The 144,179-nt window shown below is 38.7% G+C and overlaps 1 protein-coding gene across 2 annotated transcripts; it reads right to left on the reverse strand.

The window, feature by feature from the left end:
- Positions 1-15,831: 15,831 nt before the first annotated feature.
- Positions 15,832-114,537, reverse strand: FLRT2 (fibronectin leucine rich transmembrane protein 2). 2 transcript variants are annotated; one of them, XM_037832138.1, is made up of 2 exons: positions 114,183-114,537; positions 15,832-27,359 (listed from the first exon to the last, which is right to left on the reverse strand). In XM_037832138.1, the coding sequence occupies exon 2, from the start codon at positions 27,031-27,033 to the stop codon at positions 25,051-25,053; it is 1,983 nt and encodes a 660-aa protein (XP_037688066.1). In that variant the 5' UTR covers positions 27,034-27,359; positions 114,183-114,537; the 3' UTR covers positions 15,832-25,050. The 2 variants fall into 2 exon arrangements, with proteins under 2 accessions (XP_037688066.1, XP_037688065.1); XM_037832137.1 differs by lacking the exon at positions 114,183-114,537 and adding an exon at positions 110,634-110,765.
- Positions 114,538-144,179: the final 29,642 nt, after the last annotated feature.

The following is a 144,179-nucleotide window of genomic DNA, read 5'->3' on the forward strand; positions in this document are numbered from 1 at the left end:
GAAAGATTATTTTTCATACTCTCTCAGAAGACATAATTAGAGGTTATGGTGAATCACATGATAAATCACTCCAAAGTTTCGATCCTGCTACTCCTTCTCCTACAATATACCAGGGAATTCCTCGCAGCTCAATTTCAATTGGCATAGTTCACCATTGAGTCCAGGTTTCATTTAACCAATCCAGCAAGCTAAACACTTATAATCACTCTGAGCTGCTTGGGCAAGCACATTGAATGCAGACTCTGTACCTGTACCCATATTGGTTAATTTTGCTCAATTTGTTTATGATATTTCCCACCTGGGACACCTCTTGGAATCTATTGCCACATGCATTCCCAAGGTTTTTTCTGATAAGAAAATAGCAAAATCTTGCCCTTCTTTTGATGTTTAGCCCTTCCTTCTTGATTCACACTTTACACTTGACCCCTACTGACATCCTGGGAGCTGATTCTAACTCTAGGTCAGGATAGTCTGTGAAGGCAAATGGCATGACTTGTGAGTTAGCCACCTCAAGAGGGAGTGTTTTTCAAGAAAGAGATAACCAACTTTATCCAAAAGGAAGGAGGTTCTTTTACTGGCAAGGGAAATCTAAGTGAATTGGGGGTCAGAATACTCAGATTCATCTAAATCCACTCTATATTCCAATCTTTCTCAATCAATACATTAGCTTTCATAAGGGATATCTAGTGAGTCTGTGATTCAACTCTCATTACAGTTCATTCACAAATAAGATCGAATGCTGTGTATCCTTTTTTTTTTTTTTTTTTTTTTTTTTTTTTTGCCAAAAGTGCTCTGTAGTTAAAATATATAAAAGATAGTGGAGAGTAGTCATGGATATTCTCTGAGCCTGTGACTTACCTTGAGCCAAGTATTTAAAGCTCTGATCTTATTTTTTCTTTAAACTCTTCAGTCTAGTCAGAAATGGCCAAACTATCCTACAAATATTGCATTTATTATTCCTATTATAAGAGTCTATTGGATATTGTTGGAGGAGGCAGGGCAAGATGGCAGATTGCTGAGCTGTATGTTTTAGTTACTGCTCCAGGAAAGTAGGTAGAAAGCCAGGAACTGTGTGGACTGGACACCACAGAGCAATTTGACTTTGGCGTACTTCATACAACACTCATGAACACGTCAAACTGCTGAGATCAGCAAAATCTGTAAGTTTTTGTGGCCAGGGGACCCGTGCCCCTCCCTGCCAGGTTCAGACCCATGGGAGGAGGGGCCATCAGCGCTGGGAAGGAGAAGGGAGAACTGCAGTGGGAGCTCTTATCAGAAACTCATTCTACTGATCCAGACTCCAACCATAGATAGACTGAGACCAGACACCAGAGAATCTGAGAGCAGCCAGCCCAGCAGAGAGGAGATAGGCATAGCAAAAAACAGCAAGAAAAACTCCAAAATAAAAGTAGAGGCTTTTTGGAGTTCTGGTGAACATAGAAAGGGGAAGGGCAGAGCTCAAGCCCTGAGGCTCATATGCAAATTCTGAAGAAAATCTGATCTCTCTGCCCCCTGGATCTTTCCTTAATGGCCCTAATTGCTTTGTCTCTTACCATTTCAATAACCCATTAGATCTGCAAGGAGGGCTTTTTTTTTTTTATCATTTTTTTTTTCTGTTTCTAAAACAATTACTCTAAGAAGCCCAATACAGAAAGCCTCAAAGACTTGCAATTTGGGCAGGTCAAGACAAGAGCAGAACTAAGAGAGCTCTGAGACAAAAGGCAATAATCCAGTGGCTGAGAAAATTCACTAAACACCACAACTTCCCAAGAAAAGGGGGGTGTCCACCCACAGCCATCATCCTGGTGGACAGGAAACACTCCTGTCCATCACCAGCTCCGTAGCCCAGAGCTGCCCCAGACAACCAAGTGTGACGGAAGTGCTTCAAATAACACGCACACACCACAAAAATGGGCATGGACATTAGCCTTCCCTGCACCCTCAGCTGGTTGTCCCAGAGTTGGGAAGGTGGAGCAGTGTGAACTAACAAAGCCCCACTCAGCCATCATTTCAGCAGACTGGGAGCCTCCCTACACAGCCCAGCAGCCCAGAACTGCCCTGGGGGGATGGCACTCACCTGTGACATAGCACAGTCATCCCTCAACAGAGGACCAGGGGGTGCACGGCCTGGAAGAGGGGCCCACTTGCAAGTCTCAGGAGCCATATGCCAATACCAAGGACTTGTGGGTCAGTGGCAGAGACAAACTGTGGCAGGACTGAACTGAAGGATTAGACTATTGCAGCAGCTTTAAAACTCCAGGATCACCAGGGAGATTTGATTGTTAGGGCCACCCCCTCTCCCTGACAGCCCAGACACATGCCCCATATACAGGGCGGGCAACACCAACTACACACGCAAGCTTGGTACACCAATTGGACCCCACAAGACTCACTTCCCCACTCACCACAAAGGCAAAGCAGGGGAGGACTGACTTGTGGAGAACAGGTGGCTCGTGGACACCACCTGCTGGTTAGTTAGAGAAAGTGTACTCTATGAACCTGTAGATCTGATAAATTAGAGTTAAGGACTTCAATTGGTCTACAAACCCTAAAAGAACCCTATCAAGTTCAGCAAATGCCAAGAGGCCAAAAACAACAGAAAATTATAAAGCATATGAAAAAAACAGACAATATGGATAACCCAAGCCCAAGCACCCAAATCAAAAGCTCAGAAGAGACACAGTACTTAGAGCAACTAATCAAAGAACTAAAGTTGAACAATGAGACCATAGTATGGGATACAAAGGATATCAAGAAGACCCTAGAAGAGCATAAAGAAGACATTGCAAGACTAAATAAAAAAATAGATGATCTTATGGAAATTAAAGAAACTGTTGACCAAATTAAAAACATTCTGAATACTCATAGTACAAGACAAGAAGAAGTTGAACAATGAATCAGTGACCTGGAAGATGACAGAATGGAAAATGAAAGCACAAAAGAAAGAATGGGGAAAAAAATCGAAAAAATCAAAATGGACCTCAGGGATATGATAGACAATATAAAATGACCCAATATAAGACTCATTGGTGTTCCAGAAGGGGAAGAAAAGGGTAAAGGTCTAGGAAGAGTATTTAAAGAAATTGTTGGGGAAAACTTCCCAAATCTTCTAAACAACATAAATACACAAATCATAAATGCTCAGTAAACTCCAGATAGAATAAATCCAAATAAATCCACTCCAAGACATATTCTGATCACACTGTCAAACATGGAAGAGAAGGAGCAAGTTCTGAAAGCAACAAGAGAAAAACAATTCACCACATACAAAGGAAACAGCATAAGACTAAGTAGTGACTACTCAGCAGCCATGATGGAGGCGAGAAGGCAGTGGCATGATATATTTAAAATTCTGAGAGAGAAAAATTTCCAACCAAGAATACTTTATCCAGCAAAGCTCTTCTCCAAATTTGAGGGAGAGCTTAAATTTTTCACAGACATAGAAATCCTGAGAGAATTTGCTAACAAGAGACCTGCCCTACTGGGGATACTAAAGAGAGCCCTACAGACAGAGAAACAAAGAAAGGAGAGAGAGACTTGGAGAAAGGTTCAGTACTAAAGAGATTTGGTAAGGGTACATTAAAGGATATTAATAGAGAGAAGGGAAAAATATATATGACAAACATAAACCAAAGGAAAAGATGCCTGATTCAAGAAATGCCTTCATGGTTATAACATTGAATGTAAATGGATTAAACTCCCCAATTAAAACATATAGATTCACAGAATGGATTAAAAAAAAAATGACCCATCAATATGTTGCATACAAGAGACTTATCTTAGACACAGGGACACAAAGGAATTGAAAGTGAAAGGATGGAAAAAAAATATTTCATGCAAGCTACAGCCAAAAGAAAGCAGGTGTAGCAATATTAATCTCAGATAAAATAGACTTCAAATGCAGGGATGTTTTGAGAGACAAAGAATGCCACTACATACTAATAAAAGGGGCAATTCAACAAGAAGAAATAACAATCATAAATGTTTATGCACCCAATCAAGGTGCCACAAAATACATGAGAGAAACACTGGCAAAACTAAAGGAAGCAATTGATGTTTCCACAATAATTGTGGGAGACTTGAACACATCACTCTCTCCTATAAATAGATCAACCAGACAGAAGACCAATAAGGAAATTGAAAACCTAAACAATCTGATAAATGAATTAGATTTAACAGACATATATAGAACATTACATCCCAAATCACCAGGCTACACATACTTCTCTAGTGCTCATGGAACTTTCTCCAGAATAGATCATATGCTGGGACATAAAACAAGGCTCAATAAATTTAAAAAGATTGAAATTATTCAAAGCACATTCTCTGACCACAATGGAATACAATTAGATGTCAATAACCATCAGAGACTTCGAAAATTCACAAATACCTGGAGGTTAAACAACACACTCCTAAACAATCAGTGGGTTAAAGAAGAAATAGCAAGAGAAATTGCTAAATATATAGAGACGAATGAAAATGACAACACAACATACCAAAACCTATGGGATGCAGCAAAAGCAGTGCTAAGGGGGAAATTTATAGCACTAAACACATATATTAAAAAGGAAGAAAGAGCCAAAATCAAAGAACTAATGGATCAACTGAAGAAGCTAGAAAATGAACAGCAAACCAATCCTAAACCAAATAGAAGAAAAGAAATAACAAGGATTAAAGCAGAAATAAATGACATAGAGAACAAAAACAATAGAGAGGATAAATATCACCAAAAGTTGGTTCTTTGAGAAGATCAAAAGATTGACAAGCCCCTAGCTAGACTGACAAAATCAAAAAGAGAGAAGACCCATATAAACAAAATAATGAATGAAAAAGGTGACATAACTGCAGATCCTGAAGAAATTAAGAAAATTATAAGAGGATACTATGAACAACTGTATGGCAACAAACTGGATAATGTAGAGGAAATGGACAATTGCCTGGAAACATATGAACAACCTAGACTGACCAGAGAAGAAATAGAAGACCTCAACCAACCCATCACAAGCAAAGAGATCCAATCAGTCATCAAAAATCTTCCCACAAATAAATGCCCAGGGCCAGATGGCTTCACAGGGGAATTCTACCGAACTTTCCAGAAAGAACTGACACCAATCTTACTCAAACTCTTTCAAAACATTGAAGAAAATGGAACACTACCTAACTCATTTTATGAAGCTAACATCAATCTAATACCAAAACCAGGCAAAGATGCTACAAAAAAGGAAAACTACCGGCCAATCTCCCTAATGAATATAGACGAAAAATCCTCCACAAAATACTTGCAAATTGAATCCAAAGACACATTAAAAAAATCATACACCATGACCAAGTGGAGTTCATTCCAGGCATGCAAAGATGATTCAACATAAGAAAATCAATCAATGTATTACAACACATTAACAATTCAAAAGGGAAAAATCAAATGATCATCTCAGTAGATTCTAAAAAAGCATTTGACAAAATCCAACATCCATTTTTGATAAAAGCACTTCAAAAGGTAGGAATTGAAGGAAACTCCCTCAATATGATAAAGAGCATATATGAAAAACCCACAGCCAGCATAGTACTCAATGGTGAGAGACTGAAAGCCTTCCCTCTAAGATCAGGAACAAGACAAGGATGCCCGCTATCACCACTGTTATTCAACATTGTGCTGGAAGTGCTAGCCAGGGCAATCCAGCAAGACAAAGAAATAAAAGGCATCCAAATTGGAAAAGAAGAAGTAAAACTGTCATTGTGTGCAGATGATATGATCTTATATCTGGAAAACCCTGAGAAATCGACAATACAGCTAGTAGAGCTAATAAACAAATTTAGCAAAGTAGCGGGATACAGGATTAATGCACATAAGTCAGTAATGTTTCTATATGCTAGAAATGAACAAACTGAAGAGATACTCAAGGAAAAGATACCATTTTCAATAGCAACTAAAAAAATCAAGTACCTAGGAATAAACTTAACCAAAGATGTAAAAGACCTATACAAAGAAAACTATATAACTCTACTAAAAGAAATAGAAGGGGACCTTAAAAGATGGAAAAATATTCCATGTTCATGGATAGGAAGGCTAAATGTCATTAAGATGTCAATTCCACCCAAACTCATCTACAGATTCAATGCAATCCCAATCAAAATTCCAACAACCTACTTTGCAGACTTGGAAGAGCTAGTTATCAAATTTATTTGGAAAGGGAAGATGCCTCAAATTGCTAAAAACACTCTAAAAAGGAAAAACCAAGTGGGAGGACTTACACTCCCTGACTTTGAAGCTTATTATAAAGCCACAGTTGCCAAAACAGCATGGTACTGGCACAAAGATAGACATATAGATCAATGGAATCGAATTGAGAATTCGGAGATAGACCCCCAGATCTATGGCCGACTGATCTTTGATAAGGCCCCCAAAGTCACTGAACTGGGTCATAATGGTCTTTTCAACAAATGGGGCTGGGAGAGTTGGATATTCATATTCAAAAGAATGAAAGAGGACCCCTACCTCACCCCCTACACAAAAATTAACTCAAAATGGACCAAAGATCTCAATGTAAAAGAAAGTACCATAAAACTCCTAGAAGATAATGTAGGAAAACATATTCAAGACCTTATATTAGGTGGCCACTTCCTAGACTTTACACCCAAAGCACAAGCAACAAAAGAAAAAAATAGATAAATGGGAACTCCTCAAGCTTAGAAGTTTCTGCACCTCAAAGGAATTTCTCAAAAAGGTAAAGAGGCAGCAACTCAATGGGAAAAAAATTTTTGGAAACCATGTATCTGACAAAAGACTGATATCTTGCATATATAAAAAAATCCTACAACTCAATGACAATAGTACAGACAGCCCAATTTTAAAATGGGCAAAAGATATGAAAAGACAGTTCTCTGAAGAGGAAATACAAATGGCCAAGAAACACATGAAAAAATGTTCCACTTCACTAGCTATTAGAGAGATGCAAATTAAGACCACAATGAGATACCATCTCACACCGATTAGAATGGCTGCCATTAAACCAACAGGAAACAACAAATACTGGAGGGGATGTGGAGAAATTGGAACTCTTATTCATTGTTGGTGGGACTGTATAATGGTTCAGCCACTCTGGAAGTCAGTCTGGCAGTTCCTTAGAAAACTAGATATAGAGTTACCATTCGATCCAGCGATTGCACTTCTCGGTATATACCCGGAAGATCGGAAAGCAGTGACACGAACAGATATCTGCACGCCAATGTTCATAGCAGCATTATTCACAATTGCCAAGAGATGGAAACAATCCAAATGTCCTTCAACAGATGAGTGGATAAATAAAATGTGGTATATACACACGATGGAATACTGCACGGCAGTAAGAAGGAACGATCTCGTGAAACATATGACAACATGGATGAACCTTGAAGACATAATGCTGAGCGAAATAAGTTAGGCACAAAAAGAGAAATATTATATGGTACCACTAATGTGAACTTTGAAAAATGTAAAACAAATGGTTTATAATGTAGAATGTAGGGGAACTAGCAATAGAGAGCAATTAAGAAAGGGGGAACAATAATCCAAGAAGAGCAGATAAGCTATCATGGGTAAATTTAATGTTCCGGGAATGCGCAGGAATGACTATGGTCTGTTAATTTCTGATGGGTATAGTAGGAACAAGTTCACAGAAATGTTGCTATATTAGGTAACTTTCTTGGGGTAGAGTAGGAACATGTTGGAAGTAAAGTAGTTATCTTAGGTTAGTTGTCTTTTTCTTACTCCCTTGTTATTGTCTCTTTGAAATGTTCTTTTATTGTATTTTTTTAATTATTTTTTTTTATTTTTTTATTTTTCATACAGTTGATTTAAAAAAAAAAAAGTTAGGAAAAAAAACAAGGAAAAAAATATGTAGAGCCCCCTTGAGGAGCCTGTGGAGAATGCAGGGGTATTGGCCTACCCCACCTCGATGGTTGCTAACATGACCACAGACATAGGGGACTGGTGGTTTGATGGGTTGAGCCCTCTACCACAGGATTTACCCTTGGGAAGACTGTTGCTGCAAAGGAGAGGCTAGGCCTCCCTATAATTGTGCCTAAGAGCCTCCTCCCGAATGCCTCTTTGTTGCTCAGATGTGGCCCTCTCTCTCTACCTAAGCCAACTTGAAAGGTGAAATCACTGCTCTCCGCCCTACGTGGGATCAGACACCCAAGGGAGTGAATCTCCCTGGCAACGTGGAATATGAGTCCCGGGGAGGAATATAGACCTGGCATTGTGGGATGGAGAACATCTTCTTGACCAAAAAGGGGGATGTGAAAGGAAATGAAATAAGCTTCAGTGGCAGAGAGATTCCAAAAGGAGCCGAGAGGTCACTCTGGTGGGCACTCTTATGCACAATATAGACAACCCTTTTTAGGTTCTAAAGAATTGGGGTAGCTGGTGGTAGATACCTGAAACTATCAAACTACAACCCAGAACCCATGAATCTCGAAGACAATTGTATAAAAATGTAGCTTATGAGGGGTGACAATGGGATTGGGAAAGCCATAAGGACCACAGTCCCGTTTGTCTAGTTAATGGATGGATGAGTAGAAAAATAGGGGAAACAAACAAACAAACAGACAAAGGTACCCAGTGTTGTTTTTTACTTTAATTGCTGTTTTTCACTTTAATTATTATTCTTGTTATTTTTCTGTGTGTGCTAATGAAGGTGTCAGGGATTGATTTAGGTGATGAATGTACAACTATGTAATGGTACTGTAAACAATCGAATGTACGATTTGTTTTGTATGACTACGTGGTATGTGAATATATCTCAATAAAATGAAGATTTAAAAAAAAAAAAAAAGAGTCTATGAAGCAATCACTGTCCAGCAAGCCCTTGCTTTTAATAGGCAATTCATTCCAGGTGACTTCAGGTAATTTCAGTAACTGTTTTTTTCCATTGCCATGAATTACCAATATTCAAATATGCACTAATAAGATTGTCACCTCTTTCAAATTCAGCCAGGTTGGGTAACCAATTTCAGATTCACATCTTTGAGTAACAGGCCTGAAACCAGTTTTGGTACAAAATATTTTATCTGCCAGGATAAAATGTAGGGAATGGATTCCAATTATTTTAAGCAGAAGGGGATTTAATACAGATATTAGCTGTGCACAAAATCAATGAAAGGAACGGAGGAGGAGAACTATAACTTTTGAGTCCAAGGATATACTGCTGTAACCTTAATCCAGAGATTGGGTCTTTTCTGCAACCATATTTTGTCACTATCGAAGCTAGTGGCTAGACACTGGGACATTGATGATGGCTACCAAAACTTACTGCCTCTTGTGCCCAAACTCAAACATTAATAGGAATGTAGCCTCCACCTGACTTCTTCCTTGAAAATTTTGCACATGCACATATGATTGGCAATGCCTAATTCATATATAGAGCCCCATATGCAAAAGAGTCTGAAAAATGTGGTTGCTTCATTTCCAGCTTTCTGCCAAAAAAGAAAGAGTTTGGAGAGAATATTGAATACCAATCAGCCATATCCAGGGCTTTGCCTAAAGGTGAATGCTCAGAGCTTGCCACCTCAGCATTAAACACTGTGTTCCCTTCATTAAACCCTTGGAGGCTGTTATGTTTTTAAAAGCCCTCTCTATTGTTAGTCCTCACTTTAGTGGGTTTTAGCAGAAATAAGTCATGGACTGACGATATTGTGGGAGGGACTAGAATAATCACTGTTCACATTATGGAAAACTGCACTGGATGTGGTACATGCTTTATATGCATTTAAACTTACTGAAAGCATATACCAAATTGAGGAAGAAACTATGGCTACAGTTTAAACAATTTGCCCAAGGTCACATGACTAGTAGAAAGCCAGGTCAGGATTTTCACACAGCTGTGCTGCAGAAAAGCCTAAGGCAGGCTATGCACTTCAGAAATGTTTGCTTACAACAGTTCTCTCAAGCCATCTGTGAGAGTGAATAGGAGGTGGCTTCTAATGATGTGTTTGCCAGGCTGTTGAGCAGTTTGCAGTGCTCCAGTCAAGGGGCTTAAACCTTTTTGCAGAGTTGCTAGATTCTATCAGAAAATATTGAACCAGAACATAGAGAATCCAGCAAATGTATGTAGACACAGTCATATTCACAAGGCATATTTATTAAAAAGTATGAAATTTATGAGGCAAATTGTTCCATAATGGTAAGGACCTCGTTGAGAGAATTTCATTATTATTATTATTATTTGCTTCAGAAGAAAAATGATTCTAAAGGTAGTCAGCAGGTTGGTTCGGTCATTGCTCCACTGAGTGCCTTGCTAGCCTTATAAAATATACAGTTTAGTGAATAAAATTTCCATATTGGTCATTTCCAGATTTCTTTGCTTTTATCTGCAGAATGGCTCACCCAAGCTCACGGCAGGGTTAATATTTGTTGTTAGTTAGTAACAATAAATATAAGAAAAACTACTAGCAAAGGAGGACGGTACAGTGAGGGAGAGCTGCTGATTTGGAATCCAAAGCCCTGTGTTTCAAAACATAACTCCCTCACTTATTGTCCCATCTTTGCCAGTCCTTTCTGGGGGCTTCAGTTTTCCCATTTGTAAAATGGGCGTGCACTTGATGATAACAAAAGAGTGTATAAAGACAAATTTCTATTAACACACATTCTAATCCTAGCCAAAATCACAGGAGAAAATTCAGCAGTTCTGCAACAGAGCTTACAACAAAATTTTCATTGCTACCATCATTTGTACTCCTCAAAAGGTAAGCAGCAGAAAACAGAAGCAGAAGTCTCAGAATTACTCCCAGGGCCTCTTACTTTTTGCAGTATAGAAAATGAATATGGCACCTTTAAGGGCTGATCCTTTTTTTGCCCATGTGGATGGTCTTTAATGCTTATCCTTCTTAGCCCATGTAGGTAAAGCATTCAAGAGAAGCTCCTTAGTATAAAGCCATACACCGCTTCTGAAAAATAATCCAATTCTCTTTATACCTGATTAGCAAGAAAGCATGCTTATAATGAATTTGCCATCTGGTTAACTGAATTTATCAAGGATTATTATGACTGGAAGAAGGGAGCAGAGCAACAGAGAATGAGAGTCATCCATTTTCCCAGCTTCCAGCCAATGATTGAGAAAAATCTGTGGGATCCTACAAGTATAGTTAAAATAATTGGGTCATGAAAGAAAACCGTTACAGAATAGATACTGCCTACTCTGGAAGTTAGTTTGGTTTTATTTAGTTTTAATGTATCCACAGGACGCATTTGTCCCAACATACCAATCAGTTTGTTTGCCATTTTTTCACATATTTTTATTTTCATGTAGAATTGGTAAACTTGGTTTCAATTGGTTTCATTTGAAGAATTGAATGTTAGCTAAGTTTTGTTTGATTTTTTGCATTTTGTGTTTTTTCATTTTTATTTTTAGGGTAGATTAAAAAATAAGCTTCACAGTCATCAGAGAAGTGGAAAGATGAAATATTGATAAAACAAAAGAGATTTGCCACTAACATGCAGCAAAGTATGCCATGTATGTTCATGTGCACCATTCAAATTCTGAGAATTAATGGTCAGAGGTTATAGTGTGATGTTAAGTTTTGCTTCATTTTGTTAAATAAGTGGGGAACCCTTTGGATTCAGTATTATACCTACCTGTAGGTATCGTCATATATCCGGAACATTTAAGACAGCCTTGAGCAAAATTGTGAAATAGGCTTGGTAGGTCAGGTTCCCAGGGAAGCAGTCTCAGACAGATACTAGCATGAAAGAGGTTTATTAGGCAGACCTCTTGCCATCCATACTCGTGAAAAGGAAGCAGAACGTGGCAAATGGAGAAGCGAAGCCACGATAAAATAATGCAGGAAGTCTAAACTGACCAACTGGCACATTCTGAAGATGGCATGACCCTTCAGAGCTGTTCCAAGTTGGGGTGAGAGATCCAGATCTTCACACATCCGTGTCCATCAGTATCAGGGTGAGCCCGGCCTGGGGAAGAGGAAAGAATCTTGGCAAAATGCTCTCTGTTTTGCTCTACAACATTCAAATTGGCTGGGAGCAGATAGCTTTCTGCCAACAGAACTTCCAGGTGTGTGCATAATGCAGGAACTGTCCCCAGATTTGTGGTCCTACCTAGTGTTTACCTATCCTAGTGGCCCATGCTTTAAACTCTGCCTTTTCTCCTTCTCTATCCAACTTTCAATGTCCTTTCTCCCATCCTCTATGGGGAATCATTCTCTTTGGGTAAATATTATTCTCCATCATAATTAGTAAACATGTCACTTGTTAAAAATCTTAGCAACATGTATACATTTTTTTAAAGATCTGTGAGATCAAGGGGATAAGGACAATGGTGGTAATCTCAAACACTGTGGAAGATGATAGAGTGAAAAGTAAGGACAATGGAGAATTTAAACTCCTTGTAAATGATGCCTTTAAACAGGTATATACCCCTGACACTACTGTTGGGAGATTGCATCATCAAAAAATTGCCCCACTATCAGTTCAAGAGACATCCACAGAAGCTCAAAAGGAAACTAATATGTTTTACATCCTACTTTAAGTGAGTCAATAGAGGAGCATACCCACAATATGTCTGGAATGGTGGTCCCACACTCAAAGCTATGTCATTCCTGGTCAGAAGAGATGGCATCGTCTAAGGATCTCACGGAAGAGAACACTGTGAGAGGTTTGCTCTCATTGAAGGAGCACTGGGAAGCATTTAGTTCTATCAGGAGTGATGGAAAAGGAAAGGAAACAGGCATGAAATGACAGGGAGAAGTGAGATAGAGTTAACATAACTGTCTGCTATGTACTAGGCCCTGTGCTAGTAACTTTAAATGAAGTCTCACACCAACACTATGATAGGTGTTTTTATTATACCATTTTAAAAATATTTAAACCAAAGATTAAAGGGGTGAAGTTATTTGGCCAGGGAACACAGTGGGTTGATGCTTAGAACTACAAAGCCAATGCTGTGTCCACTATGGCATAGGCTGTGGAGATTCTTGATAACTTAATAATGCCAGATGAATTTTCTAATACTTGAAAAGTTATTATTTACAACTACTTGTTAATTCTTTTAATAACTTCCTTGTCTGGGTATGATTTTTTTTCTTATTTCCTAAAGTGACCTGAGTATTTTAACGTGTATCCATGTCATAAATGATGTGTGTATTCACATGTCTACAAAACATGTTTCCTATTTAAAATGTGTTTATTCACATGTCTACAAAACATGTTTCCTATTTAAAATATGTTTATTCACATGTCTACAAAACATGTTTCCTATTTTTCCCTAAAAATGTATGGCACTAGGTCACACCACAGTTTACTTATCCACACTTTGATCACTGTTCTGTAAAACATAAGCTTTTTTCTGTTCTTTTCTTTTTTTTTTTTATTTCATTTGGTTTTGTCTGTTAAAACATTGGTAATTTTGGATAAATGCATTCTTCACTTCTTTCTCTCTTCTTGCTTTTTTTTGTTTTGTTTTGTTTTGTTTTTGCTGTTTACTTCTCAGATTGCATTGGCTTTTAAAAACAGACTTGCTTGATAGTAATTATTTCATTAGTGAAAGCTACCTTTATTAAAATAAACTATTTCAAAATGTTTTCTTGAAATTTTGTCTTCCTCTTTATGAAAAATTTGTTGAGATAAATAAAAATGTGTTATTTTTTCCCAAAGATTTCATCTTTGATTAATCTGCAAATAGTATTTGTGATATTCAAGAATGGCCAGGTAGAATTTTAACGTTGCAATGAAAATACTGTTAAATAATTTCATAATATTTACTTTGATCAATTCCTTTTAAAATGTTATTTTGATCCTTTCTAGAGATAACATAGTATATAAGCATCTAACTTTAAAAAATAATTATTTTACTAGTTTGGCTATATTTTATTAAATTCCCTTTACAGAACTGATGAACTTTTAAAAATTTCGTAACAAAATTAACAAATGAGAAACAGAAATAACACCTTATAAAAGAGGTGAACAAATGATACTTCAACTTGTGTTCCAAAGATAAATTTTCAACTACACAATTAAAAGCCACTCATTTAAAATATCAATCATTAGACTATTATAAATTATTGGAAAGTCTGGTTATGTAAACATCTTTAATAAAACGACATTTCATTATTATATTCATGTATATGAAGTAAGTAAATAAAGCTAGTGTTTATTGGCTGGGTTTCTTAGGCAAATGCCTTAAGGACTAAACATTTTGAAATTAACAACACATTTTTATATGTTAAGCAGGGATTCAATAAATGTATTGAAGTTTCTAGAAAGAAGTATTCTCTAATTATTTAAAAAACTCATCCTCAAATTTTGTAGACCATAATTATGCACTTTTTCTAGGTTCAGAGATAAGAAGTGGCAGAGTCTACATTAAAATCTGTTCCATTCCCTTCAAAATAAACCACATTTATCATCTAGAATTTTGCTGGGTATTCTTCTTACATTTCCTTTTCTGCTGAGGATTTAAATAGCTATTACATAAAAGACTTGCAAAGATAGAAGATGCACTCAATATTTTAAGAAACAATCTTGCTGTATAAAACTTTTATTGTCAGGAAATCTAGCTTTGATAATTTTTATTGAAATAAAATGTTTTATAAATGTGTCTATAGTAATATAGCTTGAATTTCCCTGTTTTGAAGAAAAGATAATTGAATTAAGTATCAGTTTTATTTCTACTTGTTGTCTTTCTATCCATTTTTCATTTTTCAACCATAATGGGTTTAACTAATATCAGTCACTGCACTGAATTTAATACTATCAACGAGGAAACTCCTATGGTCTCTATTTAGAAAAGCAACCCAGGGAGATGTTGAATGGTCTTACCCAAGATCCATCGGAGACTGAGCTATGTAGTCCAGGTATTGGGACATGACCTCCATATATTTTTCAGAAAGGAGCTGAGTTTATTGAGCACTTGGTATGTGTCAGGCACTGTGCTAGCAACATGACATGAAACATTTCATTTAATCCTCATAAATCACCCCATGGGGTGAGTAATGGTATTACCTTGTGTACATAAAGGGAAACCAAATCTTAAACATGTCCAAGACCCAAGGCTAGTGAGGGTTGAAACAGGCATATGGGTCCAACTTGACATTGCTTTGAGCTCAAAATTAAAGGGAATGATCATGTTTGAATAATGTAGCTGCCTATCTAGTAGGCTGTAGCCCCCAAAGACACTGCTGCTCTCTAAATCACATGTGACTGCTCTCCATTACAAGGCAACTCACTTCCTAGTTTCTCCATACTTCAGATGCAGCAGTGGAGCATAGTGTATTTCAACTAATGAGGGAAGATAGGGAAAATATTTAACAATAAAATCAGCAGGGGGTCAACCTATCAAAACAGACACTGGCCAAAACAGAAGTTGGCTGTAGACCACAGGAATGGCAGCATCGATTTATAACCACTGAATAACTGCCCTAAAATTGATTAAACTATGCAGTCAAGGACCAGAGGAGAAGGTCTTTTTTCCAGCATCCAAATATCTGATCCATTACCTTTGTTGAGCCAAGAAAGAAGGAAAATAATGGTAATATAGACCCCAGTGAGTGAGGTGCTGTGAGATTATTTTAACAAATATAAACAGAAAGTGTACAGAAATAAAAAAACAACATGACTCAGCTGAAGAGGATACATGCCTCTTAATTACAACCAGAGTACAAAGTTAAAAATGGTATCGATTGCAAAGTAGCTGTGTAACAGCTGGCAGACTATCACATCTGCAATGCAGAGCCACTAAAACAGCCTCCCATTTGGTTGCTACAGACCGCACAATCTGTCAACCAAGAGTAAATGTAGATGCCATGTTGGTGATGCACTAGAATGAAATAAAACTGTCAATTAAATTTTTTGAAATAGAAATTTATTATCTTGATTCTTAAAATGTTTTCACTTCTCAATGTCTTCTGAACACTCATTCTCGGGACACATTTAAAACTACTTCCTGAATTAATTTTCAGCAATAACCACACCTATATGTACTCTAGAGCATTACAAAGAAGTCTATTCGCTTTCCATTCAACACGTTCCTCAATGATCTCACTCACCATGAGACAGAGGACCTGGTATTTTTCTGAGTTACCCTATAGCACCTCACTTTCCCCAACTTATCCAGAAAAAGGTAAGAATGAAAACTCCTTCAGACCTGTATTGATAATTGTTATAAACAGTTACACATAATTTTGGATGCTAATTATCTTTAAATAAATGATCCCTACAAATTCTCAGGATATATGTCACCCTGTGCTTATGAATTGGGTTTACATTAAAAAAAAAAATGCATTGTGCTCAATGTCATTCATTCAGTGCTTTCTCTGCACGACACTGTGTTAACTGCTCTACATACATTCAGTTCTAACAATAGTCATATGTGTTAGACGTCATTGCCCCCATTTAAGAAAAAAGAAACTGATGGCCATAAAGTTTAAGTTATTGCCAGGCCAATTGGCAGGACAGTGGCACAGGCAAGTTTTTAAACAAGTCAGCCTGACTTCAAGTCTGACTTCTTAATAACCACCCCTCCCTACTGACTCCTAATTTAACAGCATGTCATTTTAGGCTCGATGATGTATTCTTATGGCAATAATCAAGAAAACACAATTTGAGTCTTTAAGTGACACATGCCATATTTCGTCTATTTTTGATATAGGATATGACATAGTGAATAATTCCTGTTCCTTTTCAGATTGCTGATGATGGAACAAAATAATAATAATAATAATAATCCACCTCTCCCTTATACTTGTGAAGAATTCATTTTGACTAGTAAGGAGTCAAAATGTTTGACTTTGTGTCTACCAGTGCTTTGTGGATGTTTCATGATGGTGACATTTTGTTGCAAGGCAATTTCTTGAAGATATTTCTTGGTATGCTTTACTGCAAGCCGCCTCACAGTTTTGAGGTTGTCTGTAAAATGTAAAAGATGTTCTTCCTGTAAAATGCGTATTGTGGCTTATGAGTCAGGTTTCTTTCTCAAAATTCAGAATTCTACAGCTCTCACTGAGCCTTTTTGAAGGCATTGACCTAACAGAACTGATGGGGTGTTTGTTACCCATGCTGCCGGGTGCGAGGAACTTGTTCCCATGGGGAGCCTGATATAACTGCAAAGCCTTGTGAAGTCAATTCACTTTCTCCAAAAAATCATCTGCTGGGGAACATCTGCCAGGGGCTGAACACCATACTCAGCAAGGGAAGAAATACAATTAACAAAATATGTTCTCTGTCTTCAGGGGACCCAGGATACAGCATGAAACAGATCCATGAAAAATTAAAGTATATAGGTGCTACCAATAAAAGTATTTTCAAGTTATATTAACTGTACAGCAGTGGGGCAGATAATTGGCAATTGGAATTCAAGAAGCTTTATGAGGGGGGCATTTGAGTTGTATCTTGAACGATGATGAATACAACACCAGGCAAAGTGAAAGGGAACTTTCCTACAATGAAATACTGGAACGAGAGTGCAGCAGTTTGAAGGAGCTTGGCATCTCTGGGACACCGAATAAGCTTTTTTTTAAACAAAACAAAACAAAACAAAACATCAAATCAGCAGATGATGAATGAGGAGGCTGTACCGGTAAGGAATGACAGCAAAATTTGGTTCAATATCTGCATTACACCAGGAGTTTGAATTCTATCTTGTAGGTAATGGTAACGGAGTTTTTTGAAAGCAAGTAAATGTCATAATCAGAAATTCTTTATAGATTATCCTTTGTCTTATGGTGTGTAGGAGAGGCTGAAATAGGAAAAGATCAGAGGAAATTCTGAACTAAATCAGAGTCAGGGCAGTAAGATGAATAAACAGATTTAAGGAAGCACATAAGTGCTGGAACTAGCAAGATTGGCTTATTATTTAAATGTAGGGGGTGGGGGGTGAACCCACAAAGAAGGGGGCAAAGAGGCAGGAAGAGTCTATGCCATGTGTTGGATACCAGTAGCTCCCAGGAAAGACTTTTGTTGATGCAAAGTTTAACTTTCCTGGAAAAGTCTTATTCAGCACCAAAATCTACCAGGCCTCAGTAAATATTTGCTGAATGAAAACAAAACAAAAACCAACAAAAGCCCTACTACTCCATCTAGGGAGCTTAGCAGACTCTGAGCCACAGGTTTAAAATTGATTAGAAAGAGATTGACCCAATATTAAAGTTTATTATGTCATTGAAATGATAAGTATCCCTCCAAGGATATACAGAAATTTTCATCTAATTTACACTTCACAGCAAGAAAACTGACAATCAGGATCATCAGTTGGTGTGTGTGCTAAAATAACATCTGGCTTGAAGTATACCAATAAAAATTCTTTATCCTTAAGTACATTTCATGAAAATATTTTATAAGATATGTATAATACACCCTAAAGGCACACATTCTCTACTTATGCCAAAAGGGGGAAGGGGGTATAAATCCCAAAGACAGTTTGCTAATGCCCTGATAGATTCTGAAATATGTGCATCTTCAGTGAGATCTATAAAATACTTAGAGCAACCTCTCAACTATGAAACAAATTCATTACTAAAAAGAACTTGAATCAGGTCCTTTTAATAGTTATCTCAACTCACCCTGTGGGTATAAACACATCCTGATCCCATCTAAAGCCTTCAAATCAGCTTAATGTGCAGCCATCAGATAATCACAAAAACAGAATTTCTATAGAAAATAGGAATGGATGACCAAGAGATTTTGAAATATATATATATATTTGAGGTGTTTAAAATGTTCCTTTGATTTATAATGAAGAAAAATTAAAATATGCATCCAGTGAAAGAGATCATAGGAACTTCATCATCAAAAGTCATTAAATATAGATGAAGAATTTGTCCTGAAGACTAGTCAGGCTTAAGGCTAGTCGATTTATTAGGAGACTGGAAGTAGTTAAGAGCCCATGGAGTCATGCTTGGGTTAAATATTGACGCTGCCATGTTCAAGCACTGTGACTGTGGACTAATCACTTAACCTCTCTTGAGGCTGTTTTAAAATTTGACAGAAAAACAAAAGATAATATAACTTATAGGATTATTTTAAAGACAAAATGACATCATGTGTGTCAAAGCATTTTGAATAGGGCATTACAAATAGGTAAGTGCTCAATAAATGTTAGGTGCTATTATTAATATTTTAGATTAATTTCCATTTGGGTGCTCAATGGAAATTTAAGAGGTCATATGTGTAATTACCAAGTACAATTCCTAAATTTTCAATTACTTTGTATACATTTGAGAATTTAACTCAAATTGAGTACTGATTTTATCAATGCACCAACACTGACTTTAATCTGTTTAAAAACCAAGATGATCCAATATATAAGGCAGGTGCATCAACCTTACCAACAGGTAAGTACATCTCTTGTGTCACCTTAGATACCCTGCTTAGTTTAACTAAACTATATAATGTTATTACACGGTTTCTGGGACAATGGTATATGTTAGCAAAAGAGTTTGTTATACAATTTGTGAGCTCCTTAATAGCAGTCTTATTTTTCCTTGAATCCTTAACAGAACCTAACATAATACTCTGAAGAAAGTAGATGAGGAGTAAATACACTGAAAGGTCAAACATTTCTTGAGGGACATAGTGGGGTAGAAGATATTCTTGAATTGACGAAGACTCCATTTTAGTCTTCTGTGAGGCCTCTGAATTTAGCCCAATGCTTGAAACAGAGTAGGTGCTTAATAAATTATTTTGAATGAATATATCCCTTGATTAAGGGTCTGATCTCCAAAGAGCAAGGTCTGCAACTCTTGGCAAAAGGAACCAAGAATAACACAGACATTTTATATAAAATGCCTAAATGTAGTATGAATCACCTGTTACCACTACCTTTCACATTTTATGTAAAGTCCCAAATGTAATATGAATCACCTGTTACCACTACCTTTCATAGTTAACTTTCCAACAGAGATTCTAAAAATAATACTATTTAATTGAAATATCATAATTTTATTTCTTGAATTAATCTCTGTTAAATACATTATTATTAGTGAAGTGGCCAAGAAGGGTTCAAGAAGGGGGTTCTGGAAAATCTTATATGTGACTAATCCAGAGTCAAACTTAGGCATACGAATAGAAACATTTTCATGAGTAGATTTTATCGCCCATTGAAAGTATGAATGGATTAGCTATAAACAATTCTGAAGTAGAAAAGTACCATGAGAATTCTTAAGGAGATTTGATATTTAAAACCAAAAGTGTATATTATGAAATGGGGAAAAGACTATTCAGATTGGATAACTATATTGGTATTTGTCTGTTATCCTAAACAACATAGATTTCATAAATACAAAGTTTTCTCTGTGTATATGCACATATTTAAAAGATATTCATAGGAACACACAATTTGGTCAGGAAATGGCAAAGAAAATGATGACTGCACATAAACCCTACACACTAAAAGGGTCAAATGGCCTTCAATTAGACATTGCCTTCGTGGTAGAAGAAAATGAAAATCTTACTATCTCCTTCACTTCTGCCATCCTCCTGCCTTATAGAGAAGCATCCTTCATTTGCGTTTTGCATTAAGATCACAAGTTTTGGCTATATCCCAATAAGTTACTCACATAAACACAATGTGGTTTTCTTTTAAAATAAGCCTTTACTGAATATATCAACAAGATACTGTATAGTGTAAAGTGATGTTTGTAGTTAACAAATTGTGTGACATGGTAGCTCTCAGAGGATGTAGGATGCACAATCCTCCAGTCCGTTGCAGTTTCTTTTCAGAGGAAATACACTGGCTACAAGCCAGAGGCAAATCAACATATGGTTCAAACAATGACAAGTCTTTAGGATTAACTTTCACTGAATATACACTGGTCCTATGAGGGACACACAGTGAGAGTAGTGATGACTTCACCTTGCCTCAAAACAGTTATACATCTTACATCCATGGACACCTTTACAAATGCCCCTCGTGTGGGGTGTGTGTGTGTGTGTGTGTGAGTGAGTGAGAGAGAGAGAGAGAGAGAGAGAATGAAACAGAGATAGTTTTAAAAAGGCCTGTTGCAATTGTCTCTTTGTGCTCTTCTTGTGGATCACTGTTACAAAAAGAAAACTATAGCAAAACAGCCTGATTTAATAGCAACTATCAAATGTGTAGCCCCAAATCACTGACAAGCATTCCCTGTAGTCACCAATGATCTTTTGACCCTGCTAAAGAAATCAGGGAGGGATGCAAAGCTACAGGTTCCTCATATTAGTGTTTTGACTTCAAAAAAAACAAGTGCATCAGGCAAGGCTTGACAAGACTTAGAACAGTAGTCTTTGTTTTGTGTATGTCTCATTTTTCTCTCATTTCTGCTATGCTTTCCCATGCAGCTGTAAAGGTAAATTATGACTAAAACTGTTACTCTCATGTTCTAAAGTAAAACTTTAATGCCTCCTCACAATATGTTAGAGAAAAACAATGTTATAAACAAAGAAGTCCATGAAAATTAACCACTTCACTGCCAAAGGCTAAAATGGACACTGCTCCAGAGGTTTTCTGCTTAAGCGCATTGTGTTCCCTGTGTGTTGCAACAACATTGCCTTGTGTTTTGATGGAGGCTTTGTTCACAACATGAAAACAGTGTCCTCCACAGTGGGGAAGTTCTGACTCTTGTAAAACAACTAAGATCATTCTGACCTTCACTAGTAGGAACTAGAGCTGTAATATTAGCTTCTTCATTAATAGCTTTTACTAGACTTGTCAGCTTTTACACTTTTTTTTTGACGACAGGGAAAATTTCTAACACATTTTCAGCAAACACCCAAGTAATTAGAAATTATATTATTTCTCGCAGGGGAGACTGTTTTCCACTGGTGGCACCATCATTAGAAATGCCAGGAAAATAGCAGGGGAGTACACCCCTTGGCTCTGCCTGTGAGTGTCCTGTGTGATGAGCTGCTAACACATTTGACAGTGTTTGAAGGGAGTCCATGGTCTCTCCATGATCAAATCCATCTCCCCACCCACGCAAGTGTGATCAATAACCCTGAGTATGAATAACAACTCATGAATATCTTTCTGGTCATGGCTATATCTTTTCCTTTTGTAATTTCCTCTGTGCAGCGACAGTTGTCTAGCTCTGAAGGTGGAGGAATACTGTCTAAAACCACCACATTTGGTCAGAGAGCTTCAATCTCTTTATAATCCACTGACTATGGGCTTTGCTCCATGGTTTCAGTTGTACCTTCAACCTTGACTCAACTGATCACCTCAGGCTGCCTGTTTACGATAAGCAAGAGAGAGCCACATGTAGTATAACCATGTCCACAACTGAAAATGCCAATCGAAGGATAATTTACCTCTGATGGTCAGATAGCACCTGTCATGAGTCATGCATAAGACATTACAAATTCCATTATGTGCTTTCTATCCCAGTGTAGGCAAGAGTCCAAATATGTTATTATAAGGGGGAGACTAAAGTTAATTTTAGCAGCGTCTTGGTCATGCTGTGCACAAGATCCAAATAAAGCCAGGAACTGGAGTGGACCTCTTGGGGAACACTTTCTAGCAGAGGAACCCTTGCGACCATTTTAACCATTACACTTGACTAGGTCTCCGTTGCATCACTTAAGCTCCAAATATTTCTATGAACGTTGCAAAACAGGAAACTCTCCGCACTTGGTCTTCTTGGTCCAAAGCAAATTTTTAGCAGCCAAAATTCCCACTGGGGTTAAACACACAAAATGAATAAATGAGAATGATTATTTTGTGGGTAATGGGGAAAAAAAACTCCTCAAAAGTCAAAGTACTTTCCTTTGAACACACGGTTTTATCTCTGCAGCTAACGGGAAGAATTATCCAGCTAAATACACAAAACCCCATGTCATAGCCCTGGATTTTAGATCACTTTACTGCTACACTGATCATCTTCACAGATTGTCTCATTCCTTCATGAGGACTTCACTTTAAAAAAGCAACAGCCGAAACCCCCTATCTAATAGACTAAAATGGAAACCAGTTACTTTAGAATTAATTCAAATTAAGTCATAGCTAATGTCAGCTTGACTGACTGCACAGTTTCAATTCTTGTGTCCACAACATTATAGTCAGTTGTATTTTCTGCTGATTCTGAGGGACAAGGACAATAAAACATATAAGTTGGAGGGGTATATTGTTAAGGAAAATAAAGCTCTTACTATAAAGAAAAGCTTGCATAGCACTTTATACCTATATTCTTACAAAAAAGACAGATCACAGTTTTATTTTGTTTTAAAATAAAAGGATAGAGAGAAAGCAAGAAGATTGTGACATTTAGTTCACAGGTACCAAAAGTAACGGCCAGAAGAAAAGAAAATAGGCAGCACAGAATAAAATGCCTTAATTTGATTTAAAAAAAGAATTTTCCAAGGATGCATCTTTATATAATGTATGTGACCTATAGCCCTTCTACACCTAAGGGATGAAAAGGAGTAAATTATACACATTTTCCTAAGATGGACATTGCTTCGGAAATATGTAGTATTAAGCGTGGATAGTCCTCTCTTCTCTATACCCTCTGTTCCTATGCCCTGCTCTGCCCTGCCAAGACTGGGGGAACAAGTCTTCGCTCTGCTCTCTAGCTTGTTTATTTTTCATCTGTTGTCCTGTTATTATGAGATTGATTATCCCTCCACAGTTCCCAAATATGAGGAACATCCAAGATTGAAAAAGAAGAAATGAAATTTCAAAAGAGGAACTGTATCAACATCAGTCCAAGGTGGAAACTCGGTATTGCTTTAAAAAAATACATTATCTCAGCCAGCTTTGATGTGACTTTACAGAATTATTAGCAGTGAAAATTAGTGTGGAATTCAAAATGGGTAAAAAACACATATGGATATTCAGTGCAACTGAGACTGGCACCCATAATTTTCTTTGATACTGAACAGGGGAGCAAAAAACAAATATAACATAAACAACTAATGATGAAAAAAAATGCTGTAAGATTGGAAGACAAGAATTTGAAAGGGATATAAAGGTATTAATTCAAGCTATTTCAACATGATACTAACAAAACAGTTGATATCGTATAACAGAACCACTGCTGAGCTGGCCTGCTCTAAATGATATCAGTAAGTTTTAAATAGCAAGTTGTTGAAGAAAATTCCAAATATTGATTGCTTGTTGGTCTAAATATCATATTGACATAGCCTCAAAGTGAATCTACCCAAATAATTCTCATTATCAAAAATAATTCCATTCAATATAATCTTCCCATTATTTTATTAGCCTCTTCTAAAAAAGTATTCTAGAATATATCTCTGTTGAATTAGATTCAACCTGACATACGATTTGAATAGTAACACTTTTAAAGGGAGTTTTCCTACTAGAACATCATATCTGTCCCTGCGTATGACCGAAATCAGACACAAGTTTCTAATTCTGTTACCACATAGGGCCAAGAAAGCATGAGGAGTGATTTTTAAGTTCCCAATCAGAAAGTCAACCTCCAGGTTCAAAGGTCTTTCAGAATCTCATCTCGTTTCCTCGATTCTTCCAGGTTGGGTTAACTTATCTCATAGGAACTAGCTTCCTTATGATGCTTTCTGTATTTCCTGCACTGAGTTCAAATCAGGGTAATACCACCTTTCTTCTATTTGGGAGTGTTTTACTTTCCCCCCTGAGCAGGTGTAGAGATAGCATGAAGATATCTGGACCATTCCCTATTTTACTCATCTTATTTCTCCTACCCCGATCAGTCCATTTTAATCTGCCCTTTCATCTGATCACCGGCTTTAGGAAAGGAATTTAATCTGGCAGCTTCGACAACAAAATGGTTAATGTGCATCGTAAGGAAGAATCACTCGTTCTTTTACCTTAGTGTTGGGTTCTCCTTGTACAACCCTGTACAGTACTTCAACAACTACTTTTTTTTTAAGATTTAAAAAGCAAAGAGTTACAAAACTGTAATTAACTTGAAATAGAAAAGATAGCACTTTTTTTTAAATCCCATTATATAGTACACCGTATAAATTACAGAGTATTCAAATGCACAACTGCATCTGCGTAACATTTATCAAATGTAATTTGCGTCTCTTTATGTGCACACACATGTGTGTTCTCAAGAGTTTCACTGTCCGCCTTTCCAATGCCGAGCCTCTGGCTGTCACGTTGGGCAGTGCTCCAGGTCTGACACACTGCTGTTGCAGTATCGCATGTTGTTGGGGATATGGCAGTCTGTGTAATTAATGCCCCCATTTGGGGTGTAAATGGGCTGCAGTCTGAAATCTCCTTTAAGGAGCTGATCGTTATTTAAGGAGACGATCTGAAAACTGGTTTCTGTCATCTCCAAGATGGAGTTGTCCTTCTTGGTGCCTGCCTCACAATAATCATCTTTCCGCCGGCCCCGGTTGTATTTCCACTTCTGGGAGGTGTAGCGCCCCTTTTTGTGCATGTGCCAGCAAAAGATGCTGAGCAAGACCACGAGCACAAATATCACTGCGCCCCCAATCAAGCCAGCCAGAAGAAAAGGGGAGCCCATGCTGTGGGAGGTTGTCTGCTCGTGGCTGGAAGCAGTGTTGCTGCCATTGTTCAAATAGGAGGCCAGGGTGGTGGCCTCAGAACAAACAGTATCTTCTACAGCTCGGTAATTAAAAGCATCCAGAGGCACTAAACAAATCCGATAGGTGGATTTCGGCTCTAAATTCACCAGGCTCAGTTGTTGCTTCTCACCACTGACTATGCGTTCCTGAACAATGCCACCCACTAAACTGTGGCCCATTTTCACCCAAGTGAGTTTGTACGCCATCACCGTAAAGAGGGAGAGCCAGCTGACCTGAATGCAAGTGTCATTCACAAAATGGATAGAGAGCTGGATCCGTTCAGAAATAGGCGGGGTCACCCTTTCTCTGCCATCCCAGTCAGGTATGGTGGGAAGTTTCAACGTGGTAGGAGTTAGAGGAGTATAGCTTCTGCTAGGGGTTGGAACAGAAAGAGTGGGAGGTTGAGTTGTTGGAGAAGGTGGACTTGGAGCTGGGGTGAAGAGAGGAAGGTCAGGCATCATGGTGGGACATGACAAAAGATTCATATTCAACTCTCTGACAGCCATGCCCCGGACTTGTTCAGGACCTTGGCACATGAAACCCCTCACATTGACAGATGAAGGGATATACTTGAGCCATTCCGTGACCCATTTAATACTGCAGTCGCAAAACCAAGGGTTATTCCGAGCAGTGAGCTGCTTCAGGTTGGAGAGATTATCAAAGACCCCTTTAGTCAACATCCGCAGTTGGTTGTTGGATATATCCAGCCTTTCCAGCTTACGGAGATTTGAGAAGGCTGTCAAGGGGATGTGGTTTATCTGGTTGTCCTGCAAATAGAGCCTGATCAGATGCGTACCTGGGAGGTCAGGAGGGGGACGGGAGAGTGAATTCCGTACGATGGAAAATTCCTTGAGCTTGGTGAGATGGCTGAAGGTGCCCTCAGCAATGCCCCTGTTGGTCAGAAGATTCCCATCCACAATCAGACGCTCCAGGCTGGTGAGGTTCTGAAAGGCCATGTCTGATATGACAGCGATGCGATTCTCATCCACTCTCAGCTCTTGCAAGTCCACAGGAAGGCCAACAGGCACGCTGCTGAGGTGATTCTTGGACAAAAACAACAATTTGAGGCTAACTGCCTCCCGGAAGGCCCCATCTTCCACCCCTACCGTGGATATTGAGTTGTCATCCAGGTGTAGCTCTTCTAGCTTCAAGAGCTGGGCAAGGGCAGCCCGTGAAATGGTCTGAATGTTGTTTTCCTGCAGATGGAGAACTCTGACATTCTTGGGAAGGTTCATGGGAAATTCGTCCAGTTGGTTGCCATACAGGTAGACGGTGTGCACCGACTGTACGTTGTGCAGTTCTGCAGGAAACCCAGCATTATTAATTTGGTTGTTGTGGAGGTAGAGGACGGTTACACCCTCCGGGATCCCAAGAGGCACTGAGGTCAAGCTTCGCTCGTTACAGTAGACAAAGTTCCTGTCACAGCGGCACACGCTAGGGCATGCCAGGAGCTTCGACACCTGTGAGTAGAGCCCCAGGGAAATGATAAGCCAAGATTTCAGGAAAAAAGCCCCATGGCCGGGACACTTGGTGGTCTGTAGGCCCATTTCTGAAGTAAAGAAATAAAATACAATGCGATGAGGGGAAAAAAGGCAAAATGATGGGACCAGGCTCTGTTTAAGTCCAGAGCTCCAGCTAGAAGAAAGGTCCTGAAAGCACACAGTAAAATAATCTTCCTGATGTCTCTGGCCTTATCAGCCTGTGCTGCCCTCTTTGCTGTTGTCCTCCATGTGCAAAAAATTTCAATAAAGAGAATTTTCCACACAGACAGTGATCGGTAGGTGCCCAACTGGGCAGGCAGAGCTCCCTTCTCTTGTAGAGCAGATCAGCTTTGATCAGCCCGTGAACTTCTTGGTTAAGCTCAATCCACAATCTGTTGTAAGAAAGAAAAAGAAGAGTCAGTTGTGGACAGTAATGGAAGATGTGGTGATCTATCATCTTTTTAAAAACAATGTGATTAGGACTAAATGGCTACTGTCAGGAGTTGGCATTAAGTGGTATTTTAAATAAGAATAATTTGCTTGAAAAGATACTCAAGAAATGACAGACTGAGGACTTTTCAAAAGAAAAACATATTGTGACCTCTGGGCAATCAATAATCATATGGTGAATTTTACATCCCAATCAGCACCTTTTCTTAAACATTAATTTTCATATCCAGAGGCCACTGTATTAGAAAACACTGATCACCTCCAAATCCTATTGGTCACCATCTGTTTTCAAGATGGCGATGGTGACTGGACAACTAATAAGATTTAAAGGAATAATGTGAAACTCTTTGTAGTTATAAATAAACATTTATATGCAAAATGTTAAAACATTAAATGCAAAATGAATCTGACAGAGCCATGTAGAAAGGTGCATCCTTTTGATCTGGCACTATGGTGAGGGACATAATGCCCAGAAGCCTTGTGCAGGTAGAGGAAAGAGTTCTCTTTTCATCTTCCCCACCTCTTGCCTCCCATCCTCCTGTCTACCCCCGAAACAACTTACACCAGAGTTATCAAGTAGAACGACAAAACTCCAGCCCATGACACATTTCTATTTATCCCCTCTTTGGGGACTTACAGGTCAGATGAAATACACTATTGTGATCCCTTTAAGAGTTGCCAAGCTTTCGACTAGGAATGAATTATTTTTCAACAACTCTCCCTTCCTCCTATCTATGAGTATTTTCCTGCTTTTACACAACTTCTAGTAAATTATGAAATGACAGAAGACATGGCTGGAGTAGTACAGGCAATCCACAGATAGCAATCGTGCCTTCTTGCTCCAGAACGTGTTGCATCTTTTTTCAGATTGGAGAGAGGTAAAGAAGTTAATTTAAAGGTGCCAGATTTGATTTCCCAACAAAACAAGCTAACATGATAGGACATGGCAAGCTGTGAGTCTCTTAATTCTCACCGATATACAGAAATTGAAATAACTTATATCTAAAGGCAAAGAGTTTCAAAATATTTGAAACTGTTCCCTTAGCTATCTTTAGAAACATAATTAAAAATACACTGTAAATGTTATTTAAGTGTCAAGGTCATTGTGAATTTATTCTACAATTTAAAAGATTGTAAGCTATCTAAAAAATGCCTTTGAGTCTCAGAAATGGCAAAATTTGTTTTTTATTGTTTAAAAACCTTAGGAAACAAATCTTCTTCCAACCAAAAACAGATGGCTGTGGGGATGCTTTAATAAAGAGCAAGCACTGCTTAATTAAAAAAAAAAAAAAACTTATAAATATGTGTTTTGCCACTGAATAAGACCTATCCCCTACAGAAGCAATATCCCTATCTGCTTAGAGAATAGTTTGTAGTGTTAACTATGGCTAGTACAGAAAAAATATGAATCTAATGCCTTCTTTAGGTCAGATTTCAAACCATCCCAATATTTCCTAATATCGTGTAGCTCAAGTGTGCTCCTTGGTCCCGAGGCATCAGCCTGACCTGGGAACTTCTTAGAAATACAGAATCTCAGGGCACATTAAAGTTTGAGAAGAACTGCCCTAAACAAAGTGACATTTTATTTAATTGCTCACATGTTTTTAATGTATTAAGTGTAAAACGGATGCAAGAATAAGTCAAGTGACCCTCTGAGAAGAGTAAAGACACAGGGCACACTAACCTCTTTTGTCCCTGGGAGAGAATTTCAAATGACATCTTACGTGTAAATGACATCTTAATAGGTGGAGTAGTACAATGACCAAAGAAGTCACTTGGCCTCAATGGATCTTTGAAAATTTTTCAATGATAACCACTCACATCTAGCAGGAGCTTAAAGGGTTATTTGCAATCAGATGAGCCTACTTATATAAAGCATTACTTATTTAGGAGCATAATATTGTTTGGTGCCATTAGCATTTACTTTTTAGAAGGGTTAAGGAAGGTATAGAGACTAAAAGAATATAATTTAATATGCTTTTGAATATTCCACAGGAATCTTGAAAATGTGATAGTAGCATAACACAGTGAGCAAAATATGCTAACTGGAGAAACAGCTGGCCCAGTTTCTCTCAATTTCCTGTGTTCAAAAGAATAGATTCTTCATAACTGCATACAGGACAAGTTTTGAGGGGCAAAGAAACCACAAACCAATATTTGAAGATGACTGAATTTACTTAGAACATTCATCAGGTAACAGCCTCAAAGCAATAACAGTTGGGAGTCACAAAGTACTGAGGAATGAACTTGGAGACTATTATTATTCATCCAAATTATAAATTTTCCATTTGCCTGAACTGTGTCGTCTGCAAACAGGGAAAAAGCCCCATCAGCCAACCCTTGGCCCCAGAACCCACCAGTGGTTCTTTTGTAATTACGTAGGATGATGTGGTCCTGAAGAAAGCACCTAATAGGATTACATGGGGAAAACTGTCACTGTGTATCCCCCTTAATAGGGGAAAAGTCCCATCTAGATCACCATGTGTTGATCAGCTATGACAAGTTCAATTATGAACGAAAACAAGCTCTCCAAGCTTTCTTTGAGATTCTTGAGAATCCTACAAAATAACAGTGCGTAGCAGATTTGTTCTAATCTTTGGAACAACAGCAGCCTACATGTCAGCCAATATATGGTATCTTTGTTCAAATTAGTGCAAGTCTAAAATTATAAACACCTAGGCCACAATGATTTCGTTTTAAAAAAATTTAAGTGGGCCAAACACTTTTCCCCTCTATTTGCAGTAGTGGTTCACTGAATACTGAGGGCAGAAGGGCAGAAATTCTCCTTTTAGATGTTAAGCTGAAGACTATATTTATAGAGAAAGGCAGTGCGGTCTAATGTTAAAATTCTAGGCCCTGAGTTCTCATCTCACTTCTGACACCTTGTAGCTATGGGATCTTGGGTAAATTATGTAACCTTTCTAAGACTTGGTCTCCTCACTTGAGAAATCATCTTAATAATAGTTTCTAACTCACAACACTGTTGAGAGGTTTAAATAAGATAATGCATGTAAAACTTAATACGGTGCCTGACACATGGCAAGAATGTAAGATATATAAACTATTTTTTCTGTGTATTATTAATGATATCCAAAGAGGTGAGCTCCAACATGTAGGAAAACATAAAATTACCTTCAACCTGTCAAGTACTATGCCTTTTCATCTACAACAAGGTTTCTCAACCTTGAAACTTGATATTTTAGGCTGCATAATTCTTTGTTGTGGGGGCTGACACAGGCATCCAAAAATGTCTCCTGGCATTGCCAAGTATCTCCTGGGGGCAAAATCACCTCCATTTGAGAGTTACTGACCCACACTATCTTGCAAGTACCTGAGAAGGTTGGCATTACTCTTCCAGTTTTCTAAAGTTAACTGAAGATACATTTCTAATAAAGCTCACTTAAAAATGCTTCCTCTCTTAGACACTAAGTGTGAAAAGCAACTGCTTTTTTTTTTCATTCATTTATTCAACAAGTATTTACTGGGCACTAGAATATGGACACAGCCCCTACACCAAGCTGATGTGGTTTTGGCCTCATGAAGCTTAGAGTTTAGTGAAGGGAGAGAAATGAGTAAGAAGGGAATTACGGCACTGTGTCATGAGCTATACCTAACTTTGGGGTCTATAAAGCTTATTGTGGGGAATTAACTCAGTCCCTGAGTATCAGGAAAGACACTGTAGGGGAAGTGATGTCTATTCAAATATCTGAAGGATATGAAGGCTCCAGCCAGGGAAGACACTGGAGAAGTTCTTGCTGACCACTGGATGGATCCAGAAGAAAAGAATCGGAGTTGCTTATAATTTCGATCAAGGGGCAAGACCCAGTCCAGCCGAGAGAACGAAGAAAAACTTTACACAGCCCTTTCCCCTCACTGCCTCTCACTGAGGGTAGTTATTTTTCCAGAAGACAATAAACAAACCGTGTTTCAAAATATTAGCCATTTTCATTTACAATTTCCTAAATGCTGGGGATAAAAAGATTTTCCCTTACAGGATGAATTTCAAATGTTGAGAGCAAAAGCTTTTTTTTTTTCCTATTTGTTAGAATCCTGCTTGAGTATGTTTTCCCTCCAGGAAACTAGAGATTATGAAGAATGGCTGAATGGAAGGTGTTAAGTTAAAACAGAAATTTTCATTTAAGGTAGAAAACACAATTTCAAAAGCCTAAGTGTAAATCAACATGCAACAAATGCTCTTTGGAGACAGCAAGAACTCGGCCTTGCCAGTCTCTTAAAGATTACAGTAACAGCAGCAGTTATTCCAGGCTGCTTCACTTTAATTTAACTCTTTTCATAGGAACTGAGACTTAAAAGTACATAAATCATGTAAAAGCTTTCCACAAAGTGTTTCTCTCCTAGCGCTGTGTAAGAAGTTCCTTTTTTTTCCTAATTAATTCCAGGAGCCTGTATTCCAAGAGCGCTTAATAAATTATGACTATAAAAATCACAGTACAGAAAATAAGCATTGTCAATAAGCACTGATGATTGCATAGTATAACAACACTGGGACAAACCTAATAAAAGCTTAACGACTTCAGCATTGGCTGGATTGTGACAAGACATCACAGTGCACGAAGTGATACAAATGAGAAGGCCAAACTGGAAAGGGATTGTGTTAGAAAAGATTCCCAGGATCACGCCAGACTTTGGGCTTCTGGAATTTGGTAATTTCTATTTAAAATCAGACATATGCAGGTGCAGAATCCACAGACCTAACCATTACAGACTTCTTTGTTACAATCTGGAAACACTAAAGCAATTTATAGATCTTGTACACATTTCCACATTCCTGAAGATAGGCTATAAATACTGTTCCTACAACAATAGAGAGAGTTCTATAGTTAGCTGGCCAAGATGTGGGGATTAGCAAAGGAATCTGGGGGAAAATATATTAATAGTCACCCCTAACTTGAAACCATTTTTCCATCTCATTCACTGAATTTCTACCAAACCCCTTTAAGTCCCTTGTTAGAAGATTTCTCTTTGTTAAGACAAAGAAAAAAAGAAGAGGGAGAGAAGGAGTAAAAGATGGAAGGAGGGAAGGAAAGAAAGCAAACACTTTATTTAAGCAGTTGACAATTTCCTGGCTCCAGTCAGTCTAGAATTGAAAATATTAAAATCAGACCAAAAAAAAAAAAAGCTATTCCACTGGCAAGCACATTTCAAGAGTTGTTCTCACAGGGTTTCATATGCAGTTGGTTCAAATAATAAGTTTAGAAAAAGCAACCAATGTTACAAAGTCGAATGTGTAAACTTTGAGAACACGTTCCTTAACTACCACACACCACTTTAAATCAACTACAGAGCTCCCAAGGAACATCCTTTGATTCCCTTAAAGTCTGTATATGCTCTGAGAATACAAGGCTAGGCCTTAAGGTTGTGTAATTCCAATGGTGACTAGAAACTATTAGAGTAGTATTTTAGGGAAAAAAAATGAACTGAGAGAGTACCAAAAGAATTAGGGGAAAAGTGTATGGTCCATATATGATGGATCCCCAGCAGGGCAAATCTATATATTTCTCAATTCAATTCAAAGGGATGTAGTTCATTCATGCATTTGCTCAAACATATACTGAGCACCCCATGTTTCAGGAATAGAAAATAACTAATTTCTTAGACTCTTGCATTTGGGAGGATTTCTCCTACCATTTGGTCAAGTGGTTCTCAAACCCTGAAGGTCACTAGAAAACACTAGGGTAAGCTTATGAAAAATGAAGATTTCAACCCTGGGGACTCTGGTTGAATAGGTCTGTGAAGGAGGCTGGAAATGTGCAATATGTCTCTGTGGGTTTGATGATCAGCCACTTTAGAAAACAATTCCAACTACCCAGCCAATCACTAACAAGAATTGAGGCAAAGTGGATCATGCAAACATGAGCATGGTGGTTTGGTATAGCAGAAAAGGAGTCAGAATTTGGTTTTGACCTTAGTTCAGCCACCCATTAAGAGCATAACGATGGACACCATGTTTAACCTCTGTGAGCCTCACTTTCTTCATCTGAAAGTCGGGATAACTATGGAATTGTTGGGAAGATCAGATACGATGCATGTAAAGTTACTGTGAATACCAAGCAGACTCTCAATAAACAGTGGTTTAAGAGAGGTAGAGAAGGCACAATGAGCAAGAGTTGGGCTCTGCAGCTGACATCCTGAACAGTTTTTTCACTTACCAGTTGTGTTACATTGGGCAAATTGTTTCATCTTATTGTGCTCCGCTTAACTCATATGTAAAATGGAGGAAAAAATAGTACGTATCTCTCATGGTGGGTGTAGATTAGAATATTATCTAAAATATGTAAAACTCAGTATGTGTAAGCCATTCCTATTATTAAAATTAAAAAACAAAAAACAAAAAACAAAACCTGCATACCAGGGAGACTTTTGCCTGATTTAGTAGTGTTGGTTCTGTAAAATCACTTTTTTTTTACTTTCCCTTATGTTAGATACATCTTCTCCTCTGTTAACCGGCAAATGTGTAGAGATCTTTACTGTGTCTCTGATATCTTCTCTGTTCCTGCATAAATACCCCATTCCTTTCACTTGCTCAAGAATCTTAACAGCGCTGTGTGCCCTGCATTTGGAATGCCTCTCGATATGTACGTGCTGTCCAGAAAGGAAAGCAAGACTCACAGTGTGCTGACTAGCAGCACGTACAACCCAACAAACACCTGGGGAGTGCCCACTAGATGACAAACGCAGAGTTGGTTACTATAAAGATAAGTATGACACAGCCTTTGTGTTTGACTAGAGGTTCAAGTCCAATCAAGTAAGTCTTTGCATAAGGCTGTTTACAATTCCAAAAGCATTTAATAGGTTTCCTTTCATTTAATCCCAGAATAACCTACAGGAGATACATGTATCAACCTCAAATGGGGAATAAGTAATTTTCCTTAAGCCATATAGCTGGGAGTGGGTAAAGAGAGGTTGTATTTGAACACAAATTTCCCAACTATAAATTTTCCATAAGAGAATATTAGCCTCTGATATCATTTTAATGGTATTAATAACCCTGCCTGACATCCTTTTCTCTGCAAAAAATAAAGCCTCTCCCCACTGATAAAGACCACAAATTTAGTAGCAGTCCTGAATTTGAACTGGGTAACACTGCCAAACTGGGTTGGTCCATAGGTAAGGATAATTAGCGAATGAACCCATTTATCCTCTCTCCCCTCGGGACTGCAGTGTGTAGTGCGAGTGGACAGCATGGGGGCACCAAGCACTGGGGGTGTTTAAACAACCTGATGGCTGCTGGCAAGACGGAGCAAGACAGAAAACAAAGACTGTCACTGGAATCCCATGTCTGCTGCTACCACATACTGCAGCTTGGGAAGGGACCACCCGTGGACTGGAGGTACTGGAAGGGTGAAACGAATCCTCAACTGCCCAACGTATGGCCACCATGTTTCCCTGTCACTTGAGTTTGAATCATCACTAGAGAAAGCCACTTAACAGGACAGATTAGGTCTACCATCAATAAGAAATCACCAATGTAAAGTGAGACCTCATCCCCATCTAGCAATCCTATTTCACTTCTCTGGCAAACCCCCTCACTCACTTTCCTCAAAGATGGTGTCAATTTTCTTCATTCTCCTCAGACCTCCAACCTTCTCCCCTCATCTCAGTAGACAACCTGCCTTTTATCTGACAATAAAACAGAAGACACTAGACAGGATCACCCACAGCTTCCTGCTGACAAACATATGAATCCACCTGCATCTGCACATACTCTCTCTTTCTTATCTCTTTGATAAAAGGCCCATCACATCACCTCTTCCTTGGAGTCCTTGTCCTGTAGGCCTTTCTAGAGCTTCAATTCTCTATCGTCTCCTTCATTGTGAATGCAACTTCTCTCTCTCAAGCTGGATCTAGTTTTAAATATTTTCCACTTAAAAAAAAAGAATCCCTTGACCCCAAATTGTCCCTCTAGCTATCACCACATTTTCCTCCTTCCTTTTCTAGAAAGAAATTTCTAGAAAGAACCGCATCTCCATTTTCTCACCTTCCACCCTTCCCTTCCTATCATACTCCCCAGTGGTTCCTGCCTCAGCTTTCACATAAGCAACTCTCACTGATGTTAACAATAGCTCCAGGTTGCTAAATCCAAAAATCCAAAGGACTTCTGTTTGTCTTCCTGTTAACTAGATCTCACAGCACCATTTAAACTTGATGTACATACTCTTCTTGAAGCATTCTTTCCTTGGTTGCTATGACAACATAGTCTTCTGGTTTTCCTCCAATTCCTCCTGCTACTTCTTATCAATCCATTTTGCAGGCTCCACCTCCTCAATCTAGCCATTCAATGTGAATCCAGTAAGCTTTGGTCTGGGCACTCTTCTTTTCCCTTTATATTCTCTCCATAAGCAATGGCATCCAAGCCTTGAGCTCAAATTATCATCTATACGTGCAGATGAAACATAAACTTAAATCTCCATCCTAGACTCTCCCCTGAACTCCTGTACATCCACTCACTCAACTCATTCACTTTGGTATTTGGAGAGCACATGTGTTCTAGCATTTGCTGTTACAGATATTCCTTAAGAACTTTACACAAATTGACTCATTTAATTCTTACAATAAAACAATAAATTTTATACTTTAATTATTCCCCATAGAAGTACCAAGTTAAGGTCAATCAATAGATAAGTGAGAGAGCTGGGATTTGAACCCAGGCATGGCCTGCAGAATCTTGCTCTGAACTGCTCTCCTGTCTCTTTATAAGCTCCATGAAGGGAGAGACTATGATTTCACTCAACATTGTTTCCCCAGAGCCTACAGCAGCACAGGGAGGCATTCAAGAAGTGTTTATAGCAAGAAACAAATGAACAAATCAGAGAACAAATTTAACTGATTATTTTGTCTGAAGAGACAGTCTGTAAAAATTCTTCCACATCTTCAATTTGAGGTTCCATAAGGAATCACCAAGATAATATTTCAGAACAAGTTTCAAGGGTTTTAAGTTGTGCTAAAACATCCTGAGAGGTAGATGGGTAAGTAGAGAGATGGATGGTCTCCGAAAATAAAGAAACCAAATGACCTTGATAAAAGTCATAGAATATCTAACTAGATAATAACTGCAATTATTGCAGTGCTGTTGCTGTTATACAAAATAACATCAAATTCATGCTTTTATTGACTTACAGTACTTAAACAACCCATTACTACAAACCTGGCTGGATGAGAGGCATGTCTGAGCAGACACGCTATCTAAAGACTTCAGTTCTATGATGGTTGTGACCTGAATTCAGGTAAGTTTTTCTGGTCTACCAGGGGACTATACTTCTGATCATGTGATACCGACAGCATCTAAATATTTACATCAATTCAGTGTGACATTTCAACCGAGCTTTAATTGCACACCACTTTACATTCCATGCAGTTAGAATCAATATAAAATAGGTCAGTATCTTTGAGACTTACAAAAAAGCTTATGAAAAAAAGAAACTGAATCCAAAAATATAAACATGACCTATTTTCCCACGAAAATATTGCACCACATATGTAATAGACATAATGAAACAGAAAATCTTGTGTCTCCATCACAAGGAAAATGCAGATGCCAGTTGGTGATACTGATTAGATGCATGAAATGAAATTACACAGTGTGTATTTCCAGGTGAGTTATCTGGTTTGGAATCTAAAAAATGAAAAATTCATTGCTTAAGCCTCTTTCAGTATCACAGGGATGGCTCTGAATGTAAATGGTATAAAATTTCCTCACTGAATAAATGGGGCTTATAATGCACCGTCTCATCTTCAGGACAGCTGTCATACTGAGATGTCAGGCTATGTTCAAGGGACTATTTCTGGATTTGGGGAACAAGAGGGGGCAAGAAACAGAAGAAAGATTATTTCCTATTCTTGGCCCTCTCCTTTTCTCAAGGACATACCCTCCCTCACCCATGAACATGACTAGATATGGGTTAAGAAAAAACCCATGCATTTCCAAAACTTAAAATAAAACCCTAGATGAGCCTCACTGTTATCATACCCAGTGTAGCTATGCACTGCACATAAGGAATAATTAGAAAGAATATATTTAAAATACACAGCAAATTTAAAAAACTATCTTTAAAATAATCTACATGGGTGGTCCTTCTCATTTGAATGACTTTTGGGTATGTTCTCCAAACACAGAAGAATTTAAACATATGAGCAGATCGTTTTATGGGATTATACACAGAGAACTACTTTCACTTATGGACACTGAAAGTTTCAAAACTAACCCTAATTCAAAAAGCTTCTATTTTATTAGGTATATGATGCCAATTGAGTTACACAATTAATTTCTTCATTTAAAAAAAAGAGTTCAAAAAAAAAAAAAAGAAGAAAAAAAACAAACTACTTTCTGACGCCATCCATGCCAACCAGGCCGATGTACATGTAATCGCCACTAGAGGGAGGCAACACAGCTGGTCCCAGTAGCACACACGTGGGTACACACATACACACACAATTTATATGAGAAGAAGAAGCAGTTTTAATCCATTTTTTATTTCTGTCTTAACCACTTGATGACTGTCTAGAAGAGAGTTCAATCTTGGCAGAATCTTCTCTGGAAAAACAAACAAACAAACAAACAAACTACTACTTAAGCCTAAAACAGTAATGTGAAGTTTGGGAAGATAAAGCATATTGTAAATACCAAAACTGACCAGGGGTTCTCTATATGCTTGAATTCAGATTGATCTACTTATCCTTCCCTTAGCTACATTGACTGAAATACAAGCCCTTATTCTTGGGAGTATCATTATTGATCTAACAAGGTTTATCTTTAAAAGTATTGCACCGCAAAGACAGGCCTGCTTTCTGAGACAAAGTATGTGTGAAACGGGTCAAGGAAAAACACATTGTGAGTTGGCAACAACTTACGTGATGTGGTCACAGAATGGGCCTCAGTTTCCTCAAAACTCTGTCCATACTAGTTTCCTGAGGTTTAAAATTTTATAACTATAGACCAATTTCTTTGGATCCGAATACTATCTTCTCCAGAAATGCAAACATCTTTGGCAGATATTCCAAACCAAGGGAAGAGGATCAGCCTTTTTCCTAAAACTAGCATTTCTGATTCATTCATTCAGTAAACAATTGTTGAGTGGCTGGCTACCTTGTGATTCAAAGGTTTACGAGTAAGACTAGATACTGTTCTTAAAATGAGGGAGGTACAATTTAGAAAGCAAGACAGGAAAAAAGAAAACCCAATGAAATAAAAACTACAAACCTGAAGTTTGAAATGATAAACTGTGATCAATGTCATGAAGAAATAAAGATGCGTGATAGAGAATAATGGGGGTTTGGGAAGGTAGTTTAGATACAGTGGTCATGGATGGCTTTCTGGGGAATGCAATGTTTAACCCCAAAGAATGAGTTGCTGTTATGGATGGGGGAGGGGCAGAGAAGTAGGGAACCCTGTGGAGCAGAGAGGGTGACAAAGGTCCTGGCCCAAGTAAGGGCAGGTACAAAGGTACAGAGAGGTGAAGAACATGACCTCTTCCAGGAGCTCAAAGGCCAGTATGGCTGGGTCATTTTATGATAAAGGGGGAGAGTGCAAAGAGCAGAAACAGAGTTAAAATTTCATACAAGCTTAGCCATACAAGACCTTGAGGGTTTTGGAAGCCCACTGGATGTTATTCAGAGGCAATGGAAGGCACAGAAGGGTCAAATTAGAGAAGTTTGGAGTAAAACATACTGGAGCAGGGCAAGGTGGTGGCAAGAGAAAGTAGAGATGTAAAGAGACTACCAGCATCTGTACAGCAATGGATTGAAAGAAATTGTTGAGGAGGAGAGAGAACGATGAAGTAGAACAGGAGACTTCATTGAGAAAAAGCACAGGTAAAAGCGATCTCCCAGATTCAACCTCTCAGAATTTTATCTTAAATCCTATTTCCAAGAGCCTCCCAAACACTGCCACACAATTTTTTTAGCCACCTCAAATTCTCTTTGGAATTAGATGAAGTATAAATAATAAATAAGAGAAATGCAGCTTTGACTAAAACCCAGACTTTGATGACAAAGTGAGGTCCCCATGCTGGGTAAAGACAACCATGTAATTAATCAGAAGGGGTCTCTTCCCTTCTATCATGAGCACTGAAGCTTGCCATTTTGCTTAGCATAGTATCCCTTCCACTGAGAAAGGAGCAGACCACCTGCTATTCCCTAGCAAGTAAATTGGTCCGTACCTATAAATTATTCTATGTGGTGAAGAAAAGCATTGGCGTTTTTCCTAAAGCTATGTGCGCAGCCTGGCAAACAACCAGAGATAATTTGAAAAAGTGGCTTTCAGTGTGACCTGAGGGGCCCACAAGTTGCTAGTGCAGTCCACGGTCTCACACGCTGCTCAAGGTCCAGCTAGGCTACATCATTCACAAGGAGCTGCACTGCCTCACCCTGACACGGGGAGCGGGGCTACCACCCTGCTCACCATGGGCGAGATGGGGCCCCACTCAAGCAGGAACCTGCTCATTCCTTGCTTCTCCCTGAAATCTGCGCACACATATCTAGAACCAAATCTTCAGACAAGGGGATTAGGTGGTCTTTTGGGGGACTCACAAGTGCAAAACTGTGGGTATTTAGGATCAGGGCTTAATGAAGGAAATTCCCGGATGAAAGAGCCACCTCCATTAATAACCTTTGGATGTGACTGAGCTCTGACCCTGTGCATTCTCAAAATGTTCCTTCCTCTCACTCTCTCACCTGCTCTTCAGAGACTTCAGAGTACAGAAATAATCTGAAAACTAGTGAGACTTCTTGACAGAACTGGAATGGAGGGCAGAACTGCCCTTAGACCTGCTCCCAGGGTTTCAGAGGGCCCCACATTCCTCCTGTCAGGGCAACGGATGTTCCGAAGCCTGTACCTGCTCCTTCTAGGCTATGCTCTGAGTACCCTGATTCCAGAATTCCCTGTCCCAACTCCCCAACTTCCAGGGACTGGGTGGGCCTTTCTGTGGGGTCTGTCCTTTTTATGATACCTTTATGCTTGCTTCACAGTGGGGAGGGAGTGCGGAGTTGGCGTGTGTGTGCAAAGCCCGCTGGGGTGCAGGATGGCACCTGGGAAGGAAGAGAAGAGGCTTAGAACCAGTTCTCCCTGCACTGCCACTTTTCATGCAGAGCCGAAGCTTGAGAATTCTAAGTTCAAAATCTGCATGGCCTTCCAGGACATTCCTAAAGGCAGATTGGTCACATCTAAGAACTGAACACACTTTAACAAGCTGTTAATCTAACTTACAGCTTTGGACATTTAGTTCTATGACTGGCCTCTCTTTAATGCTTGCCCAGGGCCCTGAAAATGTTTGGGGAAAGCCTGCTGATGGTTATGGCTCCTCGTTTGATGAGGGGCTCTGCCTCCAAAAAGAGAGGAGTCATGCCTAGTTCTAGAGTAATAGAAACAACACTGGGGGATTTTATTTACTAAGCACAAAAACTTTAAGAAACTTTCACAAGTCTTACTTGAATTACTAACGCCACATGCTTAACAAAAAAAAAGCTAAAAAAATAAATAAATGCATCTATCCATTCTTTCAGTATTCATATGTTGAATGCCCACTGTGGTATTTGGAAGCTGTTATGTAGCTCAGAAAAGGCCATGTTCTTTTAACCCATTCCTGTGGGTGCAGACCTATTATAGGTGGGAGCTTCTGATTAGGTTTTTCAATTGAGAAGTGACCCACATCATTTAAGTTGGGTCTTTATCTTCTTACTGGAGTTCTTTATAGGAGGATAAAACATATGCAGAAGCTAAGAGATGAAGTTAAGAGAACCTCATAGAGTAAAGCCCTGGAGAAGATAAGAGAGAACCCACAGAAGCTCAGAGAGGAAGCCACTGGAACCAGAAGCTGAAAGCAGTGAAACCCAGGAGTGTAGCACCAGCTGATGCCAGCCACGTGCCTCCCCATGTGACAGATGTGTCCCACATGCTGGCAGCCTTTCTTCAAAGTCCAGGTATTATCCTGTTGATGCCTTGAGTTGGACATTTTCATGGCCTAAGAACTATAAATTGTAAGTTAATAAATCCCCATTGTAAAAGCCAACCCATTTCTGGTATACTATACCTTAAGCAAACCCAGACACCCACTGAACAGCAGGTGTTGAGCATACACTTGACTTCAATAGTTCCCAGTACAGTGGGAAAGAAGACATGCCATACATCATTATAAAACGAGGTGATTAAGAACCAGCCCACTTTCCCCCACCTCTTCTAGCAGGAATACAAAGCAGAAGTGTTTGCAAACTGAAGGCAAGTCTTCCTTCTCGGCCTTTGCTTTGAACCTAATTTCAGCTTCCAGGCATTGCTGTACGCATTTCTCATTCTCGGAGCTGAAAACTTTCTTTTCCCCGGTGCATGGTTAAACCCCTAACAGTTCCAAGAATCTAAGCACCCCCTACTTTTGAGGCCAATGAACAATGACTTCATATCTTCAATGACAATCCATTAAAAAAAAACTAAGTGGTTAAGAAAAGTACTATTGCCTGAACTCTAATTGCTTTCTCAGACTCTAAAAACCATTGATGTACTTCAATACATTGCTGGATTCCCCCCATCAATAACTCCCAAATATAAGTGTCTATCTCAGGAGGGAACCAACCATCAGAAAAGGGAATGTGACTCCCAAGTCAACAATTGCTCATTCTCACATTCTTACAAGTCAGCCCCATTCCAACATAGTGCCCTGATGTCTCGGGTTAGAGGAGAATGCAATCATCAGTGGAGGTGATATCATACCTACCAAAACATGGTTCTTGGGGGCAAAAATATCTTAGCTACTACTATGATGTGTAGCCCTCCAAATGACCATAGCACATAAAGTTATTCTGCATGCTTGTGGTATTAAAGTCTCATGAGACAGAGGGTAGGGGGGGTTGGGTTGGGTGGTTGATGCCTAAAAAGGCTATTAAGGAGTAGGATGATAATGAAAAAAAAAAAAAAAAATGCTGCTACACCCTGCTACAGACTGCCAAGCATGGAATTACTAATAATAATATAATAATAGCAAACATGTGCAGAGTGCCATGTGAAACTTATGTGAAATGCATTGTGCTACCCACTTGAGAAGGGACAAAGCATTGAGTTTTTATGACAACCCTGTGACGTAAGTACTGTACTATATCCATTTTAGTGATGAGGACACTGAGAAGATAGTGTTCAAGCAACTTTCCCACGATAATAAAGCTTAGAAATGGTAGCTGGGGTATATGTAGCAGAAAGTTTCTCACGAAAATTCCACACTAACAATATACTTGAGAACACTATGCTTGCATTCCCTCATGAAACATACTGTTATCCAAGACATACTAGGCATTAGGGGCTGGTAGACTTTTCTTCATATATGCTTTTGCACTATAAGCTTACCAAGAGTCCCAAAGCATTTTAGACCAGTTACACTTTTTTATCGTAATTATATAATATGAAAAAATATTTTGTATAGCAATAAAATAGGGGTAAAAAAGGGAGATACACTTTCTTTAATAGCCTAGTTGAATGGATTGGAAAAATTAAATAATACAAAGTCAGCTAATGTTGCTGACAAATTAGGAGGGTGTGTAGGTGGGGCAGGGTCAGAATCTGAAAAATCTGTAAGGTTCTACACTCAGATTTTTCCCCAAAGTGCCTAAAAGTTTTCATTTCAATGTAAAGAAACCAAACTGGAAATTAGAATTGATGCATTATGGAAGTGATTCAAACAAGAAAACAACATTAATCCAATGAGTGGTTCCCTATGCAGATAAAACTAGGCCCTACATCAAATGACTGGCAACTTAATGTCTACCTAAATGTTTTTGTGCATAATGCATTATCAAATATTTTTATTATTTCTTAATTTAACTGAAGTAGTTGTCCAATATATGTCTGATATTAAAGAGCTTGTACACCATATAAATTTTCAAATGTATATCATGGGTCTACCAACCCTGAAACCTGGAAAATCTGTGAATAATATTGAGACAAAAACTTAAGTAAAATATATAAAATGATGAGCATAAACCAATAGAGAGCTATCGCTGCCCCCTCCCCAAATTGTGCTCCCCCTTCTTCAATGATATTTGTGAGTTACCAAAGCAAAATGCAGCTGAGAGAACACAAAACTCTGGGCTCCTTTAATGGTCTTTCTTGATAACATTATGAGAGACAAGAGTAAGAAGGAGAAGAAAAGGACAGAGAAAGAGGTTTTAATTGAACCAGTTGGAAGGGCCTGGGATGATATTAAAGGAAAAAATGAAAAATAGGCAGCTAAAGTCTCTGATACCCTCATATTTCTGACCACCTGAAATATTTATCAGGAGCAAGGCAGTAGGCCCCAAGAGTTGAGAATTCTCAGTGGAGTGTTCCCTGTGGCCCCTGATGATTCCAAACCATCCTTGTCAACAGTCACATCTGCACTTATCAGCAGTGACAGCCAAACTAGGCTGGGAGGGCCACTGCTGTCTTCCAATTTTCTCTCCTAATCCTCCGTTCCACCCCTCTGCACATATATACAGACAGAAAGACTAATTTCTTTCTGTCTTCTATAACCTCTTTGAAGCCATTTCTTTGGCATTGCTCTGAACTGCAGCTATTTAGAGCAATTTAGTTTTTCTGCATCCTTTTATTCCCTCTATCATTACTTCAATTTCAAAAACAATAAGAACAAAAAAAATTTCTTTTCAGTTTTAAAATCAATCTTTAGGCTTATTTCTCTTGCTTCTGTTTTTTCCCCCACCTTTCTGGCGGAGTTTTCTAACTGTTACTGAATTTCTTTACCCACGGTAATTTGTGAAAACAAATGTTTCCTACAGCATTCATTAATCCTGAAAGTGTGACCTACCGTGCACAATAACAGTCAAGGTTTGAACAAGGTTGTGAAAGGTCAAAAGAGGTCAAAGGTATTATCTGAGTCCTTGAGAAATTTACAATCTAGTCAGGTAAATAAAATATATGCATTACAGAAGATCCTGGGCAACATGTAATCATGTGGAACACATGCAAAATAAGGTCTATCTTCAAAGATGTGGGTAAGAGTCAGAAAATCATGATTTTACTGTCAAACATTCAGTTCCTAGACATCATGTTTCTCTTGTTATGGAAGGAAAAGGATTCAATTAAATCTAAACACTTTTCCAATTTTAAAATATGTGCCCATTTTCCAGCAAAAAAAATATTTTTAAAAATTAATAAATGGGGTGGGACTAATTTAGGTAGGATGGCTTCTTGATGTTCTTCAATTCAAGGAAATGATATTGAAGAAAGCGACAGATATGGGCTTCAATTAAATCAGTGCATTTTAACACGTCAAAACTGTCCCATCAAGACGCAATGAAAAGTCACTGGCTTTGTTATCCAGAAATATGTACCTTTTCTCCATTTCTAATCCTGGAATTACCTGCTAAAGTATGAAAAAAAGGAAAGAAGGGAGTGAGGGGGAGAGAAGGGGAGAAAAAAAATAGAGCAAACCCTTTCACCTTATATCAGAAGTTCTTTATTTGTTCCTATCAGAAAGTCTCACTCATCAGTGAGCAATAAAACTAATGACCATTCTTTAATGCTACTTTTGAGCTTATCAATTATTCCGTCAATTCTATTATTCTAGAAAGCATGATGAAACACGTAATTTTTCCCCTTAATAATCAATTTCCAGAATCTGAATTAATTTTCCCATTGCCTCAACTTTCCTCTGCCCTATAATACAAGCAAAAGGACCTCCATTTATTGTTCTCTGTAGTTTCCTTCAGTGTAACTGCAGCAGTAACTAACTGAGTGGGTGCACGGTGGGGGCTCTGTCCTCAGTAGCTTCAAGGAATTCAGAAATAAACAGATCAAAGCCTTGTCTGCTTGTAACTTAGGAGACAGGAAGACAAGGAAGATGGATAATTGAATAATTTAAGGCAGAAGGTCATAAATGTCATATATTGTGGTAGCAATAAAATTATATCCTGTCACAAAAGAATGGGAATATCTAAAAATCTTGGAAAGGAAATGTCATTTGAGAAGAGCTTCATTTACACTTACCATTATCCCCAAGTTGTAAAGGAGAAATCTGTCTCCAGAGGCTTCCCCATGATGCACCCCCCACCCCACCCCAAAAACTCAAAACCTGGGAAAAGAGATGATCATTAACATCGGGTTATGACAAATTTCTTTTTCTGAAATATTGGTTATTAGTTTCATTTTAAACAGGAACGAAGAGTTCCCACCCAGAATTGACATGTATCAAAAGATACATTACCCATTTGTGACAGTCTAGTAACCTGTTTCATAATAAGTTGCCAGATCTATTCAGCTATAGGGCAAATAAAGTCACTGATGTGAAGGTAAGGATTCTACGGCAAAATTATGTAAAATTACGCCCACCCTTTTCATTTCACTTTTCATAATAATTGGAACATTTGCCAAATCATAATTCTCTGGACTGAATGTAGGAACCCCATTAAGCCACTCTCACTTTGAAAACTCTAACTTTGCTTTGAACAAACCCTGAGGAAGACAAAGAGAGCATAGAACGTAATCAATCCCGATTTCTCCAATTTGTTCTCTGAGCTACAGGGTGCTTTAATGAAATTGGAAGCACCATCTTGCTTTGCAATCAAGAAGCTGGGTAGAGAGAAAAGCCAGGAGTTAGGATCAGGGATGACTCTGTAAGGGTAACTCTAAATTGAAGCCAAGGAACTACCTTAGGATTGTTTTAGTAAGTTGGTTACCATGAATAAATGTATCATGCATACCATGAAATAAATGTATCATCCTTTCAAAAGACAGATCTGTTAGAAGGAGAGAGCAAAGAAAGTAAAGTAGTAATATATATATATATATATATATTTGTGGATTATACACATATATTTAAATCTGCACTTACAGGGTGTGTGTATGTGTGTTTGTGTGTAAATTTATTTATACCCACAAAATATCTGAATATATACCTTACTACCCTTTACTTTAAATAAGCCATCTAGTGACATAAATTTTATTCACACATTTAGATGTGGTTAGAAAAACACATATACACTGTAAAAAGGACCTGTCCTCCACACAGACCAAGATGCACTGTTTTCAGTAGGCACTGACCTCTACCTGGCCTTCAGGAGCAACCACGTTTACAGTCCAGTACACTCCCTACAATTTAAGGAACAATGTCACATTTCTGAGTACCGAATGTTAGAGACAGGGTAATCCTTCTGCTAGTACTGTTTCTTAGCCATCTGCAACTCTGCTGTTTTACCAATCATAAGGAAAATTATGAAAGAGCTAATATTTGCAAAGAATGTACGATTTACAAGGCACTTTCATAAACATCATTACTCGAGCCTCAAAACCTCTCTATGAGGCAAGCATTGCTGTTGGTCCCAATTTATAAATGACCAAACGGAGACTCGGAGTTTCAGGGTTGGGTAGGGAACAGGCAGTAGAGTTGGCATTTAAACTCAGGTATTCTGACTCCAGGGTTGTACTCTCCTATGGAGTGGGAAGGTCTTCAGGGTTTTTGTGCCCAGGCCGTTAATCCACTGCAGCTCCCAGTCAGCAGCTATTAGGGCAGCCTGCTGCCTTCCATAATCCCCAGGCCCACATGCTCCCCAGGAAACTGGTGATTCTGGGCAGAATTTCAGTCCAGGCAGCCTGGCTGTGCTCCAGAACCTCTTCATGGGGATGATGCTATCTTGAAAAATTCAGACTGACTTAGAAGCAATGCTGACAAAATGGCTCAAGAATAATAAACTGTGAGTCCATGGCAAGGTGGACCCGGCCCAGACAGGTTTAAGCTGGCAGCATCTTACACACTATGCCCCTCTTCAATCTCAACCTACGCTCCCTTCAGCACTATAGCCTCTGCCCCTGCATTCTTGCTGCCTTCTTGTGCCTTAGCTCCTGCCTGGCCATCCAGCCCAACTGTCTCCTTTCTGAGGTTAACCTTGTGTCCTTCATCCAACCCCTTCCCTTCTTCTCTAGGACACACATGGACCTAGTCATCATTTATTTGTTTGACTGCATCCTTTGCTGTTTTTTTGTTTTGTTTTGTTTTGTTTTATGAAATGAGGATAATATTTGTCTTTCAGGCTTGATAAAAGGCTAAATTAGTCATTCGACAAATATTTACTCAACACCAAGAGTGAAAAAGACATGAACTAAGGATGATAAAGAAGTCAAAGACTTGACCTCAAACTAGGTCTTCTCTGACAAAGACAATCTTTGTCTAAAAAATCTTTTTCAGCACCAGAACTCCATCAAGCATCCACCACATCTCCCTGCATTCATGAAAGTCATATTGTCTCTATTGTTTGTCCTCCAACTCACTATGTGGCTCCTTATAATCCAGTCAGTATACACTATCCCAAAATACTTTTGTAACTACTCCCTGAAAGTTCATGAATGATTTCATCATACAAAATCTATTGAACATTTCAGTCTTCCTTCACCTTGATCTCTCTGCAAGGATTGATACTGCTGACCCCGTTTGCTTTCTCTAAACTCTCCCCTTCATCATGAGCTTCTCTGAAGTCCTGTCATGGTCTTCCTCCTACCTTTCTGATTATACCAGTCTTCTTTCCAATCCTTGGATATGGAAAGTCCTCCTAATGTTTTCCTCAAGCCTTTTCTCCTTATACATAATTAAATGCTATAGCTTTAATCTTACGCAACTGGATCCCCAATATTTCTTCAACCTAATTCCAACATCTGATCAGAAAGTCATTCCAACATTTTCAAAACCAAAGGACATCCACAGCTACAGATCTGTCCGGAATTTTAAACCAAATTTCTCAAGCTCTTTTTCTGCCATCTCCATTTTGGCCAATAGCACTGACTTCTTTTCAGTTACCCATGGTGAAGAGGTCATCTCTGCATCCTGCTTCCTCCTAAATTACCAGCCCAAATGAGTCATTAGTCAAGTCAATTCTTTTCCTCATCTCTCATGTGCTTCTCCCTCTTCAAATATTTACTGCTATCCCCATAAACGAACTAAACAGCACTTGCTTCTTACTTATCTCCTTGTCTCCAGTTCCTCTTTTCTAAACACTCTAATTACTCACACACGTATTATGGAAAGAATCATCATCCTCACCATAGTTCTGTTCCATTCAAAACTTCTATTTCTGTTAACTGTGAGTGTAATGTCTAGTCTTTCATTCTGTCATTTGACCTTTTCCATAGCTGGATGCAATCTTTATTTGGATCTTGGATTTAAATCCCAGATCTACCACTTAGTAGCTGTGTGACGTTGGGGAAGTTACTTAATCTTCCTGTGACCTGGTTTCCTCATCTATAAAACACACACAGACAGTTGTCAACTCTTTGATGGAAGAAGGAAGGAAAGAGGGACTATAGATAGGAGGAAGGAAGAAAAGAAAGACTGAATGGCTAAGATGCAACTTATGAAGAGGGAATTCATTTGGTTGTGTGTGGCACTGTTAAAACAACTTAATATTTCTTCAATTTTACAGTCAGTCCAATGTGTTATAGAGGGAAACCTGTAAGCTTTACAGTTAGAGAAACCAGCATCAATTCCCACCTATTCTAACGAGTAGCTTGTGACACTGTGGAAGTCATCTAACTTCACTGAGTCACAATCTTCTCACAGGTAAAAGGGGCTGTTACCTACCTTATAGGGTTATTTTAAAAATTACTAACAGAAACAGATGTGTCTACAGTAGGCACCTACTAGATGGTAGTTACTGAGACTGTTCTTGAGAATGTCCTAGGGAGGTAGATTTTCAGCCCCTTGAATAAAGAGCATTTCACAGAGTCAAAAGTTGTTTGCATCTGCCATCTTAATAAGAAAACAATTCCTTTATTTCATCCTAATGCATAGCTGCACGAAACATATTGTATCTGATTGAAGCTATCATTTAACACTGCTTTCTAAGGAGAGGCTGTCTGAATAGTAGAAAGAGGTGAAGCTTTGGATACTAGGATCTGCGTCTCTGTCTTGGTTTTATCACTAACTAGATGTATAGCCTTGGGGTAAGTCACTTCACTTCTCTGGGCTTCAGTAATAAAACCATTAACAGGAAGAAGGTGGTTTTTATCAAGTCTAAGGCCACTTTCGGTTTGAAAATCTCATGAGTCCTAGAGACAGAGTGCCATTAGGTTGGGCTCAAGTGAGGAGAAGTACTTCTATGATCGGAAGAGCCTTTCAGAGTGTCTGAAGACCTCCAGCAGAAGCCAAGCCCTATGATGAATCAAGTGGATCTGAAGCATAGATGAGGATGGCAGAGACGACTTGATTTCTGGATCTACTTCCAGTATCTAGCTGTTAGTAAGTATCACTTGTACACTGCAAGCTAAAATCACTTGAAAATCCAAAGAATTTTAGAATCCCAGTATAATTCCATCAATCAGCTAAGAAACCCGTCTACACTCCAGGATGAATGCAATGTAGTTTAACAAACCTGTGTCCAAACACTTCCTCTGCTATTAATGAGCAGTAGGCAAATACTCGGCAAATCAGTTAACTTCTCTAACTCAAAATTTCCTTAGAAAGTTGTTGTAACGACTAAACGAGGACACTTACGTATAGCTCTTACTTAGTAAATGGCGTGGATGGAGTAAAGGCTCAATAAATGGCAATCATAATTTCCATCATTAGATTCAGGCTGTGCATATATGAAGTGACTAGATGAACAGCTTGAGTGAAACAACTGAAGTGAAACTGTGATGAGTATAAACAAGCCACTAAACTGAGAGATTAAGGGTTTATTCCCAACAGCAGATAATTATATTTATGACTGCAAATAAGTCAACTTTCCCCTGTAGTCCCACTCAGCTGTAACATCCCATCAGTATATAATTTTAACCCACAAATCTTATCGCACAATTCACCAACCCTGTTAGATTTCCACAGAAGCAGAAATGATTGGATGGCAGAGAAGCACAGTATTCCTGACACCAAACTGGACTTCTCTCAAATTGTTTAAACACCATAAATATCTTAAAGTCAGTTGCATTTTGTTATTTCTAGTATCAAACTTTTAAATAAGATAATAGTCAGTTTTTTAAAAAAGATAACCTCACAGACTTCCTCAGTTTAACTGGGAAGGGCAGCTGGCAAAATCTAAAAAACAAAGAAACTAAGTTTATGATGCCACCTCTATGATGTCTTTTGCATAAAATCAAAGATTTCCAAATGGCTCATCTCAGTTACTTATACATTCTCTTGGCTGATAAGAGAATAAGTGAGTACTATTTGTATAAATGTAGCTCAAGCCTAAAAGACTAATATTTTTCTTCGTCTTTCTCTCATGCCCTGACACATTTTTCCTCATTTTCCAACTCCTTGAACTACATTTTCCTTATTATATTTTAATTAACTTTTTCATATTATATTTTACTTGAAAGGATCATTTGAGTTCAAAAACACCAAAGTAGTCATACCTTTGGAGTAAAGCTTTATGTCAAATTTAATCTGATCCAAGCTTGGATAGCAAATTCTAGTTTTCTTTTTTTTTTTCCTATCAACACAATAAAATATAATAAAGGAATAGCTTAAAATAATAAAGAGAGAAGAAATTGTTTCCGTCATTCAAACACCTTCATGTCACCTTGACTTTCACTACCGTGAACCTGTATCATTTTTAAATGTTTGCTTGCTTTCTGAGAATCAGATTGTTAAAACCATATGCTAGCTCCCAGCTCAGCATTCTCATTACCATTTAAAGTGTGCTTAAAATCAATTGAGAGTCAACACTTCATGAAAGAAGGCACAGCTAGCATGTTCTGATCTATGCAGTTGCATGGTAACTGCTCGCCTATGAAACATCCGAATTCTCCCAGGTACCATGGTGATAGGCAAAAGGAGTTTAAACAGTGAAAATGCTGGAAAAAAAAAGAGGTCTTTAAAAGGATGATGGGTTCAGTTACTTTAGAATTTCTAAATCTGAAACTCTTTTATCTCCTTTTACACTGGGGAAATTCAGAGAATATATTCTCACACTGAAATACATTTTCCACATTTAAAAAAAAAAAGACCACAAAAAAACATCTTTCTTGTGTTCGTTTCTAATCTCTGATTTGATCCATAATTCTAAAAGGCATAAGCATGACACGTAGCAAACAAATATGCAGAGCTTCTCAACAAAGTAAACAAAAAGTACATGAAAAGCCATGTGGCTGACTGTTTTAATATTTACAGAAATGCTTGGTTCATTTTAAGTTTCTTGATGAAGATGATGGCTACTAGTTATTTAACTGACCCCACCTAAATCAATGAGGACGGGTTATATGACAATCTCCAGACCTGGAATAGAAACTAAGGCGTGAAAACAAACAACTGCATAGGTTCACTGGAGCTCGTTTCCTGGCCCCCAGGCGAGATGCATTCTCCTTGCCCTATGCAGGGAGAGACTGTTTGTTTGTTGGACACCAGTATTTTAAAAAGGCCCTTCCTGGATGGTCAAAAAATGAACTGTAATTTCCTAAGAAATGAAGCCACAGACCTGTCCAAATGCAGATATGTCCAAGACTTCATCCAGAACCTCCCCTGAGGACTTGAGCTTGATTGCAAGCAGCAAATGAAGGAGCATGCTCAACACTTGCCAAGTCAACTGAACCATTCTAAACCCTTTTCGTGGAACCGACAAAATATATATATGAAGACTGGAAAACGCATCAAACCATAAATGCCCTAGTTTTCCCACTGGGTCTGATACTTGATATTTAGAACTTATCCCCCTATAGAAATAGCTATGGGTTTTATTTCCAGGCCCTTCTGTATTAGGACTTCAAAGAAAACTTTGAATATTAATGCTCTTGATGTGCCCTGAACATGGTAGGCACTTACACCATGGATAAAAGCAGGGCATTAATTCCAAAGCTCTTTTCATATAGACTTCAAAAGGTGCTTTCTTCCCTATCTTTGAAAGGGACCCATGTTTTCTTATAGCTCTGTGCATATACACATGCATAAATAAACATGCACAAATGTGCACATACCAATAATTGAGCACCCTTCCAATCGCCTTATCAGGCATTTAAAACTATCTCATCATTAAGCCTCACAAAAAATCTGTAGGTCACTAATACTAGCCCATTTTAGAGATTTTTTAAAAGCCTGATTAATAAAAATGAATTTCCTCAAGTTCATGTAGATTATAAATATTGATACTTGAACCCAGGTTATTGACTTCCAAAATCCAAGGTCTTTCTAACATATCACCCTCATCTCTCATTAACGAACTAATTTAGTGGGTATACCTTGAAATATTAATAAACATTTAAGAAAAGTTCAGTTCTTATCAGGATTATAAGAAAATTAAATTGGGGAAGGATTTAGAATCATAAGTACTAAAACATAAAAGCCCCTTGTATGTTTATCAACCAAAAATCACTGAGATGGGAGCAACCCCTAACTTCCTCTCAGAGTTCAGGAGAGAAAGTTCCCATTAAATAGCAAATGTTTAGTGAAAACCTACTAAGGTAAGGGGGATCTGAGGTATGCAGCGCGGGTGGGGTGGAGGGCTAAGCAAATGCAATTTTAAACAGCAGCACTAACGCTAAGCCTCCCCCAAAAGGACATCTGAGCATAGACTTGCAGGGTTGAGGGAACTGGGCACACAGATACCTGCAAGGAACTGTTTAATACAGCTCTACTCACGTGCACATCATGCGCATCACACATTCAAAGACACAAGTACAAGCATGTTCCAGACGCAGCACAAAACCCCAGACCTCCCCAGACTTTGTGATTGCAGCCCGCATTCCTCTCCTTCTCCCTTCACCAAGGGCAAACCTGAAATACAGAGGATCAAGAAGCTGGTGCCCATTTACAGTCACTATATAACAACCTGCATTTCCAATGACAAGTCTCATTCTATTTTTCTCATGGCTGGTGAGTTACTGGCTCAAACAACCTTAGTCTGAATTTTCTATAGAAAGCTAGATTGAGGTGCTTAAGCCTAGACTGGGTCATTAAAATGTTCAGAAGTCCACAATTTCAGTGGACTTTAAAATCTCATTACTACTGAAAATACAGTTTCAGTTCATTGTGCTAATTTATTGACTTTCAGTTAAAAGTATTAATAGTTGGTTTAATACTATTTAAATAATAATATTTCAATATTATATACTTAATATATACACTACATGGGATTAAATAATATTCTTAAAAACAAATTTGGAGACAAATTATTCACAGATACTTGTGGCCTGAATATTCTAAATAGAGACAAATGACAGAATCATCAGTATGTTACATGAATAAAATGTTAAAAATATATATTTTTAAAAATTAGATGCTAAATACCTTTAATGCTCAGACCCTGGGATAAAATTATTTCAATTCCAGATAAACAAAAACAAAACCAAAAGCAGGAAATGAAGGGCCATGTAAACAACATTAAATAACCAAAAGAGAGTGTTAAGAGTTGACAAATTATCTAAAAGGTCAAGGATCTATAAAACATCATTACTTGGTTCCCAGGCAGACCATAAATACCCAACCAATATTCCTTGGTTCTTATCCTCAGAAAGTACATGATATATTTAAAATCCTACTGGTACTTACTGATTTTGGTTCAACATGTTTTCAATCTTATAGAATCAACAGAGGAGGAACCATACGAAAAGATATGACAAGACTTAAACTAACCTACTGGCCATACAGCCAGGAAATGAGATATGGAAAAGAGTTTGGACATTATAAAGAAGAGGCAATGGCTAGCTTCATGCGGTTTCAAAAGCAAGCAGAGCACAGAGAAATCACAGAAAAATCTTTCAATTTTAGGAAAACTATTCAATTCAATGATTAATCATCTGAAAGACATGTTGAAGGAAATAAAAATTTAATCTAGAGATAAAAACTAGATATCATACAAACATGCAAATAACCTTTTCTCTTTTCTTCTGAAGTTACCCTAAATGTTGTTATAGGAACATGGTATTACCCAGTAACAATTAGTCAGCATAAGAGGAAAAAAACCGTTACCCGTGTTCAGATGTGAATTGGAATTTAGAATATAGTAAATGAAAGTGTATTTTCTATATTTTCCATCCACTAATTTGAAAATATTTATGTAATTACAACAAGGAAAGCTCTGTGACCAGGCACCTGACAGTGTAGCTTGTTCTTCTCCTCCTTTGAATTTCTCATAGGCAACCTGCACAGAAAATGAGGTTCTAGTTTTTGACTGAGCAAGGAACGCCAATATTTCTTTTACATGCTAGACCCTATTTACTGTTAGGGTTGATGCATCTTTATCACCAAAGGGAAAGGAGTGGTACAAATTTTTCTTAACTGATAAAGAAAGAAAGGGAGGGAAGAGATCTTCATTTACTGTAAATTCATTTAACTTGCAGTCAATTTCTATCAGATTGGGAGAGAAACCAGGGATATGGTTATTGGGATGTAGAGAGCAGAAAACAGGAAGAGCTATCTCCTTCCTTGCCCAGACTCATTTCCTTCTTTTTCTATTTTCTCTTCCATAATCACAAAACATATTGATTAGCTCTAAGAAATATGAATGCCATCTTTATTCTAACAATTATTCTGCAAAACAATCTTATGAAAGATTTTTGTTTTCTTTTTCCCACATCTATTTTAATGACCCCATTTCGGGCAAGGTGAAATCAACTACTTATGTAAAGAAATATTTAACTTGACACTTCCTAAATCAATTTGTAATTGACTTTCCTGTATCCATTTAGTGCAGTGAGTCATTCATTTCTTGACTGCTATATGTGTTTAAAACAATAACATGAATGCATATTAAAATTATATAGCATTCTAAGTCAGCATAATGTCCCTTCATTCCCCAGATTCACAAGAGTCAGAGCTTAGCTCACAAAACATTTATTATGCAATAAAAATGCTATATATTCACCAGAAAACAGTCCACCTCATCTATAAATTAGGTAGTAATGTACTCATGTCAATCAATAAATCAAGAGTAATTAAGAAGGAATATGCAGGTGCCCATTACCCTAGATATAAAGATTTTTTTTTTTTTTCTACTCTCAGCTTACCATTTAATGTCCTAACTGGCAAAAAGAACTTGATGACCATTTTGTAGGTCCAAGGTATGGTGTTCCTGGCCACATCACCTAAATTTTGTTTCAAGTGCTTAATAAGAACCTGATCTGTAACTTCCCCAAGCAAGGGACATAGCTGAGTCCTGACCTGTGGCTGTGCATCTCCAGAATCCAAGCTCCTCATCATCACAGACTTTCTAATCTGGAGAATGAATTCCCACAGGCCCATGCACTTCAAACATACCTAAGCTAGGAAAGGACAAAATGTGACCTTGGCTTCTGTGATGGTTAGGTTCATGTGTCAACTTGGCCAGGTGATGGTACCCAGGTATCTGGTCAAGCAAGCACTGGCCTAACCATTACTGCAAGGACATTTGTGGCTTGTTAATAAACCAGAAGGCTGGTTTATTAAATCAGCAGTCAATTGGCTGCAGCTGTGACTGATTACGCCAATGAAGGGCATGTCTTCCACAATGAACGAATACAATCGGCTTGATTTAATCCAATCAGTTGAAGACTCTTAAGCGAGACAGGTAGAGGACCTTCACTTCTTTGGCTGACCAGCAAAGCACTTCCTGAGGAGTTCATCGAAGTTGCCAGTTTGCTGCCTGTTCTACAGAATTTAGACTCGTGCATACAAGAGTTGCGTGAGACACTTTTATAAATCTTATACTTATATATATATCTCTTGTTGATTCTGTTTCCCTAGAGAACCCTACCTATTACAGCTTCTGTGAAATTAATGGATGATGCCAACATCAAGATGCCACTAACGTGTGCTTTCATCCAGTTTTTCTAAAATGGTTTTGTATTTACCCAAATGCGCAGTGACTAGAAGGTACACTCCAGAGAAAACCAAAACCAACCTGTAGCTGGCTTGGGACAGGCATGTGGCATGTGTTGCTGCCTCCCTGTTTTCTGCTTACAGTACTGATGGCTGACAGATGGGCTATTTCACCTTGAAAATTAATTCCAAAGAATTATTTTTTCCCAAAAATTCTATTTACTTTTCAATGGATTAGCTATTTTAGAATTTGTTTCAAAGTGTTTTGCAGTTAATGTTACAAGCATGTTCCAAAGTCAAAGGGAAGAGTTATGGTAGAAGGGTGATTCTCACTTTCATAAAAGGGAAAAAGAAGAAACAAAAATAATTTAATGATTTTTCGAGGTCACTTGACAATTCAGAAGAAAAAGTAATTAGTAGTCTGACTCAGTAAGTATGACTATCAGATATACCAACCACACGTTCAGCAAGGCAAGAGAGGTGAGCAATTCCAAAAAATGTTTACTATCTAGGTCTTCATGTATGATGCTCTGCTTTGGCTCTTTCCTTCACCTCACATACAGCCCTACATCATTTTTACCTGACTATACCCACAAAGAGAATAGAAAGATGCTGAACAATGCAATTAGCCTATCATCTATACAAATAAGCAGACATTAGTGATTCACATAGTATAGGTTAAAGCTTTATTTTCAGAAGAAGGGGAAAAAGGGACAAGAAGAGCTGAGACTTGTAGCTATGTACAGTATAAATAGAGAGAAGCAATATAGTGAGGAGAGGAGAGGAAGAGAATTAGCATAAGACCTGTCAGGGTTCCGCCACATAATTAGTGCAGTTGGTTTCCAACTGGGGGTAATTTTGCTCCCCAGGGGATATTTGGCAATGTCTGGAGACATTCTGAATAGTCGCAACAGTGAAGTGCAACCAGCATCTAGTAGGAAGAGACCACGGATGCTGCTAAACCTCCCACAATGCATGGCACAGCCCCCCACAACAAAGAATTATCCAGTCCAGAATGCCAAGCGTGTTAGTATATGACCTTGAGCTTCTGTAAGTCCAAGTCTCCTTATCTGTATAATATTAATAATAATATAGCAGTACCTACCTTGAAGGGTGGCTGTGAGGACTGCAAGAGATCATTCAAGCCACGCACTTCACCCAGTTGCTGGAATGTGCTTTCATGAATCAGAACTATTTTATTATTTTTATTAACAATAATGCCAATGTCTGTCCCTCAGCGGCACACAAAGCCAGAAAAGGAGAATATGAGAGGCCACAAGAATAAGCACTTTCTTTAAGTTTACAAGAGCATGAAGAGTATAAAATTCAGTACTCATATTAGTCACACTTGGATCAGTTATAGAATATTTTAATCCAAAGTCATCATCACCAATAAGAGAAAAATGAAATAAAAGCAAACCTCAAGAAGATGCCTTCATCATTCACCATACCAATTTTCCAGATAGCTCACCAAAAGGATGAGTAAGGCAATACAGCACTGAGGAATGTGATGAATCAGGAGAAATTTATGCTAAAAGGGAATGCTAAAAATTATTCTCATTTTAATATCATCTTTGAAATATGAAAGATTTTATTCCATAGTTGAGTTCTTATTTCACATCTTAAGGGTTTTGATTTCACTCTTTTGAACTGTTGATTGTGACCACATCTAAAGAGAAAGGTTTCATGTCTGCTGAACCTCTGGTATGGTTTGAGTAACAGCAAAGAGTTCACTTAAAAAAAGAAAAGGCAAGTTGAAATAGTTGGAACTTGGAGAGCAAGTTCCAGTTAAAACAACTTAAGTATCGAATATGTTTTTCTGCTTTAGGTGGTAAAGAAGACCAGAAACCACAAGATTATATATCAAGTGAACAAACAAAACAAATCAGGAAAATCTCAGACAGCTGAAGTAGCTCCTCCACAAGAATTCTTAGGAACTACTGGCACACTGGTGTCTGCTGTCAGTGCCAATTAGAGCGACCAAGATAGGCTCTGCTTTTTTTTTTTTTTTCATTACTCAGACAACTATAAACTGGTTGACAAAGAAGTTTCAAGGCTAAAATCTTGAAATGCTGAAAGAATATAAATTTTTTTTTAAAGTATCAGTTTGACAAATAAAGTTAAACTGTGCATTTTTCCATTTGATGGTAAAATTAGCACATAGAGTAACTCAGATTGAACTTCCCTGTTTAAAGATATAACCAATGGCCAAATGCCAAGTAAGACATTGGTTATATAAAATAACCGAGGTTTTCCTATAATCAGACCCAAGATTACTGATCTACAAGGAAAATGAATCATTTTTAACATTTACATGCTACCTAGGAATTTCTTTGACCTACCTCAATTCCATGAGAACAAGCTTAGTTTCCTCTCGACCTTTGAAAAATGTGAAAAGTTTTGAACATGAACTTTGTTCTCCCTACTTTGAAAAATGGCCCTGTTATACAAATGAAGAGATCATTACCAAATTTATTCCACATCTAACATGGCCCAAAGAATTTGCCTGACTACTGTTCTAACTTAACCATTCAAAAAAATGTTAAAGACCTCTTTTTATACTTTGATGCTTTTTTACTTTGATGTCCCTCTATATATGTAAGAAAATACTACATTTTCAGTACCTAAACTGTGAAGAACTGGCACAGAAATAGAGGTGATACTGGCTAGGATTATGAAGCACCAGTTGGGAGTATTATTTCTTATAGCAGTAGGATCAATACAGCAAGCAGAGAAAATAAAAGCGCAGGCTCCACAGCCAACCTCCTGGGACTGAAGCCAGGCTCTACTGTTTACTGGCTGTGTGACTTTTGGGCAACTTACTTAATCTCTGTGTCTCACTTTCCTCATCTGTAAAATGGGGATAAAATAATTACATATAAGGTTGCTCTATATGAGTGTATAATTTTCAATCAAGTGGAATGACGTGCAACAGGTATTAAAGGATAACAAAATATTTTCTATCCTTTAATACAGACTACCATCAAAGTTAAGATATAAAACAGTATAAAAAAGGAAAATGCAACTGCCCATCTTTAGACTCCTGGCTCTTCACTTAGATCCTGGGACAGGTGCCAGGACCAGGAGAAATTCAAGGGACACTTGCACCTCCATATCTCTCCTTAACCTGATCTCTTGGGATTTAGACTTATATCTAAATATGAGGAAAATACATTCATCCATCCTCATTCTTGAAATACTTTATTTTGCAGAATCAAGAACCCTAACTTTTATCATATGAAGAATTACAACATCCCTCCTGCATATGCACTCGCATGTATTTATAATACATCCCCCCCCATACAATATACACATGAAATGATCCTTTCTGCATACTGAGATTACAGTTGGTCGTTACTTTACTCTTTAAAATTCCTTCCTTTGGGTTTTCCAAATTATCTATAATACACTTGCCTTACATTTGTGATCGGAAAAAGAAAGGATTACATTTTTAAAGCAGGATACTTTTAGTATTCCTTTTACAACTGAACACCACTGAGCCCCTTTCAATAGTGCAGCCAGAAAGAGCATAGCAGTAATATAAATACTTCCCTGAAAAATGATAGTTTGGGATGAACCAAATTCTGAAAGAGTGTAGTAACAGGAATAAAACATTTGAGCAAACAATCTTATTTCTTCAGAGGGCAGATAGTCAATTCAGTCAATCCTAAGGAAGGATGGTTTCCAAAGGCTTAGGGGCTGAGTCCAGGCTTACTGAGTGTTGATGACAGATGGCCTGACAAGCATTATCACACTTAATCTTACCTCCCCCCTTAGGTAGCTATTATGGCCACTGTTTTACACTGCTGTCAGTCAGAGGCAGCATTAGAATGCCAACCACATCTCCTGGTGCTAAGTTAAATATCTTTTCCCCACACCCCGGAGGGCCTCGTGGCCTCTTGCCTTGCCTCAGCCCTCTTAAATCTTTATTCATTGCCCCTACCAACTCCACTTCAGCCTCGCTCCCACCCCTCTCCATGCCTCCCGTTGCTGCCTCATTGGCAATGAAAAGTTAAGAAGCACAGAAGCCTCCTCTAGCTCCCACAGAAAAGGCCTGGCCAAGGTGGGGCCAGCGAAGCCTGAACCCACCAGTATTCTCGCAGATGTGCAGCTGCAGACATGGATACCAGCTCTGCAAGGCTCATAAAGCAGCTTTCAGTGCCACTTAGAATCCGGTGTGAGCGGTATCTGCAGCGGCGGCCAGCTACTGCACAGTAAGCGATTCTCTGCTCAGGCCAGGCAGGGCTGCCGGGGGAGCCGAGAAGCAGGCAGGGGAGCCCGGAGAAGAATGTCTGTCCTTTGGGGCTCCAGAGGACACAGGGTCCTGGAGCAAGAGACAGGAAGGGGAAAAGTAGCTGATGGATATCTAAGGCAGAACCTTCAAGTCTGACTGTACCGACTCACCCCAATCTAGGCACCCCATGTCTACAGCACAGAAAGGCCTTTAACGGCTCTAACTGCCCCCACATTTTTCTCCTGTATATCTTTCAGCGTCTCCTCCATGGATTTTCTTCTGCTAATTATTTAAATAAGGAAATCAGTGCAATGCTGAGTCCACACCACACAGCCCTGTATGTGCACATCCCATTCATAAAAGGCATTTCCAAGCGTTGTGCAAATATTAACCAACTCGTGTGTGTTCCGAAGCAAGTAGCTAACGAGCCTTAGTTCGTCAGGGGTTAAACGGAGAGGTTAAGACACTCAAGCAATTTAACTGTGGAGCTGGAAAGAATTCCATATGCCCAAATCCACAGTATCTATCAGCAACAAGGCCTTCCAGAGTCTTAAAACTCACTAGGGAGTCAGTGGGGCAGTCCATTTTCCCTGAGGAATAAATAAATAAATCCTATTGCAGTGATAGAGACAGTACAGAGCGCCACAGGCACCAATGCCAATCAATAACAAAAAACTAACACCAATCATCACCTATTCTTAAAACATTCATATATTCATTGTCAGATTCTGATTAGCTTAAGAAAGGCCCATTTTCTTTTCCTTCTCCTGATTTTAAGGAGGTTCCCTGCTTTAGCTCTCTCCAGGGCATCACAATCAATATGCAGTGCTCATTTCCTTCCACCACTTCATATCGCCAAAGTTAGTTGCATTTCCTTCTGTGCACAATGCCTCAAAGAAATTATCTTTAGGCAGACCAGGAGCCCTGACCCTGACTTTATCCTGTAGGTGTCCTGGATGTGCTTGGAGCTTCTCACCATGGGTCTACCATCTGATTCTGGGAGTACTCAGGGCTTTAGCAACTGCTGCCAACATGGGCTTTAAACCACATTTGAATTCTGTTCATGGGACAGAGCCATGGTCAGTTGCTCAATGGATTAACACCTTGAATGCTACAACTGGGGAAATCTGGCCAGCCCAGTTTACTAGAAGCACCGATTTTGAAGGGGTTAAAAGTGCTTCCTTAAATTTTGATTTAACAAAATGGAGATGAAGTTTATGTATTCTTTCCTATTACCTGTGCCTCTTTAAATATTATGAGTTAACATAAAAAATTCTGGCAGGCATCAGGCATAAATAAATGTCCTTTAAGGTTTCACGAGGGATAGTCTAACCTTCTAAGTTGATCTCTCCCAGTGATTTTCAATATCCTACAGAGATTATCTTTCAATGATCTCCTGCACACAGTTCTTAGAGCCGTAACCCATCACAAGGACCATTTCATTCCCCACATGGGAGTTTCCCCCAGGTTCTTTTCTTTCAGGTGGCTATTTTAGAGAAAAGAGGAGGGAAAGTACAGCTTTAACCTTCAAAGCTATGCAGTGAAACACTGGGGTAGAATATTATAGAAATATATAGTAGAAAGTTAAAGAATATCTAAGATCCACTGATCCTATAAAATGATGTCCTTTTTCATAACTACTACTTGACAGCTCTCAAAATTGGGTGCTTTCATCTGAGTTAATAACAAAAACAGCTCGAGTTTACTGAGCACTTTCCTTGCAGGGAAAAATCTATACATGTGTATCTTGTATAATCCCCTGAGGGACCTTATAAGATAGGACTAATTATTATCCCCATTATACATATGATAGTAATGATTATAACAACAAAAAAGCAGTGATGATTCATTGAGTGCCTGTCAGGCATCTTATTTAATATGACTTCATATAATACTTACATATTATAAGGTTGGTTCTCCAGTTACTCCCATTTTACAGATGAACAAACTGAGTACAGAGAGGTAAAATGACTTATCCTAGATAAATGTTTCTAAGTTCCAGGATTTAAAATCAGTTTGGCCTGATTCTAGACTTCTTTTTTTTCTCATTATTAAAAATGACTTTATTTTATACTCATAAATAAATGATAGTTGCATGCTTATAAAATTCTTTTTATACATATTCACGGAGTTGTGTATTTATCACCACAATCAATTTTAGAACATTTTCATTACTCCAAAAAGAAAAACACCATGCCCTTTATACCACCATATTATTGACACTCGGCATTGGTGTGGTATCTTTGTTACAACTGATGAAAGAATATTAAAGTATTACTGTTAATTATAGCCCATAGTTTGCATTAGGCGTGTTTTTTCCTATATACCACCCTATTGTTAATACCTTGTTAATAGTGATGTATATTAGTTCTAGTTCATGAAAGACCATTCTAATATTTGTATTATTAACCACAGACGTCATCTTGACTATGTTACACAGTACTACGTTTTATCCTCTAGTTTTCCTTCAAGTGACATATACAACTCTAAACTCCCCTTTCAACCACAATCACACACATAATTCATCACTGTTAATTGCACTCACTAATGTGTTATCATCACCTCTATCCATCTCCAAACATTTACAATCAACCTAATTAAAAATTCTGCACAAATTAAGCACTATCTCCCCATTCTTTACCGTCATTCTATCTCTTGGTAATCGATATTCTAGATTTTAACTCTTCATTCTAGACTTCTTAAACCACTTTGCTATACTGCCTAAGCAAACATTAAGTAAAAATGAAAATCAAAGAACAGGGTTGAAAAAGATTTCAAAGGGTTATTGGGCAAATAATCTTTACCTTCTCCTTTTAAGTTCCCAACTCAAACTTTCCATCTTTTTCATAGAGCTTCTCAGAACTACCACAATTACCCCCTACAGACAGACATGCATGTACACACACACACACACACACACACACACACACACACAAACACCATAGTCATAAGGCCATATTACATATGTATCAAAATAATGCTCATCTGAATACTGAATGGAATGATATAAAAAAATCAATCTGTTTTGCCTCATCACCAGCCTGTAGATCTAAGAGCAGGAACCAACATTCCTTAAGCATTGTATCTCATGCAGGGTATAGAGTGGTAGCTGCTATTAAGTAAGCATCTCCTATTGTTAGAAATACTGCTCCTTGTAAATATCCTATCAGTTAAACTTCACAGGAACAGCCAGGAAGGTTCCTCATGTGCAAATAAGAGATAGGGAATCAGAAAGTCAGGAAAAGTTGTTAAAAAAGTATTTAAGAGTAGTTCTTCCTGATTCCAAATCCCATGATCTTTCCATTAACAGACTACAACCCATTTTGCCCCAGGAGGAAAAAAAAGAGCAACAAAACATCCAGGATCCCCGTCAAAAGAAAATCATGCCCCTCATTGTACAGAAACACATAAATTAAGGTCAAATTGCATCCACACTTGTAGATGTAGCCTGTTCCTCTGTCACCCATCCACTGAGATGACAACCCCAGATTAAATGAAATGACATCAAATCACATTTGTCGTACCTTCTACTTGTGAGCGGAAATAATATGATGAAATAACATTGCAAAATGTCCAAAAATATTAGACTGCTTGTCATTCAAGTGAAATGAGGGAAAGGAAATTTGGAGGGCTTAATCCCCATAAAAAAAACATACTTTATGAAAATCCATTCCTACAGATTTAAAAATAATTAATGTTGTTGAACAAACCTCATAAGAACATATATAATGCACCACTTTATAGGGAGAATTTAACCTTTTATTCCAGAAGAAAATGGGCGTCTTCATCCTGGAATCAATCTCCAATGCAACATTACTGCCTTTGTGACTACGAACCCCCAAGAAGACTCTGGCTTTGAATTTAGGGAAAGGGAAAAACCACTATATTGTTCCTGAAGTAGAGACCTGGTAGTTTTCTAAACTGTTTGAACTAGGACTCAATGGTACTGTCAAATGATTGTTTTCTTTTCTCTGATCACTAAATATAGAGGCAGGTATCCTCCTGGGTAAGTCACATCCTGCAATGAACCACAAGAAGACACACGCTTGTCATTCAGAGCATTGCTTGCTTTGTTCTAGAATCCTGGAATACTTGGGAGCCAGTGCTGCTGCCTCCAGACCACCTCCAAACAAATGAGAAGTTAGTTTGCATAAGCCTCATTTCCATTTTATTCATCCTCTGCCCAAATCCAGATCAGGATGTTTTAATATCATCCCACTGTGGTAGGTCATGGGAATGGAAAGGGCACGTGGTCAAAGATTAGAAGGCATGAGTTCCAGAGTCAAGCTTATATATGGAATTAAAGGCTGAAAGAAGAGAAAGCAAGATGGAGAATATGGAAAACAAAAAGAACAGCTAAAGTATAAACAGGGAAGACACCAGAACTCTGGCTATGGCCTTCTATCTCTACCAATTAGCTAGAAAGCTGCCATTTATGGAATGCCTATGATCTATAGCAGGTACTTTGCGTGCATTTCCACATTTCATCTTTAAAAGGAAGTTTAGGCTTTCTTTTTCTTAACCCCTGATTCCCTAAGTTAGACTCAGAGGCAAAGAAAGTCAGAAAGGAAAGTTGGTTTTCTCAATGTCAAACATCCTCTAAGCAGCAGAAGCAGAATTCGAACACAGCACTATCTGGCTCTGAATCCTTTTGCCTTACCCACCATCCTCATGTCCTCTCTTTTGCTGATCAGTTGTTTCCTGACCTTTCATTTAATGGGAATGTGTCCAAATAAGTACAATCCAAAGCTACAGTGATGCATTCTGCTTCTGAGTATTTTCTTCTCCTTGAACACTGAACACACTGAGCTAAACCATTTACTTAAACTCTCTTTAGGTTTATGAACCAGATTTTTTTTAGGTATATGTAACTATTGTTTTCTTAATAAATTGGCTCAACATAGTAAATAGGTATGTGTGTGTGTACATACACACATAAATCGAACATATATTTCTCATGCAAACATGATTCCATTAGAAGAAAAAAGCAAAACTGCTTCTGAAAATTCTGCAAAAACCCTGCAACACCACCAGGACCTTATCTGGCTCATTAATTCTGGCCTAAATTTGCTACTGTCTGGCTAATCAGGCTCACTGTCCAGCAGACACCCACCTGCTATTAGGCTGAATGTGCCTGGCATCTTGACATTCTACTGATTCCAATCCAAAGCTTATGCAAAAAAGGCAACTCTGAGTCCAAAAGGAATTTCAGCCACAAATAATTTGGGAGAAATCCAAACAACTAAAAACAGAAAGAAAGACAAGATGCAAATCTGAGTGACAAAATTGAGACAACCCAAATCACAATGCGATGAATTTTCAAGGACAAATCTACAGAATGAGCCATGCTTCCCTCTTTGATAACTACCTATTTTAGGAAATCCCGATGGCCTATGCATAGAAGAATCTCCCTCATCCCCATCCTACAACTAGACTCTTGATGTAGATATTCACAAAACAGTATTCACTATCACTCCAGTAGAATTGTGTTTAAAGGGAACCCTGACAATTTTGCTCTTCGGATCCATAGGGATATTCAGTAGAAATATGGCATACCATAAATACAGCCCTAATAATGACAAAGCATTTCAGCTATTAAGCCCTTCTTATGAATCGGATGCAATGTAAAGTGCTTAAGAATACCAAATCCTTTTTTCTTCAAAACAACTCTATGAGCTAAGAGTTTTATTTCCATTTTACAGATAAGGAAACTCAAGATTTTAATCTGCTCAAGGTAGCTATAAAGTCAGCTACCAGGAAAGAGAGAACATCAGAATTCATTTATAAATTCTCTGATACCTCGCACCTTCAGATAACCATAGCCTAAAAGGAATGGTTATATGTCCCAATTTCCAAATCCTGGTACCAGTTGCTTTGATAGCACCTGCTTGTCACACAGTAAACTGCACATAAACAGGTTGGCTCTGGGGGTGTTCCTTACCACCCAGATCCCAGGAGGCTTGGAATAGAATGTGAAACCAGACCAACTCTACGTCTTTATTTTAGCCAAGAGAATGCACACATTTCAAAATAAAAATATAAAAGGAAATGCAGATTAGGAGAAACCCATAATCCCATTGACCAGCATGGATTTTGGCTTGACCCCATTCTTCCCCTGCAGCTTCTCACTCCCACAGGTCCCAGTCATTTCAGACAGCTCTGGGAATAAGGGGGGACGAGGCACATGAGACCCACAGGGCCAGCTGGAAGGAGGACCCATTTCATAGGGGACGGTAGAAGAGGAGTGGAGATTCACTGTAGTTACCAGTCATCTCAAAAGAAGAATTCAGTGTGTTTCCCAAAGGCTGTTTTCCATCAGGGCTGGTGTGGCAGATCGGGAGGTATGAGGCTCCAACTGGGAGGGATATGTTTCTACTGCTCAGATATCTTCCACAGAGGCCAGATGCTTCCAGGTTTCTGAATTCCACTCTAGGTTTGAGGACCAAGGATTGCCATTCAGATGTCCACTAGGCTCAATTTAACCCTGCTACACCCAGGCAGCAGTGTTTCACTCTTTGATAAAGTTGTGACATCTTGCATTTTGATAACTTGAAGCAAAACTCCTTTTACAAAAGAATGTCCCTTAAGCATTCCACATAAACCAAATATGTGAAATAACCAAAAAGTTCCTTAAAATAGGTCGTTACATTTTTCAGTTCCCTCCCTCCCCACACCGCCAGGGCATCTATTTTCTTTGTTAGGGTAAGTGGTTGGATCTGCCTGGAAGTCAAGCCTACGTCTCTTTCCCTCTGGTTTGCCTCTGATTTACTGGATGGCTTCGTGGGGACAGCTACTTGGACATTATTCTTGGTTTCTCATCCACCAGTTATCATTGTTACTGCTGCCACCATTTTTCGAAATGATTACAGACATATAAAAATGCTCTCATCTGATGATAATGTTTGCAATATGCTGTTAAACTGACTTGTTAATATAACGTGCCTGTGATTTTTGTTCTGGCACAAGTCATAAAAGCCGCTGCAGTAGATTGTTTAGCAGCTTTCTGAAAGGGAATGGTTGCACGTAGAACTGAAAGGGAAAAAAATGTGACAATGTATTTTTTTAAAACAACAAACAAAAGGGTGTCCCTTTGCATATAGATGACAACAAAAAGTGGCACTGGAGGCAACATGAAAAACATCTGATACTGTTTCCTTTTCAACTCAGTTTGATAAACTCTAAGGATACTGCTTGCCCTGCCGTGTGCTGACCTGCTCACTCAAGCCCAATTGGCAGAAGGGACTTGGAACACACAAATTGAATGTAAGGCATAGTCCTGGAAAGCCAACAAACAGACTGAAAGGGAATATACTATCTAGAAAGCAGAATATCAAAGGGAAGGACAGCTGCAGGGCGATAATAAAAATCCATGCATCTCCTCTTAAAAGATAGCAGTTGTGGGCCTCTCACTAGAATTCTCCTCATACTTGCACTCAACTCTCTCTAATGTTGGCAAAAGTTTTGCAACAGCATCGCAGGAGAAAATGGATTCATACGTCATTTAAAATGAATCATTTCACTTCCTCTTCTCCATTTTTAAACATATTGACAAAATTTTAAAAATGCATTTAAAAAAAATCAATTCAGCTTTGTAGTTTTCTACTCCAACAGCAAAGTAGCCATCAGACTTCAATAGCCTTGGAATAATTATTTAAATGGGGCCACTCACAAAATTCTGTGGGATTCAGATTCACCAACCCAAAATGAAAAATGCAAGTGACACCACATCACAAATTGCTCTTCATTTATTTTGAGATCTGAATTTCCACTTTATTTTTAACAAGAGCTTCACAGTTCACTGACAAATGTCCTGAACTAAATTTAGAGCAATAACAACATTTAAGATCAGGAGCACGCGTGGGCAGAACTGGCTTTTCACTTTCTCTAAGTAGAAATACAAAACATCTGCGCATTTTGTGAATTTCATGTCAAGGATTTAGATCTGTTATCAGAATTTCTGCTCCCCTTTGACCACAATATGTCAATGGTCTTGGAAATACATCTGGAATACATTCAAGGTGTGTCTCAATGCCCCTTCTCCCATGCAATAAAATATGTCCACCATCAAGAAATCAATTAGTTCTAATATGGAGAGCTGCAAATCTGTAATGAGTTTGCAAACAGAAAGGGAAAATGGCTGTTACCTAAAAGGTACAACCAGTTTTTAATGTCATTGAGTTAGATTTCCAAAAATTAAAAAATCTTCTATTTAGACTTCCTTGCAAAAATATTAGACACAAGCAATATGCTGATTATTTTTCAAAGGAAGTAAAAAAGGTGTTGAAAGCTTTTAATAACATGTAAAGTTCCGAGTTTGCAAGCACCAAACACAAAACAATGGTAATGTTTTAGAACTTTGTAAATGTAAGTCATTTTGTCTACTCTTTGCAGAGAGCAAATAATTTTAAACAAATTATAACATCTCTGCCTGTACCAAAATATACAAATAAAGAAAAAAAAGCAGTCAAATATTTTGAGGCATTAGAAGATAACCATGGTGATGAAAATACATAGCATTTGTCTCAAAAGAAAATTAAGAAAACATGTATAACTAAAATAGCACCAAATCTCAAAGAAACCCAATTAACTGCAAGTCTGGTCATGAGTTTCTGAGGCTGCTTCTGACACTGGATTTCAAATACAGCACAGGTTGTCAGCTTTACCTTTATATCTGGTGACTGGTGAAATCAACACTAGGTCAGTAATCAAGGGAAAGGCAGTGTATAATTAAACAAGTCCTCGAATAATCTTTTAAATAGTAGAATAAGCATCTTTTCCAATTCTAGAATAATGCCCTCATAAATAGTTTTAAAGGGAAGTGGGAATTAAGGTTTACTGAACTCCTTAAAAGCTGCACCCCTCCCAGGCATTTTGTTAGCACTTAACATTTATTACTTGCTTTAATCTTCTCAATAGCCCAGCCAAGTAGGTAGTATTACCACCTCTTTACAGATGAACAATTTGACACTCAGAAGTGAAGGCGCTCAACAAGAGTATTATGGTTAGAAGGGGACCCGCAAGGCAAGGAGTTTAAAACCAGGGTCCATCCTCTCTTCATTCTATCACTCTAAACACTGCTTCTCCAGAGCTCTACAGCCAGGCTTTAAATTGCTGCTACACATTCCTGTCATTAACCCATCCCACTTTGGGGAAGAAGTACAGTCCAGAGTGGGAATTTTCTTTACTTGCTGTAGTAAAATGTTGGCTTAGGGCCTTAGGGATCCAAAGGGTTTCTCTTATATTGCTCCCTTTAGCTAGTCTTTGCAAAGGAGGCTGAATTCCCATTCCAGTGTAGAAAGTTATTCTATTTCCCCAGATCTAACCCATTTTGTACTTACTAAAAAGGTGACTAAATTTAGGGATGCTCATCTTTTCTTTTTCTGAGCCACAGAGTTCCTTGATCTGTTCTAAAACAACAATCTGAGGGGAAGGGAGAGGGATTGGGAAATATTTTTTAGTTCAAAGAAATATTTAAATAAGGATTAATCAAAGTTCATCAGTTCAAGACAGTGGGGAATGGAGTTCGGGTCAGTCCCTTTCTCCTCCGTGCCCATGCTTCCCTAAAAGAACCCAGAAGTAGCAGACAAATATGTTCAACATTTACCTGCAATGAAACGGTGGGTCTGTTTTAGGCATATGGATTGCATTGGACAATCTAGGTCCAGATTCATAATCTTAGTGAGATGCTAAAAGCCCGGGCACAAGAGTTGGGAATAAACAACCTTCGGGCTGATGATAGTAAGACCCAGTCCTTGCAGCTGAACTATTTCCTTGGCAATCATGACCACCTATTATAGGCTCTAGGCTAGTAACGCACTATATTCACAGGGCAAGTGCATAGAAAATCACATTTGATAACTTACTAAATGAAAACTAAAGGGAAAATAGTTGATTCTCTATTTTCTGCTCTTTTCTGCTGAGCCAGTCTATAATAAGGGGGTGGGGGGCAGTACCCAAAGAGTCATTTAAGTGGAAATCAATCCTGGTTTTGGCAGAGCTGACTTGGTTTGCTCTCGGACAATGGCCAATACCTTTGTTTCTTAAGTTGCCTGGTGTATCCTGGATATATTTTTTTTTTTCCAAAGGAAACCAGAGAGATATAATTCAACCACAGTGGAAAATATTCCATTTGGAAGAATAACTATTTGAGAAGACAAGAAATGGGTCAACAGGGAGGTCTTAGATTCCTTACAAGCCTCACATCAAAATAAAGTTTTGCAATTTAGAAGGTGGTTGTCCCCACATGAAAGAATGTTAGAAAAAAATTTCACATGAAGTGATGGCTTAATAGGAGCCATTCAGCTAAACAATTTTGCACTGCTTAAAAATAAAACAATTTATTTAAAGAATAAAAGTGAATGCTGTGCTGGCAAAATGAAGCAGAATGGGAAGAAAGGGAATGAAAGAGAGCAAAAGGCAGCTCTGAATTTCTCTCTAATACAGTGGTTCTCAAAAGGACTTAGTATATAAACCAACTGGATGCAGGAAAGGGTCTGTGAATCCTCTTTTTCCCTTGGGATCCTTTCTGACCCCTTGCCAAAAAGGGGTGAAAGAATCAACAGACTGCCTTGCTTTTTCATAGTATGAAGGGTTGCCAAATAAAATCAGACACAAATATTGCATGGGACACATGTATACTTCAAATATATATATATTCCCTGTTCATCAGAAATTAAATTTAACTGGACATCTTGTATTTTTATTTACTAAATCTGGCAACCCTAATAGAACAATTAAACATTCATGAGACAAACATTGATTGACCTATTACTTTTAATGCATGTCTTTATTTTATTACTCATCTAACCATACACTGGATAAAGGGGGTGTCAGTCACAAGGTTTTTACAATCACAAGATCACAAGATGAAAACTATATAGTTATATAATCATTATCAAAGATCAAGGCTACTGGATTACAGTTCAACAATTTCAGGTATTTTCTTCTGGCTATTCTAATACACTAGAAACTAAAAAGAAATATCTATATAATGATTCAGTTGTCATACTCATTTATTAAATCCTAACTTTCTCCACTAAACTCCTCCCTCTCATTGGATCATTTTCTCTATCTTTAGGGTTATCTGGGCAATGACCATTCTAACTTCGTGCTGTAAAAGGCTGTCAACATGATGGGGGTAGAGGAATGAAACGGGCTGATGTTCTGGGAGAGATACCTCTAGGTTTCAGGGCTTATATGGCATAGGAACAATCTGGAGGCTTTAAGTTTCTGAAAAAATAAACTTAATAAGTAAAACGTTTATAGAGTCTTAGAGCCCAGGGTTGCATGACCCATTTTCGAAGAGGTTAATGCTGCAACTCCACGGTCTTTAATCATGTCTGCTTCACGCTTTCCTTGACAGCTCTTTGAAAACACAGACTCCTGGGACCTTCCCTCAGAGATTAGATCTCTTGTGGGTCAAGCATCTTCATGTTTACAAGCTCCCAGGTGAGTTTTGATGCACATCCATTTGAACACCCATGCTTTAACCCAGACTAATTAAAAGAAATAAGGAAAACACAGAAAGCCCGATTTCCCCAATGGCTCAAATCACTCCATTAGGCCATTAGAAATGGTTCAGAAATCTTCAATCTTAAGAGCGTTAACTTGGGAATGGCAAAAGGAAATGATGTAAATCCAAATACTGGTGGAGAAAATACTGTGATGGACCATGTTTTCATTACACAGATGAGGACGCTGAGGGAAAAATCACTTCCCCTAAACTAGCAATCCAGAAGCACAAGTATAGAACTGTGACACCCGATGCCAGAATTCACCCCATGCTGTCATTTCTAAACAATTCCTCTTATATCCTGTTTCTTGAACAGCTGAAAGAGTTGGCACACCCAACCAAAGAAGCTGAGACATGTTTCTACCCTTAGCTAAAGTGAAAACTGCTTCACTATGAAGTAACCATCTAATTGAAATGCAACAAGATAGAAGAAATCCACATCTGAATCAGGAATCACCTCAAAAAATGTAAACTGCTTCTTCATTTTATCAGTAAATGCTCACACATTAAAAGCGAATGAAGAAAAATCAAATTGCACTTTACTGAAAATTAAACTTGATTATTTTTTACTTTAAAGGATGTGTGTGTGTGTGTGTGTGTGTGTGTGTATACGAGTGCACATGTTTTGGAAGTGGGAGTGTTTCGTTCTCCCTTCATCAGCAGAATTTCTTCTCTATGATGTGCTAGCCAATTAAAATAACTTCCCACCCCACTCTCCCATTTATAGTTACTAAGAATGTTCCTCCCATGGAGGCTCTGGTTGGCAATTTGGGGTTGCTACCTATGATGGCTAAATGTCCAAACTGATGACTCAGCCAAAGACAACTGTGGTTAATCAGTGATAAGAATCACCAAGAACTGGAAAATTTAAACTAAAGCATGGGTGAGTATGTAGTAGGAATTCGGTATCGTAAAAAGTAGTGATCAAATCACTCTCTTGAGAATTATTCAGAACTGCATTCAAATCCAAGTTTTACTTTGACTGGCCACGTGATCTTTGCTGAGTTACTCAAACTCTCTGGGCTCCTTCTTCATCTGTAAAATTAAATAGCAGCAGCTAACTCAAGGAGTTAAGGATTAAATAAGTTAGTTATTGTGAAGTACCTACCACAGGGCATGACACATAGCAGGTGCTCACTAAATGGGGAGAATGAGAAGGAAAAGCATGCATTTCTGTGGGCTTAATGAGAGTCACCAAGTATTCGCCAGTACTCAGGCTTGAACTTACCATGTTGCCTAGCTATGTGCAAGACAGATTAGCTATAAAAGACTCTCGAGATCTACTGCCTCATATTAATTTTCTTATAATAATCCCTGCTGCAAAACGGGACCTGATTAATTGACGTAGATAATATAAAAACTTAAAAAACATACTGCCTCTCCACCTAATGCCTTCGTTGAGATAACACATACCTCCTATGAAATAGGAGCTAATGAAAATAACAATACAATTAGAACAAAAAAGTACAAATGTCAAGTCCTGATGAATAGCCGGAGAAGTGGTATATCTGATAATGCCTATGAGCTCAGAGGAAAAAGAAACCACCTTGAATTAAAGCAGTTTGGTTATTCTCCATGGAAGATAAGCCACTTGAGATTGGCCTTAAAAGAAGAGTGGGATTTAGATAAACTCTAAAGAGAAGAGGAAATACTAGTTTTATGATATAAGCAAAGCCACAAAATGCGAAAACACAAGGCTAAGTGATGACTTAAGATACATATAGCACATCTGCCATATTGTTTGTAGCATCAAATGCCAACATGAGAGTTGGACCATGGCTCTTTAGGCTTATAGTTCTCAACATCTGTTCACTTGTCTCACATTTAAAAATTCTCATCCACTAAATACACAACTGTTATATAATAATAGTGCTCATTCTTAAGCATCTGCCAATACTCCTGGAATAGCAAAGATAAGATCAGTTTTACATTATATGGAAATCAAAATCTGGGTGGTTAGTTTGCTAATGCTGCCGGAATGCAAAACACCAGAGATGGACTGGCTTTTATAAAAGGGGGTTTATTTGGTTACACAGTTACAGTCTTAAGGCCATTAAGTGTCCAAGGTAACACATCAGCAATCGGGTACCTTCACTGGAGGATGGCCAGTGGTGTCCAGAAAACCTCTGTTAGCTGGGAAGGCATGTGGCTGGCGTCTGCTCCAAAGTTCTGGTTTCAAAACGGCTTTCTCCTAGGACATTCCTCTCTAGGCTGCAGTTCCTCAAAAATGTCATTCTTAGTTGCACTTGGGATATCTGTCCTCTCTCAGCTTCTCCGGAGCAAGAGTCTGCTTTCAATGGCCATCTTCAAACTGTCTATCAACTGCTTTCTTCAAAGTGTCCCTCTAGGCTGTAGCAGCTTGCTCCTTCTGTCTGATCTTATATAGTGCTCCAGTAATTTAATTCAGACCCACCCTGAATGGGCAAGCCAACACCTCCATGGAAATTATCCAGAGTCATCACCCACAGTTGGGTGGGCACATCTCCATGGAAACACTCAAAGAATTACAATATAATTAACACCGAAAGGTCTGCCCACACAAGATTACATCAAAGATAATGGCGTTTGGGGGACATAATACATTCAAACTAGCACACTGGGTAACCCTGAATTAACTATTCTCCACAAATGCCAAAACAAAAACAAAAACAACAAAAACAAAAAAAACACAAATACACACACTCACTTCTATTTCACTGATTACTAAACAACTGTGTCTCTTGACACATGGTGTACAATGCTGTCATAGGAAACAGGAGCCTCTAAGAGCTTTGCCAAGCTGAAATAAGAGACATGTGATAAGGAAAGAAGACACTGTGTTCTTCAGACATCAAATGCACATGGAGTCAGAAAGAATCCTCTATTGCTCTGCCCTAGTGCTGACCCAACTCAGTCCACCTTTTTATGATTCCTCCGTCCCCACCCAGTAAGAAAGTCAAGGAAATAATTCAACAACGGACAAATTATGATTACATTTGTTTCTTTTTTTTTGGGAATCAATCTTCGTTATAGCCTTTGGGTATGCCAGGAGAAGGGAAGAAACCAGAAATTCAACAAACTATTTCTTCTTTCTTATGCCACATAAATCACTCCATCCACTGGGTTATACTCTTCTAAGCTGTCAATTAGGAACTGTTAAAAGAAAATGCCATATCATGTACCATTTGGCCACATAATAATTCAATTATCTTCCCCATCCACAGCCTTATGTTTATAGTTTGTTAAAACATCTGAAACTATTACATAATAATGTTTTAATTTCCATTTTGAAAGAAATTACAGGATATGTAGATATTAAAGCAGACCCTAAGATAACATCGTGGGGATCGTTAAGAGTGAAATATACTGTTCTATAGAAACACATTAGCAGATAGCAACCTATGATGAAGTAAAGTATATCCATTTTATACCATTTCAATCTTGAGAAAAATAGATGAAGAAAAGACCTGGGTTCCAAATCCTTAGAATGTCACCAGGGCCCAAGATATACTATCACCTGAACACAATACCACTGAGAACCCATAAACAGACACTTTCTTAAAAGATAGGTTTTACAGACACTTAAAGCAGCAAATGCTTTAAGATCTAAACTCTTGACTCAGTGTAGAAGGCAATGAAAAGAGAAGAATAATGGAATATATTAAGCTAACAGAATTGTTTTCAAAGAAGTGAGAATTTAAGGGAAACAAAAACATAAAGAATGCTTTAAAACCATGCACTTCACTCTTTGCTCCTTTATTAAGTGTACAAATTAAAGCATACCTATGCAGTGTTCTAAAAAACAGTTGACCTCTAAATGTGAATTAATTTATCTGCTACCAATACTGTTCAGGTTGAGGTAAGGACGTAAAACTATGAATTCTAATGCCTTAAATGAACAAAGAGTTGAATTCTTACATGTGCAATTTTCATAACTCATTACTGCATTATTTATAAATACCTTCACATTTATTCTAATCTGGTGTTGGAATTTGAAACCTATAAAAACCTTAGCCTTTCACCTTTAATTCTCAATACAAAACTTGGCAAAGGAACAAGACAACATCCTTAAAAGAGCCAAGGTATAATTTATGTGTCAAAATGACAACTCCATTTCACGGGTGATGGTTGTCAATACCGGAAGCTAGAGAACGAGAAGGTACAGACACAGTCTTATTTGGTGTGAAAGCCTGTCACTTTCTCTTCTTTATTTTTTTCTTAAAGTTGAAAGATGATATGCCCATTTGGAGAAAGGCTGTTTTAACGATACTGTGGTAGATGGAATGTACATATCAACGTCTTATAAATACCACTAACACTCACTGTCGCATTTAATTATCATGTTAATTATCATGATCCTCAATTTCAATCTGGTCAAAATTTTTAAAAGAAAACAGCTTGATAATGACGAGCATTGTGATCATTTTTATTGCTGATGCAGAATCCCTCCAAAAGCACAGGAAAAAAAAAAGCCTTAACATTCTTTTGGGATTAGTATTCTGCCACTGTTCCACCGCCGGTTAGCAAGAATAATGCATTTTTAGTAGCTTTGATAAAACCAAAACCAATAGTGGTAACCAAAGGGCTCATCCGAAATTCTTAAAACACACTCCTGACTGTGACTGTCTGCAGACTTTTATTAGAACTCTGAAACACATTTACACTGTCCTCACTACTAACAGTTGCGTTTCTAACGTGTATCTCTAAGGGCCAGGCTGAATGCAACCAGTGTGGTGTTTGCTGCACAGAATGATCCCTTGCCGCTCACTGGCGCTGTCAGTGCCCAGCCCTGCTTCAAGAGTCAACGCAAAGGACTTCACTTGGGGCTCTGTCTCCTTGCTTTGTTCCTTTGATTTCCTGGCCAGCTGCGGGAGCCAGAAGAGCTCAAATTTCTCTTTGACTCCATCCCAGGCTGAAAAAAGAAAACCTGGATTGGCAGTGGTAACCTTAACAATAGCTGTTCAGCTGCCAAGGGTGTGGGTTAATGACAGGGTTTCTTTGGGCAGATGCATTTCCTCTTTTCCCTCTTGGGGAAATCTAAGCTCAGTGGTCAAAGGCAACATGGAAATCACCTCCAGTGACTTCAGTACTCTTCTCTCCCCCCACCCCATAGCTCTCCTTAGTTTCTTTCAGTGACGAAAAGATCCACCACTATATAGTTCTTTTTGGTGAAGGGTCGAAATTGCTAGGAAATTGCTATTAAAACGTTATGATTTACCATGGATTAGTTTCCTGATCAATTGGTATCATAGTTGGTATTTCTAAGAAAAAAAAAAAATAGACTGACCTGCACACCCTTAAGGAATGGAGATCAGGGGAAAGGCGAGATGGAATGGAGGCGAGGCAGGGGAAAGCAGCTAACATAATATATACCAGGCACTGTGCAAGACACTTTTCATACTATATTCATTAAACTCTGCAGTCAGTAACAGTTTCTCCATTTTATGCATGATGAAACTGGCGTTCAAAAAAGTTAAGTAGCTGGAAAGAGAAAGGGATATAGGAGAGAGCAGCCACACTTGGGCAGGATCAAGATGCTGGCTTTCTGGGGAAGTTCAAGGAAACAAAGAGGCAAAGACAGAGAAAAGGTAGGTAAATACGGTGCAAAGCCAAAACAGTCTCCCGTGCCATTTGGTCCAGAGCTGCTCCAAGCTTCCTGCATGTGAGCACATTTTAAAATAAGAAGCCCCATCTGCATGATAGAATGGAAGGAAAATTAAATTCATTCCGAAAACCATCTAGCAATCAGCGTTGTCTCGGTACTAACATCTCACATGTGCTTGTGTTTTTAATTAGGCTCTTTCTTCTCCTTTCAGTAACACTTTCGATTGTCCAAGCAGGGAAGAGATAATCTCCCCATTAGGTGTGAAATTGAGTCAGTTGCCTAGGGCAGAACTAGATCAAAGCCATGGGCTCTGCCTCAAAGCACCCCCCCCCCTCCACCAGCACCCTCCCTCCCGCAAGTCAGCAAGTTTCTATGAGTAGGTGCAGGAAACAGAGAAGGGGCAAATTCTCAAGGACCCCGCCACAAAGAGAACAGTGAGGGCTAATGCCCAAATAAGTACTAAGACACCCTGGTGGTACCGTACAGGCCTTCTGTAACTCACCTGCGGGCAGTCCATACGGCAAGTGAACCAAGCTAAATGCTCCCTGGGATCATTATAGGAGAAAAAAAAAAAAGTCATTTGTAAGTCATTTACTCTGTTCCAGGCCCTGTTCTATGCACTCTACAGAGATTAACTAATTCGGTCATCATGACAACCCTATGAATAGGTTCTATAATCAGCTGCCCAAGCTCCTAAATGTGTTAAGTGGCAGAGCTGAGATTTGAACCAAGGAGCTTGGCTGTGGAATCCATGTTCTTAGTCAATATGATAATACGGCAAGAATGCAAACACACAACACACATCAGACAGTATTTGTCTTCCTAGAAAGCTCCACCTTGTTCTAACAGAAGGAAGGGGACAGTGTGGAAGGAAGCTCAGTGGTTCCAAACACCTCTGAGAATTAAGTGCAGGCATGCCTTCAAGCCTGGAGACACCAGAGTTAGGGATAGTGACCAGGTGCCCATCTGGTTCTGGGAATGATGGCAAGTGTGGCAGCTGATCAGGGATGGCTTCAACCACTTTGATAAAGCGTAACTCTACTACCCTGCTCTAGATGTGCATGTGTGTGCCTCTTCCTTCCCCAAACTCAGACCCTTTGAAAAAATTATCACTGAGAACAAGCATCAACAAATGTTTTTCATCTAAATAGGTCCTAACAGAAGGTGTCCTTCCCCTGATTTTCGGCACTGAATCATGAGAAATTTTGCATGACCTATGAAAACTAGTTTGATTACTTTGTAATCACAGCACAAATATTAATACTGTTTGAAAGTTCTGAACTGTATTACCCTTCATCTGGCAGAAAGGGATAGTTTTTTCATTATGGCTAATTCACAAATGACCAAACTGAAAAATATTTATGCTTGCTTCATTTCAGGGAAGCTGATATATGGAAGGGATATGCTCCCTTATTTCATGCCAGTAGTGTCCAATACTGAGACTAGTTTTCAACCACCAGATGACATTTTCTTTTCTTGCCAACTAGGCCAGGAATGTAAACCCTGTGTATTTCTACCATGCATATTTAGATCATCTACTAAACAATACTCAATGCAAAACAGCAGCAGCAATTCCCATCTTACACACACACACACACAATCATGGGTGTGACAATTGACCTTTGAAAGAAGACTGTTACTCTAGGATTAGACTTGAGAATTTATCAAGTGTTGTCTTATGGACTGAAAAGTCAAGATTTTCTTGGTTCCTCTACAAAGAAATAGACTCTAATTTCAGTCCTAAATGAAAAATAATTTGCTGCAAATGTTTCTCAATGAAACTCTCTATTGCAAGTCTCTACAATGAGACTCAACCATCATCTGGTGAATGCCATTTTCCCTGACCCATGCATGTGTGACTCATCAGGGTAACTCAAGCCACAAAACTTGGATTTTTTTAATCCCAACTAATGCATCTGGACACTTGTTTTTATTGGCTCACATCCATTCTTTAAGGCCCTCAACCAGAGTGAATTAGACCAGGCACCAACATAAAAGTGGCTCTCCATCCAGAATATCCTACTTTGCCATCCAGTCCCCAATGTGTGAATCACTAGGATAATTCATGAGAAAATTATTGCTTCATAACAACATTTGCAAAGTTCCCTAAATTCATCATCTTCCTATACTGGTTTTTTGGTCAGTCTGGCCTAGGTTTGGCAGAGGGCAGAAGACCCACCCTTCTCATTCTTACAGTGGTGGTGCATTTTGCTTATTCATCCCATAAAGGCATGTAGACATGTTCAAGTCCTAACCTGCTGGTCCTGTGGATGTGAACTCATTTGTAAATAGGATCTTTGAAGACGTGAAGATGGTATCAGTTAAGGTGAGAACAACTGAATCAGGATGGGCCCCGATCTAACATGACTGGAGTCCTTAAAAGCAGAGGAAATCTGAACTTAGGAATGGGAGGCAGATGGCCATGTGACAGAGGCAGAGACTGAGTTTTGGACTGCTGGCAAGCCACCACCAGAACACTGCAGACTTCAGAGAAAGCACAATCCTGCCAAGACCTTGATTGTGGATCTCTAGCTTCCCAAACTGTGAGACAATTCCTGTTGTTTAAGCCAACCAGTGGGTGGTAGTTGTTATAGCAGTCCTAGCAAACTAAGACATTCTTCTCCTGGAATCACTTCCCAAACAGTGAAGTCTGTGTCTGAAGGACTAGCAAAACGATGTCTTTTCTCCCTTAAGATAAAGCCTGTGAAGTATTTTGTAATAAATTCCATTGCAGGTTCTAAACCTTCCAAAGGTCCCATGGATTCAGTCCGTATGAATACATCAGTGTCACATCAATCACATTTTCCCCTCATGACTTGCAGGAGCTCTGTCAATCCAAGATTTTTTATACTATTTCCAAGCAACTTTAAAGCACAATAACCCAAAATAGCAACTTTTTTAAAAAACTACCAACCTGTACTTTAAGACCAATAAACTGAGCAGAAGAACTCTCAAGAATATACCTCTTAATGCATCTCCAGGTATTTGGTTCTTAAAATAAATTGAAAAAATTGAAAACAATAAATAAATGTGGTCACTAAATTGTGTAATGGAGAGATGGTAATTTACTATTAATAAAATTAAGAATAATAGGGTTCCAGATGTTACTAAAACTCTGAACAGCGACATCAAGGTCATTATTTTTACAACCAGCCCATTAAAATAACAACTGCAGGATCCATTTCTCTCACATCTACATTTTAAATTAAAATGAGTGTGACAGATTTCTTATGAGAAAAGTAACAGCACACAAGTGACTTTATGACGAAAGCTATTTTTATGACTCCATACATACTGAGGTTATGAATATCTCCCCTCCTGCAGAAACATAATATAAGACACTCCAAATTACATGCACTGTAGCCATTTGGGTTAGGAAGCCCTTCATTATCTTCATCCAGAAAACAAAACAAAACAGTTTTTAAAGTGAGGCATTCTATTTCCTTTCCTAAGATCCCTGAAAGGAATGGATACAACAGAAATGGAAGTCTACTTTTAAAGTAAGACTTAAATATTTCTATGGCTTTGTACCTTGACTGGTCTGTACAGTATCTTATAAATTCTGTACCTAAGAACAGCAAAGTACATAACTCTCTGCACTCACATTTTACAATCACAGAAATGATAAGACAGAGCCAAGATGAAGTCAGTGATGACATATAAGTATCCTATTGCCCTCTTACTATGAAATGATCAGCATATGTACAGTGGATTCCCTTCCGATACCATATAAATTAGGTGAAACCCATCAATTGTTTGAATTTTCATTCATATTGAGAAAGCAATATTTAAAAATCCCAAATATTCTACTGAATTACAAAATTGAATTGGATGCTTTTGGTCAAGGCCAGATTGCACTTGAGAAGTAATTCATGAATATACAGGAAACATGAGAGAGTAATAAATTGAAACAGAAGAAAATAAATTTAAATTGGGTATCATCATACAAACTTAAGATATGACAAGACAAGGCACATAAAACATAACTCAATGTATGGACTACCCCATAGAATCAGAATAATAATCACCAATAGGACTTGCCGGAAATAGTCCTTTTCAGTTTGCAAATCACTTTTAGATATAGTCTTACATCTGATCCCTAAAAAAACTCCATGAGATCGGCACCATTAGAATCCCCATCATACAAACGGAGAAGCCGATTTGCAGAGGATGGAGAGCTATACAGTTAAAGAACTATTAGAGTAAGTTACATGTCATTTGTTTCAATCATGATAGGTGAAGCCGTATTTCCCTGTAATGGGGTTGTCCATTTCTATAAAGACATAGAAAACCAAATGAATGACAGAATTTTACTTTCAAATACTTTCTTTTAGTGTAATTTAAGAGTCTAATGCCACCCTCAGAAAACCAGTCCTCCCCGCCAAAGCCAAATTACCTTAAAGTAGATCTTCCTTACATAAATTTGGAATGGTCTTGGTTGGTCCAATGGAGATGTAATGACTTAGGCTCTTAATTTCCTAAATATATTTCTAACCCAGATTGCGAGTGGTGGTTTTTTTGTGTTTAATTTTTGATTACTCTCTACTTCTCTAAGAAAATTCATTTGTAACAAAAAAGGAGAACCAGTGTTCCTTTTGACATTACTAAATTGCCTCTTGCCTTTTAGGTTAAAAACTGCTAAAGTTTCTAAAGCTATCCTTCCAATTCAAGTAATACATAGTCATTGGCCAAATCTATTAATGAGATATGGAAACAAAAATGGCACTTGGCTTCAATGTTTTCCATGTACAGGCAGAGAGGAGCAGATAGCCAAGGGCCACTTTGGTCTTAGGCCATGTAAACAGAGTCACTGAAGAGTGAACACACCCTCCTTCTTCTCCCACCCCTGCTTTCCTTGATTAAATCACCCTGTATAGGAAGTAGGATCAATGCCCTGACTGCTAGCTGTCCATTCAAGTCTCAAATGTAGGACAATTTTGCAAGTGGATTTTCATTCTAGAACTATGACATGTGTCAAACACCATCTCCTTTGTACTCTAGTATCTTTATTGAGATTTACATTCAACTATCCATTGAGTTATGTGGCAGTCCAGACACTTCTGTGTTCTCTGCCAAAGAGGCAATGGATACAATGCTTCACATTTTTTGAGAGAGAAGTCCACCCTATCCAGTACTGGGATTTGGAGATACCAGAGGATTTGAACTATGTCAGTCATAAAAGGGAAGAGGACAGTTTCAATGCATGTGGCATTTGTTGAACAGCCAGACTTTGGAGTCAGGCCCATCTGGTCCCATTTTGATCTCACCAGTTGTTTCTGGCTGTGTGACACTGGTTGACACGATCATGATAATGCATACTCAATAAGTCTTCTGTAATGATGCTGGATGTCTAACTCGTAAAAAAAAAAATGCACATTTAGTTTTCATCTTTATATTTAACACTGTAGAAACCATTATGGAAAAGTAGAGCCCAGTGTCCTAGTCCACACGGCTTTTCAATTGCCTCTGAGTCCCTGGGCCTCAAGTACTTTGTCTCTTATTACAGGGTTCTATTACAACCTATTGATTTTTCCTCATGGTATAAAATTTCCTTTGCTTAATTTCATTGGTCTATTTCCCCTGGGTCATTCTGCCCAATTATATTCCTTGTTGTCTACACTGTTCAAGCATCAACAGATTTCATTTTGAAGAACATGACATAATCATATGATGGCATTCTTTCCTGTTATTGAACTGTTGTTGCCTGAAGAGTGGTCAAAAGAATGGGAAAATAATCGATGCCCACGAGCATCATTGCCTTTAAGCAGTTATGAAGTTAGAGATCGTGAGTCTGGAGTGCAAAAGAAAAAGTTATGGTGGGGTAGGGGAGAATAGGATGCCAGCCCCAAGTAGCTGATAATGATATATCCATCTACTCTACTGACACTTAGATCATCTTATTTGATCCTCAGAATGAACCAAGGACTTGGTATTATTAACCTCACTTTATAGAGGAGAAGACTGAGTTTCCAGAAAGTCAGTACAAATGGGCCAAGTGTGGACTCAAAGTTGGGTCTTCTTAATGCTAGTTGCCACACTGCTTCCATGGAAATCCTGGGATCACACAGTAAATTTTTAAAATTTAGATTAACATCCCCAGTCGTTTTGGTATGAACTTCAGAAATTTCTATGTCTGTGTGAAAATGAATTGTCCTTTTGGGAACCTGAATGAGTCAGATGGACTCAAGAAGTTGACTAGGTCGTGCTGAACTTTCAGAAGCAGAGCGATGCCTTTCCTTCCATGTGCGTTCTCCAACTGTTCAGGATCTGCTAAGACCTTCCATTTAAGGAACTACTGGCATGTAGTCCCAGGCTTTACTTATGGCTGCAAAATGCAAATACTTCCAGCAACATAACATTAAGCATTGGTGTCAGTCACACATACTTTGGTGCAAATAAGCCTCCAACTTATCTTGAGACCAGTTTTATTGGTGAGAGCTTGAGGACGAAATAGGAATACGGTGGCAGAAATACGACATAGAACTGAGGATGGGGACATCTGGAATTTTAGGGGCACTAAAGCCAAACAACAAAAACATACTATACAAAGACAACAACAACAACAAAAGTGATTTCATAATTTTGCCAATGACTGGGGATGTATATTGTACTACTGATTTTTCAAGACTCCATGACTGTAGATTTTAAAATAAGAGCAACTTTCCAGTCTTTGGGGAAAGGCTTCTGATATTCCACTATTTTATCTTACAACTACTTAATCATTGCATGCTAGACAGCCATTCTGCAACTTTACTGGTTGTCAACAGTATCTGCTGTAATAATGGGGAGAGTATTTCCATGCAGGCAGGAGCTATGTATCAGGAGGCCTTGTCATCTATCTGCCAGGGTTCTGTGAGTATTCTAGTATATTTCCTGGGCTCGTTCCATATAATTCATAATCTAACAGATGGCACCATTAAGCAAGTGTCCCTGGTTGTCAGTCTTTCTGAAAATGAGGGCAAAGAAATACAGAATAAAATTAAGTTGACTAGAATAATACACGTCCTACTTCTTCCAGTATGTTGACAATGGCTGAAAAATTTCCAGTGGATATAATCTCAAAGAACATGTACAGTAATGTTTTACAGCAGCATAAACTGAGATTGTAAGATACTTTGATAAATAGCTACTTTCTAACTCCAGGCTCTGCTCTCCTCTCTCCAGACACACACACAGCTCCCATTACCATCAAAAAGCCAGGAGAGAACTACATACTGCTCAGGAGATAGCTTCTGAAACTGTGAGGAGATGTTAAAAAGCTGTATTCAAAGCATGGGGTGGTGAAACACAAACATGTTGTACAGAAGTTATTATCATTTTCTGAGAAAATGAAACATGTACCATACAACAGAAAAGTAATGGGAAAAAAAATTTAGCATTCCATGTACTGACAGTGAGCCGTTAACAAGGTAAAATTATCAAATATTGGTGCAATTTTGGAGCTTGCATTTTTCTGTCTGGAGAATTATGATAATGTGACAAGGTTATCATTATAATTAGGAAGAGTAATTAAAGTAACGTAGTAATTGCACTTCTCCATTTTTTCTTAGTCAAGAAAATAAAATTGTTGAGAAATAGAAAAGAACATTCTTCATATACATGTTTTTAATTTCCCACAAACATCACAGAGCCCAAATCATTTAGACATACCACACACCTTCTAATAGCACCTTTTAATTATTTTCTTACAATTTTTATTTTTTTAAATGTTAGAAATTCCTTGTTTTATAGCTTGGATTCTATATATGAAGGCAGTCCTTTTTTGCATAATATCATTTCTAAATCTGACAGATTAAGATGTTTTTTACCTTGATGCTTCCTGATTCTAGACTTACAATTAATTGTTATGTTCACACCTTCCCACCTATAGCTGAAATGAGAAAAAAAAATGTTCACCAATGCAAGTATAATTCACATGAAGTAGACATTAAAAAAAATTTTTAAATAAATATACTGATCTTTGAAGTTATATCTGGCTGGAACACTTTAAAGTGAAGAAATGAGGAAGCAGCATTAAGAAATTTGTTAAATTTCAGGAGTGGGAGTGAGGGGTCCTGCACAGAACTTCCAGGAAGTTAACATCTTTGCTCAAATGCAATGGGCTTCCTAAGACAGATAATAAGCCTCACCCAACAGACACGCAGTGAGAGGGATGGCCAGCTGCCCAGGCCAGGGTAGGTCTCCGTGGTTAGAGATCTAACCTCTAGCCTGAGACCCAACCTCAAGGCAGCAGTAGGTTAACACTGACTGAAATAAGAATAGTGAGTTCCAAAAACACATCTGAAAGGAAACAGCCATGTGACCCTGCACAAGTGATACTACCTCTCTGAGCCTGTCTTTCTCTATCTGAAAAGTAATGATCCTATTAATTTAACCTACTAAGCTGATATGAGGGAAAAAATGTAAAGGGATTTAATAAACAAGTGTCTATATATATGTGTGTGTGTGCACATATGTATATATATGTACATATGTGTGTATATGTATGTGTGTATACTATATATCTACTTATCTATTTACACATATGATTTTTGCTAGAAGAAATTATGGCTTAGTTTTCTGACTCCCTTTACCCTGGATAGTGAGAACAATGCATTCAAGGAACACCTAAAGTTTGGAAACAAAAGATCTTTCATTTTAGTGTGAATTTAGCCCCCAAATTTAGCACCAAGGTGCCCCTGGTGTACCTGTTTCTGCTTATCTGCTTTACTAATTCCTGTCCCTCCATCAAGGATCAGCACAAAGGTCATCTCCTCCTGGAGTCTTTCCAGAACCACAAAGGAAAAGGAGTCCCACTTCTACTCTCTCTCCATGACTCTGAGTTCACACCACCACCACCATAGCTTAGACTTGATCCCACGTCTGTCCACCACTGGAGCATGCACAACTTGAGAACAGGAGCTTGGTCCTCTGCATCCTCACAGTCCGGATGCTGAGCACATGCTCAAAAAGCATATGTTGGATGGAATAATGTATTACCAATCTTGAATAACTATGACAGCTATATATGTGTGCACACATGTATATATGTGTGTGTCTCCATGTCTGTGCACACATGTGCATATATGTGTACTTATCGGCCCCTATAAATATAGTTTACATACAAGGGTCTCTTTGCTGAGGATACTAAATCCTTAGGAAGCCACCTGCCATCCTGTATTCATTACCCTATACACATTACCCAGTCCAGGGAAGGCTCTGCAAATAACTACACTATTTCCCAAAGGTTACTGTCTGCTCCCACAATAGCAGGATCACACAGCAATCTCTCTAAGGAAACAGTGTATCCAATATGCATAACACAAAAGCATCCCCCAAACAAAATGTTGATCTAGAAAGGAATCATGTAGGGGAAACTCCCTGGTGAATAAACACTTCCAAGCAGCTATGGCTGCTCTTCATCTGAGCAATCGCTGCTTCCCCCTCTCTTTTGTGATGAGATTTTAAACTGAGAGCATTAGGTAGCAAGGAGCACTGTAATTAAAGCTTCAAACAGAAAATGATTGAAGAAACAGTGAAAGAGACTTTGCTTTGAAAGTGCATTTCAATTCTCTCCATGTCTCAAGAAGAAAAATGCTTCTGACAGTCTATATTTTACCACTGTTTCATTTAATAATGCATATTGACATTTATCCAGGAACATCAGCCATTGCTTTACTTTTCATTTTAAATCAGTTAAGCACCTGCTCTTTCCCATGGACTTCAATTCTTTTGCTTTCCCCCAGCCCCACCTAGTTTGTTTTTCCTGTTTATTCTTATTTATTTATTTATTTTTTAAAGCAGGGATAAATGGAGCAGGATGAAAATGCAAATTCCCTGACAAACTTGCATCTAACTCACAGGACACACGAGACTCCTTTGGCTCTTTTTCCATGTAAAAATGAAAATGCCACATTTGACATAATCCCAATTAAATTATATATATTTAATTATACACACACACATACACATACATATAATACATTTTATATTATTTGTCTTTTTCCAAGGGCGAAACAGAATATAGGGAGGCTTTATTATCCTTACCGCTGTGATTAGAACATTAAAAGAGTTGCTCTTCTACGGAAGTCCATGACTATTTCTCAACTCACCGTTTTCCTTCTAATATGAACCTAGTGCTATAAGCAAAATGATTCTAAAAAGTGTTGTTGCTTTGGTTGTCTTTATACACAGGCAGACCTCAGAGATATTGAAGGTTTGGTTCCAGACCACAGCAATAAAGTTTCACAATAAAGCAAGTCACACATTTTTTTCAGTTTCCCAGTACATGTAAAAGTTATGACTAAATTATGCTGTAGCCTATTAAGTGTACAATATGTATATCTAAAAAAAAACAATTTACATACCTTAATTGAAATGCGACACAGACATGAAGCAATCACATACCATTGGAAAAATGGTGCCAATAGGCTTGCTTGACACACTGGGTTGCCACAAACCTTCAATTTGTAAAAAAAAATGCAACATCTGTGAAGCACAGTAAGGCGAAGCACAATAAAATGAGGTATGCTCGTACTCTACCTGGGTCTATGTACAGTCATCCCCTCGTACATCCAACGCCTTTTTGAAAATCAGGATACAAAGTACCCTACTCATAATGCTTCATATTCATAACCTAAACTTAGGGAGGAAGCAATGCAAGCAGATTTATTCAGTAATCCATTCAATACTTGTAGGAGCAGCAGCAGTATTACAAGATGAATACGATATGAACCTTGCTCTGAAAGCATTTTCAAACTAGTTATGTGGCTACCTAATGAAAAATGCTTTAAAAAGAGAACTAGAAATTAGCCATGTGTTTTCTGAGTTTATCACATAGCAGAGAGCAGGGAGAGTTCACAAAGCCATTTACCAGGTTTATTACAAATAGAACAGAGCTAGTCAAGCATTATTTATAAGTAATGGTAATACCTAATACCTATTGTCCACATACTGCATGCCAGGTACTTTTTGAAGCACATAATATGTATTAGAGCTCATTTAATACTCACAACTTTATAAGACAGATATTATTACTATCTCCATGTTCTGGCAGAGAAAACTCATGATAGAGAGAAACAAGTAACATGTAGGTAACAAAGGCAATCAGTACATGGAAGAGATGGGATTTGAACACGGAGTCTGGTTCCAACTCTGGTTTAAACATCTACTACAATTTTCCCTAGGCACGGGCACCCTCCTGCTGAGCAGAGCTTATGCAACTTTACTAGGTTTAAAGTGGCTTCTATCCCAGGAACATGTATAGTCTTCAGATCAAGTGCAGAGTATGTTTTCAGCTTCAAAACTAAAACATTTTTAGCAACAGAACTTCATAATTAATTTCTTGAAATTAACAGATCACTACTTGCAGGTGAAATTTAAGGAGAAAAAGCAGAGTATTGGAGATGTAAGAAAGAGTTTATCAAGAGGCAAGCTAAATATTTGAAACAAGCTCCTACAAACGAAACCACGTCCAATGCACAAAGCCTTGTAAGCTTATTTTTCAAAAACTCAGTGGGCCTTCTCTCAGAATCGTGAATACTGCAGATGAACCCTATATGGTTATCTCTAGTATGGCAAACTCTTTTTTTCAGACTCTTTTTTTATGGCCAGATAGCACTGCTCGTTTTAATAGTGTTGATTTAATTTAAGAGAATTTTAATTTTAAAGGTAAGCATATACTCCATGCAATTTTATGTAAGGACAAAATGCCTATATTCATAAGACTGAACTTCCCCATTTAATTGTAAATATCTTAATTATATGCCTTCTCTCCAAATTGTACTAACATTTTATTGCTAGAAAATAGAACCTTGTATTCTTGAGGTTTATTTGTTCTTCTAAACCTTAGAAATGTGAACATTCATCACATTTCTAGTTTTTTATATAGCTTGTTTTCTTTCAATTATCTTCTCTCCTTATTAGATTCATTCAAAGATTTTATAAAGGGGGAGAATAGTTCTATTGCTAGTCTTTGGCATCTTCTAGAACTCTAGGCATAGGCTGACACACTGACTAGTTCATTTCTGAACGTACAGCATGATTGTTGAGGCTGCTAACCTCCTTTGGCCCCATAAGTCTGGATCAGAATCTACTGTGAAATGGGAAGTAGAAAGCTAACCTTCCACACCGTGTTACATTAGATTCTCCCCTTCACCCTTCCAAGAAAGAGAGCTCTTACACAAGGAGTAAAATCAGATTTTGAAGTCACCTACCACGTCTCTAAGGACCAAAATCACATTACGAGAATGATGCCTATCTCCATTAGTCGGGCATTATTAGATGATGTTATAGGTCTTTCACCCGCATCAGTGCTTTCTGCGGGGTGCAACCCATCCCTGAAGAGGGAGGGCGTGTGCTGTGGCGTGTGAAAGCCTGCCACCTCTGAGTATGCAGCACAGCCAGCTGCCTTCGGCTGCAGGGAGAAGGGACCTCAGAATCAGACCTTCAGCAGCCATCCTGTGGTGATACAGGCCTGTTCTCTTAACAAAGCTGAAATGCTCTGTTCATTGACATTCATAGCAGCAACGTAAACTTCCACAAGAAATAGCTGAAGAGAGGTAACCATTCTTAGGTTTAAGTTAAAAAAAACCACACTAATGTTCACAGTGCTAATCGTTTGGGGCAAAGGCAATGAAATAAATTTTACAAACAACGAATCAAGTAGAAACAGCACAATTTTAAGGGGAGGGATTTTCAGCCCTATGAGGTGAGTAGAATTTTCAGCCTTAACTGGAGCATAAGATTTCAGTTTGGGAAAGGACCGGAGGATTAAAAATACAAATCACAAAGAAGTTACGACAGAGGTCTGAGAGGACCTCAGAATAATCTGTAGGCCACTGGCAATCTTAAAATAAATGCTGTGCCTCTTGGATCATATTTCTTAAGTGTATGAATGTGTCAAGAGATGAGGCACAACCAACTCTGAAGGAAGGGCATCGCAGCCTAGGATAGATCACTGACAAATGCTTCTCTTCTCCAGCGTTTTTTGCAAGATGACGGTTTGTTAAATCCCTCAGCAAGACTACTAAACTAGCACTTCGTATTTTCTGGGATTTGGGACTTCAATAAATATTTGTTGATTGTTGGCTCAATCATGAATCTTTTTTTTACTTAAATCTATGGGATGTCGTGCAGAGTGTAATAAAGCCCTCTAACAAGTTAAGCTCTTTAAAAAAATGACTAAAATGTTTTCTCTTTTCTTCCACATGAGAATGAAAGAGAAGCTTTGCTTTGTATTCCCAATGAGATTTTTTCTCCCAATGTATACCCTCAAAATCACAAGCATCTATCCTAGCCCATAAGCTGATGAATTCATTCAGTGTTTATAAGTAATCTGGACAACTGTTTAGAACACTCATGGAGAGCTGGGTTTTAATGTATCCCAAAAGTTATCTGTTACGTTACTTCTTCAATGGCACATGCAGGCTCTATTCTTCCCTACAAAATTACAATTCAGAACAACCAAAAAATAAAATTTATAATCACCTATTACAGGTAAGCTGAAATCTTCCTCCCTTTCTCCTCCTTTAATCAATCATTTCCTCCCTCCTTCTTCCTTCTTCACCCCTTCCTTCCACTAATGGGCGTTGAATCTCTACTTTTACCCAAACACTGCTGGGATCCAAGAGCCCTAGTTCCCACGGGGCTCAACAAGGACATATCATCTTTAAATGGGCCCAGTGGCACAGTCCCACTGAGAGGCAGCGCATGGATTACTGGGGGCAGGCATTTCAAATTTGGCCACCGCTAAACACCTAAAGATTTTTATCATCACCTCTTGTCCTGATCCCATGTTTCTTGACCAATACACCTTTATTGCTACACCATCCATTGAATCCTTTTGTTTTACCTGATTACTGCAAAGGAGAGTCAGGCGTGCATTTCACAACACTGACTGATGACGATCCCCCAATCAAAAGATAAAGGCCAACAGGTGGAAGGTGGCTGCTCTTTAAGTATTCCCTGCCTTATTCATAGCATCTGTTGAGCCTGGTAGTCTTTAATTCATGAAAATCCAGTATTTAAAATGTAATGTAAGAGTCATATGCTGATACGTTCAGAAGACAGAGCAATAGATGATGGATTATAGATAGGGAAGGAGGGAGGGAGGGAGGGAAAGAGAAAAGGCGGTGTGACAGCATGTTAAAGTTGGTGGATCAGGGTATTGGGGGAGGGGGGTCAGGGTATGCTGGAGTTCTGTGTATGGGGTTTGTATTGTTTTTGCAACTGTTCCCATAACTTTGAATTTATTTCAAAATAAAATTAAGAAAAAAAAAAGAGTCATATGCTGAGCACCGTGTTAAAAATACCATTACCTCTGCAGTCTTCTAAAACCTTGTTTTCTGGCTGGTAAATTTTTCAGAGATTTAATGCACCACAGAAGCAGCAGATATATGAGCCACAAGACTCATTAGTTATAGCGGCCTAGGCCTCTTGGAAAGGATATCAGGAACAGCTTCCTCACATCAAGGGTTCCATAATCAGCCCTCCAAATCCTGCCACAGAAGCAAAAGTCTCTGAGTCTTACCTGTCGGCACCAGGAAAACCCCAGGCTATGACAGAATCATCTACAGTGTCAACCTCAACCATGTGCTCCTAGACAGACCTTTCTTCTCTCTTAAGAGGCCTGTGGGAAGTTCCAGGCTTAGTTGTGATTCTTCTGCTCTCAGGGGGTTTAGAAGAACAGGAGCTAAGCTGTTGGGTCAGTAATTCAGACAGACATTAATGTTGATTGCTTTCCCGAAAAAATCAGTGATGCTTTCCATATCTTTTTTTCTTTTTTTAAAGACATGCTGAAATACCTACTGATATTGATTGGGCACTTAACTGTGTCAGGCACTGGGCTAAACGCTACGCATGGATTAACTCATTAATCCTCACAGTTACTCTTTGATGGGGGCTTATTATTTACAATCCCCACTGCACAGATGAGACAAGTGAGGCCTATGTAGGTTCTGCACCTTGCTAAGGCAACAGAGCTGTGAAGCAGTGAAGGCGGCTAAAGGCCACGGCAGACGAAGTCGAGAGCCGAGCTCCTAACCATTCATGCCAGCTTCCTTGTTACTGAGAATAAAAGAATTACTGGAACTGCACTGCCTTGTAGAGATGAAGAAACAGAAGCCCTTGAAGGTTAAGTGAGTTGACAAAAGTCAAAGATTTTTTAGAAACAGCACAAAAACTTGGACTCAGTCCTCCTGCCCACCAGCATATTGATTTTATTGATTCTATCACATTGCTTGTACCATTCAATTGATAGCATCAATTGTTGATAAGATGCCAATTTGGTATGTAGATACACAAAACACAACAGGACATGACCCTCAGCATTTCATTTCCCTCCCCAGGAATCTATGAAATAGGAATAATTACACATGCCCTACCTACTATATAGAAAATATGAAAGTAAAATGAGATAAGCAAAATGAGAACATTAAAAAAAATGAGCTACAAAAATGGACTCTCTCTCTCTAGCAATAAATAATCCACAAAGGTAGCTTCAATTACCTGATCAGGTTCCAATACAATCTTAAATAAAATAAATACTTTGGGCATTTCATGGCAGAACCCCTATATGTGTTTTCAGCCAAAGACATGTAATACCAACAACTATATGCAAAGATCCAACTATGTGTGGTACTTGGCATAACTTATTTCATTCAATTTGTGTAAGAACTCTATAAAGTAAGTATTAATATTAATATTTTCCTTTTAAAAGAAGCTCAATAAATTCTATAATTTTTCCAGGGTTTCACAGTTGGGTAGAAGTGGAGCTGGGATTCATAGCCAGGACCCCCTAATCAAAATCACTAACCAACTCTGCTGTGCCTGAGATTCTGTCTACCGGGGGTCATGTCTGGTTGTGCCGAGGACCACACTGCCACTCTCATAACCTACTATTAAATAGGACAAGCTGAAGAGACACTGCAACCTCTACTGCTAACATTTGGGCTTTAAAAAGTCAAATATTGCAGTGACGTGAAAAGAACAAATATTTCATTGTGTTTCTTTGATTTCTCAATAAATACCCAACCAGAAAAGGAGATTTGAGAAGGCTGTTCCTACCAGTGGCATGCCTGTCCCCTTCTCAAGTTTGTTCCCCTGACAGCTGCTTCCTAATCTTTGCAATCTGGTCTATTCCTTACATCCCTTCGATTATGAACAAGGTCTAATTTACCACATTTCACAGATACCCAACTACCAATCCTCCTTCAACAACATGCTCTTAATTTTGAAGAGGGAAAGAAACAGGACTTGAAGTTTAATTCCCTTTGTCTTGCTTCTTGTTAGGAGTTCTTGTAAAAAGGCTGGGTCAGAAATCAAACCCAAACTAGCAGTTAAATGAAATTAGGGATTGCTTTCTAGATTTCATTATCTAAATGTCTTTCTGTCACATAAGGACAAAGCATTATCCGAATACTTATTTTCTCTTGGAACCTATCTGCTATATATTTTCACAGAAATTTCATTAATGATTTAGCAATACAAAGCCATGGAACTAGAGGGAGTACTGAAAAGCCAGCTTGTTTGCCTGCCTGTCATAAGACCAATTTTAAGCTAAAACCATCAGGATTATTACTTCTGGCTATTTTAAAGACCGCTAATGAAGGAAATGCTACAATTTTCCCATGCAGCCTCTTCCAGATTCCTAAAGCATGTCACACAAGGAGCTCAATCCTCCTTCCACAGGAAGAAAAATATAATCAAACATAAGCTCTAATATCTGTTTGAGGAGGGAAATTGTGTTCTACAGAGCCTTCTTTATCTTATAACATGTTTTCAGATTTTGGGGGAAACTAATCTGAAATCTAGGTACAGGTAAAAACAACACTGACTTTTCTATCCAAGCATCAGAAATTAGAACGCTAAAAATATAATTTTGCATGATTGTGTGCTTTTGATACGAAAAACACCTTCACAATTCTGGATGACACTCATATTGTAGAGAAAAAGAAAAAAAAATACTCACCCACCAATTATAATTACATTGGTCACTCGTGCTAAATGAAATGTTTTTCCTATCACATCATATTTTCCACAACGTGGTCTGCGATGAATTTATTTTTCTTGATTTGCCGTTTTTGCTTCCCTCTCTGTAATGGCTCTCATTTTGTTCTTTACCTGTTGCCAAATAGACATTCCCTGTGGTTCTCTAAGAGTAAATGTTCATTCTTAGAAGCTCTTACTTGAGAATTTCACCTAGTGGAAACATTCACAGCCTTGTCCCCATAGAATATATTATGAACATTGCCTTTTTCTTGCATGACAAACTAGAATTTAGTAGAGAAGAATTATTTTTTATTTGCCTGTTGATAAGCCAGACTCCTCTCCAGGCAGTTGTTTTCAAGAGGATCTTCTTTGAGTAATTCTTTTCTAATAATCCGTGATAGACTGTCAGAAATACTTCCTTTTCTTCCCCCCGGAAAGAGAAGTGATTTTAAGTGTCCTTCAACAGTGAGTATCCTAATTGAAGTGGAGTGATAATTATTTCTAGTGTACTGTATCCTCTTCCGGACTCCAGAAATAAATATTGTTATGGAGAAATTGGGCAAGATGCACTGGAGCCCCAGAGAAAGATCGTTTGAGGAAACAGTGACAGTCTTACAGAACTGCCTCATCCATGCAGGAAAAAAAAAAATCACCATTTATAAGCCACCACATTCACACAATTTCAAGCTGGCAGGCAAGGGGGAAGGGAACTAATGTGTACTTATATTTGATGTATGCCAGACATCACAGAATCTATTTGTCACAGTCATCCTATAAGTATTAATTTTTCTCTACTGAAATATTGAGGAAGTAGGCATAAAGAGGAAAAAACATGCTCAATATATCCTAGCTGGCAGAGAGACCAAGATTCAAATACAGGTCTGTCTGATTCCAAATACATAGTCTTCTCACTAACCCCATCTTACATCTTTATACAGCTCCTTATTAAAAAGAATCCAATATGGAGATAATAAAAAGCATGTGATTGTTGCATTTTTTGAAACATAGATGTCTTCAAAGATTCCAACAAGCTGGAGTCTACGGTTTTGCAATATCACAAGCATCCCTTTCAGCATAAACTACCACACCACTAATTTTGGCTATCAAGCCTCAGTTATAAGAATCCAGTTCAACATAATCAAGTTCTAATGCCTCTGATTATTTCTATTTGCTCTTGCCTAGGGGCCTGGAAAGAGTACAGGTTTTACAAATATAAACAGAGGGCTCATGATGCTGTTGGAATGTTCTACCTTCCTGTTTTTAAAGCGAGAGACTGAAGTACTTTGAAATAGTTTTCCATGGAGGGAACAAAGGAAGCTTCTTCTATTAGACAATTTAAAACTCAGATAAACCAGGGTTATTTTGTGCAAATTGTGTTAATATTCATTTGTTCATTATTTAAAATATGATGTGAAATAGTATTTAAGGGGGTAGATATATACCCGTATTGTATGTAAGCTCCAGAGGCAAGCTAGGGCCAGATACCTGAGTTCAATTCAGCTACTCAACCATCTATATGGCATGGCCTGTCCTCAGCCCTAGATTAATGCAGATAGGCAAAGCATTTGGTGAAATTTTCAACACAATGAGCCTTCTACAAAGATGAAAGGACACAGCCCAAATTTAGTTCAAAAGGGTGGCAGATTAACGTTCTTTGGGAAGATTAGGGAAAGCTTTATAAAGAAGAGCCTTGAGTGTCAGACACAGGAGTTTAGACTTGATCGTATAAATAATAAGAAGTAATATCATCAGCCCAGGAATGAGGAAGAGTAACCTGACCATGGTGTATAGATCAGGGGAGAAAAGATGAAAGGATGGGAGACACAAAATATGGGCTTTACTATGATGGCTACAGTGGAACCAAAATAAAATGGCAAAAGAAGGAAAGACTTTTTAAAAAATGCATAAAACTAGTGATGGAACAGATGAAGATTAGTGAAAGGGAGTCATCAAAGATGATTTAAAGCAGTGGATCTAGGCATCATCTCTCATTTAATAAAGAAATGTGAATTAAGTAGGAGTGGGACTTTATTGAGAATGATTACCACATTCTAAAACATACTGACATTGAGTTCCAGCAGAAAATCCAAGCAAGTTCAGCACTCGGGTGAGGAAACACAAGTGAAACTGTGCCCTCGACTGATCCTTTACAAATACCCATGGTCCAGACAAACCAGACAGCCATTTCCAGGAGCAGTGACACTGATATGTGCAGGCTTTTATCCCATGGCCTGATCATTTTTCAGTGGGAAATTGAAGGTAGCAAATGTTTTGGTTCTACCCAATTCAGCAAGACTCCTACTATCAAAGACAGAAACACTGAAGAACTCACTGGAGGGCTAAACTGAGCAGGTGTTTTACATGGTCCTGCTCTCAGAAACCCATTCATAACTGCATCTAAAATCATCCAAGTTAGAAAAATAGCCCTTTTAATTTTCTGTTGCCCATCTGAAGTTTCCCCAAGACAGATAAAGGGCATATGATGACCAAAAAAAAAAAAAAGAGAGAGAGAGAGAGAGAAAAAAAAAGCAGAGAAACACAGTAGCCGTAGTAGAAGTGCCTTAGTTATAACCAAAGAAATTAAAAAAAAAACTTTTGCATATGTAGAGATGAGTGCATCAGTAGGAAGTGCTAAGAGGAGGAGATGGTAAAAACACAAGTCCAGCATGGTGAAAACTTGCAAGCACATATTGTGCTTATTTTCAAATTATCAATGTGGAAAAAGCCTTTCCCAGCCCAGCTCTGGGTCACTTTTTTCATCAATGTAAGTCTATGCCCTGAGCAATTACATAGATTTAGAAAATGAGAGAATCTGACCTATTTATAATACAGTCAAGTCTCCATTACCCAGGCTCTCTCAGAGGGTACTTGCTTTTTGCTATTATCTGTCCTTTGGCCATTCCATTGTCCATTATCTTCTCCACAGGGAAAAAGAGGTGAATCTCAAATCAATCCATTTAACTATTTATTAGTACTGGTAAGAGGGAAAGGGAAAAGAAGGGAGAGTGTTCTTGACAATAATTGAAGACCTTACCCATTAGGCACTTATCCAAATGCTTTCATCAGTATTGAAAATGTGCTGAGTTCTCATGCTTTATTTTCAAATTAGCGATCCTACACTATTTCCATTTGAAAGAAATGCACTGAGAGGATTAAGAATCTTTTTCAATCAAAAATAGCAAAGACCAACTAATGACTTCTAAGAGAGTTATCTATTAGAAAAGTCAAATATGGAAAGCTGGATCTCTAGATAAGAGCTCATCATTTATAACCAATGGACAGTGAAAATTCACTTCTGAATTTTATATTTAAGCCATGGAAAAATAAATTTAGAGTTGATTTTGAAAATTATCCAGTTCTCGCCTTTCCTACAAAGGCAATCAAAAATAACTATAAAATATCACAAGAAACCTCAGGTAACTCTCTATTTCAGTTTCCCGATGTCTTTATGTGTGAAATGGGGTTGTTAGCAATACTAAGCAATAGAAAGTACTTAATAGCATTTTTTTGAAGATTTAAATGTGCTTATGTACATGAAGTGCATAAGCAGCATTCTAAAAAAGCCTTATCTATAATCAACATTATTATTGTTACTATTACTATCATCATCATCCATCCCCCAGATGAGAATGTGGCCTTGCTGGTGCTCAGTGAAATTCGAGAATCAGGAGAGCACATTATTTCTAAACATTCTCATAAATTCACATTATAAGAACTTCTAGGGGGAAGTTGTAAACCCTTTGTATAAGAGGTAGTGGCTTATCAAATATCATCTCTGGAGTGACCTCACATGTTTCCTACGGGCCTAGAAAGTACCACTAACATGCAGACAGTACAGAAGGAAACAAGGGTCAGGAAGAACCACACCAAAACATGCCCCACCTTCATCTATGCTCCACCTTCTTCTACTCTTTGTAGCCACTGAAAATTTTCCTGAAAACCGAAGGAGGGGTTGTACTGGAGTACGTATCTATGCACCCACACATAGCATGTGCATACATGTCTTCTCTGCCCATCAATATATACTCCATCACAAAAGAAGCAAAGCATTGTTAATATTACCTTTTAGCCAAAAAGAAGGATTTAAAGTCCAACTTCTGTAACCATCATGAGTATATCAGACTATTTACATTTAGAATATATTATAACCTTCACATATTCTTTGCTGTATTAAATGTGCAAATCATCAAGAATAAGATGAATGTCTGCTTTTAAGGAGACTGAGATGGTTAAATCCATGTGGCAATGTGGCTAGGGTATGGAGTCCAGCTGTTTGATCAAGTAAGCACTGGCCTGATTGCCACTGTGACAGTATTTTGAGGGTTTAAATAATTAGTCATTTGATTGCATCTATGGCTGCTTACATCTACAATCAACAAAAGCCTCAGCAATGAGAAGTCTTACCAATCAGCTGAAGGCCTTAAAGGGAGAACTGATGATTTCAGCAGTTAGAAAAGAAGAATTTCTATCTTTACTTCATCCAGCCAGCTTCTCCTGGGGAATTCATCAAAACTGTCACTGGAGATCCCAACTTGTAGCCTACTCTATGGAATTCAGACTTGCCAATCCCCAGAGTCACATGAGCCAATTCCTATAATAATTTTAATAATATTTAAATGGGTAGATACAGATAGACAGATAGATAGATGGATAGATAGGTAGGTAGGTAGATAGATGGATAGATCCTGTCAATTCTGTTTTTCTGGAGAACCCTTACTAAAACAGAGACAGGGCAATTAATGAGCTGTGATTTTTAGTTTTCTTTTCTGCTCTCTGGATGATCCTAGTTTCTTGGACATCTCTATCAGGAAATAATTTGCCCAATATAAAATAAATAAAATTAAAACAAAAAAATAATAAAAGTGATTAAATGTACAAATTTGATTAAATGCACAAGTCCTGTGCTTTGTTCTCTTTAATTATGCCAAGAAGGAAGCACAAGGATAATGCTATGAGTTCAATTTCTCACTTTATAGAAAACCACATTTGCGTGAACATCTACTTAACTGATGGTTTTATTCAGTGCCAAGAAAGACATACCAACAATTGAAATGATTTCTTCTTTAAACAGATCTATCTGGTTGGCATCTGAATTGTCTCAAGCATGGTTTGGAGAGCTTCATGCTGATCAGGGTTGGGTTAACCAGCAGGTATTTGCCTGACAAGCCTACTCAAAATAAGGCAGAAAGGTGGTGATTGTATAATATTTTTCCAATGGGCAACCAATCTACGGAAATGAAAAAGCACTTCTACGGAGCAGTCCCTCCAGTAGATGACGAAGACCTTCCTGTCTTCTGTGATTGGCTAGTGCAGTCATGCATGTATTCATTCAGTTACATATACGCAGAACCTGGTGTACTGCATACTCTTGCTACAACTGGAGAGACAGAGTGAATAAGCCAAGGTTCTCGGAGTCTAATGGGAGAGACAAACATGAAAACAGACAAAACAGAATACAACATGAATAGTGAACTATTGAATGAGCCAAGGTTCTCAGAGTCTAATGGGAGAGACAGACATGAAAACAGACAAAACAGAATACAACATGAATAGTGAACTAAAACAGGTACAAACAAAATGCCACCGAAGCCCTGAGAAAGAGAGAAGGTGATATTGTGTGGCTCTTAAAGGAAAAGAAGTTGCCAGAGAGTAAACAGGTAATTTTCTAAGGAAAGGGTGAACATTATGGGAAAAGCTAAGTATCTAGGGGGCCATGCCGTACCATCTCCAGAACACAGGTGTAGGGGATTGGGTACTTGGACATGATGTGTGAGCAATGGTTTGAGACACCGATTTTCATGAATCTCACCAGTCACAGTAAGTTTGCATGAACTTTATCCAAAGGGAGGAGGAATCCAACAGATAGGTGACTAAGGAAATGATACGATATGATTTGGGTTTTTAAGGAAATTAACTCTGGGAATACGAAGGACAATAAAGTGAAATGGTTTAGGGGAGAGTGGTGTGGGGAGACCCAAGAAGAGACTGTGGCAACCAAGAGTGAAGCCAGCTTTGATTTCTGACCCCTCTGAAGATTCTTTCCCAAAACTGCTGGGTTAAATTGAGCAGGGTTTCCTATGTGGCAAAATACAAGCTCAAAAACTATTCTCAATGCAGCAATTAAGTATTATAAATGCAGCAATTAAAAAACAAGTGAAACTCTGAGTCAGACAAAAACTCTAAATCAGTGATCTCAAATCCAAAGAGGTTTTTATAAATCCATAGTTCCAGGCTTCATCCCAGCCTTAAGATCTATATCTGTATTTTTAACCATCTCCCCTGGTGAATGCAGATGGGTGAGTCAAGTTTGGGAAAAGATGACTCTAGTCCCACGTATCACATTGCTGTGTGAGCAGGAATGAGGTCTGGTTTGAAAGAATATCCCAAATGCCGCGCACAAAAGTTATTATAGCTCCTGGCACATGGTAAGGACTCAACTTTCGTCAAATCCCCAATTACAAGCTTGTGACTCAAATGGATGTCTGCCTTGCATACCTTTGAGACTCAGAGATTATTAGGATTGAGTTTTAAATTCCACTGCCGTCAGCAGCACTGTTGGACTTCTTCCCTACTTATGTGGGTACAAAAATAAAAAAATTTAAAAAAAAACATTGACCAGAGAATTTTAATCTCTTACATGTCTTAAAGTAGCAAACAAGGTCTTATTGTTTCATGTTGGATTGAATGTTGGTTCAGAAACTACTTACTAAGATGTTAACGGCTTACAAAATACACTCCAGTGTCTACCTCACTCCATTCCAATATGATTAATTATATGTACATGCATTACATTATATATTATGTGATCTTAACAGGAAAAGCCCTTGTGTTTCCTGACTTGCAGGTTTGGGGCATGCCTAACATCTTGTTAACTATAATTTTCCTTCATCAATAAATTTACAGATTCTTAGTATTCATTTGGAAAAAAGAACCAAATCACAATTGCTGAGTAGAAAGCAGAAATTATACCATGTATACATGCAATTATAATGATAAATGAAAATATTTCCAGTGTTGTATCTATAGGGCATTGTATTTGTCCAGAAATATCAACCGTAGAAGTGGTAAGAAGTTCCTTTACTTAAATCAATTGAAAATTACCCAGCAAAACCTTCTGAAAGACTTATTTCCTCACCAAACCAATAACCCAACAGCAGCATCCTGATTCTAACATCTACCATTGTACAAGCAACGTAAAATCATTCCGTAAATACAAAATAAGCTTATTACAAGCATAACAATAATAAACATGTTAATCTTCTAAAATAAAATATTTCACGATTCTGCCAAAAGTCATGTCTGAGATGAATTGAGTGAAGCCACTGTTTAAAACTCACACTGATAAAAATCTCTGTACTTTGGCAAAGACATAACAACCGCAGATGAATTCCTCCCTGTTTGATCTTGTAGACTCCCCTTTGTTTGACTGGAGGCATCAGTCAGCTGTGGAAGGGTAAATGGCAGTGAGTAGGGCTGCATGGAGACACACCCTGTAATTGCCAGAGGCTGTGCTTTTAATGAACCAAAAGAAACCTAGTAGTTAGGCAGGACTCCGCGGACACCACATTCTGACTCCCCAAACTGAGACAAGTCTTCTACTACCTTCCTTTCATCCCCTCACACCACCACACTACCCTACAGATCACTAGCTCTGGGACCATTTTACTACTGCATGAAGTGCTTCGTTCCTTTGCTTTCCTTTGCATGTTCTGTTATATGCATAAATAACAAAATTTTATTTTGCAGAAGAGGCTCTATCCCATTAATGCTAATGAAATAGTTCAAGGAGCCAAAATTCTTCCTTGGGTTTCCAGGCAAAATGGCAAAAACATTGTAGAAGGTGAGAGTAACATAATGGAATCCTGGCATTTCAGAGATAGAAGGGGGTCTGCAGTCAGCATTTACTCAACCTCTATTGTGTACCAGGACAGCTAGACATGTTACAAAATTATCTCACTTAATACTCAGAACAGCTCTGTGAGTAGAAACCATTTTCCCCATTTTATACTTGAGAAGACAAATTTTAAAATGAGGCAAGTTGAAAAAATTAACTGGTGGCAGATCCAGCATTACAGTCCAAGGCTATTTCTCAAGCGCAAAGCTCTTTTCACCAATACCATGCAATTCCTGGAATGCTTACCAACGTTGACGGCACTGTTTTCAATCATGGATAAAACTGCAATGCAATTAGGTTTTGTGGCTCCATCTCCCCCCATCAGCCCGGGTGACCTCAAGTGGAGGGATCCTGTATTACCTATCTTTGTCTCTCTGACCTCACTCTGTGCCTGGTAAGTGCTAAAAGCATCTGCTGAATGAATGAATCTGTTCTCTTCATCATCTCATGTACCTTCTGCCTCTACAAGAATACATTATTTGTGGGTACCGGGCCAGTCACATGAAAAATTTTTTTTTCTGGTTGTATTTTGTGATTTTCTTTATTTACATTTTCCCTAGGGACCAATTTGGAAAAGAAAATCTCCAGTTACAAATAATTTGGGTCATCTCATTTTTCAATTTTATTAGGGACATAGGGCATAAATTTGCATTACCAAACTTTAGGGTACAACAGCACCTCCCACCCCATAGTGTCTTAAGACTTAGAATTGTCTGTGCATTCCAAAAGACACCCTCACTCACTAATTTCCACCCACATACCTATATATTCTGCTCATATTTTCATCAGTAGAACTCTTCAGAGTGGTAGCAAACATTTTCTTCCCTCAGATACTATGATTACATTATTCAGCACTGCCAGAACAAAAGGCACTCAGATTAATTTTGCCAAACTATGAAAGTAATTTTTCATGTGAAAATACAGTTCTATGGCCAGGTAGTTTACAATGTAAATCTTTTCTCTGCTGCAATAGACTGTTAGGTGAATTCGCTTTGGAACCTTGTGTTTGAAATACCACAAAGAAATTAAGGTGTAATAGACTAAGCATTAAGATGGCTCTGTCTCATGGATTCAGAGGCAAACTGTAGCATTTCTCATCCTTATACATCAATAGATTCTACTTCCAAACATAAGAACCTTTATTGGCTTGAAAACAATTTTTGCATTAATATTAAGGAATATTACTTTTATTAAAAATCTCTTGGAGGGTTGCCGATTGAATTTGAACATCAAATATAATAACACAGTATCTCCCAGGCACTACATATGTGGGTTTTAAAGTTAGACAGGTTTAGTTTCAGATCTCAGGTCTGCAACTAACTAGCTATGAGCTTAGGAAGTCACTCAGCTACTCTGGGCCTTGAATATAAACCTCAAAGGGTAACTTGAGCAACAGTGATTATACCCTCCAAGCATTTATCACAGTATCTTGCACAACATGGTATTTGCTCAATAAAAGATAAACTCCCAAAACAGATGGTGGAAACAAGTATTCCCACAGTCTTCCTCTCGTTAAGAGCACCAAAAACCTTCTTTTGGTTATATCTAATGGGTATATTTCAGTTCTTAAAAACAAAAAAAATACAATTCTGTGGCTAGGTACTTTATAATGTACTTATAAAATACTAATCAACTTTAAAAAAAAAAGCAAGTGTCAAATAGCAACTTGGAAACTGAAAAGAACATTGTTAGATAAGGATTCTCAAAACATTCAAATTGCTGATGGAAATAATTACTGTGAGGAAGAATCATGTTCCAATCATACATTTTATCAATATACACATCATGTATGCATGTTTTCTACAAACTTCAACAAAGTGACCCTAAAACAATTAATAGTTAACCTTTATAAAGGCCTAAATATATACAGATTAGGAAAATGAAATAAACATACTCTCTCATGGAATATTTAAAATAAAAATGCCTCACATAAAACTGCAAAAATATAACCGAAAAGAATATGGAGAAATAAGTCTTAATGAACTTCCTGAATAGGATTTTGTGACTCTAACATCAAAACAAAGCTAAGCTCTGAGCTGGAGTATATGTCTGAATTGTCATAAATCAGGTTCTTTCCATTCATTGGTAATGGTTTCAGGAAGTTGCCAAACAACAGAAAAGATCAACTTTTGCACTCACGAGCTTGCCTTACTTTGCAAAATAAAGATTTAAATTAGCATATATAATATTAAGGACTGTGTTTTTGCAAAAGGTAACTTGGATGGCTAAGATATAAACACAGCCAACAGGGAAACAACCTTCATTTCAGGAAATGTTGATGATTTCTTCCAAAAAGTTCCCCTCTATTGGTATTAAATCTACTGGTATTAAATTCAGTTTCTAACATCAAGCCAAGCTGTCAAGGAAGGAAAGTTTGGCGCTTGCACCCAACTGACCTTAACTACACTCGATGTTTGAAAAGAATACTTGCATCAAAATAGAGCAAACCCACAGAAGGAGATAACCCACCATTAAATGGTGGAAGAAATGATGTATGGGATCACTAGACATTTTACTGATTGAGTGATATCCCAGCAATAGTACCCACAAGAGGGAAAGCTCCTTACGGGTAGGACACTGGGTCTTGGTTATCATTTTATTTATGTAAAACTTAGCACTGTCCTAGCACAAGGCAGTCACACAGTGATAAATGTTATCACTTTGAATAATGCCTCTTTATGGGAATATAACACTGTATTGTTATCAAGGTATTTTCACACACATTAATCTTATTTGACCCTGCAACAACCCTGTTGAACTCTGCAGAGAGGAAATTAAGTCTCCAGGAGATTAAGTAATTCGTACAAGGTCATAAATGTAGAAAGGAGTGTGCTGACATGAAAATGCAGGTTTTCTTTATGTAGATACATCTTTTCTTTCCTCCAAAACAACCTTCCCCATTACTCACTCCCCACTCCCCACCACAGTTAAGATCCCAAGTGTCTACATCACAAAATTATACTAATTCAGAACAAGCCACCTTTTAATCTAAGGTAATTTTGGAAAGATAGCGAAAGACTGTTATTTAAATCTAAATATTTAAATGATCACAGTACTTTTTACCATTCTAATTTTAAAAATCCAACTCAAATGTTGTCGTATGGGATCATCGAGAATTAAACTTCTAAGTGTATCTATGCAATAAAATGTAATGGTCATTTTTTACTATAGAGCTCACAGAAATAAAGAAGAAACACGTGTAACCTTCAGCAGCCCTTAACTTGCTTCTGGTTCCAGTTATCTAATGAGAGGGCAGGAGGATAGGGCTTTCTTGTACCACCTCATGGGAATAAATGAAATCCTGTGTGTAAGAACCTGGAAAATGTAAGAGGGAGAGACAAGATAACGGCTAGGCATGAATGTGTTTTTAAATCAATTTCATCTCTCAGGGCTTATAAAAAACTCACTGCAATCTCTACAGCCACTGCCTAGCTAACCCACTCCCCCAGCCTTTCCTCTCATCTTTATCTAATACGTATGATGAATATTGCAATTCTTCACATTATTTCCTTTTTCTGGGTATTTGAGTTCCAAGCCCAGAAGCAAAGTGAGAGAGGACACCATCATAGAGGCTTTTTTGACACTGGATTTTCATGAAAGTGACACTCATAAGCAGCTGGGGCTAAGAATGACACCAGCAAGTGAACCTATTTCAGGATTGACACAAGTCTAATGTTTTCCATTCAACCACGTGACCTCGGTTGACTTCAAGGGGCAGTATATTTGTGAACCAATTTTGCTAGCCACTGTTCTTTTACTCCCGCTGAAGGTGTTTTGAGTGTTCTGAGGCCTAATAACATCTATGAACTATAGGACCTGCTATTTGTCGGTGGGTCTAAAACCAAAAGCCCTTTAGGTTCTTAAAGGTTCAGATGGGAGATTCTTTTATCTATGTCTTGAAAGCTCCAATAAAGAGAACTAAAATATAACACATGACCAGTGAACTGAGGGGAACAGAAGACCTTTATCCAAGTCTCTTGCACATTCTCTTAAAAGTAACCAGGGAAGAAAGTGAGAAAAAAACCCTCAGTTCTAATGAGCACTTAATGTTTAGCACCAAAGACTTATTTTGAGAATGCCTCCAAAAAGTGGCAGAGGTCTTTAACCACTCAACTGCCAGAAAAAGTATGCCTTTCTTATATATCAGCAGAATAACTGAACAGTGTTTGAAAATCATGAATGTGGCCTTTTGAATCCCCAAATTATAAAAGGATATTTTCTTTGACCTTCCCTCATTACAGATCTGTAACAAGGACACTGCTTTGTTCAGGCGACTCCGGACACATTGCGGTACACGCTTCTGCAAAAACACGTCCCACATTAAATTAAGTTAGAGGTGGTATTTGAAAAATAAATAAATAAAGGCGTTCCAATTCACTGCAAATGGTACAGGAGGCCTGTAAGTGGGAAGCTTGCAAGAGAAGGACTTCTTTTAGAAAGATGTTTTACAGGACTTTTTCTGCATCATTAACTCTTCTGGAATCCCGAACATAACATGGTGAATTTCCCTAAAAAAAGTAGCTACTGTTTAATTTTGAATCACTTCAAAGGGCCATAGTGGAAGGAATCAAAGAAAACCAGAGAGACCAGTAGATGTGAAAATCACCAAGGAAAAAAATCATGAAATTTCTAACAGATTTTGAACATCTACTGAAAGTACTACTGATTATTTTGCTAATACAGTGTTTTACTGTTCCGTGCCACTGAAGTAAGTCTCTGTATTCATCTGAACACAGGATATTTTTATTACAATATTTGTGTCATAGCTCTTTAAAAAAAGGAACATATTTAAAACCTTGAAAAGAATCTCTGTATTAAAATGGTTCTCGGTGGCTCTGTGTGTGTGTTGCCTTAAAAAGACACTTAACTGCAGGTCACTTATGGCTGAAACAAGTAAAAAACACTGATAGTTCCACTCTATCCCCAATCAATATGTAGTTTTAGAAGAAAGATATAATTTTACAAAAGCAAAGCATATTTGAAGAGTGGGGATAGATAAGGAAGTTGGCTAAGATATTATAATGGTTGTCTTACTTTACTAACAATAATAATTGGTCTAAAAAACGTCTTTTGCATTAAACCTGCCCAAGGGAAAAGAAAGAAAACCTCCTAAAAATTCCATATCCCTAAAAACCACTACTTCAAAAAACCATCTGGAAAATGTCAAATAATGGTATCTGCCTACCTAAGAAATTCAGTAAATTTTGTCTTCAATTACCATTCAGAATAATCAACTAAACCTGAAATTTCTATTTGCAAATGCTCAGAAGACAAAGCTGGATTAGGAAGCAGATTTTAAAAGTCTCCTTAAAAGGGACCATCTGTTTATAGACACCCTTCTCATACCACACCATGTCCTTGATCTCTACCATAAGTTCACAGTAGAAGCACAGCTGAATTTAAAGACATACACACAGTGCTACTCTGAAAGTCTAGTTACCACGTATATGTTCTGAGCTTGTCTCAAGTTTCCCTTGTTATGTAAGCACTTAGGGGCAATAAAATTTCACTTACATTCAGCAGCGTTGTGAGTCTCAAAACATTAGTCTACCTGACTGTACAAGCTTTTTATTGGAAGTGGATAGCACTGGTGTTTTATTTATGTTTATCACATTGTCAATGCTATATGGAATAACCATTTAGCAACCTATTATCCCATAATATATTTATTGCAACTGTTAAATATCATTACCCATACTGAACTCTGTATTAGAAAAGTTAAGAATGAAAACCTAAATATTCTTATGAGAGGGAAGAAAAACAACGAGTATTCTCTTCTTGCAGATAGAGGTCACTAATGGACTGAATTTGAATCACTGTGGTAGAAACCACAAGGTTATTAAAGTAATCTAGTGAAAAATGAACTTGAATTGAAATTAAAGTAAAGCTACCAAAAGATGATTACCCAGAAAGGTCTGACCTGAATAGAAATATATTACATCACCTTGACCTTTATCTAGTCTTTTAAACAGAGAAAAAAATCCAAAGCAGCTCGACACCCTTGCTGTTTTGTAACTTCAGACACTGCTGACTGCAGAAGCAGCAATTCTCTCTCACAAAATACAAAGCTAAAAAGTCAAACTATGTTCACTACAGAAAAAGGCTTCTGGAGTTGTACATACTTGAGCCTTTCTTGAAACTACAGCTTCAAACTGGAAAGATATAAGGTGCTTTAGGGAGATAGGTCTAAATCCTAAATCAAACTCCCCAGTAAGCCAGAATATACATGTAACCAGTATCAGAGGATGTTCAAATTAGATCCAGTTGGTCAAAGTCAAACTTGAATAAGATCACATCATCTGAAACATAACATACAGGAAAGACCAGGACTGACTTGGAGAACAGCGGACAGCTCACCATGCTGTCATTCGGAAATTTACTTTCTTCTGTTAAAAGAATGCCCTGGAATTTCTAATACTGCAATGAAACTACTGAAGTGTTAAGACTCGGGCATTTTTTTAAAACCAGCATCCCTTCCACGCAGGGTTTATAATAGGTCCTGCTATAGTTCAGCCAGCCCAACTCTTTTTTACAATTTTTTTGTACCTACTGGCAGAGACATAGAATAATGTTTGAAATTTCGTCTTCCAGCCTCCTCCAGTCACAGATATTTGCAGCTCAGCACGACAGTACGATGTTGCACTGTCATTCGTGATTGTTAAAAATCCTTAAATAGTTTAATCCAACTCTGTTTAGAGCTTTTGAGAAAGGGAGGAAGAAAAGGAGTTTTTTTCAGGAACAATAAACATTGTGGAGAAGTAAGCAACTTTTCATGGTATGCGTATTACCCAAAGATTGATTTTCTTCTAATATGGTGGCCTGCAGATCATATGTATCTGGCACAGGCTGCTTAGTGATTTAAAAAAAAAAAAAAAAAAAAAAAAAAATCCAGTTCTAACACTTAAGAAACTGACCTAAAATTTTACTTTCATACTGGGAACAACCAAATATATATCCCTGGACAAATGCCAACCTGCATTTTATTTATCTCAAAATGTGTTGGGGATCGTTTCATTGGAGATTTAATAAGGGCATATCTGTTAAACCCAAAGACAATATGGGGTCTGATATGGAAGCTAGTCTTCTATTAGCTTTGAGCCCGGAGAAGTTAGACATAATAAATTTAGCAATGACCCTGTAAGCAAGTGGACATGCCCCACAGCTCCCTAAAACCTTCTGATTAAAAAGCCTCTCAGCTGAATGAGGAGCAGTAGCTTCCATTTATTAGAGACTTTGCATAGTAAATGCAGCATGTAAGGAAATCTAATCAGCATCTTGCACTCCTGTGCAAGCATTTACACGGATTTGTGCCTTGCACTTGATTAGCTTACTGTAAGCTTTACAGGAGATTCTATCCTCCAAAATTAATCAAAAGCTCTTGGAGGCTGATTTCCACTGACAAGAAATGATGGCAAGATGAGTTTCCAGGTGAAAAAATAATGACGTAAAGATGATAGGGACAGTAAACTCAAAACACAATTGGGGAAAACCGGGAGCTGGGGAGTTGGGGCTGGAATATTTTGGGGGTGAAAAGCGGCAGCAATTTTCCCAGTTAGCCTAAGTAAGGCTGTTCCAGATACGTGACCGTCTTCTCTTGGCTGCCCCGCTTCAGTGTGCACACGCGGCCACTCATTCCCCGGCTGCACGGCGCATCAGGCCACCGAGGAAAAACCTGCCTCTGTCCACGCCCCTCACCCCCAAACACGCACACACACATGCATATATGCGGACATTCATTGCAATTTCTCGTCACCAATGGCTAACGCGTTGCATCTCAACCTTCGATGAAAATGTGACTCCCACAGTTCCTATTTTATGACGCCAGAAGGTGGAGGGGCGACTCTGTGGATGTCAGAAGGGGAGAGGATAAAATTTTCAACCCACAGATTTGCTCTCCTGCACCAGCTAAATGGAGTGAGCAAATGGGAGTGAGTTCAAGTCATTTTTAAGAGATGTTACATATGGGTGAGAGTGAAGGATTGAGAGTGGGTGGTCAGAGGCAGACATGCCATGCATCATTTTCCTGAATTCAAAAATACATTCCAAATTTCCAAAGAGTTATAAGATGAAGTACCAGCTGGGGGCCGAACGTTCTCATCCATTCCCGGGGTATCCGCCTCCCCGCCCAGATGCCCACCGGACGCAGAGAGGCACAACGAGCCCCTCAAGAATGCATCTGCCGGCGCTCAGTGCCCACCCCGGGATCTTAAACTTCTCCCTCTTACTTTCAGCTCAGAGCCGGCCAACATCAGGAAAGGGAAAGGGAGGAAGCAGGAGCCCAGCGGAGGGCCTGGAGAGAGAAGGTTGGGAGTGCACGTTACCTGCTGAGATTCCCGAGGTATCCTTCCAGCCCAGGTGGTAATTCCGCTCAGCGCCTCGCCCTCCCCCAGATCCAAACTTTTGCTGGGTCCTCTGGGTGGCGTTAACGGAGGCGGCGGCGGAGGCTGCTGGAGCAGGGCCCCGTCGCCCGCAGTGAAGGGGCGCAGGGGTGCGGAGGCCGGAGCCTCAGAGCGCTGCGCGCCTCCCCGCAGCCGGCTGGTGCCCCGATGCCCCGCTTGCTCTCGCCTTCCTCCCTTACGGAGCCGCGGCATCGTCTTCCCCCGTCCTCCGCCACCTCCGCCTCCAGGGCTCGGGCATGCCACTTTCTCTTGGCTCCTGCCGCCTCGTCCCCTGCCTACTCTCTTCTGCCTCCGCCTCTTCCCCAAACCGGCGAGCCCTGGAAAGAGCGGGGGTGAGCCGGGAAGAGGGTGGAAAGCGCCCCCCGCAGCACGGAGGCTCCTCAGGAGGCGGTGGCGAAGAATACCGGGAGGCGGCCCGCGAGACCGACCTGCGCGCCTTGGCCGCGCGTGAGGACCTCGCGGAGCCCGGCGCGCCGCGCTGCGCCGGGGAAGGCGCGGGGCTTGCTCCAAGTCCTGCGCGGATTCCGCACGGGTCGCGCCGCTGCTCAGACCACACTGATGCCTCAATGCGACACGGGCCGGCTAATGTAGGCGCCGCAATCCCCACTCCCACCCATCCTGACACCCCCGGGAGATGTTTACAGTAATGAATTCGCGGGATCGCCTCCGCCGCTCCCGCGCTCCTCCTCTCCCTCGGTCCCTCGCGCTCTGGCGCGCTCCTCTCCTCGAGCCCTCTTTCTCTCCCTCCCTCCTGGAGTCCCTCCCACATTTCTGGTTTAAAGAATGCTTGGGAGGCGCGGTTGCAACCCAAAGCTTTCCAAGAGGCAAAGTCAGACTCTGCTTTTAACCCTGTCCTCCCTGAAGAGTTGCAGAGCTACAAGACTAACCCCGCGAATGCCACTCTGACCCTGAACGCCTTTCCCTCTCTACTCTGCACCCCTTTCCCACCTTTTAGGGATAATGACACCATCTGAACGCTGAGGGTTGATCTCACACACACACACACACACACACACACACACACACACACACACGCCGCCTGCCCAGGGCTGTCCTTCCAATAGAGCGGATCTGTTACTTAGACACTAAGAAATGATCGAAACGTGAGATTAGGAAGTAAAAATATGAGAAGCCTCTCAACCAAAATGGCGTTATTTAAAAGCGGGCAACCGTGGTGATGTGTCCCTCACCTATCACCAGTTCCCTGATTCTCGGACCTTCTTAAATTAACTTTAATTGGTAGAATAATCCCAAATTTAATATGATTATTTTAAACACCCCATTTTCTCCCTTAAAGCTGGCTGTTGGAAAGAGTATTAAATTTCCTCATAGATTGCGGCGGCCTCAGCCTCAAAGATTTACGAATCAGGCTCCATAGCTAAAGAAGCCTGATTTGTAAACAGTCAACATTTCTACTTCGCAATCTCTTTGCAAAGGTTACAGTAATAGAAGAAAACCAGACGCCTATCTCTTTCTTTAGGAAAAAAAAAAAAAAAAAAAGGAAGAGAAAGTTAGGAAGGGAGGGAGGGAGGGAGGGGGGAGGAGGAAGGGAAAAAGAAAGAGAGAAAACGAAAGATTTTGGTTTTCTCCTCTCATTTCATTGCCGCTCCTCCTGCCTCCAGTAAGTTGTCATGTTTTAACAAGTCCGGAGAGCAGCTGAATCTGAACTGAAGAGGGAGAGCGAGCCCGCGCCAAACGCTGGGCTGCGCTACGACACGCCGTCGGTGGGCCACGCGAGAAGCAACCGGCGAGCTTGAAAGTAGCCAAGGATTAACTCCCGGGGGATCCGCTAGGCTATCCCAGCAGAAGAGATGGGCAGGGGTACTGCCCGCGCCTGACTCGGGAAGATTTCCGGACGCGCCCCGAGCGCGATCGCACTCTGGGCCCTCAGCTGAAAGCTTGAATCACTTGGCACCACTTCCCCGATTGTTTTTATTTCCTTCGCATCCCTGTTGTGTCTACCGCCCGTATGTATTTGAGGGCCTAATTCTTGCTAAGACGACTTGGAGAAACGCCCGATTTGTCTACCAAGCACAAACCATGCACGGATCCACCCAGACGCACGCCCGCGCCGAGACGACGCTGACATACGCGTTCACACGCGCGCACACACTTACACACGAGCGCACACATGCACACTCACTCCCCAGGTTCGTGCGCGCGGGTCGCTGCTCTTATTGCTTTATGCAAAGGCAGCTAAGAAAATGCTTTTACAAATAACTTAGTCCGCCTTCTCCTCAGACTCAGTTGTGACTAATAAATATCCGGGGAGGGGATGCGGTTGGGGTGCCCTAATAGGAGGGTGGCAGACAGTGAATGCGTGCCATCTTGCTGGGAGGTTCCAGGAGCAAAGCGCCAGCGACGACAGCAGTGGTGGTCTGGCTGCTACCAACAGCCGCCGTAGGCCGGAAACTCTAGCGCCCCGCGAGTTTCCCTGGTGCCAAGAGTGAATCCAACATCCGGAGTGAACCTCTTCCCGTCTGGCTCCCTTACATTACACAGCTTAGCTCCCCAACCTCAACTCGACATTGATCTTGGATCTGATTACACAAGAGAGGTGACCGCGCCAACGCTGAAAGCGCGAAGGCGAGCCCTGGATTGGTCAGGAAGGCGGAGGGGTCTTTCTTTGCCGTACTAAACCCCACCAGGACGTGGTGGCAGCTGGCGAGGCCCTGATTCCGCCACCCTCGCGGCTTTGCCCGGCCCTCCACGCCTGGGGGCGTTATCAGCTTCCTCCAGGCGCCGCAAGCACGCGGCGCAATGAACGAAATCCCAACTCAACCTTCTGCACTTCCGCGTCCCTGCCGCCCGCACCCGCACTTCAGGAAGGCGCGCTGGCCGTAGCTCAGCGCGACAGTCCCGGGAGGGCCAGCAGGGCTGGAGAGGCACTTGGTTTGGGGAAAAGCAAGCCGGGAATTCAAGGAAAATCAACTAGCACCAGACGCATCTTCTTGAAGACTAATAGATCCCGGATTGAGGGCAGGGGGCGAGCTGGTGGCTTTAGACGCAACCGCTTGATAACAGCGCGGGCGACAACGTGATATTAACAGCCGACGGGCTGGGCGGGGGTCGGGGGGGTGGAAATTACAGATTCAATCTGGGGAAGTGAGAAGCTAGATTCCGGCAAGTTTAGGGGCTCTGAAAAGCCCGAGTTAGGGATTGCTGCTCCTAGCAAACAAACAGATTTGCGTTTTTACCCAAACCTCAGTTATAAATCTCCTTAGAGGAATTGAATTAGAGGTGCAGGTAGACGTTCCTAAAACCGGGAGAGAGCTAAGCAGTCTGTTCTCTTTCCAGATAAAAGATAAAACCTAGTGAACCCCACTCGGATAACCAACCCTCTCTGGTTCAAAAAAAAAAAAACAAAAAAAAACAAAAAACCGTATCTTCCCACAGAGACCGCGTGGTGCCCGCGTAGCAGCAGCTCAGGCGGTTACTGAGAAACTTCAACTGGCACCGCAGTCCGTTTACCTGGCCGGGTCTCCTCGCAGTCAGCTCATCCGAATCCTACTGGGTCCGGGAGATGGAAAGGGAAGAAGCTGGCGCGGCAGCAACGGGGCTCCCGGGGCATGGTATTGTTTTAGGGGTCACCGCCGAGGTCCCTCCTGCCCATCGTTGAGAACTGCCACCCTGGTCCCGGGATTCGGTGATCACGGCAGCTGGCGCGGAGCCGCAGCCTCGGCGCTGCTTGACACCCGAGACAGAGCACGCCCTGGCGAGAGCAGCTCAGCGCCTCGGCGTGGAGATTGCGGCCGCTGATACTCTCTCCCGGCGCTCTTTCCTCCACGGTGACAGTGGAAGATGCCAAACTCGCAAGTGACGGCGACAGGTTTCGAACGTACAAGTACAAGGTACCCAGCCGGAGACAGTTTGCTGCTTTTCCCCTCCCCCTCCTTTCCCTCCCACTAGGGAGGGAACTAACTTAACCCTATGTGGGCCCTACACTCGCCGGAATCGACTAGGAAACCGCGGGCGGCTGCTCCTGGGGCGAGAGCTTTGTTCACGTGCGTTTTCCAGTGGGTGTGTTGCTGTCTGGGGGCACTCGCGTGGCAAGACGCCAGTGGCGGACTTCCAGCGCCAGGCTCAGAGATGAGAAGGAGCTCTAGCGTTTCATCCGGACCAGACCCAGCCCCCGGAATCTATTTTTTGCATCCAGTTACCGGATTTATTGAAGTTGCCAGCGAAGTTGGATTTTTATTTCTTTACTCCCCCCGCCCCCATCTTATTTCCTTTCCTTGCGGTGCTTTGTAGATTTGGAACTTTGCTCATTCTAACTCTACCTTTTAACTGTATTGCGTGTGTGAGAGGAATTGGGGAGGGCACCCATGCCAAATTTAAATGAAATCTGAAGAAAAGCGCCCTCTCAACTACCCACCCCATGCCCGTGTAAGACAGGTGACCCACCCCGTGCCTATGTAAGCCGTATTCGAATGACCAAGACCAAGACACCAGGAGATAGAGGGATGGGGGGAGTTGAGAGAGTTTGGGATGTGAATGGGGAAATGGGGGTAAAAGAGAGAGACACACGTACTAGAATAGACACAGAGCCCTAGAATGGCATAAACAGGGGAAACAAACAAGAATGACCGTGCAAAATACATATATCCGAGTCTCAGTATTGAAAGCAGCAGGTCAGTTTTAAGCGCCTAGGTTTTGATCGGCGACGTTTCCCCACCTCCTTTGGAAACAAGCGGTAAAACAGAGTTCTTGAGCCTCCACCTTAGCTGCCCAGATGATTTGGATTTTGTAAACAGCTTCTACTAAGTGCTTTGGACACCCAAGAAGTAAACTCGGACGCGGAATGGACGCTTACACAAAAGAAAACTGACCGCAGAGTGCGTCTGCTGTCACCGCCACACCAAATGAGCCAGGACGTCGCCCAGGGCGCAAACTCAGATCCACAGTCGAACACCTTTAACCGATTCCTTTTTTGCCTGTCTCCATTCCGAAATTAAGTCATAAAAATCATTCGGAGGCGAACACGTGGCTCCTGCCGAAACTGGGCTATTTTAAAAAGAGAAGGGGTGTTTCTCCAGTGGAGATGTGTTCTAATTTCTCTTTGCAACATACCCAAGGCAACGGGAATCGGTAACGGCCATTTCAGCTGCGTCTCTGGGCGATACCAATCCACGCAGTCACTGGGAACTCGGATTCCAGCACGCCCTTTGCAGAATTCCGTTGTAAATCCTTCTAGTTTGCCAAGGTGGCAGCAAAACATAGGAATAGTTCCTCAGGCTGCAGAAACAACACATAAGACCGCATTTGAGGACAAATACCTACCTGCTTTTAAACATCTGTCTTCGTGTGTAAGTGTACATAAGTATACACACGAGGTTCCTCCTTTGAAAACTTAATCTGAGATAACAGTATAATTATTTCGTCTTGAAGAACGCATTTTGTTTTAAGGGAAAACGACTTGCCGATATATGCTATTGGAAAATGAATCAGACCAGAAGGTGGGAAGAGGGGGAAAAGTGGCAATGTACAGAATTTATATTTTAGATCATTGCTGTTTCCAAATTACGCAAAAGCAATACTCTGTGTATGTGCTCTGAATTAAAGGCTACTGGTGCAATTATTTGAATCAAGGAAATCAATTAAACAAGCAAAATTCAGGTAAAATATCTCCCCAGATATATGAATAGAATCACTGTTACAGAAATTTTCTTATCCACAGGACTTATGAGTCAGCTTTAGAAATATGTGATGGTAGGGCCAGAGGAAAAAAAAGAATAATAAAATGTGGTTCAGGGGCTCCAAAGTGTAATTGTTTTGGAGACTCATACAACTGTGATAATTAATTTATTTTAATTGAGAAACCATCTCTAATTCCTAAGAGCTGGGGAAAAGTACCAAGAGAAACAAAAAGCCAATCTGTGAACTTCAAAGAACAGGTCTGCTCACTAGTTATTCTTAAAATTTCAGGACTTCTATGTGCAATGCAATGTTTTCATTTTCATTTGAACTGAAATTTGATAGCAATCTCATATTCTTTAAACCCTTCTTCCCCATCTTTCTTATACTATTTACCATTCCCCATCTGTACACATGTATGTACCTTGTCCTGTATTTCTGATGCTTAGTGAACCTAAAAATAACAAAAGCTCTGGATTCATAAGACCTTGGATTAAGACCAAGTCACTGACAATTTCAATCCTGGGAAAATTCAGTCCCTGGTCACTGTTTCCTCATTTATAAAATCATCATCCTATCATGAGTCAGTGCATGTGAAAGTGCTCTAGAAATATGAGTTGTTGTGATTGTTGTTATTGTTGATGATATGATCATTACATCATATAATTCCAGCCTTCAACATAGGAAAATTACATCAATCCAAACATAGTTAGTTCCCCCTAATGTTATCACCTTACATCAATCACCTTATACAGTTATCAAAATCACGAAACCAACATGGTGCATTGCTATTAACTAAATGTCAGACTTTTATTCATACTTCATCTGTTTTTTTTCCACCATCCTTTTTTCTGTTCCAGGATCGTATCTAGGATTTGACAAGGCCTTTAGTCTTCGTATCTCCTTAATGTCTTGTGCTCTGTGACAGTTCCTTCATCTTTCCTTGTTTTTCACGAATCTAGGAATTTTGAGGAATACTGGTCAGATATTTTGTAGAATTTGGGTTTGTTTGATGTTTCCTCATTCTTCGGTGTTAACATGCCCAGTGATACCATGTACTCTCTGATACTATGTGACAAGAATGGTGCTTCACTTCTGTGTTATTCTTTTCCAAAACCGATAATCGAAGGACATTCTCGGTCATGTTAACACTGTCTAATGTATTGTGTGCCAGTTTTCTCCATTGTAAAGTTATTAATCCTCTTCCATACTCTATTCTTTGGGAGTAAATTACTAAGTCCAGCCCACTGTTCGCAATGTAGGATTATTAAATAAGCAATAAAAGTATTAGTGTGACTCCTAAACATCCCAAATATCAAGCTCCTCAGCTGCATATTTTGAAGCCATTGACAACTCCTGCATATTTTACCATCCCCAAAACCAGTCACTCTCCAAAACCTGTTAATTCTTATCTGAAATGCCCCCTCCTTTTCCAATCTCATCGTCACATCTCTGGTTCATAACTCCAACATCTAATAAGACGGTATCCATGACCTCCTATCTCTCTCTCTCCCTTTCATGTTTTTCCACCAGGACAATACTCATTTTATTCTCCCTTGAAGTAATAATAGCATGTACACTTTTATCTCTTGACTAGATCTAAGAGACCCAAAGAATTCAGTTACATTCACTTTTCTATTCTTATAGTGCCTAATGCGGCACTTTGCACACAGTAGTAGATGTTCAACACATACCTTCTGATTTCATGAAAAAGTTCCTCTGGTAGGTAAAGAGAGATTGATTCTTTCCTCTAGGTGAGGACCACTGGAAGGAAATCTGTAGCCAGGATACATTTGAGAGGCAGCTAGTCTTTTCTCTGTTCCTTGACCTTAAAATACTCCTGATTACACCCTTTGTGTGTGTGTGGATTCATGTGAACTTGTGACAGGAAAATGCATAATCTTCTGATTTTGAAACACCATCTTACAGTGCATGGCTTATCCACCCATCCACCAAACATTTATAGAAAACACAAAACATGTCACAGTCGCTTGATGAATAGATTCAGTCCCTATCCTGCCAAATCTCTCAGAGTAGTGGAGACAGATAGAAAAATGATTATAAACTCATTAGGTAATATAACAAAGGTATATGCAAAGTACTTGAGAGCTAAAACAGGTTCTCTCTGTAGAGGGAAGATGTCATCCAGGTGTTGGTGAAACTCTTTTGACAATGTACTGGTTTTACAGGGGGACTTCATGGTATTACTTTTACAACCAGACTTCTGTACACAGCAGCCCCCACTGCCTGAGTCCCCATGTCTCATGGAAAGCCCTTTTGGGCAAGGGTTGGAATATATGTGTGGAAGTAATTGCTTAGATATCCATTTCCCGAAGCCTTAGTTTCTTTGCCTTCTTTACATGCGGGTTACAAGATGATTATGCGTGAACAAAAACAGAAGGTACATACTGACAGGAAACAAAAGCACGTTAAACCGTGGAGATTTCCTCTTACATAAACCTGCCATTTGTTAAGCAGTTGCTCTCTGTTCCAAAGGGAAGCTGGCAAAAACTTGAAGCAAACATTCTGCAACTACACTGAGGAGGCATAAGTGAGGGAAACGCCTTTTTAAAAATGGTATAGGAGTGATATACATATGTAAGCTGCTGTAAGAAGAGATGAAAGATTTGCCCAGGGACTTATTCAAGCCTAGATGCTACCATTGTAGAAAATGTTACTGAGCGTTCTGTCTAACTATAGCCCTGATAAACAGGGAAGTGACATTTTAATCTGAGAAAACACATTTAATTGAATGTGTATATAAGATTTTGGATTAGAATTGTTGTATATTTACTCCCATTGTCTATGGACATAGAGGGATAAAACTGCAGTCTTTAGAAGGCTGGAGCCTGTTTCAAGACAGACTTTTATTATGAGAACAAATATTCTATCAGGCAAGATTTGTGTAATTGCAAGAATGCTGAACTTGAATTTGGAAGATGTTACTTCAGGTATCCAACACTTTATCAGAGAAACAGCTTAACTACTCTGAGCCTTGTTTCCCTTCTCTCAAATAAGGAAAGTAACACCAAAATTATCACCTGGGGTAGACATATAAAGATCAAGTAAGATGTGGGATTTCAAAGCTCAAAATAAAAATAAGCTGTCACTATTTTTATAATTATTCTGTTTTGCAGAACATAATTTAACATGAGATCTATTTCACTCTATATAACCTTAAGCATGGTTCTATTTCTTGTTTTTCTGGCAATCTTGTTCCATGTAAAAATACAGAGTTGCTTAGATTTTGCAAAGTTACTCTACCACTCTACCCAATATCTTTAGCTTTTGCTCTTTGCTACCAGGTTTTTTGACCTAACCAAAAAATAACCTTCCTCAAACTAGGGAATTCCAAGCTTATCTTCTCACTATATCATTTTTAAAACCCATGTAAATTTCTGTTTGCCAATTTTCTTCCATGTACCCTCTTTCTTAGCTCATAGAAGTCAATGCAAAGTTTTTCAGTGGATTCTTGTATTTTGCTTTTTTAAAAAAAAAAATTAATCTTGGATTATTTTAACCCTTAAGTATTCTGGATTTAGTCAGCTCATTTACTTACTCCGTTGGGACAACTTGGATTCATGTCTCCTTTCTCCACTTAAAACACTTTGAAAAATAAAATGAGCACTAAAACTTGATAATAAAAAAATTTTAATAAATATTTACTCACAGACAGTATCTCTTTCTCTGTCTCCATGTATCACACTGAAAGTTGCTATTGGTAGAATACCTTGCAAGCAGGCTAGAAAGTTACTTATAATGAATATAAGTGAGTAAATTATTATTCGTTTTTTACTCTTTATCAATAGTATGGGGGCAGGAGTTGAATTCTCTCTCTCCAGAAAGAACATTGAATTGCCCATGGGGATCGCCAGGTCTTTTTGGAAGATGACAAGGACTTAAGGGTGCTTTCCCCTGAAGAAGTGATATTGTAGTTTGCAAGAGCCTGATTTTGAAAGGCCTTCCCTTTATCCTTGGTGTTTTGTAGAGACTTCTAGCTATTTGCAAACGTAATTTCAAGTTATAGAAAGATCCAAATTGTTCTGTTCTTGAAATATTTATTTATTTTTATTTAGAGGGATTCTGAGCATTTTCATGTTTATATAGTGGGATTTTCCTTTCCGTTCGCTTGGATGATTTGTAACTGGTATAGTGGTAGATCTTTTTGAAATGTGGCAAATGCAAAACTGTAGGTTACTTCTTGGAAAGGGGGATTAGAGTTGGTGGGAAGTCAAACATTTGACTTTCAAACACCTCCATTTTTAGGACCATCATCCCTTAAAGCATTTCTAACTGAAGCATTTTATCTGAGAGTGTTCCACTGCCTACCCACCAAGCCTGGACAATAATGAGTTAAGTGCAAGGCTCATGGCCAAAATAATAAAATGAATTAAGCAGCTAGTAGTACACGCTGGGTATCCAGATCATGGTCCGGAGTTTAGCCCACTGCCCTGCTGTACATTTCATTCTCTTATCAGCAGGAAAATTTGTTCTTGTCTCTTATCGGTAAAACCAAAGGAAAGGCATTTTCAAAATTTTCTAAATGTTTCTGAATTAAAAGCTATATCCCTTTAAAGACACCATATCTTTTTTACACACATGTGCCAAGCAGAGGGCTTTAAAATTACAGAAGCCCATAAAACCTAAGGAGGCCTCAACATCTTAAGGGAAATGCAAATTAAAACCACAATGAGATACCCTGTTAGCCAGTAGAATGGCTAAAATAAAGAAGAAAGACAGTAACAAGTGTAGCCAGAATGCAGAGATATTGGAGCCCTCACACCGTGCTGATAGGAATGTAAAATGGTGCAGCCACTGTGGAAAGCAGTTTGGTGGTTTCTCAAAACGATAAACTTAGAATTGCTGCATGACCCAGCCATTCCACTTTTAGGCATCTATGGAAGAGAAACAAAAATTTATGCCCCCATAAACCTTTTCGTATGAATGTCCTTAGCAGCTTTATTCATAATAGCCCCAAATTAGAAACAACCTAAACATCCATCAGTGGATGAAAGGATAAACAAAATGTTGAAATCCACACAATACAATAAAATACAATTTAGCAATAAAATGAATGAACTATGTGTACCTGCTATGACATGTATTAACTTAAAAAACATTTGGCTCAGTGAAAGAAGCCAGACACAAGAGACCACATATTTTATGAATTCATTTATATGAAATATCCAGAAAAATCAAAGCTATAAAGACAGAAAGTAGTTTAGTAGTTGCTTGGGGTGGGAATGGAACTAGGGAGTATAAAGGGTGAGGAAGTGGAGGGGAGGGGACAGGGATTAACAGTAAATGTGTGTGAGTGATCATATTAGGGTCACGAAAGCGTTCTCACAATGATGGTTGTATAACTTGGTGAAATTAGAAAAAACAAATTGTTGAGATGTACACATGACAGGCATGAATTATTTGATATGTAAAAGATGCCTCAATAGGTATTTTTTAAAAAGCTAACGGGAACATGTCAAATCTATGAACATTTAATCCTGGTTAAGTTCTTGTTAGGTCTGACATCAGCAATGAATAGGACCTGAAATATCTTAAGTGTGCTAAGTAAAAGATAGGGAGAGTATTAGAAATAGTCAACTCATGCAATTCCTCCCACAATTCTCTACTTCTTCAGAACAAAAGGTAATTTCCAATCTGATTAAATACACCTATGTGATTCATAAATTTCAGAAGTAAAATAAATAAAATATAAAGTGACCCACCCTTCCCACTCCATTCTCTGCAACAAAAATGTAACATTTCTGGAAGTACTAAGAATGAACAAAACAAAACAAATTTTCTGCTTTTTATGTTCACCAGATCCCCCTGCCAAAGATTCTTCTATGTTTACAATCCATAGTACATTTGTTTACAATGGTTCAAGATAACGTGATGTTTCATTTTTTAAAAAATCTCTCTTCAATAATAGAAGTATGAACTATTTTAGCATATCTACAGGACAGTTTAACTCTTTCAGATATTCATCAATCAGGAATCTCATTTTTGATTCTGTTTGCCTAGGGCACGTATCATCCATGAGGATGTCAAATTTTTCTTTTTTCTGGCACAACAAGAAAGCATAAGACAGATGGGTTAAGAAGAAAGTCAGACACAGTATCAGTTGCCAAAGGAAAAATAAAGACAACATCTTGTCCATCAAGGAGCTCAGATCAAGAGTTTTTCTTTTCACAATGATGACAGCTCCAGGGCTGTGAGCAACCAGCAAATAAAGAAGCAAAATACCACCAAATGTGTCTCTCCATGATTCCCACTGTAATGCCTGGAATAGTTGAGCATGGCATTTTACTAGGATGATTAACTGAAAGAATTAACTGAAACACAAGAAAATTGAACATGGGAATGCCGTATCTACTGTATTTGGATGAAATGACATCATGTTTTTTGGGGTGCTGCTGATAAAAATGGCCAGGAGGAATAGCCTGCATCTACCTTCAACAACATAAAAGGATCCTGACTACAAATTCATAATCCTCATATTAGATGGTTCAGGACAACTGATATAGTTACTTTCAGTTGAAAATGGGCCCTGGTTGATATTCCACCTTCATTTTTCTCAAACAGGAGTTTGCCCACCAGATCTCAGAAAATCAAGTTTGTATGCTCTTTAATGGACTGTTAATAGCCAGGAAGACCTTGTTTTTCAGGCCTCAGGAAACTGTTGATAGAATGAAGGTCAAAACTGTGACCAGATCTACTAAACCTGTGAGTTATCCGTCACCCATCCACAGCAGAATCCCCAGATGGAAAGGAATGGGGGCAAGCTATTTAATGAAGTGTGAGCCCTGAATGGACAGAAAAACACAATTCTGAAGATTTTGAGATGAAAATACTAAAATGATGCAATGAAAAACATTTTACCATGGATATAAATTACATGCTTTATTTTTCATATTACTCTCAGGCTTTAGGAAAGAGTAGAGATTAGATTTGAAGATATTGAAAAAATCTGCCAACTGGCAAGATTCTTTGCTAATGCTCTATAGGATGTGTTTAAGTATAAGGGTATGTTACAGTCTACTTGGAATAAAATCAGGATGAGTTATATTATCAAATGTTCCTAACAGGCTGAGTATCCAGATAAGCCAATTTCCTGATGCCCCAGATGTCTCTTCTGTCATAAAGGGATGATAATTTCTGGCATGCTTGCTTTACATAGTTCTGAAAGCCTAGAATGAAATGATAAATGTAAAAGTATTTAAGGTAAAAGCATTTCCTAAAGCAAAGGTGTCATTCTTATTTAAAAATGAGAAATTCACCTCTTTAACCCCTTCATTTACTTGAGGATGAAAGCCAAGGTTAAGTCCTCTAGGAAATGACCAGTCTCTGGTTTACATTTTGTATGTTTTGGGGGTGATAAAGAGCTGATCTTTAGTCATGACAAGTACAAAAAGCTAGGCGTGGGCCATAGCTTGAAGAGCCTCATTAATCACGCTCCATCGTGTTGCAGGTTCTGTAAACACTGCAAAAGCATAAAGTACAGACCTTCTCTTAGTGACATCTTTTCAACCAAACTCCAGGAAGCCTTTGAGATTTCCTTAGATGACTGGATTTCATTTCAGTCATTAGTTAACCCTTCTTAGTGGGTGACTGTGAACCCCACCAGGCAAGAGTAAGGGGATATGTATTCAAACAGTACAAACATGCTTTGTCCCCTTCACACAACCATTAAAAACAGTAGGGGTGCTTTCCTGTCTTAGAATAAGTCAAATAGTTTATGTGAATCACATAATATTCCACATTTATCTACCTTTGCAAACTTATGCTCTAAAGTTATTGTTAAAAGAAAAAAACTCTGACATCCCACCTCTAGATAATTTGGGTGAGATTAAAAGGCAAGTGTTATTTCTAACTGATTCATAAACTCTACTGGCAAAGCCTTTTATGTAGGAATGGGCTATTTTGAGACAAACAAGAAACCAAACCGTCTTTGGGACTATTCTATCAGAGTGCATTCAATGTTCAATTAAGACTCATCTATACATGAGTCCTCCTAGTATTTCAGGAGCATTTAGCTTTTAAAGTCTCTAAAATTATCTTGTTTGAAAATATTTTATTATTTATTTATTTATAGTCTATTAATATTTTTCTTCCTGAAAATGTTTTAAAGCTCCTCTATTTGTTGAATGTAGTTATTGTTAGTTTAATTGCTATGTTCCCAACAGAGTTAATTCAAATAAGGCTATTTAAACAACTGCATTTATGTAATTTGTATAGAAATATGTAAATGTATATTTTACTGTTTAGTTGAAGAGAACATTAAGTTTCCAAGTGGTTTTGGGAGATCCAGATATATTGACTTGAATAAAATCACACATTTCTTGGCTGTTTTTCTTGCTTTTGACCCCCCCATTCATTTCCACCCCAGGTAAAGCAACATCTATGATGGTTAGAGATCGGTCCAATAAGGCAAAAGGTGAAGTTAACATAATAGGCAGTCTCTCTCCCTTCCTGTAGATAACATGGAAAACTTAATTTGTCTCAGAGAAGGATGCCATTCATACATGTTGTAAGAACATATGGCTGGATCTGAGACAATCCATAACCACCTATATATAAAAAAGTCAAGATATAGTATATGCTGATTATGGGTCACAATAAACATAATGTGTTTATAGAAAACGAAGCATGTCTTTCCTATGCCTATCACAATGACCTTCATTATATTCATTGGCAATCCTCTCTCTTCTTTTGCCTAAGAAAAATCTTACCTCTTTCATTCTAGCAAATCCTTGTTACGTCTTTCAAAATACTGAGATTCAAACTAGGCATTATTATTAATAATAATTAATCAAAATGCACATCTAAATTATTGCAGTGGGTAACTTTGAATCATTAATAACAACATAATATAAATGTGATAATGTCAACATGCATACAATAATGTACCTAGCAGTGAGAAATACAATGGCATTATTTCTTGATTTTGAATATCATATGCCAATAAATATGTCTAGAAATGAGATCATTATCTCTCATAGATATGTCACATTGTTTACTTAATTGTATATAATGTCTCCACACGCATGCAAAAAAACATATTCTTCACCCTCTTTCTACCACTCGTGTGTCTTGGTCTCTCTGTCTCTTACTTTGTACTTTTCTCAGTTAAACCTTATCTACATTTCGATGGATTTTTTTTTTTAGCTTATGAATAGTACCCATATTTTATTGCCAACTTCATTAAATATTTTTGAGATCCTACTCCGTGCGGGCACTGAATTCGGTGCTGAAATAGTATGGTAAACATGGCACAGTACTTCCCCTGAAGCAGACTATAGCAAAGGATTCTACGTTTTTCAAGATTATGATATGACTTTACACCTGTAAAATAAAGTCTTTTTTTTTTTTAAATGTAGAAGTAGGAAGGCAGTATTTGTTTGAATACCATTGAATTCTGAAAATAAAAGTTGATAGATACAGGCAAAGTCTTATGAGACAGTAACATGTAATATTTTGAAATGCTTAACAAAGTCACACATAAGCTGCAGAGAGGAGGGAAATATGGAAATATTTAAAGAAAGGATGTGACTCACAGGAAGAGAGCCAATCTGAAAATTCAGAGAAACATAGGGAGGAGACAAGGAGAAATCCTGACTGAAGTGAAATAACCGTTTGGGGAACAGATGGTGCAATATCTCATCTTTTAGAGATAAGATGAGTAAAGAATCTGCTTTTTTCCTTAGGTTCTGTAAGTTACATATTTTATTTTATTTTATTTCTTTCCTCTTGTGAGTGCTTTCATCTTTTACTTATCTTTATTCAAAATTGAAATTTTACCAGTTTCCCAGAGAATGTCACTGCCTTCACCTTAGAGACCTAGTATTCTTCTGTCATTTCTTTCTTACCCTCTCTATCTCCATTTTTGCATCTATCCTTCATATTCTGCAATTGAAAATGGAGTTGGTGAGGTTGAGCTATAATGTGATGTTAAAATAGTTTGGCAACTCCTAATTATAGGTTTCTGCAAGACATTTGGGAGATATTATATACTATGAGTAAAGGAAATCCATTCACCTCTCCCTTTTGTCATACTTCTTTTTAGCCATAACAGTTAAACCATCAACATGAGACGATGTAGCTTTTTAAATTCTTGGCAAATATATCTTGAAATATCAAGCTGTCATGAGTTTTTAGCACCCAGAATCCAGAGATCTGGCCTTTCCCTCATCCCCCTGCCATTCCACCAATCCTCATTTTCTGAAATCTTGGTGACAGGGTCTTCAGAGTCTAGAAACTTCTGGCATGGAAACCACCACCAAACAATGAAACATTTCCTTTTCATGTACACTGAGTCACGTCAACATTCTTTAGGTCTCAAGAACCCTTCCAGGAACTGCCTTCATTTTAAAAGGAGAATATTGATACAAATGTCAAAAAACAATGACAGGAGGGTTGATGCCATCTCAGGTTTTTAATTCCAGTGGGACAAACCCTGAGCACATCCAGATGTAAGCAGATAAGGTTTCATTCAGCTTGCCCAGTAAAGAATGTGAAGGCATACAGTTGAAAGCTGTTTATTTAGAGCTTGGGGGAAAAAATATATATATAGCTAGCTAGCTAGCTAGATAGATAGATAGGTAGATAGATACACACACGTGTATGTGTGTGTTTGTATATGTATATATAGTCAATTACATTTCCAAAGGGAAAAAAACCATTGTCCAGGAAGTAAAGTGCATAGTTTATGTGTTCCAAAAAGCAGACCCTAGGACTCACTATATATTTTTTTCATCAATTTCAAAACATTCTCCTAGTTATGCTATCATGTGGAAACAAGTACACAGCCAAACAACACATTCTTAAGCCCTTTTCTTTAATGGCATGGCTCATTTTAATGAAATAGAGCACAGGTTAAGAAGGAAGGAAGGAAGGAAGGAAGGAAGGGAGGAAGGGAGGAAGGAAGGAAGGGAGGAAGGGAGGAAAGAAGGGTCTTATCTATCTATCTAGTGTTATGAAATTCTGTCTATCCAAAACTAACTCCAAATTCCTCTGTGGATGGCTCACTGTATTCAGAGGGTAAGGAATAATTCCATTCCACCACATCTAAAATATGACTGTAAAGAATATTATATGTATTCATTTCAAAAATCCTGAAGCTTCATACATATTATTGTTTAATTGTCTTAAGGTATACAATTATATCCATTACTCTGAAAAAGTAATGAGGGTTAATTTGGCTTAATCCTAATTTAATTTTCTAATAGCTAAGTGTCTGCATAGGGTGAGCAAATTACCGTATTTCTTTATCAGGTTCACTAAAACCACCAAAAGGTGATATTTACAATTAGTTGTAAAAACTTATTGCTTTGACTGAAACAAATCCAGAGGAGGTGACCAGAACTGTAACTCTTCAAAATTTCGTAGCCACAGTGCATAGCATACATTTTACATCACTCAAAATACAAAATCAATGTTTTAAAGCACCCATTTTAAAAAGTCGTCTGTGGGAATGTAACTACCCAAGTCATTTTGAGACTGTGCAGGAATTCAGTGTTTAAAACATGCTTATTAATCTGTATTATACAGGCTGGAATTTGTCACATAGCAAAAATTACCACACCCACAACACGTCAACTTTGATAATTATACCCGTCCATGAATGGAAACGTATTTCTAGTAACCTTGTACCCCATTGCTCACAGACTGTCAGAAGGCATAGTCTGCTTGCTTCCTGGACAATGCATGTGCCTAACTGCCTTCAGAGATACCTATGAAACCTCCAAAGAGAAGACTGGAATTGTTCAGCCTCCTTCTTGTTCAAGTCCCTCAAAAGTAAGATACCGGCTGCTATTGCACCTTGTCAAGCTACTCAGAAAACACTAACTGTAGCTCAGCACATAATAACTAAGAAACTACTACACTTGTGCCCTGTCAGTGCTGGGGATGAAATGCTAAGTAGGAAGCTCTCATATCTGTGATACTTCCAAGCTTGTTTTCTTGAAACTGGAAGAGAGAGAACATTAAATTGCTTTAGTTGACAAGAACTGTATGTAGGCATCAGAGATAAAACCCATCCATTATTGTCCAACTCTAGACTATTGGTTTGTTTTTGTTCTAAATCTAATCTATTTTAAGTTACCTGCCAATTAGTCATCTGAAGCTTATCAAAGTGACAAACTATTTTTTATAGTGCTTCTTTTGATTCCAAGGAAAAATAAGATTTTAAAATTTGTTGTTCCTGTGCTTTGCACCTCACTGGAAGTTTATGGGACAAACCACTAAAGTTAACAACTGAAGCTGAAAGAAATCATGCTCCCATAATTAAATAAACTTCAGAATCTCTAAAGGTCAGCAAGGATAATTGCCAGAGAGGAGCAATGCTGGCTCTGTTTGCCGTAGATATATCTTTCTCTTAGGTTTTCCCCACTTTTAATTACTGCTGCCAACCCACTCCCAGTACCCAACCTGACCCTCAAATGTAAACTTTAACTTTATTTAAATATTTTTCATTAATATTATTAAAAAATGTCCAAAATTTACAACTATCCTATACCCACCAAGCAACAAATCCCTTTTACCTTAATGTACACATGTGAACTCAGATTCCTCCCATTGATTTTCTATTGGCAAAGCTGAATTACTGTGGAAATTCCCCACCTCTTTACTGAATATAAAAAGAGAACAAATGGGAAATAAATGCAGAAAATAAAAGAAAGAGAAAAGTATTTCCTCTGATAAGGTAGACATGTGGGCCTATCATATCTAGCTTCCTTTAGTATCTGCCAGCTCTATCTTTTTCAGCAAGTTAATTAGTTCCAGAAGCTTTCCTGGGTAGTGACATCAGTGGAGAAGAAGGTAGGGAGGGAGATGGGAGTGGCTGGGGATTCTGGGCATTACTTAGAACAGCTCTGCTTTTATCTGTTCTGTTTGTTTACATTTCTAGGTACAGTTTCTTTAGATGAAAATTTTCAGGAATGAAATATTTTTAAAACCACTACACAAGCTATCTTGAACTAGCTACCTTCTGGTCCATATGTGACAAACATATGGCATGAGTACTGCTCATTATTTTCCTTGCTTCCATGGAAGGTATCACTAGATCCATGTAATCTCTTATTGATCCCAGATAAGCCCCAGAATCATTCTCAACCCAGCATTTCAGGTAGCTAAAATAATTGATCAGTACTGGCACACAAGTTTTGATCAGTACTGACATACAAGTATAGACCAATGCATCATCCCACTTTTAGAACATTGTTAGAGTTTCTTACTTCCTAGCTCTCAACCTAACTTGATATACAGAAAGGACTGTTGGGAAGGTCAAGGGCACAGTCACCCCCCACCTCCCAGCCCTCACCTATTCCCCTCCATTTCCCCTCTTGCTTGTTCTTGTGCAGCAGTTTGTCATGTGTCTACTCCTGTTTGCTTGTATGCAGGTGTTGGTTAAGTTTTCATTTGTGCTTGATTGCATGCAGGTGTTTGATATGTTTCTCTTTTGCAAAAGACTGCAGGCAGCTGGGGGAGCCGTTAAATCTTAATCAGCCCCAACTACTTGCCAGGGCATGAAGTTTGCTCACTGGGAGAACCCCCTCCCCCTGGAGTGTATAAAAGCTCAGCTCTCAGTCATTGCAGGTGTCCCTCATCTCCAATGCAAAGTGTGGAGCTACTGAGCAGTTGCCACATACCCCCACCCTCACACTCCCACACCCCCAGCAGACCAGCCTCAATTGGTCCCTCATGTCTGATGCAAAGAGAGGCATGTGGAGCTGCTATCCATCAACTCTGACCTGAGCAGTTGATCTCCGCAGGGAATGAACAAAGGTGAGATCTTCTCCCCTGCTCTTTTGTACCTTTTGTGTTGTGCAAGCAATAAATTGGCCTTTCGCTGGGAGCCTCTGTTGTGCCTGAGTCTGTGTTCCCATGATGCACTCTATAGCAACTTATTCCAAAAGGATAACTTGATCCATGGAGTTTTCTCTGTTTGGTCTCCTGAGCTGGAAGCCTAAAAGTCATTTTGGTCCTCACAATAGCTCTTAAATCAACCAACTGTCCATTATTTATCTTCTGAATATCACCTACATTTCTTATGAAGTTTTCTCTGGAACATTACTCTTGTCGTACACCTCATGAAGAAAATTCCTTAGGCAAATATTCCTTAGGAAAATGCTACATACACTAGCCCTTTCTAAAGAATCCCAATGTAAAACGGCTGCAGAAAGATTCTGCAAAGTACAATATCAGAGAACCCTGTCTGGTTTAGGTTAACCAAGCATTTCCCAAACTTACTTGGTCACAGAAAACTTCTTTCCTGTGGTACTTTTAACAAGTCCTGGAGCATGCTTTGGGAACTGCTCCAATAACTTGACTGATTTCTTTACTCAAACCTTTTCTTCCTTCAATCCATCTTGTTTTCTAACACCAGAATTATCTTTCTACAGCTCTATATCTAGCTAATATGGGTGATTATATCATTCCTGTGTTCAAAAACCCTAGATCATTTCACATTGCCTACAAAATAAATCACACTCAGAGCTTGGGGATCCTTTTCATTTCATCTTATCACTGCTGTCTCCCCAGTGCTGAAAGCAGTGCTTTCCACATAGTGGGCACTTCATGAAGGAATCTGTGCTGTGCCTCTCCTTAGCCCCATGTCTTCCTGGCTGTCACTAGCAAATACTGACAATCACACTCACTTTTACATCTTTCTCCTTTTGATCAACTCATTCCCTCTGCCTGGAATATCGTTCACTTTACCTCTGCCAACCAACAGGCTTTATTTAAAGTCAGCTCAGAGTCACTTCAGGTGTGGAGTACTTCCCTTACCTTTCAACATCCCTAAACAAATGGTTAAGGAAAATAAAATGGCCACCTGCATTGGGCGTTGTCAGGTGGGACCCCTATCTGAGAAAGGATTTTTCAAAAGACAAATTAGTTGACCTGTAGAGGCTTTCTTAGAAAATTAAACGATGTAATATACCTTACAAAATTGCAGATAAGCAACATCTGGTAATAAACCAGTTCTGGTTAGCTAACCAGAGTGGACAAGCATACCATACTAATCAATATGTATCTGCTCCCCACTTTGTATGACTTTTCAACAACATAAAAATTAGGATCTCACAACTTTATTGAACAATTCATGTATCAGGCAGCATCCCAATCAGAAAGTAGAAGAGAGCCTCAAAGAGTGATAAAAAGGGCAGGGTTTATATAGATATGCTTAGAGGGGTTTACACAAACAACAAGGAAGTTATTAGTATAAATGGCTCCACTGACTGTATCGAGATATTATCCTTATTTGACTAATGCTAAACAAGAGGGGCCAGAACACACAAATTAAATTGCAGCTGGTGGACTATGATTGGTTGGCCTTAGGTTTTGGTCTCTGGGAGAGTCCAATGATTACAGGAAAGAGCAACTAAGTTACATTTCAGTTTGCTGACGTGGGGCTTAGCATGAATGATTCCCTTTTGGGTCTGTGTGCTTTATTTGACTCACCACCCCCCAACATAAAATGGAAACTTAACTGTCAGCTAACGGGAACCTGTCCTCATTTGCTTCTGTGTTTGCCCTATGTTAGCTCCCTCTTTCAACCACCCCTTTTCCCCCACAGTAGGGCTCCTTTCCTCATGTGGTTTGGAAGCTGCCTGATTCATGAATTGTAAGCTGCTCAAATAAACTCATGTACATGACATCTTGTCTAACGTTTTATTTTAACAAAACTAATCACTCCCTCAGATATGTTCCCATTATACTCTGAATATCCTTATCCATCTGCTTTACTCCACCCACATAGACTCAAACCTCTTTAAAGATCTAGTCTAGGGTTTCTCAACCTCGGCACCGCTGACATTATGGACTGCGTAACTCTTTGTTCTGGGGGCTATTCTTTGCTTTTATCGGATGTTTAACAGCATCACTGGCCTTCACCCACAGGAAGCCAGTAGCACCTCCCTAGTTGTGGGAATCAAAAATGTCACCAAATGTTGCAAATATCTTCTGGGGGGCAAAATTGCCCGTGACTGAGAACCACTACTCTCAAGCGTACCTTTTCATCCCTGGCCCTAGGCCAGTGCCATTAAATGTTTACTGAAAATTATTGTAATTGAATTGTTTCTATTTGTCTCTTGAAGGTTTAACTGAAATTGGCAAGAAGAAAAAAAAAGAAGAAAGAAGAAGGAAATCATGGATTCTAAAATGCTGTCTGTTCCAGTTTGCTAAAAGCTGCCAGAATGCAATATACCAGAAATGGATTGGCTTTTACAATGGGGGTTTATTAGTTCACAAATTCACTGTTCTAAGGCCATGAGAATGTCCCAGTTAATGCATCAACAGGACTATACCTTCTCTGAAGAAAGGCAGCTGGCATTCAGGGTGACTCTGTCATATAGAAAGGCACATGGTGATGTCTGCGGATCTGGCTTCTGGTTTCAGAATGGCTCTCTCGGCTCCAGTGGGTCCTCCTTGCTTCTCCTGGGGGAAAACTCTGGATTACATCTCTTAACTTCTCTGAGCTGTCTCCAAAATGTCTCTGCCTTTTATCCTCTCATAGAGGACTCCAGCAAGGGGATTAAGACCCATCCTGAGTGGGCTGGGTCACATCACCATGGAAACAACCTAATCCAAAGTTCCCACCCACAATAGGTCTTCTCCCACCAGGTTGGATTGAAAGAACATAGGCTTCTCTGGGCTACATAACAGATTCAAACCAGCACACTGACATCTGGGAAATTTTATGAGCATCATTATTGTGGTGGTTTGGAGTCATGTACCTCAGAAAGACATGTTCTTAATCTTAACCCATTCTTGTGGATATGAACCTATTGTAAATAGGACCTATGGATGAAGTTACCCCCATTAAAGTGTGGTCTGACTAAGTCAGGATAGGTCCTACTCCTATTTCTGGGGGCCTTGTAGAGAAAGCCATGGAAAGCAGCTGGAAGCTGGAAGTCAACAGAACCTGGAAGAGAAAGGTGAAGACACTGCTATGTGACAGAAAAGCCAAGGAACCCCAAAGACTGCCAGCCAGCCAGAAGATACCAACCCGGGAGGAACCAAGCCTTCTAGCCTCTGAAACCGTGAACAAATAAACCCATTTTACGATGTTTATTTTAGCAGATAGGAAAGAAAAACAATTATTTTCTAATTTTAAATTGATCAAAGAGAAACCTGAGAGGATGCAAGAGGATCCTCCTCATTTAAAGATTGTCCAGACTTTTAAAGTCTCTTTCTCATTCTCAGGATTTTGCAATTCAAAAGTTGTCTTTTGTTTTGTGCTCCCTCAAGTGCTTAGACTTAGTGAAGTGAATACACAATCAAGCCATTAAGAACTTGTTAACTGCATTGATTTGTCTTTTTCTTTCTGTTTCTCTTTCATTAATGATACATGGAGATTTCTCTCCAGAGTCTTTTTTTATCCTTTATGAAAAAAAATTCTCTTATTTTATTTCTTAGAAAGAATTGTCTTGTGGCATGAAGACTCATCAAAGTCATAATTACATTTCATTTGTGTGCATTGAACTGTCTGTCATCTGTAAGAATTTGGGTCTGGTTTGAGTCTTTCTGCATTTGTACTACCTTCTCCCTGGTGACTTACCAATCTATGATTATCATCATTATTGAGTATAAGCCACTTTTTTGTGCATCCTGCCTTTAATTTTCCTGGCAGCATATCAAGCTGTATAATCTTCTAGCTGTCCTAAAGCTGAAGGTAATGATGATGTTAGATGTATTTTTATTTATAAAAATTACTAAAAGATAACATTTACCATCAACTTTGATGTGTATCTGCATACTCCATCTATAGCAGCAGTCTGTATGCTTTATTCAAAAATATTCAGCTCCTAGTTTAGAAGGAGGGCATGGATTTAAGAAGTTCAGAATTATCCAAATGTTAAGATTTTTCCTGAACCTTATCTGAATGATCTGAATTTCTGGAATTTCAAATCTCAAACAGTGAACTGTAAGTTAGAGAGTAACCTCTTTCACTAGGCTTCCTGCCTTTAAGAAAGCTAGCTAATTCAGGGCTATTGGTAAGCAAATTGTGCATTCTATAATCCAGATCCTGATGAACCAACAGAGAAATTGGGGGCATTTTGTATTTAATTAAAATGGCAACAAATGCCTTCTCACTTGACTTTGTTTATCACGACATATTTTGGATCTGGAACAGATCTTAATTTATGATGTAACGTGAGAATCTTCTGCTTACAACTGGGAAAATCCTGGTCAAGAGGCATTAAGTAGTTTACACTTCTAAAAGAAAGACAAAAATAAAGTTTAAAAATGTTTTAAAATGTTTCATTCTCCTCTAACTTGATTCTCCAAGTTCATGTTGCATTTTGACAATTGGTGGAAGACAATTTTTGCTTGGTCTGATTTTACCCCAGCAGATGTAGTTTTAGCCTGAACATAAATGATAATAATAATAATAATAATGGCAAAAGAATCTCCTGGAGTTAGTCTGTCCCCTCTCATTTCTGATTTTTCTTCAGTTTTTAGATTGGCCATTAATTCCATTTAAAAAGGTGATTAAATATATTTTCACAGGCACCCTCAATAGTCTTGGCTTTTATATTTATTTCCCCCTTAAAAATAAATATTATTATCTCTTGTAGATTCTTCACTCTCTTAGAATTAAAATACAACATTAAGTTCTCAGAGATTTCATTGTTTTATTTTTTGTAGTTTAATTGCATTTCTTCCAAAATTGGTTATAAGTTTGAAAATGTCAACCCCTCTAGACCCTGTCTCTTGAAGGGTGGTTGCTTTAACCATCTATACCAGAATCATCTAGAATGCCTGTCAAAAACTCAGTTTCCTGAGAGGACTCACTCCAGATACACTGAATGAAAATTTCTGAGCATAAGTACCAGGAATCTGCCTTTTAACAGGGTCCCTCCAGGGAGTTCTGGTGTAAACTAACATTTGAGGAGACTGCCTTAGACAGTGATTCCTAGATTTCAAGTGTTGTACTTAGTGGCTTATGTACACTGTTCTGGATACCTCTTGTTCTTTCATAATCCATATCCAAATTTGTCAGCATATTCAAAACAAATCCAGTCCCTGATTCTTTCACCACCTGTACTCTAAAACTCTGGTTCAATTCACCACCATTTCTTGCTGACATCACGGCAAATGCCTCCTAACTGTCTCCTGCTTCTTCCTTTGCTCTACTCAGTCTGTTTCAACACAGCAGCCAAAGTAAGTGTTCTCTTTTAAAGTAAGTCAAGTCATATCCTTCCTATGCTCCAGTGCCTTCGGGGGCTTCCTTTATCTCCAGTGCAGAAGCCAAAGTCATAACAAAGGCCTACAAGAACCCCCATGATCTGTATGCCCTGAGCTGGAGCCCCTCATTGTCTGCTTTCCTCTTGCTCACTCCTCTCCAATCATGAGTCCTTGCTCTTCCTCAACATGTCAGATGAGGAGCCTCCTCATGGCCACCTAGATTGATTGTTCTTCTCCCAGTTATGTACTGAATTCCTCCCTTACTTTCTTTACATCCCTGCTTAAACATTTAAGCAAGGCTATTCCCAACAATTCTACTTAAAACAGAATCACCCACTCCCACTTTTGGTCATTCCTGTTCACCTTCCCTGCTTTGGTGTCTCTCCAAAATTGATAGCTATCAATCATTTTGGACACTTTGCTTATTTTATTCATTGTAGTCCTTCCCCTTACTATAAGCCATAAGGGATAGATTTCGTTTTTTCATTTGTTCTCTTCTCTACTCTATCCCCACTTCCTAGAATAGTTCCTGGAATAGAACAAGCATTGAAACATTTTTTTGAATGAAATGAATAAGTTATCTCTTCTTAACAACCCTGAATTGCAAGTGCTGTTATCTCTACTGACAGGTAAGGGAAGCAAGGCTTATAAAACAAAAATAAATAACTCACCCAAAGCCTTTTGGCCTGTAAATAGCTGGACAGAGCTTTTCTCCGATGTTCATCCGATGCCAAAGCATCTATTCTTTCCATGACCCTACCGTGCCTCTTAAGGACCCTCTAAATTCAATTTCTCCATTTGTCAAGTAAGAGAGTAACTTTCAGCCACAATGACCACATTATCAAAATGAAAGAAAGAAGCTGGAACAGCCTGTGGCTCTAGTGGAGAGAATAAGCAGCAAAGCTCTACCCTGTTCTCTTGTCCCCTTTTGAAACCCTTGAGTACCCACTGCCCCATCTTAGAGGTTCCTCTTACATGATGCCAGGCATAGTCACTTGACTCTAAATCAGACTTTTTATTTTATTTTTTTTCTTGTTCTTCAAGAACAGAGAATGAGTTAATCATATTTCTCCATTTGTACCAAATTACCATTGTGAGTTCAAGCAAGGCACCTCTCTTGCTTTATTTAACTTCAGTTTTTTTCCCTTCATCCCTGACTTCCACTCCCACAGCCCTCCCCCTCATAAACTGTCACTGTAATGTGCTTGAAATATGTTTTTAAATACATATATATCTTGATAAAAATAATGTATGTGGTGTTGGAGCGTGCATGTGTATATTTATTTTACATATATGGTGTTGTGTTATGTCATTCTGTTTCTTGCTTTTTTTTTTAACTAACAGTTATATTTTTGACATATAGGAGGCTATAGCATACATCCTTGACATCTAGCTATCTTTTTCCTAGTTATGTCTCCTGTTCCAGTTTGCTAATGCTGCTATTATGCAAAGTACCAGAAATGGATTGGCTTTTATAAAGGGGGTTCATTTGGTTACAAAGTTACAGTCCTAAGGCCATGAAAGTGCCCAAACTAAGGCATCAACAATAGGTACTTTCCCTGATGAATGGCCGATGGCGTCCAAAAAACTTCTGTCTGCTGGTAAGGCACGTGGCTAGCATCTGCTCCGGGTTTCTGGTTTCAAAATGGATTTCTCCTAGGATGTTTCTCTCTAAGCATTTGGGGGTGTTCTCTTAGTTTCTATCAGGCGAACTCTGGGCTAGCAAAAGTCTGCTTTCAATGTCCGACTCCAAAATGTCTCTCTCAGCTGCAGCAGTCTGGGCCTGTGATGGCTCTTTTTAAAGGACTCCAGGAAACTAATCAAGACCCATGCTGAATGGGTGGGGCCACACCTCCATGGAAATAATCTAATCAGAGGTATCACCCACAGTTGGATGAATCACATCTCCCTGGAAATACCTTATCCAAATATCCCACAAGATTGGAATAAAAGATCGTGGTTTTGTGAGGGACATAATATATCCAAACCAACACATCTCCCGGCAATGCCATGAAGAATATCTATATACCTGGATGCTTACAGATCTCTAGGAACAGGGTGCCTGTAACTCACAGGGTGAATACTCATTTTATTACATCAAGTAGGAACAGATTTCCTGACAATATAATGCAATTTAAAGTCACTAGCTAATTATCCCTCCCTACACATCTTCATCAACATTCACTAGGTTTTGCAATTCTAATGACTATGAAGTGGCAAGATTATATGAATTTCCCTGATTAATAGTGAATTTGAATCTCTCTTCATAGAATTGTTATTTGACCTTTCTCTTCCAATGAATTGCCCTTGTAAAAATATTTTTTTTTTCCGCATTTCAAGAATTGGGGTGTTGTCTTTCTTTAAAATTTGGAGTTCTTTGTATATTAAGGGCAGTAAAAATTCATTTATTTTAGACATTTCAAACATTTTTCTCAAGTCTCTTATCAGTCTTTTGACTCTGTCTTTATTACCTTTCATTAGGTATACCTTCATTTCTTTATGAAGTCTTTCTCTCTCCAAGTTACAGAGATAGTCTTGATTTATTTTTCTTCTTTTAGTTTAATGGTATTACCTCTTAAATTGTTTTCTATCTTCTTTATGGAGTATGTTTCTGCATTTTGTGTAGAGAACTGATTGATGTTTCTCTACAAAGTGAACCTCTTTGCCCAACAACAGGAATCAAACAATTCATCCTGTCCCCTTTGCTTTGAAGCACATCCTTTATGACATATTAAGTTCCTTTGCATAGACAGGATTATTTCTAAGCTAGACATTCTGTTTCATTGGTATGTTTGTTCCTGTACCCATGCCATGTGTGTTTGTCTTATCATAGCAATGTAAAATAACTTAATATCTAGTAAAAGTGATTCCACCTAACCCAACATTTTGTCATCTCTTTCAAAACCAACATAATTGTTTTGTGGTCTTTTAGTCTTCTGTATTAACTTCAGAGGTCTTATTAATTTTCTGAAGAAATCAATGGGAATTTTTATTGTAATTGCTTTGAATTTATAGAAAAATTAGGAAGGATTGACATCATTACCATGCTATATTGTCCTGTGCATAGAAATGGTTTATCTTTCCATTTATTCAAATTTTCTTCTATGATTCTATAAATGCCTCTTTTATTCTTTATTAAGTTGGTTCCTAAATACTTAAAATTTTGGTGTTATTATGAAGAGCATCTTATTTTCTAGTTGGTTATTACTAGTAATTACTAATTCTTGAAGGGTGGGTAGCAGGAGGAAAGGTAGAGATGGGGAAGAACATTCCAGTCAGAAGAACAAACGTAAGTGAAAATTCACGTCTTGGGTAGATTAGAAGGTTTGCTGACAATGGAAATGAGTTTAATTTTTCTGAAGCAAAAGACATGTGAAACGAGTTATTGGAGAATAAGGATAAATACCTGGTGGAATGACATGAGGTTTGGGTTAAAGATGGCACAGGATGTTACATGCTGATTGAATGCACTGATTCTGGAGTCAGACTGCCTGGGTCCATATCCCAGCTCAGCCACTTATTAGCTTGGTGACTCTAGACTTCCCTGTGCTTCTGTTTCCTTGTTGGTAAGTGGAGGTAATGGCAATGCAAACCTCATCAGAGTAGGGTGAGGATTAGAAGAGTTATGCCTGGTATGTAATAACATTCAATGAATGCTAAGTTTATTGTTATTGTTGTTCATCAGGAAACAGGAAATCATTAAAGATGTAGATGTGATTTGCACAAGTCAGAAAACAGGTTAGCAATATAGCAGAGAGAAAGGTTCCTTGCATAGGACTCTGCTTTTAACATTTTCTGGAAATAAATAAATGTAAAAAAAAAAAATCATTTGAGAAATGGCTATTTTGTAGAATGTTTTAAAGAGCCCACTAATATTAAAAGTATGAATGCTTTACTGCTCTCAGTAAATGAACTGGCATAATATGCCCAAATGATGTTTGTGGATACAAGCACAAAATTTACATAAAACACCATAAAAATAATTTAAAACTTCCTTGTTCTGACAAGTAAAGCTGATACAGGCATACTTTAAAAACTGTATTCAAAGATGCCACCGTGTATCATACTATGAAGAAAACTAAATTCTTAATCAAATATTTAGTTGAAACCATGGAAAAGATTTCATCATTATCTCTGACACTTAATGGCCTCTTAGAAACTTGGAACAGAGCAATCAAGAATGATAAAAAGGAGCGATTTCTTCATTCCCAGTTACATGACCATGCCATTAAAATGCAATGAGAGAGATGGGGTATCAAGAAAATTTGGCCAACACTGACTAGCTATAAAACAGGCTTTTGTTTCTTTCCCACCTTTCAAAAACATAAATTCTTTTGGCTTTTCTAATGGGAACTATAATTATGGACAGGATTAGCTTAACTTTTACTATCATAATAACCCACATTCATTTAAAACTAATTATTTCAGAATTGAGGGATCATTAATGAGGGCATTTCTTTCGCTTTTTAAGTTAGCATCACAATGTGACTCATTCCATGCCACCCCCACTTCTGCTCACCACCCCTGCCCCCATAATTTCTTGTGTGTTAGATCTGCCTCCTTTGCCAGCCTGTAATCTCTTTGAAGGCAAGGGAGTATTTCTTATAAACACTGGGTCTACCCTGAAGGACCAGGATGTTTGGTAACATAGCACATCCTCAATAAAAAACTGTAGTGGCTTATGGCAAAGAGAGCTCAAGTAGTGTTTGGTGAGAAAGGTCTCATTTCTGATTAAGGACACTTTAATTTGGTTCAAGACCCCAGGGTATATGGTGACCATGAGGAATGACTTCCTGTTGGGAATCAGAAAATGCCTGGGTAAATGTAGGCGGGTGGTTAGTGCTAACTGATTTGCAGAGCCACAAGATAAGGCTTTGAGTTGTATAAACTAGATGAAACTACATTTCACTTGATCTGACATTTCCCCAAAAGCCACTGAATATAAATTCCATGAATTCCTCTTTTAGTTTTGTCTTTGGGCTATTCAAATTCCAATTACCCCACTCCCACCTTCCAATGTGATCAAGAAACATTAATCCATTTTTTTTGGTGGTGTTTTTCCTACTAAATCATGGATAAAAAATTTTTTTAAAAGTTGTTGAAAACCTGAATGGCTTGTTCTGAACAGAGAAGTATGCATTCATAGACAAAGCTGCTGCCCTTGAATTTCCTCTGTGTTTGATTCTAGGACTGCTATTCTTTGGGTAATAACACTAATTTGGTTAGTGACTAGAATAGCAATAGACAAAAAAAATTCAGAAAAAACAGCCACCTCCCTAAAAGCTGTCTTTTAATGGATTTGAAGGCTGAAGGCAAGGCCAACTTTTTTATCCCATTCTTTTTCATATTTTTACCTCCTCTGATATTCTTAACAGGAAATGTAAACCATGCGTCCAAAAATATATAATCAATCTGGCCTTTACATAAAACGGTTTCTCTTGGTCTATTATTTACTTAAATTTTAATCTGATAAATTGATAAGAACAAATGTTCTGAATTTTCCAAGCAGCACACCATAGCATTTCGAAGATGTATAGAATAAATGCTACTGATCACATATTTAAATATTTCCATCAAGTAAATTCATACCCAAGGCTTTAAAGAATTTAATTGCTGGAATTTTAAGAAAGATTTATTTCAAATATTTTTGAAGAAATGAATATAGTCCATTGACAAATGCCTTTGTTGCAAAGGAAAAAAACAGGCCCTTTGTCTACCTTGGCTCTAGTATTTAGCAGTTGGCATGTAATTAATTAGTTATCAGGGGTGGAATCACACAGCCAAGCAATTTCTTTTTCTCTTGATTATGGATTGTATTTTGATGGTAAAATTGTTGGTTGTGTCCCTCCTTGGTGACAGATTTTGTGTGATTCGTGTCTCTGGAGTCTATTTTTCTCTGTCATCTTCACACAAAAGATGCCATGAAATCAGCATCACCAACACAAATGTAGCCTCCAATCCCTTAAAAAAAATCACCTTCCACCTTCTTTTGTTATGGTTGATCTTTAGCTTAGTGTATTTGAAAATCAAGAAAAAAAAAAAAGGAAAGACCATAAACTTGCCGTAACTAATACTGTCAGTTCAATTTAATTTATAGCTTCAGAGTTCTGAGCTTCACTAGATTCTTACATAGACCAAATCATCTGCAAGGATTAGGATCATTAAATGTACTTGTTTTAACAAAATGCCATTCAACAAAACACTGTTTTCAACAATTGACCTACGCACTTAGTCATTTGACTCTGGCTGTCTACATGGTTATTTGTTGACACTCTCAGGCAAACACACCTGACTTAACAAACATTTGCAACACATTAACAAACACATGCGTAGGATACATTTTTTATAGGTTAATATAAATGTAACCTCATTGCGTAGTTAGCTGATGAATTTGTTAGACCTGCTAGTTTGCAAGGAAAAGAGATCTATTAGAGTTATTTTAAAAACAGTGATTTATAGACAGTGGTATGTTTAGGAAGCAAAGCTTCTCTAAGGACTTTGTTTTATTATCACAGCTTTTGTATTCCTCTCTTGCTCCAGTTTCCTACCACTATAAATTGTCTTCCTCTACATTCGCATGCTCCCTCCTATGTTTGTTGTCCCTTCATTTTCATCCCTTGGTCATTTTCTGCTCTAACTCCATTAGATAGCTTCATTTGTTAGCTTCCCAAAACCAAATGCTTAAGGGAGGACTCTTATTTGCCCAACTCTTTTTCTTGAGTGAGGCTATGGTGATGAGAGGTTAGTTAACAAGGGCCATGGATATCACTGTCCTTGGGTTGTGGTTTATTCTGGCCTAATCAGTTAGGCCCAGGGAGGAGGAGCATAATGTGGAACAAAACATGGATTCCTTAACCAACTCTTTAGGGTTTTGTGTTAGGTACGGGATGTCCCTTTAGAAGCAGGGTCCTATGTAGATGAGTATCCTAAACTGTGTATCGTATAATTGATAGATTGCTTAATCTGTCCCAACCAAGTTTGCCTTCATTTTGTAGAAAAAAATTGATGATATAGACAAATTGAAAGGAGAGCCAACAGGTTTGCTGATGGATAGGTTTTGGGTTTTAAGTAAAATACAGTATTTCGGTTTGGGCAAAATTGAGTTTTCATTAATGAGATAGGAAACCTACAGGAGGCATAGGTTTGTCAGGGGAGAATTCGATTATTAGAAGCTCAGTTCATTATATATTAAGGTTGAGATTTTTGTTAGACATTCAAAGGCAAATGTTTTGCAGGAAGTTGGATAATTAGGTCTGGAGGTCAGGGGAGAGTTCCCTATACAGATGGTTATTGAGAAATGAGAAAAAGTGAGAAAAGGAGACCAAAAAAGAATGGCTAGAAAGATAAGAGAAAAACTAGGTGATCATGATATCTTCAGAGACATCTTTGATGAGAATGTTCTACTCTATCACATGCAGCTGATCAGTAAATTAAAAAGTTGGCAATGAAGAGAAAAACAACAACAACATTGGGTTTAGCAATTTAGTTCATTAACTTGATAGCAAAAGTTTTGATGTAGTGGAATTGAGTCAGAGAGAATCTAAGTTGAGTGGCTTTAAGACAGAATGGAAAGTGAAAGTTAGAGACAGTGGATACAGGCAACAACTACAAGGAATTTTGCCATTAAGGGGAGCAAGAAGTGGGGATGTACCTGGAGAAAGAGGTGGAGAGAAGAGAGATATTTTTAATATCCATTTTTAGTTGATGGGAAAGATACAGCTAGATTTTTGGTCTAGACTAGATCCAGGGTGAGCTGCTTCTGCTTTTATGCAGTAGTGACCTTGGAGTGACAAGCAGAAGTGCTAGAGATCACAGGGTAAGTGGAATGGCATGAAACCAAGTTTACTGGGATAAGTAAAGGCATCCTGAAGAAGGTGATGAGAAGAATTTCTCCATTAAGTGGGTGGACATGGAGGGAGAAAAGGAAGATATTTCAGGCACACAACAATGCAAACAGAGACATAAAGTATTGAGACATTATGTTCTAGTTTCTAAAAATAACTGAGTGTAATTATGAGTGTTGAGCTGCTCTAAAAATAACTGAGTATAATTATGAGTGTTGAGCTGCTAAATGTGAGTTGTAGAATGTGAGTTGCTAAAGGGAAACAGGGATGTGGTGTGTTGGTGGGACAGAATTTTCCCATCTGTTTGAAATCTGAAATTTATTCATTCACCCCTAGAGGCCACTTTTTCAGGAGCTATCAATGACTGGCTTGAAAGGAATACGTTTCCAGTTTTTATTTAGGGCAGAGGTCAGCAAACTTTTTCAATAAAGAGCTTGAGTGTAAATATCTTAGACTTTGCAGGTCATAAGATCTCTGTCACAGCTATTCAAATAAGCCATTGTAGCAAGAAGGTCGTAGACAATTTGTAAATGGTTGCATGTGGCAGTGTTCCAATAAAACTTTATTTATGGACACTGAATTTTGAATTTCATATAATTTTCATGTGTCATGAAATCTTCGATAGTCCTTGTTTTGTTTTGTTTTTTCTCTCCTTACACTGAAAATGTAAAAACCACTCTTAATTTGCACCTAGTAAAAAAGCAGGCAGTGATTAGAATTTGGCCCACAGGCTATATTTTGCCAACTTTTGACTTAGATTTATTTCAAGGATTTTGTCATCTAGGTTGTCTTGATCTCAGAC

Source organism: Choloepus didactylus, chromosome 4 (genome assembly GCF_015220235.1).
Source record: "Choloepus didactylus isolate mChoDid1 chromosome 4, mChoDid1.pri, whole genome shotgun sequence".
In the NCBI taxonomy this organism is placed as follows: Eukaryota; Metazoa; Chordata; class Mammalia; order Pilosa; family Megalonychidae; genus Choloepus; species Choloepus didactylus.

Excerpts from the sequence above, each read along its gene's own strand:
- FLRT2 (XM_037832138.1), bottom strand. The coding sequence starts at position 27,033 with ATGGGCCTACAGACCACCAAGTGTCCCGGCCATGGGGCTTTTTTCCTG.